Source organism: Pongo abelii, chromosome 1 (assembly GCF_028885655.2).
Source record: "Pongo abelii isolate AG06213 chromosome 1, NHGRI_mPonAbe1-v2.0_pri, whole genome shotgun sequence".
Classification (NCBI taxonomy): Eukaryota; Metazoa; Chordata; class Mammalia; order Primates; family Hominidae; genus Pongo; species Pongo abelii.
Window position 1 is genome coordinate 182,041,085 of NC_071985.2, and position 125,384 is coordinate 182,166,468.

At 41.0% G+C, this 125,384-nt stretch overlaps 3 protein-coding genes across 6 annotated transcripts; 1 reads left to right on the forward strand and 2 right to left on the reverse strand.

Annotated features, from left to right (window-relative positions):
* Window positions 1–16,729: 16,729 nt before the first annotated feature.
* Window positions 16,730–16,885, reverse strand: LOC112130614 (mitochondrial import receptor subunit TOM5 homolog). Its single transcript, XM_054554987.1, has one exon. It carries the CDS (start codon window positions 16,883–16,885, stop codon window positions 16,730–16,732), a length of 156 nt encoding a protein of 51 aa, XP_054410962.1.
* Window positions 16,886–51,266: 34,381 nt separating this feature from the next.
* Window positions 51,267–117,720, reverse strand: C1H1orf185 (chromosome 1 C1orf185 homolog). Of its 4 annotated transcripts, XM_002810836.3 has the most exons (7): window positions 117,689–117,720; window positions 107,357–107,462; window positions 101,182–101,317; window positions 73,510–73,546; window positions 71,371–71,799; window positions 53,520–53,617; window positions 51,267–51,690 (listed from the first exon to the last, which is right to left on the reverse strand). In XM_002810836.3, exons 1-5 carry the CDS (start codon window positions 117,702–117,704, stop codon window positions 71,495–71,497), a joined length of 600 nt encoding a protein of 199 aa, XP_002810882.2. In that variant the 5' UTR covers window positions 117,705–117,720; the 3' UTR covers window positions 51,267–51,690; window positions 53,520–53,617; window positions 71,371–71,494. The 4 variants fall into 4 exon arrangements, with proteins under 4 accessions (XP_002810882.2, XP_054410964.1, XP_054410965.1 ...); XM_054554989.1 differs by lacking the exons at window positions 51,267–51,690; window positions 53,520–53,617 and having other exon boundaries at window positions 71,417–71,799; window positions 117,556–117,696; XM_054554990.1 differs by lacking the exons at window positions 51,267–51,690; window positions 53,520–53,617; window positions 73,510–73,546 and having other exon boundaries at window positions 71,417–71,799.
* LOC129059237 (cofilin-1-like) lies at window positions 58,930–61,510 on the forward strand. The gene has a single exon (XM_054554988.1). It carries the CDS (start codon window positions 60,809–60,811, stop codon window positions 61,493–61,495), a length of 687 nt encoding a protein of 228 aa, XP_054410963.1. The 5' UTR covers window positions 58,930–60,808; the 3' UTR covers window positions 61,496–61,510.
* Window positions 117,721–125,384: the final 7,664 nt, after the last annotated feature.

Here is a 125,384-nt window from a genome sequence, read left to right on the forward strand (position 1 = left end):
CAGAAGATGGCATCGCAGATGGGCTTTCAAACAGAAGAAAAACAAAGGTTAATGTTTGGTACAATCTATAAACCAGTTTCCTTAGAGTCTGCAGGGCAGTTGGGTGAGTTGTCTGGATGTAAGACTTGAAGCATCTTCAGTTAAAGTGGAAGTAGATGCTGGCAATCTGACAGGTTTTTCTTGCCTGCAGTTTGTATGTCACAACATATGAGCTTCAGCCTGGAGGGCCTCGGGAAAAAGACGGTAGCAACTGTATTGCGTTCAAGTCAGAAAAGTGGAAGAAAAATTTGGAAACATTGTATAGGGACTTGTAGCCAGGAAAGAATTTATGATTTCATCCATATTGTAGGCAAATAACAAAAACTCACAAACAATGAACAGGGCTAGAATCAAATAGTGGGTGGACTATAGTCTTCTTCTAAAACATAATTTTTCTCTCTCTAGTTTCCCATTTTCAGCAAGGATAAATCATAGCAGGACCAATTAATTTGCAAAATAAGTTTTAGTCTTAATATACTTGGCCTGATTATTTGCATAAAGTGCAGCAAGAATAGTGATTGGCCATATAGGTTAGTTTAAATTGGCTTTGCTAGAACTTTTTTTTTTTTTTTTTTTTTTGAGACAGTCTTGCCTGTCACCAGGCTGGAGTGCAGTGGAACGATCTTGGCTCACTGCAGCCTCTGCCTACTGGGTTCAAGCGATTCTCCTGCCTCAGCCCCCCAAGTAGCTGGGATTACAGGCATGCACAACCACGCTCCTAAGTTTTGTATTTTTAGAGACAGGGTTTCACCATGTTGGCCAGACTGATTTCAAACTCCTGGACTCACCCACCCTGGCCTCCCAAAGTGCTGGGATTACAGGCGCTAGCCACTGTGCTTAGCCAGAAAGTGACATTCTTTTCTTGTTGCAAAAACAGAAAACTTGTAAAGGAGCTGCACAGACAAGGTACCATGTCAGTCTTTCCAGACGTTTTATTAGCTCTATAAAGTCAACTTCTATTCCTTTAAAATATTTTTAAAATTATTTAAAAAGTTATTTTTCTTTTCTTTTCTTTTCTTTCCTTTTCTTTTCTTTTTGAGATGGAGTCTTTCTCTGTCACCCAGGCTGGAGTGCAGTGGTGTGATTTCGGCTCGCTGCAGCCTCTACCTCTAGGGTTTAAGCGATTCTCCTGCCTCTGCCTCCGAGTAGCTGGGATTACAGGCGCCTGCTACCACACCTGGCTAATTTTTGTATTTTTAATAGAGAAAAGGTTTCACCATGTTGCCCATACTGGTCTTGCACTGCTGACCTCAAGTGATCTGCCTGCCTTGGCCTCCCAAAGTGCTGAGATTACAGGTGTGAGCCACTGTGCGCAGACTTATTTTTCTTTTTGAGACAGGGTCTCACTGTGTCACCCAGGCTGGAGTGCAGTAGCATGATCTTGGTTCACTGCAGCCTCAAACTCCCAGGCTCAAGCGATCCTCCCACCTCCGCCTCCTGAGTAGCTGGGACCACAGGCATGCACTACCCTGCTCAGCTATTTTTTACATTTTTTCGTAGAGATGAGATCTCACTTTGTTGCCCAGGCTGGTCTCAAACTCCTGGGCTCCAGTGATAATCCTGCTTGGCCTCCCAAAGTGCTGGGATTACAAGTATGAGCCACCATGCCCATCCTAAATTATTTTTTGAGTAGACATGGGGCTCGCTATGTTGCTAGGCTGGTCTTGAACTCCTGATCTCAAGTAATTGTCCTACCTCAGGCTCCCAAAGGGATTAAAGGCATGGGCCCATGCCTGGCCTTAACCTCTATTCCTTAAAGCAGCCTGGGCATATCTAAAAATATGATATTCCTGTCAAAGCCTTGGTAAATCCAGTGTCTCCAATTGTGTCCTATTCCAAAATAAAACAGATTCTATTGAGTTTATGCAAATAACTATATTGCAATAAATTACGAATAATCACAGCCGGGTGTGGTGGCTCACGCCTATTATCCCAGTACTTTGGGAGGCCGAGGCAGGCAGATCACCTGAGGTTAGGAGTTCGAGACCAGCCTGGCCAACATGGCAAAACCCCGTCTCTACTAAAAATACAAAAATTAGCCAGGTGTGCTGGCGCGTGCCTGTAATCCCAGCTACTCAGGAAGCTGAAGCAGAAGAATCACTTTGAACCCGGGAGGTGGAGGTTACAGTGAGCTGAGATTGTGCCACTGCACTCCAGCTTGGGCAACAGAGCAAGACTCTATCTCAAAAAAAAAAAAATGTGGCATATAACAATTTAACATAATAATCACAATTATTACTGATTTAAGACATACCAGAATTTTAGGAATCTTATGGAATTTTGGAACACATATTAATAACGTATTTATACAAATATAACCTGAAGAAAGTTTTTTTGTTTTGGGGGGGTTAGTGGTCTCACCCTCCCCGCTAGGCTGGAGTGCAATGGTCCGATCTCAGTTCACTGCAACCTCCGCCTCCCAGGTTCAAATGATTCTCCTGCCTCAGCCTCCCGAGTAGCTGGCATTACAGGTGTCTGCCACCATGCCCAGCTAATTTTTGTACTTTTTGCAGAGATGGGGTTTCACCACGTTGGCCAGGCTGGTCTCAAACTCCTGACCTCATGATCTGCCTGCCTCGGCCTCTCAAAGTGTTGGGATAACAGGCGTGAGCCATCACGCCCAGCCCTGTCTTTTTTTTTGTTTTTTTGTTTTTGAGATGTAATCTTGCTCTGTCACCCAGGCTGGAGTGCAATGGCATGATCTCGGCTCACTGCAATTTCTGCCTCCCTGCTTCAAGCAATTCTCCTGCCTCAGCCTCCCGAGTAGCTGGGATTACAGGCACCCACCATCATGCCCGGCTAATTTTTGTATTTTTAGTAGAGATGGGGTTTTACCATGTTGGCCAGGCTGGTCTCAAACTCCTGACCTCAGGTGATCCACCCACCTTGGCCTCCCAAAGTGCTAGAATAACAGGTGTGAGCCACCGTGCCCAGCCAACCTGAAGAAAGTTAAACACCATTTCATATTTGACAATGCTTCCTGTATGATTTTTATATACCAAATAAGCCTGATATGGACTTCCAGGGCCCTGATATCCCCCAAAATTAGGCTGAGGTCAAAAGTATGAATTTTGAAATTTTGATTTTAAAAAGTTTGTCAAATAGCAAAGGTTGAAGACATTTGTTCAAAATAAGATCACAAGTTACTGTAAAATAATGGTGATTCATTTAACCAAGGTGATAATTCAAAGTTTTTTTTTCTTTTTTTTTGAGACAGAGTCTCACTCTGTTGCCCAGGCTGGAGTGCAGTGGCACAATGTCGGCTTACTGCAACCTTTGCCTCCCGGGTTCAAGCGAGTCTCCCACCTCAGTCTCCTGAATAACTGGGATTACAGGTGTGCACCACCATGCCCGGCTAATATCTCTGTAGTTTTGTAGAGACAGGGTTTTGCCTTGTTGGCCAGGCTGGTCTCGAACTCCTGACCTCAGGTGATCTGCCGGCCTCGGCCTCCCAAAGTGCTGAGTCAAAGATTTTAAAAAGCGAAAATCTTTACTCTTGGCCATTAGAGGACACACATATCAAAATAATTGGAATACTTCAGTGTTTTCCTGGCCTTCACATTTGTGACACTGCACCATCTACAGTTGTTTGCATTATTTCCACCTCAAAGCCAGGACCCCAGCTGCATTTTAAGAACAGACACATCTCTGAGATTTTAAAATGTCCACGTGTGGCATTATGATATATATTGGTTTTTGTCCATGGTCCTGGCTCATAATTCCCATAGACCTTGTTATAGTCTTTTCTATAATATAATGTTGGGTGTTTCAGGAAACAGAATCTTTCTTTCTCCTGCCCTCCTTTCACCTGCCCCTAGACAGGACTCTAATATTCCCCTACCTTTCTCATTGTGGGTCTTAGGACCCTCATTTCAGAGAGGGTCATGTCCCATACTCTGGAGGAAGGAATACTGAACAGAGAGGCCAAGAAGAATCTGAACAGATAGGCCTTGCTGGGTTTAGAGCATATCCTTTTTGTCCAATCACATTTTGACATGCTTCAGTCATGGACAACCAATGAAGTCTCCATAAAAGGCCCAAAGGACAAGGTTTAGGGAGCTTCCAGAGAGCTGAACATGTGGAGGCTGACAGGAAGATGCAGAAGAATTTATCCATGTGCCAGGAGGGTGATCAACACCAACTCCATGGAGACAAAAGCTCCGGTGCTCAGGACCCTTCCAGACCTCACTCTGTGTACGTCTTCATCTGGCTGTTTATTTGTATCCTTTGAAATATCCTTCCTAATAAACCGGTAAATGTGTTTCCCTGAGTTCTGTGAACCACTCTAGCAAATTAATCAAACCCAAAGTGAGGGTTGTGGGAACCCCAACTTGAAGCTGGTCAGTCAGAAGTTTCAGAGATCTGGAGGTACAACTAGGGGGAAGGAGAGGACAGTTTTGTGGGACTGAGCCCTCAATCTGTGGGATCTGACACTGTATCTGGGTAGACAGTATCGCAGGATACCCAGCTGGCGTCTGCTGCTTGGTGTGTGGGGAAACCCCCCACACCTTTTTGGTCACAGAAATCTTCTATGCTGATAATTATTGTGGTGGTGTGAGAGCAGAGGAAAAACGTAGTTTGAGATCATTTTTCCTACATAGCACAGAAGGCCACGAAACTTGGCTCAACTCAAATAAAACTGAACAAAGGATGAGATAAATCCCACATAAATCCTGCCTTTTGGCCTTCACAAACTTGGCAAAGGAAACTTGCTGACCCCTCCAAGCCTTTTCACATCAAGTCCATTTGCCTAGGAAGCTCTCCCTAAGAGCTTAGAGAGCTAAGCTAAGCTTGTCCTCCTCTAAGATGTAGCTCAGATCCACCTATCCCAAGGTAAAGCCAGATAAGTCTTCCTTTCTGCTCCTATAGTGCCCTACATATTTCTCTATTACAGTGCTTGTCATCTGTTTAATAATTATTTGATTACTCACTCTCTCCCACCTGTACTGTGAATTATTTAAGGGTAAAGATTTACTTTTGCTCATTTAATTATCTCCCATGCTGGGCAAAACAACTAATAGATACATAAATGTTTGTTAAGTAATTTACAGTCAGTATGTAAACACATGGTAAAAATCTTCAGTTAAGCAAATTCAAATGAAAATGATATAACATTTAAAATTTATTTTTAAAGTTTAAAAGTTGCCGGATACAGTGGCTCATGCCTGTTATCCTAGCATTTTGGGAGGCCGAGGCGGGTGGATCACCAGAGGTCAGGAGTTCAAGACCAGCCTGGCTAATCTGGTGAAACCCCATCTCTACTAAAAATACAAAAATTAGCTGGGCATGGTGGTGGGCACCTGTAATCCCAGCTACTCGGGAGGCTGAGGCAGGAGAATTGCTTGAACCCGGGAGGCAGAGCTTGCAGTGAATGGAGATTGCACCACTGCCCTGCAGCCTTTGTGACAAAGTGAGACTCCGTCTCAAAAAAAGTAAAAAAAAGAATAAAGTTTAAAAATCAATCAAAGTAATATACTCACATTGTTTAAAAAGTCAGATAATACCATAAGGCTTATGATTAAAAAATGTGATTCCCTATCCTTGCTCATCTTTAACCTCAAACCCCCTCCCCAAACTTTTTTAGCCATTCTGGTGTTTACTTCCATTAAACAGACAATTTGCTTGTATACTTACTTTTTTTGACCTATCAATTTTAGACATTATCTTTTGAATTTCTGCTATGAAAGATGAGGATTTAGCCCTCTTTGATCATTCTAGATCTCTATTTTTCCCCTAATCTAGTTAAAATATATTTTTTCACTAAATCAAAATTTACTGAATTATTATGAATGTTGTTTACTGCTAAGCTAAATGATATACCATACTTACATTTCTTCGTATACATTTTTCTTGCTGGAGATATTAATTTTTTTTATTTGCTAAATTTTCTCTCTCTCGCTCTTTTTTTTTGACAGAGTCTCACTCTTGCCCAGGCTGGAATGCAGAGGCACAATCTCAGCCCACTGCCACCTCCACCTCCTGGGTTGAAGCAATTCTCCGGCATCAGCCTCCCAAGTAGCTGGGATTACAGGCGCACAGTACCATCCCTGACTAATTTTTGTCTTTTTAGTAGAAATGGGGTTTCACCACGTTAGCCAGGCTGGCCTCGAACTCCTGACCTCAGGCAATCCACTGTCTCCGACTCCCAAAGTGCTGGGATTACAGGTGTGAGCCACCATGCTCTGCCAATTTGCTCAATTCTCTATGTCACTATTTTCTACATGATTAAATATATCAGATAATTTCCTGAACATATAGCTCCGAAAGCCCTCTACTCTCCTAGTCCAATCTTGATGCATGCTGAACAGCTGTCATTCTAGGATTATCCTTTATCACCATCGTGAGGATTCTCTTTGACTCTGTTGTGTATTTCCTCTTTTTATATTTTTATTATTATTTTTTCTTTTTTCTAGTTTATATCTCCATGAAAAATATATTTCCTCTTTTAAGAATCTTAGATCTTTCTCTTTTTTGGGTTTACTCTCTGTTTTTCTTTTTCCTTTTTTTTTGAGACAGGGTCTCGCTCTGTTGCCCAGGTTGGAGTGCAGTGGTACAATCATAGCTCACTGACACCTTCAACTCTTGGACTGAAGGGATCCTCCTGCCTTAGCCTCCTGAATAACTGGAACTACTGGCACATGCCACCATAACCAGCTAATTTTTTTTTTTTTTGTAGAGGTGGGGTCTCCGTATGTTGCTCGGGCTGGTCTCGAACTCCTGGGTTTGAGTGATCCTCCCGCTTTGAATTCCCAAAGTGCCAGGATTACATGTGTGAGCCACTGGGCCTGGCCTGGGTTTACTCTCTCATTTTGGTGGCACACATCCTGTAGTAGCTTCCCAAAACAAAGTTACGCAAAGCAATTTTTTGGAGACTTTGCAAGTCTCAGTATGTCTTAATTTTCATTTCACACTCGATTGGTAGTTTTCCAGATATAGAATTCTAAGTTGAAGAAAAGTTTTACACAGGATGTTTAAGGCATTGCTACTTTATATTCCTAGTGTTTGTTGTTAAGACATTTAATATCATTCAAATTATCTCTCTATCCCTTGTATGATACTATTATTTTTCCCCTAGAGCTGGAGCATACTTTCTTTATCTCCTAGTGTTCTTTTTTCTTTCCTTTCCTTTTCTTTCTTTCTTTTTTTTTTTTTTGAGACAGGATCTTGCTCTGTTGCCCAGGCTGGAGTGCAGTGGTGCCATCTTAACTCACTACAACTTCCACCTCCCGGGTTCAAGCCATTCTCCTGCCTCAGCCTCCTGAATAGCTGGGATTGCAGGCTCCTGTCACCACACTGGGGTAATTTTTGTTATTTATTTATTTTTTTAGTAGAGATGGCGTTTCACTATGTTGGCCAGGCTGATCTTAAACTCCTGACCTCAAATGATCCTCCCACCTCGGCCTCTGAAAGGGCTGGGATTACAGGCATGAGCCACCATGCCCAGCCAGTTTCTGTCTTTTTAAATGGGGTCTTGCTATGTTGCTCAGCCTGGTCTCGAACTCCTGGCCTTGAGTGAGGCTCCTGCTTCAGCCTCCCAAAGTGCTGGGATTACAGTTGTGAGCCACCATGCCCAGCTGAGTTTATACCTTTAAACAATCATTTGTTCTCACTGGGGCCGGGTGTGGTGGCCTGTAATCCCAGGACCTTGGGAGGCTGAGGTAGGTGGATCACTTGAGGTCAGGAGTTTGAGACCAGCCTGCCAACATGGAAAAACCCTGTCTCTGCCAAAAAATACCAAAAAAAAAAAAAAAATTAGCCAGGCATGGTGGTGCATGCCTGTAGTCCCAGCTACTCAGGAGGCTAAGGTGGGAGAATCACTTGAACCCAGGAGATGGAGGTTGCAGTGAACTGAGATCATGCCACTGTACTCCAGTGTAGGCGACAGAGTGCGACCCTGTCTAAAAAAAACAAAAACAAAACAAAACAAAACCCAATCATTTGTTCTCCTTGTATTAATGTTTTGGGAGAGGAGAAGGGATAAGTATATGGTTACATGTGTTATGTTAGAACTAGCCCAATTGACCAGAAATTAAAACATTGAAATGATAACATCAATGGTGATAAGATTGTGGTGAAATCTTATGTGGGATATCTGTTGTGGGAACTCATATGTTGTTGATATCAGTCTAAAGTAGTATAATCCCTTTGCAATATGGAAATCTGTTGCTATGTTTTTTGTTCTTTTTTTTTGTGTGTGTGACAGAGTCTCGCTCTGTCACCCAGGGCTGGAGTGCAATGGTGTGATCTTGGCCCACTGCAACCTCTACCTCCTGAGTTCAAGCGGTTCTCCTGCCTCAGCCTCCCAAATAGCTGGGATTACAGGTGCCCGCCACCACACCCAGCTACTTTTTATATTTTTAATAGAGACGGGGTTTCACCATGTTGGCCAGGCTAGTCTCGAACTCCTGACCTCAGGTGATCCACCCGCCTCAGCCTCCCAAAGTGCTGGGATTACAGGCATGAGCCACTGTGCCCAGCCTATTGCTATGGTTTTAATATGTCTCCCCAAAAGCATGTTTTGGAAACTTAATCCCCAATGCAAGTGTTGGGAGGTGGTGTCTAATGGGAGGTATTTAGGTCATGAGGGCTCCAACCTCATGAGTGGATTAATGCCAGTTATAACAGGGTTTGAGGTTGCAAGTTTGCTCTCTTGCTCTCTCTCATCCTCTCTTGCCCTTCCATCTTCTGCCAAAAGATAATGCAACACAAAGGCCCTCTTCAGATGCTGAACCCTCGGTCTTGGACTTCCTAGCCTCCAGAATTATAAGAAATAAATCTTTGTACTTTATAAATTGCCTAGTCTCAAGTATTCTGCTGTAGCAGCACAAAATGAACTAAGACATCTGTATTAAGTCATAAAAATGCTGTGACTTTTATTTTATTATTATCATTATTATTTTTTGAGACAGAATTTTGCTCTTGTCACCCAAGCTGGAGTGCAATGGCACGATATCTGCTCACTGCAACCTTGGCCTCCCGGATTTAGGTGAGTCTCCTGCCTCAGCCTCTGGAGTATTGGGGATTACAGGTGCGCACCACCATGCCCAGATAAATTTTTTATATTTTTAGTAGAGACGGGGTTTCACGATGTCGCCCAGGCTGGTCTTGAACTCCTGACCTCAGGTTATCCACCTGTCTCAGCCTCCCAAAGTGCTGGGATTACAGGTGTGAGCCACTGCGCCCGGCCTCTATGAAATTATTATAAACAAACACGGTTGTTTGTATGTATGTATGTATTTATTTATGTGAAACTAGTCTCACCCTGTCACCCAGGCTGGAGTGCAATGGTGCGATCTCGGCTTACTGCAACCTCCACCTCCTGTGTTCAAATGATCCTCCTGCCTCAGCCTCCCGAGTAGCAGGGATTACAGGCGCCCACCACCACGCCCAGCTAATTTTTGTATTTCTAGTAGAGATGGGGTTTCACTGTGTTGGCCAGGCTGGTCTCGAACTCCTGACCTCGTGATCCACCTGCGTTGGCCTCCCAAAGTGCTGGGATTACAGGTGTGAGCAACTTTGCCCAGCTGGTTGTTTATCTTAATGAAAAATTAGAGGCACAAAAAAATTTTTTTCTTCAGACAGAGTCTCGCTCTGTTGCCCAGGCTGGAGTGCAGTGGCGCAATCTCGGCTCACTGCAAGCTCCGCCTCCTGGGTTCACACTATTCTCCTGCCTCAGCCTCCCGAGCAGCTGGGACTACAGGCGCCCGCCACCATGCCTGGCTAATTTTTTTGTATTTTTAGTAGAGACAGGGTTTCACCGTGTTAGCCAGGATGGTCTCGATCTCCTGACCTCATGATCCACCCACCTCGGCCTCGCAAAGTGCTGGGATTACAGGCGTGAGCCACCGTGCCCGGCCAAGAGGCACAAAAATTTACATCAACTCCAGAATGTTCAAATTGAGTAGATTCTAGCATATCCAGTTGATAATATTATATAGTAATTATTTTAAAATATGAGGCCAGGTACAGTGCCTCATGCCTGTAATCCTAGCACTTTGGGAGGCCAAGGCAGGAGGATGGCTTGAGCCCAGGAGTTCTAGACCAGCCAGGGCAACATAGTAAGACCTTATCTCTATAAAAAATATACAAAAAATATGAACTACATTTAAATCAAACATAACAATAAGTGCAATGAAAAGGGCACGAACATATGTTCCTGTGGATAAGCAATGTAAACTTTATATATCTATTAAGGGAACATGCAAAAATAAAGCCAGTTGTTTTAATAAGGTAGAATTAGGGAGGTTTTATTTTTCGTTGTTTCTTTTCTTTTTTTTTTTTTTAGAAACAGGGTCTTGCTCTGTCACCCAGGCTAGAATGCAGTGGTGCGATCATAGCTCACTGTAACTTCAAACTCCTAGGCTCAAGGGATTCTTTTGTCTCAACCTCCTGAGTAGCTGAGACTACAGGTGCGTGCCACCATGCCCAGCCAACTTTTTTATTTTTAGTAAAGACAGGGCCTCTCTATGTTATCCAGGCTGGGCTTGAACTCCTGTCCTCAAGCGATCATCCCATCCTAATCCCCACCTCCACTGTTTTTCTTTTTAAAAAAAAAATCCTTTTATGTTGTTATAGAAATGTTTCCATAATTAAAAGATTTTTAAAAAAACCCTCAAGCCCAAAGCTGACAAAAATCATAGTGATTATGCCTACCAGGCCCCTAAGATGAAGATGGACACTAAACCATTCAGTCAAACATCTGAAAGTTTCAGAACAGCCAGGTCTTTGATGTTGGGTAGACTAAACAACCAGATGTTTGACTGAAGTTTTCATTTTCATCTGAAAGGCTGACATCATGCAACTATAGCCTGAGTTCATAACTGATGTCAGTTACCATAAGGTTCAATGAATTGCTAACATGGCCCCAGGCAGCTCTCCTGGCCTTTCTCATTTGGTACTCAAAAATATCGTCTTTGACTTGCTCTTGGCTTTAGGTGTTACCATAACTCTTTCATTAGTCTTCATTATCTAAAGAGTAAAGGCTAAACTGCTTAACCCTTCATAATGTGGCTCCAACTGACTTCACCAGCCCCGTCTCTAATCATTTCCTTCCCTGACAAAGTCTATATTCTCCAGATGCTAGAGATACAGTCCCCGACCCTCAAAATACTCATAGTTTTATTGTTGTTGACTAGTGGATACCACTGTTGTCATTCATGTAGCTATTATGTGCTAGAATGCTAGGGCTTTGTATATACTATTGAGTTTAATCTTCACTGTAACCTCTTGTGGCATTATTATTTTCATTTTACCAATGAAGAAAGAGAGGCTCAGAGAAGTAAAATATCTTGCTCAAAGTCATATCCAGTAAGTAACAGAGCCAAGATTAAGCCTATTGGATTCCAAAGCCTGTGCTCTTAATTACAACACCACAGAGACATGTATACTAATACATTTACTAAGGTATTTGGGTGGCTACAGTGGACTTATGGAGAGAATGAGAACTATGAAATGACAGGAAACAGGTGGAAATAGGCAAAGGTTTAGTCCAAGAACCATTTATAGAGTGCTTGATATGTGCTGGGCCCTATGGCTAGTCCTAGGGACACAGAGAAGTCAAATATCATTTCTACCCTGAAGGAGAAACCAGACACCTAAAATTAGGTAGAAAGCATAGGTGTTCTAGAAGTGGAGCCAGCAGGAGTAATGGTGATATACATGTCCAGGGCATAGCTGGGATACATGGTCTCAGTCCAAAAGTATGGGAAAAGGGGAGAGATTCAGTGAGATCCCAGGTGTCAAGTGACTTAGAGAGAGTGGCCCAGGAAGATCTCTGTCTCTCCACAGAAATATTTGGGAGGTGAGGAAAGAGTAGAAATTGTTACCCCATGAGAATCAAGAAAGCACTGAAGGATAAAACAGGCACAACTCCTTAAAACAACAATAACAATTCATTTATTCTACTAGTTCCTATCCTGTGCCAGCTCTCAGGTGGGCACTAGGGATTCAGAGAAGAGTCAGACACAGTCCCTCCCTGTAGCGGTCATTGAGGCTGACGCATTCTTTCTATAAATACATATGGAAAACTACTATGTGTGAGGCATTGTTCTAGGCACTGTGGATACATCAGTGAACAGAACCAACATGCCTTCATGGAGCTTAGCTTCTGTTAGGAAGAAACAGGCAGATAACCCATATAGAAAGAACATATATATTATATTAGATGGTGAGAAGGGCCAGAAAAAAAAATAAAGCAAGAAAGGAGGATAGGAAGTATCAATGAGTTAGAGAAGTCCAGGAAGGCCCCTCTGAAAGTTTATATTTAAGCAAAGACCTTGTATTTTCACAGAGGAAAGCATTCCAGTTATAGGGAAGAACGAGTGCAAAGACCCTGTGGCTGGAGTATGCTTAGTGTAATTTGGAAACAGCAAGGAGGCTAGATTAACTGTGGCAGAGTAAATATTATAATAATTTTGAGGCCGGGCACGGTGGCTCACGCCTATAATCCCAGCACTTTGGGAGGCCTAGGTGGGTGGATCACTAGAGGTCAAGAGTTCTAGACTAGCCTGGCCAACATGGTGAAACCCCGTCCCTACTAAAAATACAAAAATTACCTGGGCGTGGTAGTTTGCACCTGTAATCCTAGCTACTTGGGAGGCTGAGGGAGGAGAATTGCCTGAGCCTGGGAGGCAGAGGTTGCAGTGAGCTGAGATCGCACCATTGCACTCCAGCCTGGGTGACACAGTGAGACTCCATCTCAAAAAAAAAAAAAAAATGGAATTTTGACTTTTCTTCTGAAAGAGATGGGTAGCCATTGGAAGGTTTTGAACCAAGAAGTCTTATAGTCTACTTTATGATATCACATTTTCATTGTGTTTTTTGTGTTGATAATAGACCGAAGGAGGAAAAAAGCAAGGAAGTAGGGACATCAGTTAGGAAGCTATTGCAATGGTTCAGAACAGAGATGATGGCGGCTGGGTTCAGGGTGGTATCAGTAAAGGTAGTAAGTGGTCTGATTACAGATACAAGCATACCTTGTTTTTTTTTTGTTTGTTTTTGTTTTTGTTTTTTTGAGATGGAGTCTCACTCTGTTGCCCAGGCCGCAGTGCAGTGGTGCGATCTAGGTGCATCCCAACCTCCACCTCCCCGGTTCAAGCAATTCTCCTGCCTCAACCTCCCAAGTAGCTGGGATGACAGGCGTGTACCACCATGCCTGGCTAATTTTTGTATTTTTAGTAGAGACGGGGTTTCACCATGTTGGCCAGGCTAGTCTTGAACTCCTGACCTCGTGATCCACCTGCCTTGGCCTCCCAAAGTGCTGAGATTACAGGCGTGAACCACCATGCCCGGCCGCATACCTTGTTTTTATTGTGCTTTGTAGATATTGTGTTTTTTTTTTTTTTCCCACAAATTGAAGGTTTGTGGTAACCCTTCATCCAGCAAGTCTATTGGTGCCATTTTTCCAGTAGCATGTGCTCACTTCATGTCTTTGTGTCACATTTTAGTAATTCTCACAATATTTAAAACTATGTCTTAGCTGGTTGTGGTGGCATGCACCTGTAGTTCCAGTTGCTCAGAAGCTGAAGCTGGAGGATTGCTTGAGTCCAGGAGTTTGAGGCTGCAGTAACACTATGATTATGCCACTGCACCCCTGCCTGGGTGACATAGCGAGACTCTGTCTCTAAAGAAAACCAAACATAGCTGAGTGCGGTGGCTCATGCCTATAGTCCCAGCACTTTGGTAGGCCAAGGTGGGCGGACTACCTGAGCTCAGGAGTTTGAAACCAGCCTGTGCAACATATTAAGACCTCCATATCAATTTATTAAAAAAAAGAAAAGAAAACCAAACATACAAAAAAACTAATACAACTTTGTCCTTATTATTATCTGTTATGGTGATCTGTGATCAGTGATCTTTGATGCTACTATTGAAATTGTTTTGGGAGTGCTACAAGCTGTGCCCATATAAAATGGTGGACATAATCAGTAAATGTTGTATGTGTTCTGACTGCTCCACCAACCAGCATTCCCCTGTGTCTCTCTCTCCTCAGGCCTACCTATTCCCTGAGACATGACAATATTGAAATTAGGCCAATTAATAACCCTACAATGGTGTCTAAGTGTTCAAGTGGAAAGAAGAGTCGCATATTTCTCACTTTGTTTTTATTACTTATTTTTAAATTTTTGATATTTATTTATTCATTTATTTATTTATTTTTGAGACAGAGTCTTGCTCTGTCACCCAGGCTGAAGTGCAATGGCATAATCTCGGCTCACTGCAACCTCCACCTCCTGGGTTCAAGCAATTCTCTTGCCTCAGCCTCCCAAGTAGCTGAGATTACAGGCACCTGCCATCGCACCCGGCTAGTTTTTTGTATCTTTAGTAGAGACGGGGTTTCACCATGTTGGCCGGGCTGGTCTCGGAACTCCTGATCTCGGGTGATCCACACGCCTCAGCCTCCCAAAGTGCTGGGATTACAGGCATGAGCCACTGCTCCTGGCCATATTTATTTATTTATTTATTTTGGAGATGAGGTCTCACTGTATTGCCCAGGCTGGTCTTGAACTCCTGAGCTCAACCGATCCTCCTGTTTTGGCCTCGCAAAGTGCTGGGACTACAAGCACGAGCCACTGTGCCCAGCCTATTTAATGTTTTGTAGAGATGGGGGGTCTTGCTATTTTGCCCCAGCTGATCTTGAACTTCTTGCCTCAAGTGATCCTCTTGCCTTGTCTCCCAAAGCACTGGGATTACAGGAGTGAGCCACTGTGCCTGGCCATTTCTCACTATAAATCGAAAGCTAGAAATTATTGTTTAGTGAGGAAGCCATGTCAAAAGCAGAGATAGGCTGAAAACTAGGCCTCTTGTGCTAGTTTGCAAAGTTGTGAATGCAAAGGAAAAGTTATTGAAGGAAATTAAAAGTGTTGGCCAGGTGCGCTGGCTCACGCCTGTAATCCCAGCACTGTGGGAGGCCGAGGCAGGCGGATCACCTGAGGTTAGGAGTTTGAGACCAGCCTGGCCAACATAGTGAAACCCCATCTCTACTAAAAATATAAAAAATTAGCTGGGTGTGGTGGTGGGTGCCCGTGATCCCAGCTACTAGGGAGGCTGAGGCAGGAGAATCGCTTGAACCTGGAGGCGGAGGTTGCAGTGAGCCGAGATCGTGACATTGCACTCCAGCCTAGGCAGCAAGAATGAAACTCCGTCTCAAAAAAAAAAAAAAAGATGTTGATGGGCGTGATGCACATGTGTAATCCCAGCTGCTTGGGAGACAGGCCAGAGGGTCGCTTGAGCCCAGGATTTTGAGACCAGCCTGGGCAACATTTATTGTTATTTATTTGAGACTGTCTCAAATAAATAAATAAATAAATAAATAAAATGCTACTCCAGTGAACATATGAATAATAAGAAAGCAAAACTGCCTTACTGCTGATATGGAGAAAGTAAGAGTGATCTGGATAGAAGATCAAACCAGCTACAATATGCCTTTAAACTGAAGCCTAATCCAGAGCAATTCTATGAAGGCTAAGGGAGATGAGGAAGCTTCAGGAGACAAGTTTTAAGCTAGAAGAGGTTGGTCCATGAGGTTTAAGAAAAGAAACCATATCCATGACATAAAAGTACAAGGTGAAGCAGCAAATGCTGATGTAGAAGCTGCAGCAAGTTATCCAGAAGATCTGGCTGAGATAGTTGATGAAGGTGAGTACACTAAACAACACATTTTCTTTTCTTTTCTTTTCTTTTCTTTTTTTTTTTTTTTGACATCATTGATCTGAAGGCAAAACAACAGATTTTCAGTATAGATGAAACAACCTTCCATTGGAAGAAGATGCCGTCTAGAACTTTTATAGCTACACAGAAGTCAATGCCTGGCTTCACAGCTTCAAGGGAGTGGCTGACTCTCTTGCTAGGTGCTAATGCAGCTGGTGACTTTAAGTTGAAGCCAGTTCCTCATCGATCTTTCTGAAAAATCCTAAGGTCTTTGAGAATTATGCTAACTCTACTCTGCTTATGCTCTAGAAATGAAACAACAAACTCTGGATGATAGCACACCTCTTTTTTACAGTATGGTTTTTTATATATATATATATATTTTTTTTTTTCTTTTTTCTTTTTTTTTTTTTGAGACGGAGCTTTGCTCTGTTGCCCAGGCTGGGGTACAGTGGTACGATCTCGGCTCCTGGGTTCAAGCAATTCTCCTGTCTCAGCCTCATGAGTAGCTGGGATTACAAGCGTGTGCCACCATGCCTGGCTAATTTTTGCATTTTTAGTAGAGATGAGGTTTCACCATGTTGGCCAGGCTGGTCTTGAACTCCTGATCTGAAGTGATCTCCCCGCCTTGGCCTCCCAAACTGCTGGGATTACAGGCGTGAGCCGCCATGCCTGGCCTGTATATATTTTTTGAGGCGGTCTTGCTCTGTGATTCAGGCTGGAGTGTAGTTGCACAATCACAGCCCACTGCAGCCTTGATCTCTTGGGCCAAGTGATCCTTCCACCTCAGTCTCCCGAGTAGCTGGAACCACAGGTATGTGCCACCACACCCAGCTAATTATTTTATTTTTTATACTTCCTAATAGTTTTATATTTTAGCTATGAAGGTCAGTTACCAGAGCCAAACTTGTTCTTAACAAGCAGAATTTTTATGTCCATTCAAAGGGTCTCTTACACCTTTCTGGGCCTTTTCACTTGCAGAGAGGAGTAGAAACTGTAGCCAGGTTCTTCATATTATGCATTCACACATGATGCCCAAACTTCATATGCTGTCCAATTTCTTTAAGATAAAAGGAGTGACTTGCAGTAGGGCCACGTAGCTGAGGAAGTTCCGTATGGAGGAGATCACATCTTTGCATGTCTTCTGTTTCATCTCCTCCAGGTCCAGCTTCGGTGTGAGGCCCTCAGTCCAGAACATCATGGCTCTGACTCACCAGCCTTCAGCTGCTGCACTCTGCTCTCCTCAGTGGCTGCCTTGCACCTGGAACTCAATTTTTTTTTTTTTTTTTGAGACGGAGTCTTGCTCTGTAACCCAGGCTGGAGTGCAATGGCGCAATCTCGGCTCACTGCAACTTCCACCTCCCAGGTTCAAGCGCTTCTCCTGCCTCAGCCTCCTGAGCTGGGATTACAGTTGTCCACCACCATGCCTGGCTAATTTTTGTATTTTTTTTTTTTTTTTTTTTTTTAGTAGAGACAGGGTTTCACCGTGTTGGCCAGACTGGTCTTGAACTCCTGACCTTAGGTGATCCGCCTCCCTTGGCCTCCCAAAGTGCTGGGATTACAGGCATGAGCCACCACACCCAGCCAATTTTTTAATTTTTTAAATTTTTTGTAGAGACAGGGTCTTGCTATGTTGCCCAGGCTGATCCTCAAACTCCTGGCCTCAAGAGATACTCCTGACTCTACCTCCTAAATGCTGGGATTAGAGGTGTGAGCTGTTGTTCCTGGCCCCTATTGAATTTTTTAGTCCACTGTTGAGACCTATTGATTAGAAAAAAAGTTGCTTTCAAAAGGTTATTGCTAAAAAAAAAAAAAAAAAAAAAAAGAAAGAAAAAAGATTACAAAGATTACTGCTCATACTCATTCACAATGCATTTAGTCACCCAAGAGCTCTAATGGAGATGTATAAGGAGATGAATGTTGTTTTCATGCCTGCTACTACAACATCCTTTCTGCAGCCCACAGATCGAGGAGTAATTTAAACCTGCAAGTCTTATTATTTAAAATTACATTTCATAAGGCTATAGCTGCCATAGATAGTGATTCTGCTGAAGGATTTGGGCAAAGTGTATTGAAAACCTTCTGGAAAGGATTCACCATTCTAGATGCCATTAAGAATATTTGTGGTTCATGGGAGGAAGCCAAAAACCAACATTTACAGGAGTTTGGAAGAAATTGACTCTATAACTCATGGATGACTTTCAGAGGGGTTCAAGACTTCACTAGAGGAAGTAACTGCAGATGTGATGGAAGTAGCAAGGGAACTAGAATTAGAAATGGAACCTGAAGATGTGACTGAATTGCTTCAATCTCATGATAAAACTTAAATGGATGCAGAGTTGCTTCTTATGGATGAGCAAATAAGTGATTTCTTCTTCTTTTCTTTTTTTTTTCTCTTTTTTTTTTGAGGTGGAGTCTCGCTCTGTCACCCAGGCTTGAGTGCAGTGATGTGATCTCTGCTCACTGCAACCTTAACCTCCCAAACTCAAGCGATTCTCCTGCCTCAGCCTCCCAAGTAGCTGGGATTACAGGTGTCCACCACCATGACTGGTTAATTTTTGTATTTTTAGTGGAGACAGGGTTTCACCATGCTGACCAGGCTGGTCTCAGATTCCTGACCTCAAGTGATCCTCCTGGCTTGACTCCCAAAGTGCTGGGATTACAAGTGTGAGCCACCATGCACAGCCTTTTTTTTTTTTTTTTTTTTTTAATAGAGACAGAGTCTTGCTGTGTTGCCCAGGCTGGCAATCATGGCTCACTGCAACCTTGACCTCCTAGGCTCAAGCCATCCTCCTGGTTCAACCTTCCAAGTAACTAGTACTACACATGTGCACCACCCTGCTCAGTTAATTAAAAAGAATTTTTGTGAGGAGATGGGGGTCTCACTATGTTGCCCAGGCTGGTTTAGAATGCCCAAGCTCAAGTGATTCTCTCACTCTGGCCAACCAAAGTTCTGGGATTACAGGTGTGTGCCATCGTGCCTAGCCAGAAAGTGGTTTCTTGAGATGGAATCTACTCCTGATGAAGATACTGTGAAATGTAGAATGCTAGAAATGACAACAAAGGATTTAGAATATGACATAAACTTAGTTGATAAAGCAGCAGCAGGGTTTGAGAGGACTGAGTCCAATTTTGGAAGATATTCTACTATGGGTAAAATGCTATCAAATAGTACTGCATACTACAGATAAATCTTTCATGAAAGGAAGTGTCAATTCATGTGGCAAATGCTACGTTGTCTTAGTTTAAGAAATGGTCACAGCTGGCATGGTGGCACACGCCTGTAATCCCAGCTACTTGGGAGGCTGAGGCAGGAGAATTGCTTGAACCCAGGAGGCAGAGGTTGCAGCGAGCCAAGATAGTACCACTGCACTCCAGCCTGGGTGACAGAGCGAGACTCTGTCACCAAAAAAAAAAAAAAAAAAAAAAAGCCTGGGCACAGTGGCTCACGCCTATAATCCTAGCATTTTGGGAGGCTGAGGCAGGTGGATTACTTGAGGTCAGGAGTTCAAGACCAGCCTGGCCAACATGTTGAAACCCCATCTCTACTAAAAATACAAAAATTAGCTGGGCATGGTGGGGCATGCCTGTAATCTCAGCTACTTGGGAAGCTGAGGCAGGAGAATCGCTTGAACCCAGGAGGTGGAGGTTGCAGTGAGACAAGATCGTGTCATTGCACTCCAGCCTGGGCAACAAGAGGGAGACTCGGTCTCAGAAAAAAAAAAAAAAAGAAAAGAAAAGAAATGGTCACAGCCACCCCACCCTTTAGCAAATACCACCCTGATCAGTCAGCAGCCATCAACATGGAGCCTCCACCAGCATAAAGATTATGACTTGCTGAAGGCTCAGATGATTGTTAGCATTTTTTTTTAGGAATAAAGTATTTTGGGGCCAGATGCAGTGGCTCACACCTGTAAGCACTTTGAGAGGCTGAGGTGGGCAGATCGCTTGAGCTCAGGAGTTTGAGACCAGCCTGGGCAACATGGCAAAACCCCATCTCAGGCTGCGAGCGGTGGCTCACGCCTGTAATCCCAGCACTTTGGGAGGCTGAGGCGGGCAGATCACTTGAGGTCAGGAATTTAAGACCAGCCTGGCCAACATGGCAAAACACTGTCTCTACTAAAAATGCAAACATTAGCCAGATGTGGTGGCACGTGCCTGTAATCCCAGCTACTCAGGAGGCTGAGGCAGGAGAATCACTTGAACCTAGGAGGTGGAGGTTGCAGTGAGCTGAGATCATGCTGCTGCACTTCAGCCTGGGCAACAGAGTGAGACTCTGTCTCAAAAAAAAAAAAGCTCTACAAAAAATACAAAAATTAGCCTGGTGTGGTGGTGCACACCTGTGATCCCAGCTACTTGGGAGGCTGAGTTGGGAGGATCACTTGAGTCCAGAAGGTGGAGGCTGCAGTGAGCCAAGATCACACCACTGCACTCCAGTCTGGGTGACAGAGCTAGACCCTGTCTCAACAACAACAACAACAACAACAACAACAACAACAAAAAGAAAGTATTTTAAAATTAAGATAAGTACATTTTTTTTCTTTTCTTTTTTTTTTCTTTTCGAGATGGAGTTTTGCTTTTGTTGCCCAGGCTGGAGTGCAGTGGCGTGATCTCAGCTCACTGTAACCACTGCCTCCCAGGTTCAAATGATTCCCCTGCCTCAGCCTCCCAAGTAGTGGGGATTACAGGCACCCGCCCCCGCACCTGGCTCATTTTTATATTTTTAGTATAGACGAGGTTTCACCATGTTGGCCAGGCTGGTCTCGAACTCCTGACCTCAAGTGATCCACCTGCCTCACCCTCCCAAAGTGCTGGGATTACAGGTGTGAGCCACTGTGCCTGGCCAATAAGTACATTTTTAAAGACAGAATGCTATTGTGCACTTAATAGACCATAGTATAAACATAAGTTTTCTATGTACTGGGAAACCAAAAAATTTGTGTGACTCACTTTATTGCTATATTCACTTTATTGTGATGGTCTGGAACTGAACCCACAATATCTTTGAGGTATGCCTCTGTACCATATTTTAAAGGTAGAGCTTAGTAAGATTTTGCTGACAGGTCAAATTCAGGTGTGAAAGAGTAAAGTCAAAGGTTATACCAAGGTTTAACCATAGGAAATGAAAGACTGGAATTGTTTACTCTGAAGAATGAGATTGAGGAAGAAGCAGGATTTAAGGGAAAGATCTGAAGCTCAGTTTGGACATGCTAAGCTTTATATGCATTTTAAATATTCAGGTGGAGCTGCTAAGTAGGCAGTTGGACACATGAGTTGTAGTTCAGGGGAGAGATCCAGGCTAGAGATAAAAATGTGGGATTTATCAGTACGTAGATGATATTTGAAGTCACAGGACTGAATGAGGCCACCCAGGGAGCAAGTACATACAAAAGAAAAGTGCAAGGAATGAGCTTCAGGAACTCCAACATTTAGAGGTCAGTATATGGGCAACCAGAAAAGGAGACTGAGGGGGAATTATTCAAATTAGATTAAGTGAAAAAAGCCAGGCACAGAAAGACAAATATTGCATGTTCTCACTCATATGTGAGAGCTGTAAAATGTTGATCTCACAGAGGTGGAAAGTGGAATGATAGTTACCAGAGGCTGGGTGGGGGTAGGAGGATGCAGAGAGATTCGTTAACGGGTACAAACATATGGTTAGATAGAAGGAATAAGTTCTAGAGTTTGCAGCACAGTAGGGTGAATATAGTTAACACCAATGTACTGTATATTTCCAAATAGCTAGAAGAGAAGATTTGAAATGTTCTTGACAAAAATAAATGATAAATATTTGAGGTGATGCATATCCTAAATACCCTGATTTGATCATTACACGTTGTATGCATGTATCAAAGTATGACATGTACCACACAAATACGTACAATTATCATGTATTAATAAAAAAGTAAAAAAAGTAATCAGCATGAACCTAAAAAAAAGAATAGAAAGAAAACAAGGAGAGGGTAGATTCCAGCAGTCAAATGAAGGAGACACTTCTAGGAAAAGGGAGTAATCAATTCAATCATGTGCTGCTGAGAATTGACCCTGCGACTTAACAACATGGAGGCTATTTGTGGTCTTGACAAAAGCAATTCCAATGGGATATTGGGTCACAGCCAGATTGGGAAAGTCTAAGTGAGACTTAGAGGAAAGGAAGTGGACACAGTGAGGTTAGATAAGACTTTTGAGGACTTTTCAGTAAAGGGGAGCAGGAAATAGGATTGAAATTGGAAGGGTATGTGGAGTCATGGGAGGGTGATTTTTAAAATGGGAGAAATAATAGCACTTGTGTGTGTGTGTTTGTGTGCTTATAGGAATGGCCTAGTACAGGGTTTCTCAATTTGGGACTGACATTTTAGGCAGAATAATTCTTTGTTACGAAGGGCCATCCTCTGCATTGTAAGATGTTTAGAAAGATTCTTAGCATTCTATCCACTAGAGGCCACTAGTGCGCCCTGCTCTGTCCTGGGTTGTGATAACAAGAGTCTCCAGACATTGCCAAATGTCTCTTGTGGAAGGGGGATGGCAAAATTATTCCCGATCTAGTAAAAATAAAATAAAATAAAATAAAAAATATTGGTGATGCAGAATATAGAATGGAAGAATTGCTGGTGGAAATTTCTTTGAGTTGATGGGAAGGGATGGAATCTACTGCATAATAAGAATAAGTCTGCTAGATCACAGACTGCATCCACATTAACAGAGAAAGCAGAGGTGTGAGCACTGATGTAGCTAGGAGTTAGATGGGGGTGGTGGGAACATATGGAAATTCCCCTCTAGTTGCCTTTGTTTTCTCAGTAAAATAAGCAAAGTAAGCAGCTGGAAAACAAGCACTGAAAAGAAGGTAAGTCACCATAGCATTTGCAGGAGAAAACAAAAAAATCAAAAGGAGGTATTGAAAGTTTTAGGAGACAGGAGATCTCATGGAGGGGATCTCAGAGAATGAAACATAAAATGGACTGGAGAAATACATTGTAATTGCTAAGCAGCTTTACTATTCAGCAGTAAAGACATTAAGCATAGAGTAAGACTAATTAACATTGATATGTATTTTTCTCCAGTCCTACTCCGGGTCTTGGTCCAGGTACTGAGTAAGCAGAGAGTTGGATACAAGCAGGACTGCAGATTTGCCAAGAGAGTACCATGAAGTGAAGAGAGCAAGGGAGTCCAGGGGATATGCAAGGGAGTGGTTATAATGATTGACCATGATATTTAAGCTGGATATAGAAGAACTTGTATAGGGGATGGAAGATTGTGAAAAGTAATGTGGTAAGATCATCAGTGGAATATAGGTCCCTGTGGGATCGAAAGGTTGTTGGAGTTAATATTAAATAAAGTGAGCTGGAAATATAGAAAGTCAGAGGGTGGGATCCTTGAAATTGAAATTATGGAGAGACACATTTATTGGTAGGGACAAGGTCTAGGATATGAACATGGTAGTCAGTTTCAGGGCAGGGTCACAAAAGCAGATACACAGAGACATAAGGTATCCAACTCTGGGGGCTGAGGAATTACAGCAAGACCTTACTGCAGTAACTAACATAAAAGGTCACCAACTTCCACTCTACCTTAGATGATCAGCCAAACTATTTATGGGAACATCATCCCCCTTGCTAGTGACTGATTTAGGGATGACCAAGTGGACAAGGGAAAGTGTTGTGGGGAGCTTCTGGAAAGTATTTCCTTATTCTACAGAAAGAGGAAGTTCCTCTTCTTCCTCTGGATTTTTTGATGCTTGAAACCTCTGTAGCCATCCTGTTACTAGCCTGAAGATGAAGCTAATGGTGAAAAAGGCAGATAAAGGGAAAATATGTGGGCTTTTTCTTTTCTTTTCTTTTTTGTTTTTTTGAGACCAGGTTGTCCAGGCCGGAGTGCTGTGGCTCCATCACAACTCACTGTAGCCTCAAACTCCCGGGCTCAAGCTATCCTTCTACCTCAGCCGCCTGAGTAGCTGGGACTAGAGGTGTGTGCCACCACATTCTGTTAATAATAATAATAAAAATATATAGAGACATGGTCTTGCTGTGTTGCCCAGGTTGGTGACCTCCTGGCCCCAAGTGATTCTTCTGCCTCGGCCTCCCAAAGTGCTGGGATTATAGGCATGAGCCACCATGCCTGGCAGACAGGGACAGTATTTCATCCTAAAGAAATTAGAGAGCCAAGGGAAGGGTTTTGGCAGGCTAAACAAACAAAAGGTTTATTTAGGTTTTGAGGATAAGCATTTTCAAAAGGGAAATTCTTTTTCTCTGCCTTTTCCTGTAAGTAAAATTCCTATTGATTTCAAAAATCTACTCATTCATTCAGTAACTATTTACTAAGCACTTACTATGTTCCAATGAAGGTTACAGGAGCTTAGGATACAGTGATGAACAAAACAAACATTCCTGACACCATGGATCTTTTGTCATGTTCAAGCCAGATAGTACCTTCTCCAAGATGTCTGCCTGAAGTCTCTCAATCATACTTGCTATTTCCTTCTGCTTTTATGGCACATTGTGCTATGTTAATGACATTTATCATAGTCTGCTTCAAGTTGGAGCCATGCTTCAGATGTTAAATATCTCCTGCACTACACCAGGGGGTTCTTGAGTTTAGTGTCTACGTTATTAAACTGTCTCCCAAGAACAGAATTGGTCTGGAGCAAGTAGCAGTGGATCTTGGTTGAATGAGCAAATTATTCTGTCTACAGCCTGAAGGGGTTAGTCCTGCATGGTGGAGCTTCTATTGAAGCCGCTGCCAGGCATTCATTTGGAGGAATTGGGAGCCAATCTGTCATGGGCTTAGGCGATCTGGGAGCTGTATAGAAATGACATTCCCAATGAGTGATTATTACTCATAAGTGATAACAAAGTTCATTTGTATGACTATGGGCATAATAGGAAATGAAGGTCTGGATAATTCTATTATGAAATTCAAACAGCTGTCCAGTTTAATGAATGTAAATTGTTCTTTGATGAAGACATGGAATGATGCCAATGAAAATGGTGACTGCAAGTATGAAAATTTTTCTTTGGTTTAAACTTCAAAGACCGAATAACTGGGTCTTATATTCATTTGAATACTTCACAAATTATTGAAATTTAGAGGCAAGATCTCTGATTTTCTTAAAAAAAGGATTATTGTAAAAACCTAAAGCAGTTGTTTCTGCTGGATGTCAAATGGTTGCTGTTTTGTTGCTACACAACCAACAGAGGGAGCCCTTGCCATAGAACCTAATAACTTCCTTACAGAGTTTGTACATTGGTAGAAAGCCAATGGAAGAACAGAGGAAATAAAAAGAATAGAGGAGTTAAGATGTTAAACAATTTGGTTTTAAACTGTATTGTGAATCTGGAATCTCTTTTATGAAACTGGGTTTGGAGGATTACAGATATTTCAAAAGAGTGTGTACGTGTATTGGATTTTTAAAAAGCTCTTTAAATACTGCCATAGTGATCATTTATCTTTAAAGTGCACAATTATATTACTTTTCTGCTTAAAACTCTCCAATGGTGCCTTCATCACTCATATGACAAATCCAACCTTATGGGGTTGTAAAGATTAAAGCAGATAATATATAGCATAGTGCCTGACGCATAAATTATCAGTAAATTCTTAGCTATTATTTTTTACTACTGTGTCTTTTATTGTACTGATCCTTCAGACTCGATGCTTTCCAAATGGCCCCATTCCTACTCTCGCTTTAATCTGCTTAACTCCCTTCTTGTCCTAGAGGTTTCAGGACCTCAGAAATCTTGCCTCACTTACCGTGCAGGAGCTCTTTTGGTACATATCATATTGTAATGATTTGCTCACATGTCTCTCTGACTTGAGAGCAGAAGTCATATCTCGTAAGTTATTCTGTCTCCAGGGCCTAGTAATAGAGCAACCAACTGTCCAGGTTTGCTTGGGATTATTCCGGTTTTGTTTTGTTTTGTTTTGTTTTTTTGAGATGGGGTCTTGCTATGTTGCCCAGGGATGGGCTCAAGCAGTCCTTCTGCCTCAGCCTCCTGAGTAGCTGGGATTATGGGCACATACCACCAGACCCCAGGCTATTTTTTGTTTTTTAGTTTTGTTTTTTGGAAAAAAGGCATACACATTTATTCTTTTTTTTTTTTTTTTTTGTAGAGAGGAGGTCTTGCTATGTTGCTCAGGCTTGTATCGAACTCAGCTCAAGTGATCCACCTGCCTTGACCTCCCAAAGTGCTGGGATTACAGGCATAAGCCACTGTGCCCAGCTCATACAAATTTATTAACATGTACACGGGGAGAACCATAGAGTGATTACCCTGACAGTTCCAGTTTTAGCACTGAAAATCTCATGCCCTTGGAACTCCTCAGTTCCAGGCAAACCAGGACAACTGGTCACCCTACCACAGATTCTGATACATAATAATAGTTCAATCAATAAATTTGTTTACCTAAGCAAATTATCTTTGATGAGTCAGTTTTGCTTCCTGGGCTTAAGTCTGTCCAACTATAACCAAAAATTTTAAACAAGATAATGTCTAAGGCCTATTTCAACTCTGATATTTTATTTTATTTATTAATTATTATTATTATTATTTCTTAGGGAGATATTCTCACTCTGTCACCCAGGCTGGAGTGCAGAGCTGTGATTACAGCTCACTGCAACTTCAGTCTTCTGGGCTCAAGTGATCCTCCCGCTTCAGCCTCCTGAGTAGCTAGGACTATAGGTGCAGTAACACCACGTTTGGCTAGTTTTTAAAAAAATTTATTTTTTATATTTTGAGACAAAGTCTTGCTCTGTCACCCAGGTTGGGGTGCAGTGGCATGATCTCGGCTCACTGCAACCCCTGCCTCCTGAGTTCAAGCGATTCTCCTGCCTCAGCCCCCTGAGTAGCTAGGATTACAGGCACCTACCACCACACTGCCTGGCTCATTTTTGTATTTTTGGTAGAGACGAGGTTTCACCATGTTGGCCAGGCTAGTCTCAAACTCCTGACTGCAAGCATGAGCCACTGCACCCGGTACCCTTTCTTTTTAAAGACAAGATCTCACTTTGTCACTCAGCTGGAGTTCAGTGGCAGGATCATAGCTCACTTCAGCCTTGAACTCCTGGCCTCAAGCGATCCTCCTGCCTTGGCCTCCCAAAGTGCTGGGATTACAGGCATGAACCACCGCACCTAGCCTTTTAATTATTTTTAGAGATGGGGTCTTGCTCCATTGCCTAGGCTGGTCTCGAACGCCTGGGCTCAAGCAATCTTCCTGCCCTGGCCTCCCAAAGTGCTAGGATTACAGGTATGAGCCACCACATCCAGCCCAACTCTGATGTTTTATAACTGGATGTCACATTTATTGCCTGCCTTCACTCATCATTTTACTTTATACTCAGGAAATCTTAAATAGTCACCATTCTAATTTTTTTAAAAAGCACTGCTGAAAATAGTCATGATACATAAGTAAGAAGTAAGATATAAATCTTATATATGGCATAATCCCAATTTTGTAAATATGTATATTTTTATGTTTAAGAGAAGAAAAGTGAATGCAACTGTGAACTTTTAAGTTATGGATAGTTTTTCCCACTTTTTGCATTTTCAAAACTCTCTACAATGATTGTATGATTTTATAGGCAGCCAGCAAAAGATACAAAACACTAATCTTTATGCTGATGTGGCAGTGGGTATACTTCATTTGTTTTTTATTTATTTATTTTTTGAGACAGAGTCTCACTTTGTCACCCAGGCTGGAGTACAGTGGTGGAATCTTGGCTCATTGCAACCTCTGCCTCCCAAATTCAGGTGATTCTCGTGCCTCAGCCTCCCAAGTAGCTGGGATTATAGGCATACACCACCATGCCTGGCTAATTTTTGTATTTGTATTTTAATTAATTAATTTATTTATTTATTTTGAGACAGAGTCTCACTCTGTTGCCTAGGCTGGAGGGCAGTAGCACGATCTTGGCTCACTGAAACCTCCACCTCCCAGGTTCAAGTGATTCTCCTGCCTCAGCCTCCCGAGTATCTGGGATTACAGGCACGCACCACCACACTCGGCTAATGTTTTTATATTTTTGGTACAGATGAGGTTTCACCATGTTGGCTAGGCTGGTCTCGAACTCCAGACCTGAAGTGATCCACCCACCTCTGCCTCCCAAAGTGCTGGGATTACAGGCATTAACCACCACACCTGGCCTTATTTTATCTTATTTTTTTTGAGATAAAGTCTTTTTGAGATAAAGACTTTTTGAGATAAAGTCTCTGTCACCCAGGCTGGAGTGCAGTGGTGCAATCTCAGCTCACTGCAACCTCCACCTCCTGGGTTCAAGAGATTCTCCTGCCTCAGCCTCTTGAGTAGACTCCAGGCATGCTCCACCATGCCCAGCTGATTTTTGTATTTTTAGTAGAGAGGGGTTTTTGCCATGTTGGCCAGGCTGGTCTTGAACTCCTTGAGGTCTTGACCTCAAGTAATCTGTCCGCCTCAGCCTCCCAAAGTGCTGGGATTACAGGTGTGAGCCACCATGCCCGGCTGGCAGTGGGTATATTTTAAATAATTATTTTTCTTTTTTTTTTTTTTTGAGACGCAGTCTTGCTCTGTCTCCCAGGCTGGAGTGCAGTGGCGTGATCTCGGCTCACTGCAAGCTCTGCCTCCCCGGTTCCTGCTATTCTCCTGCCTCAGCCTCCTGAGTAGCTGGAACTACAGGCGCCCTCCACCACGCCCGGCTAATTTTTTTGTATTTTTTAGTAGAGACGGGGTTTCACTGTGTTAGCCAGGATGGTCTCGATCTCCTGACCTCGTGATCCACCCACCTCGGCCTCCCAAAGTGCTGGGATTACAGGCGTGAGCCACCACGCCCGGCCAAATAATTATTTTTCAGAAAATTATTATCTTTGCATGAAGTTGTTAACAAAAGTTAAGTAACTTGGCTGGGTGCTGTGGCTCACGCCTGTAATCTCAATGCTTTGGGAGGCCGAAGCAGGAGGATTGCTTGAGCCCAGGAGTTTGAGACCAGCTTGGGCAAAATGGTGAGACCCTGTCTCAAAAAAAAGAAAGAAAGAAAGAAGAGAGAGAGAGAAAGAAAGAAAGAAAATGAAAAAATAAGTAACTGACTGTATGTTTCCTTCAGTACAATGCTATTCAAACTTTTTTTTTTTTTTTGAGATGGAGTCTCGCTCTGTTGCCCAGGCTGGAGTGCAATGGCACAATCTTGGCTCACTGCAAGCGCCGCCTCCCGGGTTCACGCCATTCCCCTGCCTCAGCCTCCCGAGCAGCTGCGACTACAGGTGCCCGCCACCATGCCTGGCTAATTTTTTGTGTTTTCAGTAGATACGGGGTTTCACCGTATTAGCCAGGATGGTCTCGATCTCCTAACCTCGTGATCCACCCGCCTCAGCCTCCCAAAGTGCCGGGGATTACAGGCGTGAGCCACTGCGCCCGGCCTCAAAGTTTAATATAGGTCTGGAGGGGCCTGAAATTCTGCATTTCCAACAAACTTCCAGATGATGTTGATGCTTCTGGTCTGAGGAAGACATTTTGAGTAGGAGGCTTTAGGGTATATGAATTCTAATCCACATTTGACTATTAATGGCAAAAATGTTTTAAACTGTACACTGTATACAGTGTTAATTACAAAAATTTTAACCATCTCCTTCCTTTGGCAGTGCTTCCCAAACTAACACCTAGGTAAATAAAGGCAGCTTCTCTTAACTTTCTGAGAGCTGGTGGAGGACGTATGGGAAACTTTGTAAAATCCTTGAGGCACAGTGGTTGGGAATTCCTGCCTTACAGTTAGGTAAATTATAGTTGTCTTTTGTAAACAGGATGTCAAATGCATCAAAACCTCTCAGACCAACCAAAATATCAGGATGCTAATGTAGCGTTGATAGATGCTACGTTACTCAAAATATTTATTTACAAAAATATTGCCCATGACCAACCACATTCATTTCACAACTGACTAACGGGTCATTGCCTTTAAAAACACGGTCTAGACAATGTTGCTCAAAGTCAAGTTATCATTAAAGTCAAGATATCGTTAATTCTAAGTCAAATCAAACAGACTTCTTTCTTTTTTTTTTTTTTGAGACTGAGTTTCTCTCTTGTTGCCTAGGCTGGAGTGCAATGGTGCCATCTTGGTTCACTGCAACCTCTGCCTCCTGGGTTCAAGTGATTCTCCTGCTCAGCCTCCCGAGTAGCTGGGGTCACAGGCATGTACCACCACACCTGGCTAATTTTTGGTATTTTTAGTAGAGACGAGGTTTCGCCATGTTGGCCAGGCTGGTATCAAACTCCTGAGCTCAGGTGATCTGCCCACCTTGGCTTCCCAAACTGCTGGGATTATAGACGTGGGCTGCTGTGCCTGGCCTCAAACAGATTTTTACACTTGCAGAATTTTTAAAGTGGAAACTTGTGGATAAATTTTCTAGCAATAAGGTATTGATTAAAATTTTTTTTGTATTTTTATTTAAAAAAATAGAGACAGGGTTTCACTATGTTGGCCAGGTTGGTCTTGAACTTCTGGCCTCAAGCAATCCTCCCACCTCAGCCTCCGGAAGTGCTAGGATTACAGGCATGAGCTGCCCATGCCTGGCCATGGTGTTGATATTTATTGAATATCTATTGTATTTCAGTAATTATGATAACTATCTTACATCATTTACCTTATTTAATACTCATACCGAAGCTGCAAGGCAAGCACTCTTAACTGCATTTTTCTTATTTGGAAATCTAACCTTGGGGAAGATTAAGTAATGTGCTCAATGTTACAGGTTGAGTAAGTGGCAGAGGTGGAATTCAAACTCCAAATGCCTGGCCTTAAATGGCGCTGACCCTTCCCTACCTTCACCATCATCACATAGACGTTCTGTAAAAGCTTAGCAACCCTCGTATTTGGAAGTCATTCAGACAACCTCTGGTTTTCCCAGTTAAATCCTATCATCTGTAAATATCAATTCCAATTTTTTTATTTTATTATTATTTTTTCTTCTTTTTTCTCAGCCTTAGAAGGAGAAGATTAAAATTCTAAATTTAGGCCAGGCACAGTGGCTTACACCTCTTATCCCAGCACGTTCGGAGGCCAAGGCAGGAGGACTGCTTGAGCCCACAAGTTTGAGACCAGCCTGGGCAATATGGCGAAACCTCATCTCTACAGAAAAAATAAAAAATAAAAAAATTAGCTGAGTGTGGTGACACACACCTGTAGTCCCAGCTTCTTGAGGCTGAGGCAGGAGGATCACTTGAGCCCAGGAGTCGGGCTGCAGTGAGCCAAGATTGAACCACTACACTCTAGCCTGGATGATAGACCAAGAAAAAAAAAATCCAAATTTGTAAGAGAAAAATAGTTTAACTCAACTTGGAGTAGGTGTAAACCCCCATCCAGTCTGCTATAGTCAAAACGATGTCATCTCCTAGTACAGTTATGGCCACCAAGCCCCTACTGTATGGGTTGTTGATGGGGGGTGATTTCAAAGAAGGAGGCTAGGACAGGGCAGTCACACAAACATATTTACTATACCCGTATTGCTCCTCAGTTGAGAAGGGGGATTTTCTGTCTCCCGCTCTAGAAAAGTCCTCACTGTAGCAACATACTAGGAGAAACTAGATGAGAGTAACCTGCTTTGTCTCCCAATCCCCTGACAAACTCCTCCCTTCCCCTTCCCCAAATACACAGAAGGGATAGTCCTGGAAGTTCTCACTGGAGGCAGTGGAGAGTGCCAAAATGAAAGGAGCATATGTTTTAGTTTTTGTGACTGAGGACAGTGACAGACTCTTTGGGTCAATAAAGATCTTAGAAGATCCAACAGTAGCCAATCCCTCTCTGTATTTGAGGAATACTGTTGCCCCTTCTTCCCTAGGTCCCAGCAGCTGGCTTTTGCTTCAGGCTCTGAAAACCTGGCATTGTTTATTACATAATTCAAACTTTCCATCCAAGTTGCTATTTTAAACCTTTGAAAAATAAAACAAAATGCAAAATTTCTTTCTAAAAGTTGTTGAATAAAGAAAAAAGCCTCATTCGCCTTCTTAAAAATTATTCAAAATAGAAAATTGGTGTGGTAGTTCTTTAACACATCTTCCTTTATCCTATTAATGTAGGCATATACCTCTGATCAGGAGCCACAATGAAAGTTTCAATTATGCCAAAAACTTAAAACTAAATGAATCAAAAGTCTGTAAAAGCATATGGAAATTAAAAATGCTTAAATCCTTTTCAGATAAATCAAAGAGTACTTTGATCTAATTCCTCTGTTTTTTTCCCACCCTTGAGGAAGATTGACCTGGTCTTTGATTAAAAGAACACTTTGATTGAAGTGCCTTTTTAAAGAATATTTTTAATATTTTGCTTTCTGTTATTTGCAATATTATTAAAAGTTTAAAAATACTGTTCCTCATTAACATGAAAAAAAAGATTGAATTTTTTAAAGAAGTAGAGACTGGGTCTTGCTATGTTGCCCAGGCTGGTCTCAAACTTCTGGGCTCAAGTGATCCTCCTACTTCAGCCTCCTGAGTACCTGGGACTACAGGTGTGAGCTACTGCGCCCGGCCATTTCATTTTTTTTTTTTTTTTTTTTGCAACAGAGTCTTGCTCTGTTGCCCAGGCTGAAGTGCAGTGGCACAATCCTGGCTTACTGCAGCCTCTGCCTCCTAAGTTCAAGCGATTCTCCCATCTCAGCCTCCTGAGTAGCTAGGACTACAGTTGTGTGCCATCACACCTGGCTAATTTTTGTATTTTTAGTAGAGATGAGGTTTTGCCATGTTGGCCAGGCTGGTCTTGAACTCCTGACCTCAGTTGATCCACTCACTTTGGCCTCCCAAAGTGCTGGGATTACAGGTGTGAGCCACCGTGCCTGGCCATATTTCATTATTTTGTATGAATGAATAGTATTCCATTATGTATATATACCACATTTTCTTTATCCATTTATTCATGACATTTTTTTTTTTTTGAGAGAGAGGGTCCTGCTCTGTCGCCCAGGCTGGAGTACTGTGGTGCGATCTCGGCTCACTGCAACCTCCACCTCCCAGATTCAAGCCATTCTCCTGCCTCAGCCTCCCCAGTAGCTGTGATTACAGGCGCCTGCCACCATGCCCAGCTAATTTTTTTTTTTAGCATTTTTAGTAGAGACACGGTTTTGCCACATTGGCCAGGCTGGTCTCAAACTCCTGACCTCAGGTGATCCACCCACCTCAGCCTCCCAAAGTGCTGGGGTTACAGGGGTACGCCACTGCACCCAGCCCATGATGGATATATTTAGATTTGACATTCCATATCTTAACTATTGTGAATAGTGCTGGAATAAACATATGGGTACAGGTATCTCTGTAACGTACTGATTTGCTTTCCTTTGGTTAAATACCCAGTAGTGGGATTGCGGGGTCATATGGTAGTTCTATTTCTGTTTTTCTGAGAAATCTCCATAATTTTTTTCCAAAATGGCTATACTAATTTACATTCCCACCAACAGTGTATACGAATTTTCATTTCTCAGTATCCTTACCAGCATCTGTTATTTTTTGTCTTTTTGATAATAGTCATTCTAACTAGGGTAAGATAATATCTCACTGTGATTTTGATTTGAGTTTCTCTGATGATCAGTGACGTTGAGCATTTTTTCATATACCTGTTTGCCATTTATATGTTCTCCTTTGAGAAATGTCTATTCAGATCTTTTGCCTACTTTTTAATGGAATTATTTATGGGGTGGGTTGGTTTGTTTGTTTTTTACTGTTGAGTTGTTTGGGTTCCTTGTGTATTCTGGATATGAATAGTTTTGAAAATGTTTTCCCCTATTCAACAGTTTATCTGTTCACTCCGTTGATTGTTTCCTTTGCTATACAGAACGTTTCTAGTTTAATGTTGTCCCATTTGTCTATTTTTGTTTTTGTTACTTGTGCTTTTGGGGTCTTAGCCATAAAATCTTTGCCTAGAACAATGTCCTGCAGTGGGAAGCAAACATCTAAGGGCATCAATAAACTGAAAGCTGGCTCTATGAAATAAGATAGTGAAATAAATCCTGGTAAGATCATTTTAGGGAAAAGAAGCAAAGGTACAAATAAATAAGAATTAAAAATGAGTAACAACTACCTGTATAGTAGAGATGAAAAATCCTTTATTTTTTTTGAGATGGAGTCTCACTTTTGTTGCCCAGGCTGCTGGAGTGCAGTGGTGTGATCTTGGTTCCCTGCAACCTCTGCCTGCCTCCCGGGTTCAAGCGATTCTCCTGCCTCAGCCTCCCAAGTAGCTGGGATTACAGGCACCCACAACCATGCCCTGCTAATTTTTGTATTTTTAGTAGAAACGGGGTTTCACCATGTTGGCCAGGCTGGTCTCGAACTCCTGACCTCAGGTGATCTGCCCACCTTTGCCTCCCAAAGAGCAGGGATTACAGGCTTGAGCCACTGTGCCCAGCTGAGATGAAAAATCATAAGTAACTATAACTTTATGCCAGTAAATTTGAAAGCTTACATGAAAATTGGTAATTACTTAGAAAAGTATAAGTCAACAGGATTAACTCAAGAAGAGATTGGAAACCTGGCTAATACCATAATGATAACAAATTGAATTGAGCTGAGTTCAGTGGCTGATGCCTATAATCCCAGCCCTTTGGGAGCCTGAGACCAGCTTGGTCAACATAGCAAGACCCCATCTTTATTTAAAAAAAAAAAATTAGGTGTGGTGGTGTGAACCTGTAGTCCCAGTACTCAGGAGGCTGAGGTGAGAGGATCACTTGAGTGCAGGAGGTCAAGGCTGCAGCGAGCCATGATCACATCACTGTGCTCCATCCTGGATGAAAGAGTGAGATCCTGTAGAAAAAAAAAAAAAAAAAAGAAGCTAGATGCTGTGGCTCACATCTATAATCCCAGCTACTTGGGAAACTGAGGTGAGAGGATTGCTTGAGCCCAGGTGTTTGAAACCAGCCTGAGCAACATAAGCAAGACCCCATCTCAAAAGAAAAAAAAGCATCAGTAATTTAAAAAGTCTACTCACAAAAATGTACCAAGTGAGTTTTAGCACATTTTCTAAGGTACAGATAACCTTGCTGTTCCTGAGATTAGAAATAGAGAGGACTCCTTAACTAATTTTATGAAACTAGTATATGCTGGTTATTTATTTCTCAGAACGTTAAAGTGGTTGAAAAATACTGAAAAGTAGGTGTTTCAAAACTCGCATTATTTCAGGTTTAAATATTTTGTACATACACAGACCACAATTTAGTATAACTTTATTTGTTCGGGTTTCTGTTTTGTTTTTTTGTTTGTTTGTTTTTGTTTTTTTGAGATGGAGTCTCACTCTATTGCCCAGGCCAGAGTGCAGTGGTGCGATCTCGGCTCACTGCAACCTCTGCCTCCTGCCTTCAAGCAATTCTCCTACCTCAGTCTCCTGAGTAACTGGGATTACTGGCGCCTGCCACCACGTCCGGCTAATTTTTGTATTTTCAGTAGAGACGGGGTTTTGCCACGTTAGCCAGGCTGGTCTTTTCCTGATCTCAGGTGATCCACCCACCTCGGTCTCCCAAAGTGCTGGGATTACAGGCGTGAGCCACTGCCCCTGGCCTGTGTTTTTGTTTTCTTGAGACACGGTCTTGCTCTCTGCCCAGACTGGAGTGCAGTGGCATGATCATGGCTCACTGCAGCCTCGACCTCCTGGGCTCAAGCTATCTCTCCACTTTGGCTTCCTGAGTAGCTGGGACTAAAGGTGTGTACCACCATGCCCAGCTAATTTTTTTCTATTTTTTTTGTAGAGACATGGTCTCACTATGCTGCCCAGGCTGATTTCAATCTCCTGGGCTCAAGTCATCCTCCTGCCTCAGCCTCCCAAAGTGCTGGGATTACAGGTGTGAGCTATCATGCCTGGCCTACTTTTCTGGTTTTAATAGAAACAAATTCATTAGTATTTTAAAAATATTTTAATATTTAAAAATACTCATTTACTTATGAAAAAATTAACCACTAAAAATACATGAAAACATGTATATTTTCCCCTTCATCTTAGATTTCAATATGGCTCATCATGGCATTGCTAATGCCTAACTCTACAGCTTAAATAACTGGGCTGTAGCTTTGGCTGAGATGAATACTTTTTACATATTCAGCCTATTTTCCACCTTTTATTGTCTGTGACTCTTTTCAGAGTCAGTAACATCTCAGGATATATTACACAAGTAACTTAGTTTGCTATCTTGTGTCAGTAAACAACTTAAATTAAAACTTAGTCTCAACCCTAATGTTCATCAGCTAATGAACGCATAAGCAGAATTTGGTATATTTGTACCATGGAATATTCATTCAGCAATAAAAAGAATGAAGTCCTGATACATGCTGTAACATGGATGAACCTTGAAAACAAGCTAAATGAAAAAAGCCAGCCCCAGAAGACCACATATTGTGTAATTGCATATATATGAGATATCCAGAATACGTAAATCTAGAGAGACAGAGTACATTAGTGGTTGTCTGGGCCTGATGGTTGCAGAGATTGGGGGAGAAATGGGAAGTGATTGCTAATGGATATGAGATTTCTTTTTGTGGTGATGAAAATGTTCTAAAATTGTTCATGGTGATGGTTGATATTGTGTCCAGAATTGGTGGGTTCTTGGTCTCGCTGACTTCAAGAATGAAGCCACAGACCCTGCGGTGAGTATTACAATTCTTAAAGATGGTGTGTCCAGAGTTTGTTCCTTCTGATGTTCAGACATGTGCAGAGTCTCTTCCTTCTGGTGGGTTTGTGGTCTCACTGACTTCACGAGTGGAGCTGCAGACCTTCGTGGTGAGTGTTACAGCTCTTAAAGGTGGCCTGGACCCAAAGAGTGAGCAGCAGCGAGATTTATTGAGCAAAAGAACAAATCTTTATAAGAGCAAAACAACAAATCTTCCAAAGCATAAAAAGGGTCCCGAAGGGTTGCCCTTGTTGGCGTCGGTGGCCTGCTTTTATTCCCTTATTTGGCCCCACCCACATCCTGCTGATTGGTCCACCTTACACAGAGCTGATTGGTCCATTTTACAGAGAGCTGATTGGTCCGTTTTACAGAGAGCTGATTGGTCTGTTTTGACAGAGTGCTGATTGGTGCATTTACAAACCTTCAGCTAGACACAGAGTGCTGACTGGTGCGTTTACAATCCTTTAGCTAGACACAAAAGTTCTCCAAGTCCCCACCTGATTAGCTAGACACAGAGCACTGATTGGCGTGTTTACAAACCTTTAGCTAGACACACAGTGCTGATTGGTGCGTTTACAAGCCTTTAGCTAGACAGAAAAGTTCTCCTAGTCCCCACATGACCCAGAAGCCCAGCCAGCTTCACCTCTCACTATCAGTGTGAACCCATGGATTTTTTTTTTTTTTGAGTCAGGGTCTCACTCTGTCACCCAGGCTGGAGCACAGTGGCTCACTCATAGCTCACTGCAGCTTCGAACTCCTAGGCTCAAGTGATCCTCCTGCCTCAGCCTCCCAAAGTGTTGGGATTACATGTGTGAGCCACCACACCTGGCTGGATTATTTTTTATTCAATATATTATAATCTGTTACATTACATATAACATATGTAGTCATCATTCATTTTAATTTCAAATATTCCCTAATTTGACCAGGGAAGCCCCTTCAAGCTGGCTTAGATGTCCTCTTGGCATGGTGTCATCAATTTATAAGCACTGCTTTACTTTAGGCCCAAGAAAATGTTCCAGAATCACTTCATATTTTCTTTGCCCTGGCCCTGAAATCAGCCATTTTTCCAAGGAGTGTTGTTCCTTTGAGTGGGAAATAGTTTTTAGACACCAAGATCTGGGCATTAACTGTGTTCATTGCCACTGGGATGAGTTGTCAATATGAATATATATAGTATGAATATATGATGTTAGAGGTATCAGTGTAAATCAACACACACTATGCATATACATACATACATAATTATACCTCTAATTCCGATTCTATACCACACCACAGGGTTCTTTTTCCCCTTCTGGGGTTCTACTCTACATGTAGGCCCGTTAAGACTCTTCTAAGGAAATGATATTAGAGATGAAATCTGAATAATATTTAAGAGTCAGCCATGCCCAAATTTGGAAATAGACCCTTACAGTCAGAAGGAAGAAATACAAAGACTTAAGGCAGAATTAAGTGTGGTATGTTTAAGAAACGTAACAGCCAGCTGGGTGCGGTGGCTCATGCCTGTAATCCCAGCACTTTGAGAGGCTGAGGTGGGAGGATCACCTGAGGTCAGGAGTTTGAGACCAACCTGACCAATATGGAGAAACCCCTGTCTCTACTAAAAATACAAAATTAGCCAGGAGTGGTGGCGCATGCCTGTAATCCCAGCTACTTGGGAGGCTGAGGCAGGAGAATCGCTTGAACACGGGAGGCAGAGGTTGTGGTGAGCTGAGATTGCGCCATTGCACTCCAGCCTGGGCAACAAGAGCGAAATTCCATCTCAAAAACAAACAAATAAACAAAAAACCGTAACGTGTGGCTGGAATGTATTGAGTTACTGGGGAGAAGGGTTTGAAATGAAATTAATGAGGCAGGAAAGACTTGCTGCATACAAAACTGTACAGGATATTATGAAGGATTTGAAATTCATTTACTTATTTTATTTTTACAGACAGGGTCTTGCTCTGTCTCCCAGGCTAAAGTGCAGTGGCGCAATCATAGCTTACTGCAGCCTTGATCCCTTAGGCTCAAGTGATCTCCTGCCTCAGCCTCCTGAGTAGCTGGGACTATAGGTGCAGGCAACCATACCCAACTAATTTTTTTATTTTTTGTATTGATGGGGTTTCACTATGTGGCTCAGGATGAGCTTGAACTCCTGGCCTCAAGCAATCCCCCCACCTCGGCCTCCCAGAGTTTTGGGGTTACAGGCATGAGCCATGGTTCCCAGACTGGAATTTTAGTACAATAGGGAGGCATTGGAAGGTTTTGAGAAGATTGTGGTAATCTGATTTATGTTTAAAAAGATTACTTTGGCCATTGCATAGAGAATGAATTGTTGAAGAAAAAGCAGGGAGATACTTATAAGACTTACAGTAATCTAGGCAAGATAAAATAATGACTTGAATTAGGGTAACAGAGATGAGATAGAAGAGAACAAATCTGGGATCTATTTTGGAGGTAGAGATGGTTGGAATAATTCTGAATTCTCAAATGAATTCTGAAAATCCAAATAAATTTTGAATTCATATATCTGCTATGTACTATGCATTGTGCTAAATCCTGGGGATAGAAACATTAAAAAGAGACAAGCCTTACTTTTAAGGAGCTCATAAAACAGTAGAGGGCATAGATATACAAATAATTATAATACTGTATGATGAACACAGAATTAAGCATGAGGTAAAACACAGGTCCAAAAGAGAAAGAAATTTACTGCCCGAATGCAGGGAGTAGTTACATAAATCTTCACAAAGGAACAGAGAGCTGTCTTTTACAGGATAAAAAGGTAGAGAGTAAAATAGGTGTAGGTGCATGAAACAGCTTGGTGAATTCCAAAAACCCTTTAGGATGAATGAAACCTAGAATTTAAGAATGAGTTTAGTCTCAGGTGGAAGCAATTGAGGAGGTTTAAGTGAGAAATGATAATATTAGATTTGCATTTATGAAATATCACTCTGACCTTATAAGGAAAATGATAGATTTGAGGAATGCAAAACCAGAGGTAGGAGGAACTTCCACTTCCAGTCATCATGTAATAACAGGGACTGTTGTACTTAATTAGAAACCCAGACAAAATTATGAAGCAATGTTTCTGGACATTGGGTAACAGGCATTGCAGGACTATCAACCCTAAGATACAGGAAATAGATGAACCCTTGAGTTCCCGACTTACTGCCTGGAGGAAGTTTCCACACTGCAGATAAGGAAAGAGGAATTTAAAGAGTCTGGTGGTCTTGTTGAGTTGAGGAGACAATCACTGGAGTTTGGGGAGGCTAAGACAGCTAATACTGGTGAGGCAGACTGTCAAAGAGGAGGGAACTGCAAAAAGAAAGAGCTTTGGAGAACTGCAGAGGATTCTCCCTGAATCTTTGGCTGAGGACTGATCTGTGCACATGTATGAGGAAATTATCTGAAGCTAAATATTGGAAAGCAGCAGGCCAAACAATTCCCATAGCTTATCCAGGGCTGGGAATATTTTGTGTGCAAAGCCGGAGTGGGAAGACAAAATAATATATAGGGGATCAGATAGAGTCCTCAGAAGGGGAACACCTTAGTAGTGGAGCTAAATTTTGCTTAGATTAAAGGCTGATCTGGACGCAAACTAACAATTTTTTTTTTTCTCTGTTGCCCAGGCTGGAGTGCAGTGGCACTGTCTTGGCTCACTGCAACCTCCGCCTCTGGGGTTCAAGCAATTCTCCTGCCTCAGCCTCCTGAGTAGCTGGGATTACAGGTGTGCGCTACCACACCTGGCTAATTTTTGCATATTTAGTAGAGACGGCGTTTTACCATGTTGGTCAGGCTGGTCTCGAACTCCTGACCTCAAGTGATACTTCTACCTTGGCCTCCCAAAGTGCTGGGATTACATGCATGAGCTACCGCAGCCAGCCCCAGTTTAACAAATTTAAAAGCAAGACTCAAAAGGATCACACTGATTCTATGTCCTTTAAGTGTTGACAAAGTCCAACATTATTTAAATAATTTTTAAAAATCCACCAATGATGGATTTTTGTTGTTGTTGTAAGCAAATACACTCAACAATGTAAAAACCACATTGTCAGCCAGGCGCAGTGGCTCATGCCTGTAATCCAGCACTTTGGGAGGCTGAGGCAGGTGGACCGCTTGAGGCCAGGAGTTCAAGACCAGCCTGGCCAACATGGCAAAACCCCATCTCTACTAAAAATACAAACATTAGCTGGGGGTGGTGGCCCACACCTGTAATCCCAGCTACTTGGGTGGCTGAGGCACAAGAATCACTTCAACCTGGGAGGCAGAGGTTGTAGTGAACCAAGATGGCACCACTGTACTCCAGCCTGGGTGATAGAGTGAGACCCTGTCTCAAGAAAACAAAAAACCAAAATATCCCACAATGTCTAGTATCAGATGAGAAATTACCAGGCAAATGGAGAAGCAGAAAAATATGACCTTTAACCAGGAAAAAATCAATCAAAAGAAACACAGAAATGACAGAGATGATGGTATTAGCAGACACAGATTTTAGAACAGCTACTGCGAATACACTTCATAAGTCTGAGTAAGGTTGCTCTAAAAAAAAAGTATATTTATATAATAGTATATCTATCTGTCTATCTATCTTAAAATGTAGGGCACAGGAACTGGCATTTTACTTGGTATAGGAATTTAATGAGAACCAAATAACAAAAATATCAGATCTCCTTTTGAGGCTGTGGATAATCAGGCTGTTCAGACAATCACCAATTCCAGTGCCTGTTATGTGTTAAATTTAGAAAACTACCATTTAGATGCTAAAGCAAAAAGAGGAGATTCAAGTTTCTTAATGATGCTGTTGGTCTTTTTCTTATATTATTGTTTTGGTTTTGTGATTTTGGTGAATAATTTAAGTTCAAAGTCACCTGTGGCTTCTAAGGAGAAAAATAACATCCTGAAAGGCAGAAATTATTTGAAACATATTCTCACATGCCCCCTTTAGTTTTGTTTCTAGCAACATGTCTGTAGACCTAAGCTAACCTGACATTGCAATAATCCATTAGGCTTTAAGGATTTTTAGTGAGTTTTTTATATTTAAGTCTTTTTATAGAATTATTTATAAAACTTTACCTAATTCTTGTTTTTGCTTCCTCAGAAACTCAGTTTTTATTACACCTGCCATCCTTTACTGGATTTTTCTTTTGTTGTTGACATTCTAGCAATGAGCATCATACTTCTATCTCCACCTTAAGAGATCAATGCAGAACGTAAAGCAGAAGCAGTGAACATGGAAGTGGCCGTGGGATTCAGAGATGACATTCACGTGTCTTTTTCTCTATAGAATTGAAGGATTGACATTTCTCAGTAACTACCTGGCAAAATACGTGTTTTCATAATGTTGAATTTGCCTCTTAGGGAAAAATGTTTCATAAAACACTTGAAAGATACTTATTTTGAAATTAATTATAAAACATTCATGTTTTTATCTTAGGACTGAATTCAAAGGGAAATGCTTCTTTGCCTTTTAAAAAATTGTTTGACTTTCAGCTTTCTGTAGTTACGATTAAAGCAGAAGTGATGGGTGCTCTTTCCTGGTTCTGCAATGCTTTACTTTGCCTACTAAGTGATTTACTTTCAAACCTCATAATCTTACTAAAAGAGATAATCTTACTAAACAGATAATCTTACTAAACAGATATCTTACAACAGATAATCTTACTAAAAGAGTTAACACGCATTCTGCTAAAAGGTGTTTTACTGTTTTCCATGAACAGCATTGTATGAACAATGTTTTATGAAATGCTGTCTTTTTGTCCTGTAGATTGCCATATCTGTTATGTAGTTATCATATTGTCAAGTCTTTTGTTTTTTTTCCTCTAAAAAATCCTCAGACTGGCCAGGTGCGATGGCTTACGCCTGTAATCCCAGCACTTTGGGAGCCCGAGGCAGGCAGATCACAAGGTCAGGAGACGGAGACCATCCTGGCTAACATGGTGAAACCCCGTCTCTACTAAAAATACAAAAAATTAGCTGGGCATGGTGGCACACACCTGTAGTTCCAGCTACTTGGGAGGCTGAGGCAGGAGAATCGCTTGAACCTGGGAGGTGGAGGTTGCAGTGAGCCAAGGTTGTGCCACTGCACTCCAGCCTGGGCAACAGAGCAAGACTCCATCTCAAAAAAAGAAAAAATCCTCAGACTCTGTGTCAATCTTCCATATTCTGAATATTATAATACTTTGGCTGTTTCTGTAGAAAGAGTACTTGCAAGTGTGTGTCTTGAAATACCCTCTTGTGTTTGTGTGATGTTAGGTTGTTAACTTGAGATCTTTCTAGCTTTCTGATGTGGCCATTTAGAGCTATAAATTTTCCTCGTAACATTGCTTTAGCTACATCCCAGAGGCTCTGGTACATTGTATCTTTGTTCTCATTAGTTTCAAAGAACTTTTTGATTTCTGCCTTAATTTCATTATTTACCCCAAAAGTCATTCAGGATTCTTTTTTTTTTTAGAGACAGAGCTTCACTGTTATCACTCAGGTGTGATCTTGGCTCACTGCACCTCCGCTTCCCATATTCAAGTGATTCTCCTGCCTCAGGCTTCCGAGTAGCTGAGATTACAGGTGTGTGGCACCATGCCCCACTAATTTTTGTATTATTAGTAGAGACGGGGTTTCACCACGTTGGCCAGGCTGGTCTTGAACTCCTGACCTCAGGTGATCCACCTGCCTCTGCCTCCCAAAGTGTTGGGATTACAGGCGTGAGCCACCGTACCCAGCCAATTGAGTGAATTTCTTAATCTTAAGTTCTAATTTGATTGCACTGTGGTCCAAGAGACTGTTTGTTATGATTTCAGTTTGTGTTTGTGTGCTTATGTGAGTTGTGTCTAAGAAGTCAGATAAGCTCTGGAAGCTTCGTTGTATGTATCTGCATATGACTGTGTATCTGGGTTATACTGGCAGGCAAAATTCTGCTCTTAGATGGGGTGGCTGAAAGATAAAGTTTCCTGAACTCTACTTGCTGTGTATGTACCCCCTTTGTACTTCAGCGAGGTGGTATCATCTACAACACTGCATTTCTTGTAATTGTGCTGTTGTTGGTATAAAGTCAAGTGCCTTCAATGCTTAAGGCTCAGACATTTTCCTTAAACTGATTTCAGGTCCTGTGAAAGTGTTTTCTACAACCTGTGTAACCAGTACTTTGTAAAACTTGTTTATACTTCAATAGTACCTGTGATTAAAAAAATTTTTTTCTTATTTTTGTTATTGCCTTTTCCCACATGTTCTAATACATAGTGATTTTTAAAGAAATATATACTATTTTGGCCAGGCGCAGTGGCTCACGCCTGTAATCCCAGCATTTTGGGAGGCCGAGGTGGGCAGATCATGAGGTCAGGAGATTGAGACCATCCTGGCTAACATGGTGAAACTCCGTCTCTACTAAAAATACAAAAAATAAGCCGGGCGTGGTGGCGAGTGCCTGTAGTCCCAGCTGCTCGGGAGGCTGAGGCAGGAGAATGGCGTGAACCCAGGAGGCAGAGCTTGCAGTGAGTGGAGATCGCGCCACTGCACTCCAGCCTGGGTGACAGAGCCAGACACCATCTCAAAAAAAAAAAAAAAAAAAAATATATATATATATATATATATATATATATATATGCTATTTTAATTTAGGTATCTTCAAACTTGAATTTGTCTGTGTGAAGCATTATAAAATGATACATTTCTCTCTCTCTCTCTCTTTTTTTTTTTTTTTTACAGGTGTGCACTACCACAGCCAGCTATTTATTTTTTGATTTTTTTTTATTTTTAGTAGATACAGGATTTCACTATGTTGGCCAGGCTGGTCTTGAGCTCCTGGCCTCAAGTGATCTGCCTGCCTTGGCCTCCTGGAGTGCTGGGATTACTGGCATGAGCCACTGCGCCTGGCCCTCGCTTTTATTCCTTTAAAAAATAATTTACTATTTCAAGTGAAAATAATAATGATGTAGTGTGGTGTTTTAAACAAAAGTAACAGTAAAATATATGACAACAGAGCACAAAGAATGGTGGGGGGAAATGACATATACTCTTGTAAGATACTTACACAATATACTATATGCACTAGATACAGCCATGCATTGCTTAACAACAGGAATATGGTTTGAGAAATGTGTCATTAGGCGATTTCATCATTGTCCAAACACCATGGAGTGTACTTACACAAACCTAGATGGTATAATCTACTACATACCTAGGCTATACAGCATATAGCCTACAGCTTCTAAGCTACAAAACTGTATAGCATGTTAATGTACTGCATACTGTACAAAATTATAACACAGTGGTAAATATTGGTGTATCTAAATGTATCTAAACATAGAAAAGGTAATATGTTGTGCTATTATGTTATAATGGGTACAACATCACTAGGCAACAGGAATTTTTCAGCTCCACTGTAATCTTATGGGACCATGGTCATATATGTGGTCCATTGTTGACTGAAAAATTATATGGTGCATTACTGTATACAAAATGTATACAAATATACTATAACAGCATTTTAAGGTAAACTACTATAACTCAAAGACATATCATACAATTATGGTGATAGGTCATTCTTTTCAATTCTCTTTCTTAGTTTCCACATCTGCTGGGAGGCCAATCAATATTGAAATAAGAACAGGGCATCATAGATTTTCTTTTGCCTGAAATCCAGCCATTAGATAAATTTACCACCCCTTCTTGCTTGCTAGGACCTAGAAGGGTAAAATTTTTAGATATTGGTTTGATCAATGGTTGGAGGCCTTTAGAGACTATAAAACTGGAACACTGCTTTCAAGATAGTAGGCTGATCAGGCGTGGTGGCGCATGCCTGTAATCCCAGCTACTCGGGTGGCTGAGGCAGGAGAATCATTTGAACCCAGGAGGAGAAGGTTGTGGTGAGCTGAGATCATGCCACTGCACTCCAGCCTGGGCAACAAGAGCAAAACTCCGTCTCAAAAAAAAAAAAGATAGTAGACTACGTATAAGAGTTGCCCTCAGTCATATGCTTGAGAAATAATTGAAAAACCACTGAAAAAAAGTAGAAAGTTCTGGTAATGACATAATTGCTTATACTGAATAAATTCTCCTGCAGATAACAATTATAAACTGAAGGGCCACTAAAACAGAGCAGAAGCTGGAGATTTGGCATTTGAAAGAAGGAAACAATAATACATTAGTTAAGATATATGTTTAATAGGCTTTCCCACTTAGGATATTCCTGACTTTCTGTAATACCTGGAGGCTAGATCTGAAAGCAGAAAGCTAGAGTGTTATTGACCTGAGGAGTTAGAAAAGGAATTTCAAACTGCGAGAGTGCCTGGAAATTAAGGAAGGGAGAAAATCCTAGAAAGGAGGGAGATGTGGATGTCAGAGCCCCAAATTTGTATATAAATGCCCCTCAAATCCTTGGCTCACTTTTGAACTGTACATGCATGGGTGAAAATCCAAGGGATCTGGAGAAAACAACAGCTGGGGACTGATAGAGCCAAGCAGACGCTTCAGCTGTTGTCAACCACAGTGGAGACAGACTTTAATCTTTAAAGACTTACTTGACTTGAATAAGAGGAAAAGCTCTAGCTCTGATAAATATGTCTGACTTGAGCTACCACAATATAGAATTGTGGCTCCTCAACCACTTCGCAGATTTGAGCCAGTTCACAGACCCAGATTCCTTTGGATAAAGAATGGGTTTTGAAGAAAGACCCTGTCTCTCTGTTTAAAATTTACACTGTAAATCTTTCTCCCAGGCTCTCCACAAAAGCTTTGCAGCCATTTACGAGTGACAGTATATTAGGCTAAGGGAAATAAAAACTAGATTTTTCTTATGGATTACTAGATAATGGCTGTGAACTGACATAATTCATGGAGACCTAAAATGTCACAGTGGTCTTCTAGTCAAAATAGAGGCTTATGGAGGTCAGGTTATTAATGGAGTTTTGGTTTGGGTTCATCTCTGTGGGCCCATGGTTATTACTCCAGTTCCAGAATGTGTATTTGAAATAAACATACTTAGCAAATGGCAAAATCTCCACACAGGTTCCCTGACCCGTGGAATGAGGGTTATTGTGGTAGCAAATGCCAAATGGAAGTCACTAGAATGGTTTTCCCTTTCACAATAGTAAACCAAGAGCAATATCACATAGATTGTAGTGATTAGTGTTGCTTAAGGGATGCAGAGGCAGTGATTTCTGCCACATCTTCTTTCAACTTGCCTATTTGGTCTGTGGAGAAAATAGATCTTACAAAATGAAAGTAGATTGTTGCAAATGTAATCATGTGGTTCTTCCAACTACAGCCACTGTTTCAGGCATTGATTCATTGCTGGAGCAAAGAAACACATTGTTTTGAATCTGTTATCCAGCTACTCCACTGGCAAATGCTTTTCTCTCTCTTCCTGTTATTATAGACTACAAGTAGTAGTTTTATTTCACCTTGAAGGATCAGCACTGCACCTTCACTGTTCTACCTCTCTAACCCTCCGTTATGTTATAATCTGGTCCAAATGGGCCTTGATCCTCTCTACTGCACAGGACACCATAGGATATTTTTGAGATCATCCTGACTGGAACTGGTGAGCAAGAATTACTAGCTTCTCTAAACAAGTCAATGATATAATGTGTGCCAAAGGGTGGAAATAAATACCAAAAAATTCAAGGGACTGTTGCCTCAGTAAAATCACTAGGCATCCCGTGGTCTGGAGCATGTTCAGATATCCCTTCCAAGGTGAAAGACTAATTGCTGCATCTGACTCCACCAACCACCAAGTGGCACAATGTTCAGTGTGGGCTGCTTTGGATATTAGAGGCAACATATACTTAGGCACCAAGAGGCGCAAGGTCTAGTGGGCTTCTTTGGATATGGGAGGTAACATATACTTCTTTTTTTTTGTTTGTTTGTTTGTTTGTTTATTTATTTATTTATTTATTTTTAATTTATGAAGTATTTATTGATTATTCTTGGGTGTTTCTCGGAGAGGGGGATATGGGAGGGTCATAGGATAATAGTGGAGAGAAGGTCAGGAGATAAACACATGAACAAAGGTCTCTGGTTTTCCCAGGCAGAGGACCCCGTGGCCTTCTGCAGTGTTTCTGCCCCTGGGTACTTGAGATTAGGGAGTGGTGATGACTCTCAAAGAGCATGCTGCCTTCAAGCATCTGTTCAACAAAGCACATCTTGCACCGCCCTTAATCCATTTAACCCTGAGTTGACACAGCATATGTTTCAGAGAGCATGGGGCTGGGGGAAAGGCCATAGATCAACAGCATCCCAAGGCAGAAGAATTTCTCCTAGTCAGAACAAAATGGAGTCTCCTATGCCCACCTCTTTCTACACAGACACAGCAACAATCTGATCTCTCCTTCCTTTCCCCACACTTCCCCCCCTTCTCTTCAACAAAACCGCCATCGTCCTCATGGCCCGCTCCCGATGGTCGCTGTCTCTTCGGAGCTGTTGGGTACACCTCCCAGACAGGGCAGCCGGGCAGAGGCGCTCCTCACCTCCCAGACAGGGCGGCCGGGCAGAGGCGCTCCTCGCTTCCCAGACGGGGCCGCCCGGGCAGAGGCGCTCCTCACTTCCCAGACGGGGCCGCCCAGGCAGAGGCACTCCTCACTTCCTCCCATACCGGGTGGCAGCCGGGCAGAGGCGCTCCTCACCTCCTAGACGGGGCGGCCGGGCAGAGGCGCCCCTCACTTCCCAGAGGGGGCGGCCGGGCAGAGGCGCTCCTCACTTCCCAGACCGGGCGGCCGGGCAGAGGCGCTCCTCACTTCCCAGACGGGGTGGCCGGGCAGAGACGCTCCTCACTTCCTCCCAGACGGGGTGGCGGCCAGGCAGAGGCGCTCCTCACTTCCCAGACTGGGCGGCCGGGCAGAGGCGCTCCTCACTTCCCAGACGGGGTGGCCGGGCAGAGACGCTCCTCACTTCCTCCCAGACGGGGTGGCGGCCAGGCAGAGGCGCTCCTCACTTCCCAGACTGGGCGGCCGGGCAGAGGCGCTCCTCACTTCCCAGACGGGGTGGCCGGGCAGAGGCGCTCCTCACCTCCTAGACGGGGTGGCCAGGCAGAGGCGCTCCTCACTTCCCAGACGGTGTGGCGGCTGGGCAGAGGCGCTCCTCCCTTCCCAGATGGGGCAGCCAGGCAGAGGTGCTCCTCACTTCCTCCCAGACGGGGTGGCGGCCAGGCAGAGGCGCTCCTCACTTCCCAGAGGGGGCGGTCGGGCAGAGGTGCTCCTCACTTCCTCCCAGATGGGGTGGCGGCCGGGCAGAGGCACTCCTCACCTCCCAGACGGGGCGGCAGGGCAGAGGTGCTCCTCATCTCCCAGACGGGGCAGCCGGGCAGAGGTGCTCCTCACTTCCTCTCAGACGGGGTGACGGCCGGGCAGAGGCACTCCTCACCTCCCAGACGGGGCGGCCGGGCAGAGGCGCTCCTCACCTCCCAGACGGAGTGGCCAGGCAGAGGCGCTCCTCACTTCCCATATGGGGTGGCGGCCGGGCAGAGGCGCTCCTCACTTCCCAGATGGGGCAGCCGGGCAGAGGCGCTCCTCACTTCCTCCCAGACGGGGTGGCGGCCAGGCAGAGGTGCTCCTCATCTCCCAGACGGGGCGGCCGGGCAGAGGTGCTCCTCATCTCCCAGACGAGGCAGCCGGGCAGAGGTGCTCCTCACTTCCTCCCAGACGGGGTGACAGCCGGGCAGAGGCGCTCCTCACCTCCCAGACGGAGTGGTCAGGCAGAGGCGCTCCTCACTTCCCATATGGGGTGGCGGCCGGGCAGAGGCGCTCCTCACTTCCCAGATGGGGCAGCCGGGCAGAGGCGCTCCTCACTTCCTCCCAGACGGGGTGGCGGCCAGGCAGAGGCACTCCTCACCTCCCAGACGGGGCGGCCGGGCAGAGGTGCTCCTCATCTCCCAGATGGGGCAGCCGGGCATAGGTGCTCCTCACTTCCTCCCAGACGGGGTGGCAGCCGGGCAGAGGCGCTCCTCACTTCCCATACGGGGTGGCGGCCGGGCAGAGGCGCTCCTCACTTCCTCCCAGACGGGGTGGTGGCCAGGCAGAGGTGCTCCTCACTTCCCAGATGGGGTGGCCGGGCAGAGGCGCTCCTCACTTCCCAGACGGGGTGGCCAGGCAGAGGCACTCCTCACCTCCCAGACGGGGCGGCCGGGCAGAGGCGCTCCTCACTTCCCATACGGGGTGGCAGCCGGGCAGAGGCGCTCCTCACTTCCCAGATGGGGCAGCCGGGCAGAGGCGCTCCTCACTTCCTCCCAGACGGGGTGGCGGCCGGGCAGAGGCGCTCCTCACCTCCCAGACGGGGCAGCCGGGCAGAGGTGCTCCTCACTTCCTCCCAGACAGGGTGGCGGCCGGGCAGAGGCGCTCCTCACCTCCCAGACGGGGTGGCCGGGCAGAGGCGCTCCTCCCTTCCCAGCCGGAGTGGCCAGGCAGAGGCGCTCCTCACCTCCCAGAGTGGGCAGCCAGGCAGAGGCGCTCCTCACTTCCCAGAGTGGGCGGCCTGGCAGAGGCGCTCCTCACTTCCCATACGGGGTGGCAGCCGGGTAGAGGCGCTCCTCACTTCCCAGATGGGGCAGCTGGGCAGAGGTGCTCCTCACTTCCTCCCAGACGGGATGGCGGCCAGGCAGAGGCGCTCCTCACCTCCCAGACGGGGCGGCCGGGCAGAGGCACTCCTCACCTCCCAGACGGGGTGGCTGGGCAGAGGCGCTCCTCACCTCCCAGAAGGGGCGGCTGGGCAGAGGCGCTCCTCACTTCCCATATGGGGTGGCAGCCGGGCAGAGGCGCTCCTCACTTCCCAGACGGGGTGGCGGCCAGGCAGAGGCGCTCCTCACTTCCCAGATGGGGCAACCGGGCAGAGGCGCTCCTCACTTCCTCCCAGACGGGGTGGCGGCCAGGCAGAGGCGCTCCTCACCTCCCAGACGGGGCGGCCGGGCAGAGGTGCTCCTCATCTCCCAGACGGGGCAGCCGGGCAGAGGCGCTCCTCACTTCCTCCCAGACGGGGTGGCAGCCGGGCAGAGGCGCTCCTCACATCCCAGACGATGGGCGGCCGGGCAGAGGCGCTCCTCACTTCCCAGATAGGGCGGCCGGGCAGAGGGGCTCCTCACATCCCAGACGATGGGCGGCCAGGCAGAGACGCTCCTCACTTCCTAGACGGGGTGGCGGCGGGGCAGAGGCTGTAATCTTAGCACTTTAAGAGGCCAAGGCAGGAGGCTGGTAGGTGGAGGTTGCAGCGAGCCGAGATCACACCACTGCACTCCAGCCTGAGCACCATTGAGCATTGAGTTAGCGAGACTCCGTCTGCAATCCCAGCACCTCGGGAGGCCGAGGCAGGCAGATCACTCGAGGCCAGGAGCCGGAGACCAGCCCGGTCAACATGGTGAAACCCCGTCTCCACCAAAAATACAAAAACCATTCAGGCGTGGCGGCGCGCGCCTGCAATCCCAGGCACTCGGCAGGCCGAGGCAGGAGAGTCACAGGAGCCCGAGGCAGGGAGGCTGCAGCGAGCCGAGATCATGGCAGTACAGTCCAGCTTCGATAACAGCGGGAGACCGAAAAAAGAAGGAGAGGGAGACCGAAGGAGGGGGAGGGAGAGGGAGAGGGAGAGGGAGAGGGAGAGGGAGAGGGAGAGGGAGAGGGAGAGGGAGAGGGAGAGGGAGAGGGAGAGGGAGAGGGAGAGGGAGAGGGAGAGCACATATACTTCTTTAACTGTGCTACTCTGACTCATTTACGGAGTAACCTGAAAGAGTTCTTCTAGTTGTGAGTGGGGCCCAGAAGAATAGAACACTCTGCAACAGGTCCAGGCTGCCATGTCAGTAGTTCTGCCACATGGGCCATATGACCCAGCATATCCATGCTTCTTGAAATGTCTATAGCAGATAGGGATGCTATAATGGAGACTTTTGCAGTCCACTATTGGTAAATCAGAGCCTATAGAATTTGAAGCAAAGCTATGTTCTCTTCTGCCAATAATTGTTATCCTTATGGCTTGCTATTAAACTACTAGAAACTTAACATATGACCATGGTCACCAAGTTACTACATGAGTTGAGCTGTTTACCATGAAGTGAATGTTGTCTGATCCATCAAGACATAAAGTTAGGCGTGTAGATATGCACTCAGTCAGTAAGTGGAATTGGGACATAATTGGCTTTGAGCATATTCTGAAGGCATAAACAAATTGCACAAGGAAATGGTTAAGAGATCCATGGCTCTTGGTCCTATTACATGACCTTCTCTTTCTCAACACATATCAATGTCATCAAGTAGAGTTTCTTGTCACCAGTTGACTGAAGAAGAATATACTTGAGCTTGGTTTACAGATAGTTCTGTATGATATGCCAGCATCTTCTGAAAGTTCACAGCTGGAACACCGCAGTCCTGCTAAGGTATGGCCCTGATAGGCATTGGTGAAAGAAAATCTTCTAAGTAGGTATAACTTTGAGCAGTGCACTTGATGTAGCCTGAAAGGATAAATATTCAGAGATACAGATCTCTACTGATTCATCGGCATTAGCTATTGGTTTGGCTGGAGGGTTGGAAACTTGTAAAAAGTACAATTAGAAAACCAGTGACAGCCGGGTGCAGTGGCTCACGCCTATAATCTCAGCACTTTGGGAGGCCAAGGCAGGCAGATCACCTGAGGTCAGGAGTTCGAGACCAGCCTGGCCAATGTGGCAAAACCCTGTCTCTACTAAAATACAAGAAATTAGTGGGGTGTGGTGGCGGGCGCGTGTAATCCCAGCTACTTGGGAGGCTGAGGCAGGAGAATTGCTTGAACCTGGGAGGCGGAGGTTGCAGTGAGCTGAGATTGTGCCATTGCACTCCAGCCTGGGCGACGGAGTGAGACTCTGTCTCAAAAAAATAAAATAAAATAAAATAAATAAAATAAAATAAAATAAAAATAAATAAAAAAGTAAATAAATAAAATAAAATAAGAAAAGAAAATCAGTAACAAGGAATCTGAGGAAGCTGTATGTAGATAAATTTCTGAGTGGGTACAGAGTGTGAAGATAAATTTGAGCCCCATTTAGAAGCTCCTCAATGAGGAACATCAGAAGATGTTAATAGTCAGGTAGATAAGATGATCCAGTCCATGAAGTCAGTTACCTTCTTTCAACAGTCACCCTTGTCCTTGCTCAGTAGACTCCTGAACAATGTGGCCATAGTGGAAGGGATGGCGATTACTCATGGGTTAGCAATATGAACCTCCACTCTCTAAAGCTGATATGACTATAGCAACTTCTGAGTGCCCAACCTGCCAACAGCGGATACCAACACTAGTTCTCCATTTCCTGAGGGTGTGGAGGGGGTGGGGGAGTTGAGTCAGCCACCTGCAGCCAGGTTGATTATACTGGACTGCTTCCACCATGCAAAGGCATCTTTATTCTTACTGGAATATACCCTGACTTTGGAAATGGATTTGCCTTCCAAGACCACATTCCATGGACTTCAGAGCACTTCATTTACCATCATGGTATTTTGAAAGGATTGCTTCTGACCAGAAAATAATTTTACTTTACATCAAATGAGGTGTGTCAGTGGGTTAATGCTCACAGAATTCACTTGTCTTACCATGTTTCCCATTACCCTGAAGCAATAGCCTAATACAATAGTAAAAGGAGTTTTGAAGACTCATTTATAGTGCTGGCCGGCTGGCAATACTTTGCAGGGCCCAGGAAATGTCCTCCAGGATGTGGTACATGCTCAGCTACCAAGATATGGTGCTGCCTGTCTCATGGCCAGGATTCTCAGGCCCAAGACACAAGGGTGACTCCTCTCACTATTACTCCTAATAATCCAGTAGTGAATATTTTGCTTTCTGTCTCAGCTATGTGACCAGTTACAGAAATAACGATGGTAGCAATTATAGCTATTTCAGTCTTACTTTGAAGTGTGTTTGTATATATTTTAACCAATTCTTTTTCTTTTCTTCTCCTATGTCATTTCCTTACTATCTAACATCTGTTAATAGTGGTTAACCAAGCATCTCATTACTTAGGTTAACAGAATGTAAATAGACATCTGTGACTCACTAGATGAGAAACAAACGTCACCCAAAGACAGATAAGGGGATTTTGTATCCTCTTTTAGCAAGAGAGTTGATACTTTTTTGTTGTTATAAAAGAGGTTCTGAGGCCAGGCATGGTGGCTCACACTTGTAATTCCAGTACTTTGGGAGGCCAAGGCGGGCAGATGGCCTGAGGTCAGGAGTTTGAGACCAGTCTGGCCAACATGGTGAAACCTCATCCTACTAAAAATACAAAAATTAGCCAGGCATAGTGGTGCATACCTGTAATCCCAGCTACTCAGGAGGCTGAGGCAGGAGAATTGCTTGAACCTGGGAGGAAGAGGTTGCAGTGAGCTGAGATCACGCCACTGTACTCCAGCCTGGGCGACAGAGTGAGACCCTCTCTCAGAAAAAAGAAAGGTACTGTATCATGTCTGATGAATGCATGATTTTGCTATTTTTATTGTATATATTTAGAGTGTATAACATGATGTTTTGCTGTACTTATCTTGATCTACATATACACAGTGAAGGGATTACCACAGTCAAGCAAATTAATATACCCATTATCTCATACATTTACCTTTTCTCCTTTTTTTTCTGGTTATGGTAAGAGTACTTAAAACCTACTCTTTTGGCAAATTATCAGTATAAAATATTATTAACTATAGTCCTCATGTTGTACATTAGATCTGAGACTTATTCATCACACATAACTGCAACTTTGTATCCTTTGATATACATCTTCCCATGACTCACCCCTGCCACTGGTAACCACCATTCTACTCTTTGTATGTATTGTTTGTTTAATATTCCATATATAAGTGAGATCATGTAGTATTTTTCTTTCTGTAACTGCCTTGTTTCACTTGGCATAATGTCCTCCAAATCCATCCATGTTGTGGTAAATGACAGGATCTCCTTCTTTTTTAAAGCTGAATAATATTCCTGTATATAATATACATAATAATCCTATATAATATACATATTATATACTTATGTATTCAGTTTCATTCTTCTACCTGTGGCTTGCCAGTATTCCCAGCACCATTTATTGAATAGGGTGTCCTTTCCCCACTTTATGTTTTTGTATGCTTTGTCAAAGATAAGTTGGCTGTACATATTTGGCTTTATTTCTGGGTTCTCAATTCTGTTCCCTCGTCTACATGCCTATTTTTATACCAGTACCATGATGTTTTGATAACTATAGCCTTGTAGTATAATTTGAAGCTGGGTAACGTAATGAATGCTTCCAGATTTGTTCTATTTGCTTAGTTTTGCTTTGGCTATGTGGGCTTTTTTTTGTTTCCATGTGAATTTTTTTCTTTCTTTTTTTTTTTTTTGAGACAGAGTCCTGCTCTGTCACCCGGGGTGGAATCTTGTGTCTCAACCTTGGCTCACTGCAACCTCTGCCTCCCGGATTCAAGCGACTCTCTCACCTGAGCCTCCCAAGTAGTTGGGACTACAGGCTCACACCACCACACCTGGCTAATTTTTGTATTTTTAGTAGAGACAGGATTTCACCATGTTGGACAGGCTGGTCTCAAACTCCTGACCTCAAGTGATCCGCCCACCTTAGCTTCACAAAGTGCTAGGATTACAGGCGTGAGCCACTGTATCCAGCCTGGTTCCATATGAATTTTCGGGTTGTTTTTTCTAGTTCTGTGAAGAATGATGATGGTATTCTGATGGAAATTGCATTGAATCTGTAGACTCCTTTGGGCCGTATGGTCATTTTCATGATATTGATTCTATCTATCCATGAGCATGGGATGTGTTTCCATTTGTTTGTGTCATCTGTGATTTCTTTCAGCAGTGTTTTGTAGTTTTCTTTGTAGAGATCTTTCACCTCCTTGGTTAAGTATATTCCTAAGTATTTTAATTTTTTTTGCAGCTGTTTTAAAAGGGATTGAGTTCTTGATTTGATTCTCAGCTTGGTTGCTGTTTGTGTATAGCAGTGTTACTGATTTGTGTACATTGATTTTTTTTTTTTTTTTGAGACAGCGTCTCACCCTGTTGCTCACTGCAACCTCTGCCTCCTGGGTTCAAGCAATTCTCTTGCTTCAGTCTCCCAAGTAGCTGGGATTACAAGTGTCTGCCACCACATCTGGCTACTTTTGTTGTATTTTTAGTAGAGATGGGGTTTTACCACGTTGGCCCACTGGTCTCGAACTTCTGACTGCAAGTGACCTGCCTGCCTCGGCCTCCCAAAGTGCTGGGATTACAGGCATGAGCCACTGCACCTGGCTTGTATGTTGATTTTGTATACTGAGACTTTACTGACTTCATTTCTTGGGTCTAGGAGCTTTTTGGATGAGTCTTCAGGGTTGTTTTTTTTTTTTGTCTGTTTTGTTTTGTTTTTGTTTTTTTTTTTGGAGATGGAGTCTTACTCTGTTGCCCAGGCTGGAATGATCTTGGCTCACTGCAACCTCTGCCTCCCAGGTTCAAGCTATCCCCCTGCCTCAGTCTCCAAAGTAGCTGGGACTACAGGTACATGCCACAACGCCTGGCTAATTTTTTGTATTTTTAGTAGAGATGGGGTTTCACCACGTAGGCCAGGCTGGTCTCAACCTCCTGACCTCAGGTGATCCACCTGCTTCAGCCTCCTAAAGTGCTGGGATTACAGGCATGAGCCACTGTGCCCGGCCTGGGTTATCTAGGTATACAATCATATCATTGGCAGATAGCGACAGTTTGACTTCCTCTTTTCCAATTTGGATGCCCTTTATTTCTTTCTGTTGTCTGATTGCTCTGGCTAGGACTTCCAGTACTATGCTGAATAGAAGTGGTGAAAGTGGGCATCCTTGTTGTGTTCCAGTTCTCAGGGGAATGCTTTTAACTTTTCCCCATTCAGTATGATGTTGACTGTGGGTTTGTCATAGATGGCTTTTATTACTTTGAGGTATGTCCCTTCTATGCCAATTTTTTTTTTTTTTTTGACAGAGTCTCGCTCTGTCACCAAGCTGGAGTGCAGTGGCATGATCTCGGCTCACTGCAGCCTCTGCCTCCCGGGTTCAAATGATCCTCCTGCCACAGCCTCCCGAGTGGCTGGGACTACAGGCACGCACCACCACGCCCAGCTAATTTTTTGTATTTTTAGTAGAGATGGAGGTTTCACCATGTTGGCCAGGATGGTCTCGATCTCTTGACCTCATGATCTGCCTGCCTCAGCCTCCCAAAGTGCTGGGATTACAGGCGTGAGGCACTGTGTCCGGCCCTATGCCAATTTTTTGAGGGTTTTTAATCATAAAAGGATGCTGGATTTTATCAGATGTTTTTTCTGCATCGATTGAGATGATCATATGATTTTTGTTTTTAATTATGTTTATGTGATATATCACATTTATTGATTTGCATATAGTGAACCATCCCTGCATCACTGGTGTAAACCCCACTTGATCATGAAGTATTATCTTTTTCATATGCTGTTGGATTCTGTTAGCTAGTATTGATGATTTTCTGCATCTATGTTCATCAGTGATATTGGTCTGCAGTTTTCTTATTTTGTTATGTCCTTTCCTGGTTTTGGTATTAGGGTGATACTGGCTTCATAGGATGATTTAGGGAGGATTTCCTTTTTATCTTTTGGAATAGTTTCTGTAGGACTGGTATCAATTCTTCTTTGAACGTCTGATAGAATTCAGCTGTGAATCCATTTGGTCCTGATCATTTTTTGTTGTTGTTGGCAATTTTTTTTTTTTTTTGAGACAGAGTCTCACACTGTCACCTGGGCTGGAGTGCGGCTGCGTGATCTCAGCTCACTGCAACCTCTGCCTCCTGAGTTCGAGCGATTCTCCTGCCTCAGCCTCCCAAGTAGCTGGGATTACAGGCATCCGCCACTATGCCTGGCTTATTTTTTTGTATTTTTGGTAGAGACAGGGTTTCACTATGTTGGCTGGGCTGATTTCGAACTCCTGACCTTGTGATCTGCCTGCCTCGGTCTCCCAAAGTGCTGGGATTACAGGAGTGAGGCACCGTGGCTGGCCAGCAATATTTTTTAAAAACTACTGATTCAATCTTGCTGCTTGTTGTTGGTCTGTTCAGGGTTTCTATTTCTTCCTCATTTAATCTGGGAAGGTTGTATATTTCAAGGAATGCATTCATCTTCTCTAGATTTTCTAGTTTGTGTACATAAAGGTGTTCATAGTAGCCTTTGAATGATCTTTTGCATTTCTGTGGTAGCAGTTGTAATATGTCCAGTTTCATTTTTTTACTCTTTCATTTGTCAATGGGCACTTTGGTTATTTCCATATGTTGGTTATTATAAATAATGTTTGTAATGAACATGGGGGTGTAGATATCTTTACTAGGGGTTATTTCATTTCCTTTGGGTATATACCCAGAAGAGGCATTGCTGGATCATATAATAGTTCTATTTTCAGTTTTTAAAGGAATCTCCATACTGTTTTTCACACTGGCTGCACCAATCTGCACTCCCACTAACAGCATACAAGGGTTCCCTTTTCTCTGTACCTCAGCAGACACTTACTTTTTCTTTTTTTGATAAAAGTCTTCCTAACAAGCATCGGATGATATTTCATTTCATTGTTATTTTAATTTGCATTTCCTTGATGATTAGTGACGTTGAGCACCTTTTCTTATACCTGTTGGCCATTTTATGTCTCCTTTGAAGAAAGTCTATTCAGGTCCTTTACCCATTTTTAAATTAGATCATTCTTTTTTTATTTTTAGCTATTGAGCTGTTTAAGTTACTTATATATTTTGGGTATTCTCCCCTTATCTGATATATGGTTTGCAAATATTTTCTGCCAATCCATAGGCTGCCTTTTAATTTGGTTGATTATTTCCTTTGCTGTGTAAAAGCTTTTAAGTTTGATGTAGTCCCACTTGTTTACTTTTGCTTTTGCTGCTTGTGCCTATGGTGATCTATCCACAAAATCATTGCTGAGAACAATGTCAAGGAGCCTTCCCTCTATGTTTTCTTCTAGGAGTTTTACAATTTTAGGTCTAATGTTTACATCTTTAATACATTTTAAGTTTATTTTTGTATACGATGTAAGATAAAGATTCAGTTTTATTCTTTTGCATGTGGATATCTTGTTTTCCCAACATAATTTATTAAAGAAACTATCCATTCCCCCGTGGTATCTTCTTGGTGCCCTTGTTGAAAACTAGTTGACCATATACGCCTGGGTTTATTTATTAGCTCTCTATTCTGTTCCATTTGTTTATGTGTCTGTTTTTATGCCAGTACCATATTTTTTTGATTACTATAGTTTTATGGTAGATTTTGAAGTAAGGCAAGGTAATGCATCCATCTTTGTGCATTTTGCTAAAGATTGCCTTGACTGGCCAGGCGCAGTGGTACACACCTGTAATCCCAGCACTTTGGGAGGCCAAGGTGGGTGGATCACTTGGGTTCAGGAGTTTGAGACCAGCCTGGGCAACATGGAGAAACCCCATCTCTACTAAAATACAAAAATTAGCCAGTCTTCTGGCACATGCCTATGGTCCCAGCTTCTCTGTAAATTGGAGGCAGGAGGATCATTTGAGCCAGGGAGGTGAAGGTTGCAGTGTGCCGGGATTGTGCCACTGCACTCCAGCCTGGGTGACAGAGCGAGACTCTCTTTCAAAAAGAAAAAAAAAGAAAAGAAAAAAGATTGACTTGGTTATTAGGGGGCTTTTGTGATTTCATATTAATTTTACGATTTTTTTTTCTATTTTTGTGAAAAGTGATATTGAGATTTTGATAGAGATTGCATTGACCAGTACTGGTCCATGGCCTGGGGGTTGGGGACTCTTGGATTAAAGGCTTAAATGTAAGACCTAAAACTATGAAACTAATAGACAAAAACATTGGAGAAACACTCTAGGACACTGGTCTAAGCAAAGATTTTTTTGGGTAAGACCTCAAAAGCACAGGCAACAAAAGCACAAATAGGCAAATGGGATTGCATCAAGCCAAAAAGCTTCTGTTGCAGTAAATGAAACAATCAATAAAGTGAAGAGACAACCTACAAAACGGGAAAAAAAATTGTAAGCTATCAATACAACAAGGGATTAATAACCAGAATATGTAAGAAACTCAAACAGCTCAACAGTAAAAGAAAAAAATGATTAAAAAATGAGCTAAAGACCTGAATAGACATTTCTCAAAACATACAAATGGCCAACAGGTATATTTAAAAATACTCAGTATTACTCATCATCAGGAAAATGCTAATCATAACCACAATGAGATATTATCTCACCATAGTTAGAATGGCTATTATAAAAAGGACAAAAAAAAACACATGCTGTTGAAAATGCAGAGAAAGGAGAACTATTGTAGACTGTAGTAGGAATGTAAAGTAGTACAAGCACTGTGAAAAACAGCATGGTGTTTCCTCCAAAACTTAAAGACAGAACTGCCATATGATCCAGCAATTCCACTGCTAGGGATATATCCAAAAGATGGGAAATCTGTATACTGAAGCCTACCTGCACTCCTGTGTTTATTGCAGCACTAGCACTATTCACAATAGCCAAGAGATGGAATCAACCTAGATGTCCATTGAAGGATGAATAAATAAGAAAATGTGGTATATATACACAATGGAATATTATTCAGCCATAAAAAAACAAAATCCTGTCATCACAGCAACATGGATGGAACTAGAAATCATTATGTTAAGTGAAATAAGCCAGGCACAGAGAGACATTTCATGTTCTCACTCATTTGTGAGAGCTTAAAAAGTGGATCTAACGGAGGTAGAGAGTGGAATGGTGGTTACCAGAGGCTGGGAAAGGAATGGTTGAGAGGGGGGTGAAGAGAAGTTGGTTAATAGCTACTAACATACAGTTAGATAGAAGCCATAAGTTAAAATGTTTGCTAGTAGAGTAGGGTGACTATAGTTAACAACAATGTATTACGTATTTCAAAATAGCTAAGAAGTATAATGTTCCCAGCACAAAGAAAAGATAAATGTTTGAGGTGAGGGATGTCTCAATAACGTTAATTTGATCCTTACACATTGTATATGTGTATCAAAATACTAAAATACCCCAAATGTGTATAATAATTGTGTATTAATAAATATACAAAAATTCTAAGTTTTAGTTTGGTTCATCTTTTCTATTGTTTTTCTAGTATCGATTTATTTCTTCTCTGATCTTTATTTCATTTCTTCTACTAACTTTGGGCTTAGCTTGTTCTTCTTTTTCTAGTTCCTTGAGGTATAACATTAGCTTATTTATTTGAGATCTTTCTTCCATTTTAATGTAGGTGTTTATTGCTATAATCTTCCCTCTTATAACTGCTTTTGTTGAATCCCATAACTTTGGGGATATTTTGTTTCTATTTAGCTCATCTCAAGATATGTTTGTATTTCCATTTTGATTTCTTCTTCGACGCATTGGTTGTTCAGGAGCACATTGTTTAATTTACACATAGTTGTGAATTTTCCAAATTTACTCCTGTTTGTTGATTTCTAGTTTCATGCCATTTTGTCCACAAAATATACTTGATTTGATTCAAATCTTCTTAAAGATGTTAAGACTTGGTTCAGGTGGGTCCTAGCAGTGGTGTCTTCTGAGGCTCTCTGTGCCCTCTTCTTTTCACTTCCGGAAACATGGCTTCATGGGTGGCCGTCTCTGATGGCGTCATCAAGGTGTTCAAGGACATGAAGATGCGTAAGTCTTCAACACCAGAGGAGGCGAAGAAGCGCAAGAAGGTGGTGTTCTTCTGCCTGAGTGAGGACAAGAAGAACATTATCCTGGAGGAGGGCAAGGAGATCCTGGTAGGCGATGTGGGCCAGACTGTCGACAACCTCTACGCCACCTTTGTCAAGATGCTGCCATATAAGGACTACCGCTACGCCCTCTATGACACAACCTACGAGACCAAGGAGAGCAAGGAGGAGGACCTGGTGTTTATCTTCTGGGCCCCTGAGTCTGCGCCCCTTAAGAGCAAAATAATCTATGCCAGCTCCAAGGACGCCATCAAGAAGAAGCTGACAGGGATCAAGCATGCATTACAAGCAAACTGCTACGAGGAGGTCAAGGACCACTGCACCCTGGCAGAGATGCTGGGGGGCAGTGCCATCATCTCCCTGGAGGGCAAGCCTTTGTTAGCCCCTTCTGGCCCACTGCCTGGAGCATCTGGCAGCCCCACACCTGCCCTCGGGGGTTGCAGGCTGCCCCCTTCCTGCCAGACCAGAGGGGCTGGGGGGATCCCAGCAGAGGGAGGGCAATCCCTTCCCCCCAGTTGCCAAACAGAACCCGCACCCCCTGGATTTTCCTCCTCCCTCCATCCCTGACGGTTCTGGCCTTCCCAAACTGCTTTTGATCTTCTGATTCCTCTTTGGTTGAAGCAGACCAAATTCCCCCCAGGAACTCCAGTTGTGGAGTGGCCTGTATTTTTTTTTAACAACACCCCTACTCCCCACCTGTTCCTCCCCCTTCCCATGCTGCCAACTTCTAACCGCAATAGTGACTCTGTGATTGTCTGTTTAGTTCTATGCATAAATGGAATGTTGTGGAGATGACCCCTCCCTGTGCCGGCTGGTTCCTCTCCCTTTTCCCCTGATCATTGCTACTCATGGAAGCAGGGCCAGCAAGGGATCTTCGATTTAAAAAAAAAAAAATACAATAATAAAAAGGCTAAAAAAAAAAAAAAGATGTTAAGACTTGTTTTGTGGCCAAATGTGATCTTTCTGGAAAATGTTCCATGTGCTGAGGAAAAAAATGTGTATTTTGCAGCAGTTGGGTGAAATGGTCTGTAACTGTCAGTTAGGTCTATTTGGTCTAGTGTATAGTTTAACTTTGTTCATTTTCTGTCTGGATGGTCTGTTCACTACTGAGAGTGGGGTACTAAAGTCACCTACTATTACTGTACTGAAGTCTATGTCTTCCTTTAATTCTATTAATGTTTGCTTTATATACTTGGGTGCTCCACTATTGGGTGCATAGATATTTATAATTGTTATATTCTCTCACTGAATTGACCTCTTTTAATCATTATATATTTCTTTGTCTCTTTTTACAGTTTTTTGACTTAAAGTCTATTTTGTCAGATTTTAATATAGCTACCCGTTCTCTTTAGTTTCCATTTTCATAGAAAAATTTTTTCCATCTCTTCACTTTCACTTTCCATCTTTTCACTTTCACTGTGTCCTTAAAGCCAAAGTGATTCTCTTGTATGTAGCATATAGCTGAATCTTGTGTTTCTTTTAAATTCATTCAGCCACTCCATAGAATTTAATCCATTTACATTCAAGGTAATTATTCATAGATAAGGGCCTGCTACTGCTATGTTATTCGTTGTTTTCTGGTTACTTTGGTTTTCTTTTTTGAGACAGGGTCTTGCTCTGTTGCCCAGGCTGGAGAAGGGTGGCATGACCTTGGCTCACTGAAGCCTTGACCTCCTGGGCTCAAGTGATCCTCCTGCCTCAGCCCCCGAGTATCTGGGACTACAGGTGTGTGCCACCATGCCTGGCTAATTTTTAAATATTTTGTAGAGATAAGGTTTGCCATCTTGCCCACGCTGGTCTCAAACTCCTGAGCTCAAGCAATCCACCCACCTTTACCTCCCAAAGTGCTGGGATTACAGTTGTGAGCCACCGTGCCTGGTGTTTATGATTACTTCATTGATCTTTTGCTCTCTTCTTTCTGTTTTGCTGTTTTCCTTTGTCACTTGATGATTTTCAATAATCGTATGCTTTGATTCCTTTCTCTTCATCTTTTGTGTATTTGTATAGGTGTTTTCTTTGTGGGTACTGTGAGGCTTACATACATCTTATAGTTAAAACAAGTTATTTTGAGCAAAAAACAACTTAACTTTGATCACATCTTAAAAACTGTACACTTTTACTCCTTCCCCTCAAACTTTGCTTCTGATATCTGTGGAGCAACTCCATCTTGGATACTAATCTGCCATGCTGACTTCTGATTAACCTTTGTTAATCAGAGAAAGCCTCTAAGACCTCTACCTTAACTACTGTCAATCCTGGCCTTAAGTAAAAACAACCGTGATCATAAATTTTGCCCTTATACAGCTTCACATAACATTTTTGCCTTTCCCTGAGGGGTTGACTTCAATTGTCCTACACATTCCTCCCTGTGGTATATAAGCCTTGGGTCTGGAGAGTAATGGTGTGGAGATCCACCATCTCATCTTGTGGCTGCTGGGACATGGCTTCTGCTTGTAAGACTCTATTAAATGTTTCTTTCTGAGAAACTGGATATGCCAGTCTCTTTGTTCAGCCTTTCAGCTTCTTTGGAATTTGGGGGTAGGTTTGCATATGCCTGCCCACTGCAGAACAATGTCACAATTTACATCTTGTTTTGTTGTTTCAAAAAAATTTTTTGTAGAGATAGGGTCTCATTATGTTGCCCAGGCTAGTCTCAAATCCTGGCCTCAAGTGATCCTCCTACCTTGGCCTCCAAAACTGCTAGGATTACAGATGTGAGCCACCATATCCAGACTACATCTTTTAAAATTGTGTTTTTGGTAACAAATTATTTTAGCTATAGTTATTTTAATGCTTTTTTCTTTTAACTTTTATAGTATAGATAAAAATGATTTACATACCACCGTTATAGTATTAGAGTATTCTGAACATGACTATATATTTACTATTGAGTTTTTTTCTTTCATATGTTTTCTTTTCTTTTTTTTTTCTTTTTAGATGGAATTTCACTCTGTCACTCACCCAGGCTGGAATGCAGTGGTGTGATCTTGGCTCACTGCAACCTCTGCCTCCCAGGTTCAAACGATTTTCCTGCCCCAGACTCCCAAGTAGCTGGGATTACAGGCATGCACCACCATACCCAGCTAATTTTTGTATTTTTAGTAGAGGTGGGATTTCACCGTGTTGGCCAGACTGGTCTCAAACTCCTGACCTCAGGTGATCCACCCACCTCGGCCTCCCAAAGTGCTGGGATTACAGGCATGAGTGCCCGGCCCATATGTTTTCATTTTGTTAATGAGCATCCTTTGTTTTAACCCAAAGAACTCCGTTTAGCAATTCTTCAAAGGCTGGTCTAGTGGTGATAAATTCCCTCAGCTTTTGTTTGTCTAGGAAAGTTTTATCTTTCCTTTATTTCTGAAGGATAGCTTTGCTGGTTATAGTATTCATGGCTGAAAGTTGTTTCTTTCAACATCTTGAATGTATCAATCCACTCCCTCCTGGCTTGCAAGTCTATGTTGAGAAGTCTGTTAGCCTTATGGAGTTTCCTTTGTATAAGTTTATTTTCTTTCTCTAGTTTCAAAATTCTCTGTAATTTTTGACAATTTGATTGTACTATTCCTCAGCATATTCTTCTTTGGGTTTATCTTTCTTGGGATTCTTTGAGCTTCATGAATCTACATGTTCATCTTCTTCCCAAGACTTGGGGAGTTTCAGACAGGGCTCTTTCTCCTTGGATTCTCACAATCTGTGCATTCATACACTTGAGGGCATCCCCTAGGTTCCCCATGCTTTCTTCATTCCTTTTGTTGTTGTTGTTCCTCTAATTGGTTAATATTGAATGACCTGTCTTTGAGTTTTCTAATTGTTTATTCTGCGTGATTGAGTCTGCTGTTGAAGCTCTCTATTACACTTTTCTTGACTGTATCCTTCAGCTCCTGGATTTCTGTTAGGTTCCTTTTTCGTGGTTACTATTTCTTTATTAAAGTCTCATTTTGTTCATGCAGTGTTTTCCTAATTTTATTTAGTTGTATATCTGTATTTTCTTGCATCTCATTATGCTTACTTAAGATAATTATTTTGAATTCTCTTTCAGGCAATTTGTAGATCTTCATTTATTTAGATTCAGTTGCTGGAGCTTTATTAGTTTCCTTTGGTGGTATGATGTGTGCCTGATTCTTCATTATCCATGTAGATTGGCTTTGGTGTCTGCATTTGAAGGCACAAGCACCACTTCTAGTCTTTATAGATTGGTATCAGTAGGTTAACAACTTCTATTAGGCTCTCAAGTTAATAAGATTGCCTCTGGGACCATGGTCGGAGCTGGGTCACTTGGTTGCTTCTGTGTCTGCAGTGGGGTCTGCAGATGGCAGGCCTGTTACCAGGAGCTCTAGTGGGTATGGATCCTTTCTGGTCCCTAAGGAGATTAGAATGTTTCTAGGACCTTGTTCCAGGGCTGGTGCTTGGATGAAGATCCACTTCAAGGTCTGCAGATAGTAGGCCTGATACTAGGTATGCAGCCATGTATGGCTTCCTCTGTGTCCCTGGGAAGCTTCCTACTGGGTCAGTTACTGGGTCTCTCGGCAGGCAGTACTATCCTGGTCCATGGCTGAGAGAGAACAGAATGAAGTCACAGGGTTATTTCAGTGTCCACAGCCAGACAGAGGTCAGCAAGCCTTTTCCACGGACTCAGACAGGCACATCTCTCTCTGGGTGCCTGTGTTATAAGCAGTACTAATCTCTGACCATTATTGGGAGGCACTGGAGCCAAGTGTCACAACTATTTCAGAGTCTGCTGTGGAACTAAGGTTGGCAAAATGGCCCTGGGGACTCAGGTGGGTATGTCTCCTTCTGGGACCCTATGCCACCAGCAGGACTTCTGATTTCTGACCACTGCTGAGAGGGGCTACAGTCAAGTTTCAGAGCCATTTCTGAGTACACTGTGGAGACTGAGGTCAGCAGGTCTGTCACCTTGAAGCATAAATGGGTGTGACTCCTCACAGGTCCCTGGGCTAATGGTTCTAGTAGCAGGACTAGGGCCAAACAGGACTCAGAGCTGAGTCAATAGGGAAAATGGGTCATTTGCAGATGGGCCAGCAAGGGCAGTTCTGCCCTCTCAAAAGGCCCTCTTTAGGCCAGGTGCAGTGTTTCATACCTGTAATCTCAGCACTTTGGGAGGCTTGTTTGAGCCCAGGAATTCAAGACCAGCCTGGAAACATAGGGAGACCCTGTCTCTAGAAAAAAATTAAAAAATTAGCTGGGCATGGTGGAACACACCTGTAAGGCCTAGCTACTTAAGAGGCTGAGATGGGAGGATTGCTTGAACCCAGGAGTTTAAGGCTACAGTGAGCTGTGATCATGCCACTGCACTCCAGCCTGGGTGGCAGGGTGAGACTCTGTCTCAAAGGAAAAAAAGAAAAGGCCCTCTTTGGTCTTGGGCTGCACCAGGGTTTCACAAACTCCTACCTGGATCCCAAAGCTTAACAAAGGCACTTTTGTCTGTGGATGTCTGTTAAATTACTATTGCTGTAGAAGGATGTCTTGTCAACATCACTCTGCTATTGTTTTTATTTGGAGGTTTCAAGTATGGTTAAAGTGTAAATAAGGCTGGGTACAATAGCTCACATTTGTAATCCCAGCACTTTGGGAGGCCAAGGCCAGTGGATCACCTGAGGTCAAGAGTTCAAGACCAGGCCTGGCCAACATAGTGAAATCCTATCTCTACTAAAACTATACAAATTAGCCGGGCATGGTGGCCTGTGCTTGTAACCCCAGTTATTTGGGAGTCTAAGGCAGGAGACACACTTGAACCTGGGAGGTGGAGGTTGCAGTGAGCTGAGATCGTGCCACTGCACTCTAGCCTGGGGAAGAGAGTAAGACTCTGTTTCGAAAAAAAAAAAAGTGTAAATGAATGCTAAATTGATAATGGGTAGACTGTGGTTTGTACTGTATTAACTTAGTTAAGCTGGAATTATGTTTCTCAGAATCTTTTTCTATGTATAGTTCTTGGCTAAAGTTGGCCTAAAGAGGCATTTGTGCAATATTTGGAAAGCAGAATCTAAGCAGAGGCCATTATTCTGTGAAGGCTGCGTACATGTGGAAACAGACTATAGAGAGGCCAGTGGATTCTGGTTTGTCCTTTCTCCTCCGCCCTATGTCCACTTCTTTTCAGTGTCCAGTTCTTCCTCCCAACTGCTGATCCTGTTGGGAAACAATGGCCCTGGGTCTGCCACAAGATGCTTGGCAGCACAGTGTCAAAGCCAGTTGCGAGCTGGGTGCAGTGACGTGCTCCTGTAGTCCCAGCTACTTGGGAGGCTGAGGCAGGTTGCTTGACCCAGGAGTTCAACTGTAACCTGAGCAGAATAGTGAGACTGTCTCAATAAAATAAAATAAAAATAAAATAGGCTGAGCGTGATGGCTCACACCTGTAATCCCAGCACTTTGGGAGGCTGAGGTGTTTGGATCATGAGGTCAGGAGTTTGAAACCAGCCTGGCCAAGATGGTGAAACCCCGTCTCTACTAAAAATACAAAAAAATTATCCGGGCGTGGTGGCGGGCGCCTGTAATCCCAGCTATGTGGAAGGCTGAGGCAGAGAATTGCTTGAACCCAGGTGGCGGAGGTTGCAGTGAGCCAAGACCATTGCCACTGCACTCCAGCCTGGGTGACAGAGCGAGACTCCGTCTCAAAAAATAAAAATAAAAATAAAATAAATAAATAAAAATAAAATAAATTTTTAAATGTTATCCCATATTTCCAGGCTAGGAATCACGGAACCAGGTTGTACACCCAAAGGCAGTTGCTGCTGAGGCACAGCTTCCTGTAAACATTCCCACAAGCCTTTCTTCTACAGTCTTACTGTGGCAGTTGGACAGTGGTTTCTCTAGTCATTCACTTTAAAAAAAGTTTTACTTTTTATTTTTATTTGTTTTTTTTTTCAAAAGATCTCTTGGTCAGAGTTTCAGATTATCTTGCTGGTGACTCCTCTGATTCTCCAATTTCTCTCCTTAAATTTCACTTCCTTGATTCCTCTTACAATTGTGTAAGATATAATAATTCCAATAATAAATCTCTTACCCCAATCCTAAAAGTAGTTCTTCCCTCACTGAACCTTGACTGGTAGAAATAGGGAAAGTCCTGATGGAATTTGAACCTGTTACACCTGTTCCTGAGACCAAGTTACAACCTTGTACTTCCTACATTTAGTTGTTCAAACATTATTTGGATTCTGTTTACGAAACAAGATTTTTCTCCTCAAGCTAATTTGAGTTGCTTTTCAGGTATATGTAATCAAAAGATCTGTAATTAATACCCTATGTCAATGTCAATTGTGGGTCTCTTACATTTCTGCATGTCTGTGAGCAGAAACAGATTGCCTATGTTCCAAACTATCTTTTCAAGGATGTTCATATAGTGAACAACCCTGGAAGACAGAGACAGTGGCTCCCTCTGGTACAAAGGGCAGGTATGCATTACCGTCCATTTGAAAATATTTGGTTCCCTAAACTCCTTCCTGTAATGCAACCCACTGTTGGTGCAGGCATTATCTTGACTCTCTTTCACACCAGCCTGCAGGAACAGCAGGCCCAGGAAATAATGCAAAAGGATGTCGAAAATGATGATACTCTTGACTACTGTTATTGCTGTGAACAATAAACTGCCCCTTGTTTCTAACCCCAAAGACACAAAACTGTTGCAGGATACCTTGTCAGCTTGCATAAAGAGTGAAATCTCAGATCCTTTATAATTCTTGAAAATGAGATTACTCTAGACTGGCATAATTTCGTAAGTATTGTTCACAGGACTTTTCAAATAGAACAGTGTATATACCTATGATATGGAGTAAGATTTTAATAAACAAGTAAATGTGTTAAGTTTTTAAGAAATACATTCCACTTATGGCCAGGCGCAGTGGCTCACGCCTGTAATCCCAGCACTTTGGGAAGCCTAGGTGGGTGGATCACCTGAGGTCAGGAGTTCAAGACCAGCTTGGCCAACACGGTGAAACCCTGTCTCTACTAAAAATACAAAAATTAGCTGGACATGTTGGCACATGTCTGTAGTCCCGCTACTCAGGAGGCGGAGGCAGGAGATATCGCTTGAACCTGGGAAGCGGAGGTTGCAATGAGCCGAGATCACACCATTGCACTCCAGCCTGGGTGACAGAGTGAGACTCTGTCTCAAAAAAAAAAAAAGAAAGACATTCAATTTATTATATTATTATGGGATAACAATTACTTTATATGCATAAATCTATTTATAATTTGTAATATAAACAAGAATTTGGTCAGGCAGGATGCTTTGATTGTAGGACTAGAAACAAAGGTCTTTCTAGTTTATACCAAAAGGGTGATTTCTTACAAAATTACAAGCCAAGAACAGCAGTTGAAGCTAGGCCTTAGGGACTGTGGCCAGTAATACAAGTCAAATCTTGCTAGTTTAAGCAAAAAGGGGATTTTATAATTAGGATACAAGAATACCTTACCAAGCCAAGAGTAGGCTTTATAGCCATACTTCATGAAGGCTGGGACAAGGGAAGAGAGCATTGTTAGAAAGCCAGAAATCACACTCTTCTAATCTCTCATCTCCAGTTTTCACTTTGCAAATGTTTCATTGCTCCCTCGCTGCAGATTTGGTGTTTTTTTTTCCTTCCCAAGCCACATGGTAGGAATGGCAACACATAGTTCCCCAGTTTGTATTTCCTCTATTCCAGAGAAGAGTCAGATGAAAGCCAGAATCTCTTATCTCCAACCCCAAATTCCTAGGGAAGTTTTAGGACATCACCAAAATTAGAAATAATTTCCTTCTCTGGGATCAGGAGTAAAACAGGTTTCAGGGCACCAAGAGACAGAGGTCAATTAAAATTTTTGTTTTTACTGCTCCTTACAGAGCTTGAGCTTACTTAGATTTAGGTGAGGATAGCAATAGATGTGCTAGAACCCATAGCACACTGTGTGAAAGTGACCAGGTGCTTCAAAAGAGAGAGTGGTTCTAACTCCTTTTACATTTGCCCTTGAGATAGGAATGATAGGCCTGGGTAATGCTATTATCTTATTTGAGGGAAAGTTCATTGCATTTATTGTAGGAGGTATGATTTATCTCTCAGGAAGGTATGAATAGGTCTTAGTATGGGTAATTTAAGCACAAAAGCTAATATACTTGTTAATGAGTCATTTTTTCCCAAGGGGATTAATTTCATGGAGAATGTTTAGGAAAAAAAAGAAAAAAGAAAAGATTACATAGCAAGTGTCAGACATCCCTCAGAACTATAAATAGAAATTTGACCAAGGGTCTCATAGACTGGAGAGAAACTCTAAATCATCCAGCATGAGTCAGGTGCCTGCAAGCATTTTTATCACAGTAGGGTGAGGGTGAGGAACATTCTGAGAAATAGAGCTAGGAAAGGAAAAAGAAAATTATTTTCTAAATTCTTTTTTTTTTGAGACAGGGTCTCACTTTGTTGCCCAGGCTGCTTGAGTGCAGTGGCATATTCTCAACTCATTGCAGCCTCAACCTTCAGGGCTCAAATGATCCTCCCACCTCAGCCTCCCAAGTAGCTGGGACTACAGGTGTGTGCCACCACACCAGGCTAATTTTTGCAGTTTCTGTGGTGACAGGGTCTCATTATGTTGTCCAGGCTGGTCTCAAACTCCTGGGCTCAAGCAATCTGCCCACCTCAGCCTCCTAAACTGCTGGGACTGCAGGCATGAGCCACTGTGCCTGGTCTCTTTTTTGGATTCAGCATTTCAAGCTATCTTGCAGGAGCAAAATTATACTGCTTACTAAAAGCATAACATGGTAATGTTTGAATTATAAGTAATTTATGTGTTTTAAATTCAGAAAAACTAATAGATATTCCACCCAGCCCTACCCACATTGAAATAAAATTGAAAACATCAAAAGTATAAGGAAATGTTGTGGATATTTTATTCAAAAACACCTATTTTTTTCTGGCCAGGCGCAGTGGCTCATGCCTGTAATCCCAGCACTTTGGGAGGCCAAGGTGGGTGAATCACTTGAGGTCAGGAGTTCGAGACTAGCCTGGCCAACATGGTGAAACCTCATCTCTACTAAAAATACAAAAATTAGCCGGCGTGGTGGTAGGCGCCTGTAATCCCAGCTACTCAGGAGGCTGAAGCAGGAGAATCGCTTGAACCCTGGAGGCGAATGTTGCAGTGAAGTGAGATCACGCCACTGCACTCTAGCCTGGGCAATAGAGTGAGACTCAGTCTCAAATAAAATATATATATTATTTTTGTGCTGAAGATTTTTAAATGTTTTTCTCCTATTTGTTGACATACACCCATTTTACTTAATATGTCTTTGGATGAGATACGATAAGTTAAGCTTAATGTTCATGACATCACTCTAGTTCTTCCTAATTTTGTTTCTAGAAATAAGAACCAGCAAGGGAAGTAGAGCCGCTCTATGGTAAAGAACAAAAAAAGTAATATTATCATGGACATGTTAAGAGACTCAGAAGCTGATAATTCAGTTTCAACTTTACCTGATTTCAGTGTATACAAGGTTTCAAAAGAAAAAATCATTCAGTATTATGTTGAAGGTTTTGTATTTCAACCTCTGTGTTTCTTCATGAACATTTTCCCTTAATGTGGTCATCTTTTTGATGATCATAAAGTGTCATTCAGTACACTTTCAGTACCCTCTTCTAATGAAATGGTTGACAGGTATGAAAATACTTTTTCCATTAGAGGTTCCCCGACAGAAGGCATTGGAGAGTTCCTTTTCACTAGAGAATCATCAGAAAACCAGTCATCAGCTGCTTCTATACTTCGGCTGTAATAAGAATCAGATGGCAACGTTGATAAGCTTAATGTAACACTGCTGCAATTTGTTGGGGAGCTGGTCTCTGAGGGATCACAAATGACATTTTTTGTTGCAAGTCGGGATTCATCTTTAGAATGATCTTTAATTGCTGTAAAAACAGATTTACTATGAATATTATATATTCACAAGCCAACTCTTAATTATAAGGACAATGTCAGAATGGGCAGGATAATGCTATAAAGAAATTCTGAGTTGCTATCATCCACATAGTGTTATATGTAATTAGGAATTAGCAATATTTTCATGATAATCAAGAATAGAAAAGACTATTCTAAATGAAATCAACCTGCTTAAACAGAAAAAGACTAATTAGGCTAGATATGTTTCAAAATGTTCCTTAAAATCAGAAAAGACTGATTGCTTTGTTTTAAAAACAAATTTTAACAACACTGGTATAATTAATAAACTATCATTTTTCACTTATTCAATTTGTGTAAATATTGCATTACAAATTCAACCTTCTGAGAAAGAATTATTTCTGATATTAGAAATAACTACTACAGTAATCTTTAATACTCAAAACCAAGCAAAAAACATTTGTAATATACATAGTTTCTACTTGGAGCAAAGGACTTTATAACTAATTTGTTTCATTTTAAAATAAGGACAACTAAACATCAAAAAAGAAAAGTACATGCCTCCTTAAGCATGTATTAGAAAATACTTGGTCTGCATTGGGAAGGGTGTATGAATTGGCTTTATACCAATAACAGTAACAAATCTTCCTGCAGAGACTTTCAATTTACAAAGCATTTTGATATACTTCTATATCTTATTTATACTCTTAATAATTCTTCAAGGTAGTTACTATTAGCACCACTTCACAAAAATAATAAACAGACTTAGATAAATGACCCATTACAGATCAGATACAAAATAGATTTTAGCCGCCTAGATTTTCATTACTTTGTCTCATGCTTTTCCCATTATAGTATTTAGGCTTCACATTTGCCATTAAAATATGCTGTTTTAGAAAATATAATATCTATACAATATTCTATAATACCTTTTATAACATTTTGCATATTAACTTTTCTTTTAAAAAAATTTATGTATAAGGCCATTCTTGCAAACATACTAACTTTTTTTTTTTTTTTGAGACAGAGTCTTGCTCTGTCACCCAGGCTGCAGTGTATTGGCGCAGTCTCGACTCACTGCAACCTCCGCCTCCTGGGTTCAAGAGATTCTCTTGCCCCAGCCTCCCAAGTAGCTGGGATTACAGGCCTGCGCCACCACATCCAGCTAATTTTTATATTTGTAGTAGAGACAGGGTTTCACCATATTGGCCAGGCTGGTCTTGAACTCCTGGCCTCAAGTGATCTGCCCACCTCGGCCTCCCAAAGTGCTGGGATTTTATAGGCATGAGCCACCACGCCTGGTCTAAACATATTAACTTTTGTATTTTCTATATTTTTAAAGCTCTGCAAAATATCTTGTTATATTTTATATTCAGCATCTCTAAAATTATGTAAGAGGTAATGTTTTGAGGTACTAAGATGTAATATGCAATACCTTTTTATCTTCAAGTATTACTATATGACATTGACTACGATACCTTTGAGTACAAATAAGAGATAAAAATTAAAACTTCACATTTTAGTTTAAGATACGATATTGCAAGTTTTGTTTTTTCTAAAAATTTTATGCCCTTTTACATACTAATAAATTAATGTTTCCCTTACATTTTCATACCATTAAGATGCTTAGATGACATTGAGGACAGCCTCTTGATTCCTCAAGATGTGAATTGCTAAAGTTCATTAAGATTTCTTCTAATAAATTATTGATAAAAAAATACCTTTTATATGTGCTGCTTCCTTTTTTCTTTGCTCCTCCTACATTAAAAAAAAGTTATTTGTATTTTAAAATCAGAATAATTTTTTATATAACTTTTTTCATATATTTTATATGAGAGTAATACATTTTAACATTATAATTTTTTAATGGAAAATGTTTCTTTCCACAGTATGAATTTCTTTCACCAAAATATATTGACAGAAAATAAAAAGTTGAAGTATCATCTGAAATGCATTTGGATTGGTCCAAAAAGGCAGTCTCCAGAATAAGGAATAACAGTTCAAATAGGATTCATTCTCTCCATCCTCAGCAACTTGGTCAGAACTAGAGAATGCTAAAAAATAATTAGAATTCCTAGACTTGTTTAATGAACTAACAGCAATAATAACAAAAAAGTGAATTCCGGTTGAAGGTCCTTATAAAAATGGGAATATTATTTTTATTTTATTTTTTTAGAGACAGGGTCTTGCTCTGTCACCCAGTCTGGAGTGCAGTGGCATGATCATAGCTCACTGTAGCCCCGAACTCCTGGGCTCAAGCGATCTTCCTGTCTCGGCCTCCTGAGTAGCTGGACTACAGGTGTACGCCACCATACCTGGCTTGGGAATATTTTTTTATAGCAAATAAAACATTGCTTAAACAATACATTCCAGATATGTTCTGGGAAGTGTAGTGTTGTAGTAGTTCTCAAACTTTAGGGCATTAGAATTACCTGATGTGCATGTTAAAATTCTGATTCTTGATTATAATATCAGACCCTACTGAAACAGATTCTCTAGAAGTGGGCTTGGGAGTATACATTGTAACACATTCTGCAAGTGATTCTAATTCAGGTTTTTCTTAGATCACTAGATAAACAGTAGGTGAAAGCATAGAGCCTTTGGGATGGAGTGAGTGAAGATGAAGCTGGAGAGATAGTAGTATCATGTCTTACGTCCTGGGAGAAAATGTGTCAGTGCTCTGTGCTCATCTGCATTTGCCTGTCTCCCAAAAAGGCTTATTTAGGATACTTTTATTCATTTTGTTAGAATAACTCCCTTTTTTTTTTTTTGAGACAGGGTCTCATTCTGTCACCCAGGATGGGGTGCAGTGGCATGATCACAGCTCACTGCAGCCTCAACTTCCAGGGCCCAAGTGATCCTCCTGCCTCAGCCTCCTGAGTAGCTGGAACAACAGGTGCATGCCACCATGCCTGGTTAATTTTTAAAATGTTTTGTACAGATGGGGTCTCACTTTGTTCCCCAGGCTGGTCTCAAACTCCTGGGCTCAAGTGATCCTCCCACCATAGCCTCCCAAAGTGCTGGGATTACAGGCACCCAACCAGCACTTTTTACAAAGCCAACTTTAATTCTTTGTCACTTTCACCTTTTATTAACAAATGCCAGTATGGGCTTCCTGGCCTTACCTTGGCTAGATTTAAGACCAATTCATTCTGTGACTCCTGTATAAATTACTTTAGAATATTGCTTCTCAGACTTTGATGTGCTGATAGATTACCCTGGGAGCTTGTTAAAATGCAGATTCTGACTCGGTAGGTCTGGGATGAGGTACAAGAGTCTGCATTTCTAATAGGCTCACCTAGGTAATGTTGATATTGCTGGTCTGGGAACCAAAGATTAAGGCCCTAGACTGATTAAAATTCTACCCAAAATAAGGGAATGCCAAATGGGCATTCTTATATACTGCTACATGTACACAGGTAGAATTTTTTCTAGTGAAACTTAATAAACCCACTTCTAGAAATTTATTATGCCAAGTAAATAATTTCGGTTTTGTATAAACATTCAGCTACCAGAATATTCACCCAACATTGTTTTTTAAAACCCGCAATTTGAAATCCCAAGCTTATGGCTGGGTGCAGTGGCTCACACCTGTAATCCTAGCACTTTGGGAGGCCAAGATGGGTGGATCCCTTGAGCTCAGGAGTTAGAGACCAGCCTGGGCAACATAATAAAACCCCATCTCTACAAAAAATACAAAAATTAGCTGGGCGTGATGGCGCATGCCTGTAGAGCCAGCTACTCTGGGGGTTGAGGCACAAGGATCTCCTGAGCCCAGAAAGTCATGCCTGCAGTGAGCCGTGATCACGCCACTGCATTCCAGACTGGGTGACAAAGCAAGACCTTGACTCAAAATAATTAATTAATCAATTAATTTTTATAAAATCCCAACAGTAAGGAAATAGTTAAATGCATTATGATACATAGATGTTAATACAATGCATATTCTTTCAACTGTTAAAAATGATGCTATATATCAGCAATTATGGAATAATTCAAAAAATGATGGGAACATATCAAAAAGACAGAATCTTGAAGCAGTACCTACTAACTAAATTTGGGAAAATTTGGGCATCTAAATAATGGTAGTAATGGATTATAATCTGCTGAATGAAACAGAAATCCACGAATCCATAGTGGTAATAAAATAACAGAGAAGGGACAGCTGCTTCCTTACATTCATAGAAAGCTAAATGACATTGTGGATGGGAACGGCAGAGATGGAAAATCACCATTTTGCTACAGTTTAGTTAAGATTTACTCAGGCACAAGTAATTTGTATAGCTAGAGAGTAAAGTTTGATAAAGAGAAGGATATTTGTATGGTTTCAAAGTGTCTTCACACAGGTCGTTTATTAATCGCAAGGGTAAAAAATAGAAATAATACAGTGTGGCAAAAACAAAAAACAAGCACTTGATTGTGTGATCAATCTAAAATCTCTAATTAATAATACTCAGGAGTGAGGCTGGGCACGGTGGCTCACATCTGTAATCCTAGTACTTTGGGAGGCCGAGGGAGGTGGGTCCTCTGAGGCCTGGAGTTTGAGAACAGCCTGGCTAACATGGTGAAGCCCCATCTCTACTAAAAATACAAAAATTAGCCAGGCATGATGGTGCATGCCTGTAATCCCAGCGACTTGGGAGGCTGAGGCACGAGAATCTGGGAGGTGGAGGTTGCAGTGAGCCAAGATTGCACCATGCCACTCTAGCCTGGGCCACAGAGTGACTCGCCTAAAAACAAAAACAAAAAATAATAGCAAGAGTGAGCAAGAGAATATCACTATAGATACCAGGTACATTAAATAAATAATAAGGGAATATTATGAACAACTTTATACCAATAAATTAGACAACTTAGATGATGTGGAAAATCCCTTGAAAGGCACAAATTACCAAAACTCATTCAAGGAGAGACAGTAACACGAATAGCCCTATGTCTACCAAAGAAATTGAATTCACAGCTAAAAACTTCTCCATGTTGGAAACTCTAGATGACTTCACTAGTGAATTATACCAACCATTTGGTGAATAATTTACACCAATTCTATATACAATTGAAAAAGGCAAAAATCCACAGATAAACACTGTATGCCTTCAGATGTGATAAACTAAATGTGATCATGAGGAAAAGCCAGATTGAGGAGCCACCTATTATGTATGAAATAACTGTCGTGGATTGTTCAAAAATGCCAATGTCATGAAAGGCAAAGAAAGGCTGAGGAATTGTCCCTAAATAAGGAAGACTGAAGAGACATGACAACTAAATGCAAATGTGATTCTGGGCTGGATTCTGTACTAAAGGGAAACAATTCTGTAAAGGACATGATTGGGATAATAGACAAAAGTGGAATATGGATTTTAGATTATATGAAAACATTGAATCAATATTAAATTTCCCCAATTTGAAAACTAAGCTCTAAAAAAAGGCGAGTATTTGGTCTGGGTGCTGTGGCTCACACCTGTAATCCCAGCACTTGCACTTCGGGAGGCTGAGGCAGGCAGATCACTTGAGGTCTGGAGTTCGACACCAGACTGGCCAACATGGTGAAACCCTGTCTCTACTAAAAATACAAAAATTAGCTGGGCGTGGTGGCGCATGCCTGTAATCCCAGCTACTTGAGAGGCGGAGGCAGGAGAATCGGTTGAACCTGGGAGGCGGAGGTTGCAGTGAACCAAGATGGTGCCACTGTACTCCAGCCTGGGCAACAGAGCTATATTCCATCTCAAAAGAAAAAAAAATTATCTATATATGAGAGTATTTGAATCGATATTAAATTTCCCTAATTTGAAAACTAAGCTATAATAATATGAGAGAGTATCTTCATTCTTAGTATGTACACTGAAGTATTAAGGAGTGAAGGAAAAGAATATGCATTCTACTTTCAAGTAGTTCAGAAAAAATAAAAATACACACACATACACACATTTGACACAGTTCATAATTCCCACCTCTTAAACACCTTCTTCACTAGGCTTTTGGGACACCTCTTGGTTCTCTTTCTACCACACTGACCAGTGCTAAACCTCTAAAGTTTGGAGTACCTCAGGGCTAATTATAAGTACTTGATTTTTTTTTTTAAGATGGGGTTTCACTCTCTCATCCAGGCTGGAATGCAGTGGTGCAATCATGGGCTCATGGCAGCCTCAACCTCCTGGGCTTAAGCTGATCCTCCCACCTCAGCCTCCCAAGTGGCTGGAACCACAGGCATGTGCCTCCACACTCAGCTAATTTTTTTTGGAGGTGTAGAGACAGGGTCCCTCTGTGTTGCCAAGGCTAGTCTTTAACTCTTGGGCTCAAGTGATCCTGCTGTCTCGGCCTCCCAAAGTGCGAGGGTTATAGACATGAGCCACCATCCCTGGCCTTATCTCTTCTTAATATCACTGTACACACTTGTTGAACATAGCAAAACTTCAGTATAGTTCTTCTCATTTCTCTAGTTTCCTAGAGGAAAGTTTATTTTCTTGAAATATTTTTGTTCTCTTCTCCACTTTTCCTTACTGAGATACAATAATTTACTTTGGGTGAGTCTGATCACTGATTCCTTTGAATTGGGTGGAGCTAACCTATCAAAAGCCTGAGCTCAGAAATAATGCAACTAGTGCAGAAATCAATAAAATATAAAACAACAAAGAAAATCAATAAAACAAGTATACAGTTCTTTGAAAATATTAATAAAATGGATAAAACTCTAGCCAGAACAATTAGGGGGAAAAAGGGAGAAAACACAAATAAATATCAGAAGTGAGCAAGAGAATATCACTATAGATACCAGATACATTAAATAAGTAATAAGAGAATATCATGAACAACCTTATGCCAATAAATTAGACGACTTAGATGAAGTGGAAAATCCCTTGAAAGGCACAAATAACTGAAACTCATTCTAGGAGAAATAGGTAACATGAATAGCCCTATGTCTACCAAAGAATTTGCATTCATAGCTAAAAACTTTTCCATAAAGGACTCTCTAGATGACTAGTGAATTATACCAACCATGTGGGGAATAAATGATACCAATTCTACACAAATGAAAAAGGCAAAAATCCACAGATTCATAGAGCAAAACAAATCACAATCAACATTAAACATAAAGCAATCTAAACCTAAGATACACATTAGAAAAACTGAACAAAGATGAACTATGATTAGACTGCTAGTATTATTTCAGTGGCAACTATGAAAGCCAGAAGGCATATTTTCCCCCTACTAAAAGAAAAGAAGTGTCAACCTAGAATCCATTGAAAGAAAGAGAATAAAAAAGATCATTTTCAGATGACCAAAAACTAAGTGAGTTTGGAACCAAAAGATACCCACTAAAATAAATTCTGAAGGATGTAATTTGCACAAAAAGAAAAGTCATCCCAGAATAACAGTTTGATGTTCAAGGCATGAAAGACAATGAAAGTGATCAATTTGTTGGTAAATCTAAGTAAACACTGACTGTATGGTACTTGTATGTAGTAGAGCGCATTACTGTTCCTGATTATTTGCCATTCTCAATGAGCTATTTATACTTTTTTTGAATCACTGACATCAAGCTTGACTAGGAAATTTGCTTTGGCCAATAAAATATGAGCAGAAGTGACCACTTCTAGATAGAAGCTTTAAGGGCCAACACTGTGGTTCCACATCTCTCTTCTGTCACAAGGAAAGGATGTTCTAGGATAGAGACTTTCCCTTCAGCTTGGATACCAGAATGAAAACAACATGCCAAGCAGAGCCAGTGCTGACCCCCAGATGATATGTAATGTGAGAAATAAACCTTGGTTGTTATAAGGCACTAAGATTTTGGGTTTATGTGTTACTGAAGTGTTACTGAGAAAAATACAAAAGCGATGATAATGGTTCGTACAAGTTTTAAAAAATGAAAAAATGAAAATCTAAGACAACAATAGCAACTCGAGGGGGCACCATTTATATTGTATTTCATATAAATAATTATCCTTGTCACACAACACTGTGAAGTAATAGATTTAATAGTTAAATATTTTCCTACAAGTGCAGTTTAAATCCAAGACTATTTGAGCCTAACAGACATTCAAAAAGCAAATAGTTTTACTCTTTTACGAACTATTCAGAGTACAGAAAAAGGAGAAACCTTCCCCAGTCATTTTATGAACCTAGCATAACCTTGATACAAAGGTCTGACAGCACAGTATAGGAAAGAAGATTTGGCCAGGTGCAGTAACTCATGTCTATAATTCCAGTGCTTTGGGGAGGCCAAGGTGGGAGGGTCATTTGAGGCCAGGAGCTTGAGACCAGCTTGGCTAACATGGTGAAAGCCCGTCTCTACTAAAAATACAAAAATTAGCCGGGTGTGGTGGCGAGCACCTGTAATCCCAGCTATTTGGGAGGCTGAGGTGAGAGTATCGCTTGAGCCCAGGAGTTTGAGGTTATAGTAAGTTATAATCACACCATTCCACTGTAACCTGGTTGGCAAGAGTGAGACTCTGCCTCTGGGAAAAAAGAAAAAGAAAAAAAAAAAAAGGAAATTTGAGGCTGATTTCATTCATTTACAGACATGTAAAAAATGTAAGTAAAATATTAGCAAATCAAATCATCCATATGTAAAAGAAAAGACATCATGGCCTGGGCGCAGTGGATCATGCCTGTAATCCCAGCATTTTGGGAGGTCGAGACAGGCGGACCACTTGAGGTCAGGAGTTCAAGATCAGCCTGGCCAACATGGTAAAACCCTACCTCTGCTAAAAATACAAAAATTAGCTGGGCATAGGGGTGCACACCTGTAATCCCAGCTGGTTGGGAGGCTGGGGCAGGAGACTTGTTTGAACTCGGGAGGCGGAGGTTGCAGTGAGCTGAGATTGCACCACTGCACTGCAGCCTGGGCGATAGAGCAAGACTCTGTCTTAAAAAAAAAAAATTCTGAGCCGGCATGGTGGCTCACGCCTGTAATCCCAGCACTTTGGGAAGTGAAGGCAGGCAGATCACGAAGTCAGGAGATTGAGACCATCCTAACTAACAAGGTGAAAGCCCGTCTCTACTAACAATACAAAAAATTAGCCAGATTGTGGTGACGGGCGCCTGTAGTCCCAGCTACTTGTGAGGCTGAGGCAGGAGAATGGCATGAACCCGGGAGACAGAGCTTGCAGTGAGCCAAGATCGCACCACTGCACTCCAGCCTGGGTAAGAGAGACTCCGTCTCAAAACAAACAAACAAACAAATTCTGAAGATGAATAGTGGTGATGATTGCACAATGTGAATGCACTTAATGCCACTGAATTGTACACTTCAAAGTGGTTTAGATAGTAAATTTTGTTATGTGTATTTTATCACAATTTTAAAAATAAAAATAAGTGATGTACAAACATAAATAAGATTTCTTTTTAATTTAAATGTATACATATATTTAACTTTTAGGTTCAGGAGTACATGTGCAGGTTTGTTACACAGGTAAACCTGTGTCATGGGGGTTTGTTGTACAGATTATTTCATCACCCGGGTATTAAGCCTAGTACCCACTAGTTATTTTGTCCCGATTCTCTCCCTTCTCCCACCCTCCACCTTCTTATAGGCCCCAGTGTGTGTTGTTCCCCTCTATGTGTCCATGTGTTTTCAACATTTGGCTCTCACATATAAATGAGAACATGCAGTATTTGGTTTTCTGTTCCTGTGTTAGTTTGTTAAAGATAATGGCCTCCAGTTCCATCCATGTTCCTGCAATGGGTATGATCTCATTCGTTTTTATGGCTGCATAGTATTCCATAAGGTATATGTACCATATCTTCTTTATCCAGTCTACCACTGATGGGCAATGATTCCGTGTCTTTGCATTGTGAATAATGCTGCAGTGAACATACACATGCATGTGTCTTTATAATCAAACAATTTATATTCCTTTGGGTAATATCCAGTAATGGGATTGTGGGGTCAAACGGTATTTCTGTTTTTAAGCCTTTGAGGAATTGCCACACTGTCTTCCACAATGATTGAACTAATTTACACTCCCATAACAGTGTGTAAGAATTCCTTTTTCTCTGCAGCCTCACCAGCATGTTATTTTTTATTTTTTATTTTTTATTTTTTTTTTTGAGACAGAGTCTCTGTCACCCAGGCTGGAGTGCAGTGGCATGATCTCAGCTCACTGCAACCACTGCCTCTTGGGTTCAAGTGATTCTCCTGACTAAGCCTCCCAAGTAGCTGGAATTACAGGTGTGCACCACCACACCCAGCTAATTTTTGTATTTTTTAGTAGAGATGGGGTTTTGTCATGTTGGCCAGACTGGTCTCTAACTCCTGACCTCAAGTGATCCACCTGCCTCAGCCTCCCAAAGTGCTGGAATTACAGGCATAAGCCAACATGTCTAGCTTTGACTTTTTAGTAATAGCCATTCTGACTGGTGAGATGGTATCTCACTGTGGTTTTGATTTGCATTTCTCTAATGATCAGTGATATTGAACTTTTTTTCATATGATTCTTGGCCACATGCATGTCTTCTTTTGAAAAGTGTCTGTTCATGTCCTTTCCTCATTTTTTAATGGGGTTGTTTTTTTCTCGTAAATTTGTTTAAGTTCCTGATAGATGCTGGATATTAGACCTTTGTCAGATGCATAGTTTGCAAAAATTTTCTCCCATTTCTAGGTTGTTTGTTCACTCTGTTGATAATTTCTTTTGCTGTGCAGAAGCTCTTTAGTTAAATTAGATCCCATTTGTCAATTTTTGCTTTTGTTGCAAATGTTATTGGTGTCTTCATCATGAAATCTTTGCCCATTTCTATGTCCAGAATGGTATTGCCTAGGTGGTCTTCCAGGGTTTTTATATATTTGGGTTTTATTTACATTTAAGTCTTTAATCCGTCTTGCATTAATTTTTGTATATGGTATGAGGAAGGGGTCCAATTTCAGTCTTCTGCATATGGCTAGCCAGTTATCCCAACACCATTTATTGAATAGGGAATTCTTCCCCCATTACTTGTTTTTGTCAGGTTTGTCAAAGATCAGATCATTGTAGATGTGTGGCCTTATTTCTGGGTTCTGTATTCTGTTCCATTGGTCTATGTGTCTGTTTTTGTACCAGTACCATGCTATTTTGGTTACTGTAACTCTATAGTATAGTTTGAAGTGCAGTAGTGTGATGCCTCCAGCTTTGTTCTTTTTGCTTAGGATTTCCTTGGCTACTCAGCCTCTTTTTTGTTCCAGTGAGCTGAGATCACACCACTGCACTCCAGCCTGGGTGACAGAGCAAGACTCTATCTAAAAAAAAAATCAAAATCAAAATAGAAATAATAAAATAAAATGATTTTTTCTAGTTCTATGAAGAATGTCAATCATAGTTTAATAGGAATAGCATTGAATCTATAAATTGTTTTGGCAGTGTGGCCATTTAAACAATACTGATTCTTCCTATCCATGAGCATGGAAGGTTTTTCCATTTGCTTGTGTCATCTCTGATTTCTTTGAGCATTGTTTTGTAGTTCTTCTTACAGAATTATTTCACCTCCCTGATTAGCTGTATTCCTAGGTATTTTCTATTTTTTGTGGCAATTGTGAATGGGATTGCATTCATGATTTGGTTCTCAACTTGACTGTTGTTGGTGTATAGGAATGTTAGTAATTTTTGCACATTGATTTTGTATCCTGAGACTTTGCCAAAGTTGTTTATTAGCTTAAGGAACTTTTGGGCTGAGACAATAGGGTTTTCTAGATAGTGGAGCACGTTATCTGCAAACAGGGATAGTTTGACTTCCTCTCTTCCTATTTGAATGCTCTTTATTTCTTTTTCTTGCCTGATTGCCCTAGCCAGGACTTCCTGTACTATGTTGAGTAGGAGTGGTGAGAGAGGGCATTTTTGTCTTGTGCCTGTTTTCAAGGGGAATCCTTCCAGCTTCTGCCCATTCAGTACGATGTTGGGTATGGGTTTGTCATAGATGGCTCTTATTATTTTGAAGTATGTTCCTTCAATACCTAGTTAATTAAGAATTTTTAACATGAAGCTGTGTTAAATTTTATTGAAAGGCTTTTCTGCATCTATTGAGATGATCATGTTTTGTTTTGTTTTTGACAGAGTTTCACTCTTCTTGCCCAGGCTGGAGTGCAATGGTGTGATCTCAGCTCACCACAACTTCCACCTCCTGGGTTCAAGTGATTCTCCTGCCTCAGTCTCCCAAGTAGCTGGGACTACAGGCATGTGCCACCATGCCGGGCCAATTTTGTATTTTTAGTAGAGATGGGGTTTCTCCATGTTGGTCAGGCTGGTCTTGAACTCCCAAGACCAAGAGGTCGGGTGATCTGCCCTCCTTGGCCTCCCAAAGTGTTGAGATTGCAGGCATGAGCCACTGTGCCTGGTCCAATCATGTGGTTTTTGTCTTTAGTCCTGTTTATATGATGAATCACATTTATTGATTTGTGTATGTTGAACCAACCTTGCATCCCAGGAATAAAGCCTACTTGATCATGGTGAATAAGCTTTCTCATGTGCTGCTGGATTTGGTTTGCCAGTATTTTGTTGAGGATTTTTGCATCAGTGTTCTTCAAAATACAGGCCTGAAGTTTTCTTTTTGTTTTGTGTCTCTGCCAGGTTTTGGTATCAGGATGATGCTGGCCTCATAGAATGAGTTAGGGAGGAGTCCCTCCTCCTTAACTTTTTGGAATAGTTTCAGCAGGAATGGTACTAGCTCTTCTTTGCACATCTGGTAGAATTCAGCTGTGAATCCATCTGGTCCTGGGCTTTTTCTGGTTGGTAGGCTATTTATCACCGACTGAATTTCACAACTTATTATTGGTCTGTTCAGTGATTAAATTTCTTCCTGGTTCAGTGTTAGGAAGGTGTATGTGTCCAGGAATTTATCCATTTCTTTTAGATTTTCTAGTTTATGTGCACAGGGGTGTCCATAATATTCTCTGATGGTTATTTGTATTTCTATGGGTCACTGGTAATATCCCCCTCATTTCTGATTGTGTTTATTTGAACAGTCTTTTTTCTTCTATGTTAGTCTAGCTAGTGGTCTATTTTATTTTATTTTATTTTTTCAGAAAACCAGCTCCTGGATTCATTGATCTTTTGAATGTTTTTTTGTGTGTGTCTCATTCTCCTTCAGTTCAGCTCTGATTTTGGTTCTTTCTTGTCTTCTGCTAGCTTTGGGATTTGTTTGCTCTTGGTTCTCTAGTTCTTTTAGTTTGATGTTAGGTTGTTAACTTGAGATCTTTCTAACTTGTTGATGTGGGCAGTTAGTGCTATATGTTTCCCTTTTAATACTGCCTTAGCTATGTCCCAGAGATTCTGGTATGTTGCACCTTTGTTCTCATTAGTTTCAAATAACTTCTTGATTTCTGCCTTAATTTCATTGTTTACCCAAGAGACATTCAGGAGCAGTTTATTTAATTTCTGTGTAATTATATGGTTTTGAGTGAATTTCTTAGTCTTCGTTTCTAATTTGATTGTGTTTTGGTCTGAGAGATAGTTTGTTATGATTTGTGTTCTTTTGCATTTGCTGAGGAGTGTTCTACTTTTTTTTTTTTTTTTTGACAGAATCTTGCTCTGTCATCCAGAGTTGAGTGCAGTGGTGCCATCTCAGCTCACTGCAACCTCTGCCTCCTAGGTTCAAGTGATTCTCCTGCCTCAGCCTCCTGAGTAGCTGGGATTATAGGCACATGCCACCATGCCTGGCTAATTTTTGTATTTTTAGTAGAGACAGGGTTTCACCATGTTGGCCAGGCTGGTCTCAAACTGTCTGCTTTGGCCTCCCAAAGTGCTAGGATTACAGGCATGAGCGACTGTGCCCAGCCAGAGTGTTTTACTTCTGATTATGTAATTGATTTTAGAGTATGTGCCATGTGGCGATGAGAAGAATGTATATTCTGTTCTTTTTGGGTGAAGAGCTCTGCAGATGTCTATCAGGCCCATTTGATTCAGTGCTGAGTTCAGGTCCTGAATATCTTTGTTAATTTTCTGTCCCATTGATCTGTCTAATATTGTTGGTGGGGTGTAAAACTCTCCCACTTCTATTGTGTGGGAGTCTAAGTCTCTTTGAAGGTCTCTAAGAACTTGTTTTATGAATATGGATGCTCCTGTGTTGGGTGCATAGATATTTAGAATAGTTAGATCTTCTTGTTAAATTGAACTCTTTACTACTATGTAATGCCTTTCTTTGTCTTTTTAAAATCTTTGCTGGTTTGAAGTCTGTTTTGTCTGAAACTAGGATTGCAGCCCCTGCTTTTTCTGTTTTCCATTTGCTTGGTAGATTTTTCATCATTCCTTTATTTTGAGCGAGTGTATTGTTGCATGTGAGATGGGTCTCTTGAAGACAGCATATCAATGGGTCTTGCTTCTTTTTCCAGCTTGCTACCTTGTCCTCTAATTAAGGCATTTAGCCCAGTTGCATTCAAGGTTAATATTGATATGTGTGGATTTGATCCTGTCATCATTATGTTAGCTGGTTATTTTGCAGACTTGCTTACGTGGTTGCTTTATAGTGTTGCTGGTCTGTATACTTCAGTGTTTTTATAGTGGCTGGTAAGGGTCTTTCCTTTCCATATTTAGTGCTTCCTCCAGGAGCTCTTGTAAGGCAGATCTGGTGGTAACGAATTCTCTCAGAATTTGCTTGTCTGAAAAGGATCTTATTTCTCCCTTGCTTATGAAGGTTAATTTGGCCAGATAAGAAATTCTGGGTTGGAATTTCTTATCTTTAAGAACATTGAATATTGGCTCCCAATCTCTTCTGGCTTGTAGGGTTTCTTTTGAGAGGTCTGCAGTTAGTCTGATGGGCTTCCCTTTGTAGGTGACCTGACTTTTCTCTCTCGCTGCCTTTAACATTTTTTCTTTCTTCAAGATGACCTTGGAGAATCCAATGATTATGTGTGTCTCGGGGATAATATTCTTGTGAAGTATCATACTGGAGTTCTCTGTATTCCCCTGAAAGAGATGGATGATATCCTGAAATATGTTTTCCACATTGGTTCCATTCTCCCCATCTCTTTCAGGGATACCAATGAGTCGTAAATTAGGTCTCTTTACATTATCCCATATTTCTCAGAAGTTTTATTCATTCTTTTTTCTCTATTCTCTATTCTTGTTTGACTATCTAATTTCAGAAAGCCCATCTTCAAGCTCTGAGATTCTTTCCTCTGCTTAGTCTATTCTGCTATTAATACTTGTGATTGCATTATGAAATTCATGTAGTATGTTTTTCAGCTCTATCAGGTTTGTGAGGTTCTTTTCTATACTGGTTATTTTGTCTGTCAGCTCCCGCATTGTTTTATCATGATTTTTAGCTTCCTTGCACTGGGTTTCAATGCACTTCTGTAGCTCAATAATCTTCACTACCATTCATATTCTGAATTCTATTTCTGTCATTTCAGCCATCTCAGCCTGGTTCAGAACATTTGCTGGAGAGCTGATGTGGTCATTTGGACGAAAGAAGGCTCTCTGGCTTTTTGAATTGTCAGAGTTTTTGCACCGTGGGTTTATCTACCATCAATCTCTGAGGTTGCTGACGTTTGGATGTTTTCTTTTTCCTTTTCACCTATTTGGTGATCTTGAGGGTTTTATTGTGGTATAAGGTGGATTCAGCCAACTGGCTTCATTTCTAGAATATTTTAGGGGGCCAATCCTCAGCTCCCAATTCCTAGATTGTGTGATCTAACTCTAAGGGACTTGCACTGGGCCCTGACTTTGTTCTCTGGCTCAAGGTTGGGAATTCACTTTGCTGGGGGCGCTGAGGTGCTCTTGGACCATTGGCACTACACTCCAATGGGTGGTGTCAGCCAAAGCATTTAGTAGTGTGGCAGCAGTGGGATCATTTCTATATACTAGCCAGAAAATGACTATTTCTACTGGCCAGCAATCCGTGGCCAATCATTGTTTATTTTAGGTTTAAATGTAGAAAGTTGTAAAAGACCATTGCTCTTACTCTAATGACACAAGCAATATGGATAAGCTTAACTATCTTTTAAAATTTTTTTTTCTTCCTTTCTCTCTCTCTCTCTCTCTTTCTTTTTGCTAGAGATGATGTCTTGCTTTGTTGCCCGGGCTGGTCTCAAACTCCTGAGCTCAAATGATCTTCCCACCTCAGCTTCTCACACTGCTAGGATTACAGGTGTGAACCACCAAGCCCAGCCAATAATCATCTTTTAAAAATAAAACAAAAAACTAAACTCCAGAAAGTGACAAACCCTTAATAAGAGAGAAGACATATACAGTAGCTCTTACCACTGACTAAAATGGAGAAAGGAGGAGGAGGAGGAACTGCCATAGATGGGAGAAGAATTGCAAAAGCAATTCACAGATGCAAAGCAAAGCAATTCAGTGTGTTTACTTGTTCAACAAATAATACTGGAACAACTAGACATGCATACTGCCACAAATGAACCTTGACCTAAACCTCACACCTTATACAAAACAATTAATGGCTGGGCACAGTGGCTCACACCTGTAATCCCAGCACTTTGGGAGGCCAAGATGGACAGATCACCTGAGGTCAGGAGTTTCAGACCAGCCTGACCAACATGGAGAAACCTCCATCTCTACTAAAAATACAAAATTGGCCAGGCGTGGTGGTGCATGCCTGTAATCCCAGCTACTTAGGAGGCTGAGGCAGGAGAATCACTTGAACCTGGGAGGTGGAGGTTGCTGTGAGCCAAGATAGCACCATTGCACTCCAGCCTGGGTGACAAGAGTGAAACTCCGTCTCAAAAAAGAAAAAGAAAAATTAACTAAAAATGGACCAAACATAGAAATGTAAGATGTAAAACTATGATAGTCAAAATAATCTTGAAAAAGAACAAAACAGGAAGGCTCATACTTCCTGATATTAAAATTTACTACAGAGCTACAATAATCAAGATAGCATGGTATTGATATGAGACATATACATCAATGAAATAGAATTCAGAGTCCAGAAATAAATGCTCACACTTACAGTCAACTGATTTTTGATAAGTGTGCTGAGACAATGGAATGGGAAAAAAAGACTTTTCTACAAATGATGTTGGGACAATGAGATATCCATTGCAAGTGAATGAAGTTGGACACATATATAATACATGAAAACACATATTTTTAAATGGCTAAAATAAACAATATAGATAGTATCAAATGCTGGCAAGGATGCTTAGAAACTGCATTTCTTGGAGTATAGTGGCACGTCTGTAGTCTTAGCTACTCAGGGGACTGAGGTGGGAGGATCACTTGAGCCCAGGAGTTAAGAGTCCAGCCTGGGCAACATAGCAAGGCCCTTGTCTCTTTAAAAAAAAAAAAAAGAAAGAAACTGGATCTCTCATACATTACTGTTGGAAATTTAAAATGGTACAGTTACTCTGGAAAGAAGTCTGACAGTTTCTTAAAAATTAAATATACTCTCACCATACGACCCAGAAACTGCATTCCTGGGCATTTATTCTAGAGAAATGAAAACTTATCTCTACAGAAAAACCTATACATGAATGTTTGTGGCCCTTTATTTGCAAGCTGCAAACTGGAAACATCTCAAATATCCCTCAATGCATAAATGATTAAATTCTGTGGTTTAATCATTAGTATAACACATAATGTTATACTACTCAGCCATGAAAAAGAACAAACTATTGATGCAGCAACTTGGAGGGATCGTATGGATATTATTACTGACTGAATGTATGTGTCAGCTCAAAATTCATACACTGAAATCTTAACCCCCAATGTGATGATATTAGGAGGTGGAGCCTTTGGGAAGTAATTAAGACATGAGGACTTGGACTCTCATGAATGGAATTAGTGCCTTTATAAGAAGAGATGTGAAAGTGTGCTCTTGCTCTCTCTGCTCCCTGCCATATGAAAACACAGCAAGAAAAAGGCCATCTCCAAACCAGAAAGAGGGCCTTCCCCAGAACCGGATCTTTCAGCATCTTGATCTTGGACTTCTCAGCCTCCAAAACTGTGAGAATTAAATGTTGTTTAAGCCACCCAATCTAAGTTATTTTTGTTATAGCAGCCTGAAATGAATAAGACAGGTATTAAACTGGGTCTCCTGGGGTGTGGTGGCACATGTCTGTAGTCCTAGTTACTCAGGAGGCTGAGGTGGGAGGATCCCTTGAGTCCATGAGTTCAAGGTTACAGTGACCTATGATTGTGCCACTGCACAATCTCAAAAGAAAAGCCAATGTCAAAAGACCACATGCTACATGACTCCATTTATATAACATTCTGGAAATGATAAAATTTCAGAGATGGGCAACAGATCGCTGGTTGCCAGGAGCTAGGGAAAGGGAGGGAGGGAGTGATTATAAAGGGTAGCATGGGCTGGGTGCAGTGGCTCACACTCATAATCCCAGTGCTCTGGGAGGCCGAGGAGGGAGGATCACTTGAGGCCAGGAGTTTGAGACCCCATCTCTACAAAAAATTTAAAAAATTAGCTGCATGGCCGGGCACGGTGGCTCACGCCTGTAATCCCAGCACTTTGGGAGGCCGAGGCAGGCAGATCGCCTGAGGTCAGGAGTTTGAGACCAGCCTGGCCAACATGGTGAAACCCCGTCTCTACTAAAAATACAAAAATTAGCCAGGCGTGGTGGTACATGCCTGTAATCCCAGCTACTCAGGAGGCTGAGGCAGGAGAATCACTTGAACCAGGAAGGCAGATGTTGCAGTGAGCCAAGATCGTGCCACTGCACTCAAGCCTGGGTGACCTCGCCAGGCTCTATCTCAAAAAAAAAAAAAGCAAACAAAGCCAAACCAACATTCCAGTTTAAAAAGTGGGTAAAAGACTGAAACAAGCAGGTCACACACACAAATATATATAGCTAGCCAACAAGCTCACCGTCTTTAGTCATCAGGGAAATATAAATTAAAAGCTATTTTATTTTATTTTATTTTTTATTTTAATTTAATTTTTGGAGACAAAGTCTTGCTCTGTCACCCAGGCTGGAGTGCAGTGGCACAATCTCTGCTCACTGCAACCTTTGCCTCCCAAATTCAAGCGATTCTCCTGCCTCAGCCTCCCAAGTAGCTGGGATTACAGGCAAGCACCACCACACCTGGCTATTTTTTTTTATTTTCAGTAGAGATGGGATTTCGCCATACTGGCCAGGCTGGTCTTGAATTCCTGATCTCAGGTGATCTGCCCACCTCGGCCTCCCAAAGTGCAGGGATTACAGGAGTGAGCCACTGTGCCTGGCCTAAAAGCACATTTAAATGCCATTTTACACCCATTAAAATAGCCAAAATTAAAAATACTAACAACACCACCATATGTTGGCAAGTCCATGGAAAATTGAAACTCTCACTTATTGCTGGTGGGAGTGAAATAAGTTACAATCACTTTGGAAATCTGCTCAGCAGTTTCTTATAAAGTTACATATATGTCTCCCCAAGCCTTGATAATTCCAGGTTCAAGTACTTTCCCATGAAAAATGAAAATATAGGCTGGGCGCGGTGGCTCACGCCTGTAATCCCAGCGCTTCGGGAGGCCAAGGTAGGCGGATCACTGGATGTCAAAAGTTCTAGTCCAGCCGGCCAACATGGTGAAACCTGATCTCTACTAAAAATACAAAAAGTTAGCTGGGCGTGGTGGCACATGCCTATAGTCCCAACTACTCGGGAGGCTGAGGCAGAAGAATCGCTTGAACCTGGGAGGCGGAGGTTGCAGTGAGCTGAAATCACGCAATTGCATTCCAGCCTGGGTGACAGAGCGAGACTCTATCTCAAAAAAACAAAACAAAAAAAAACAAAGAAAGAAAGAAAGAAAAATGAAAATATATGTTCACTAAAAGTATGTGGTTGTTTAGAGTAGCCTTATTCATAGTAGTCAAAAACTGAAAACAACCCAATATCCATCAACAAGAGAATGCATAAATAAAATGTTCCTATAATGGACTACCACTTATCAATAGAAAGAACAAAGTTCTAACACACACAATAACATGGGTGAGCCCCAAAACTTTTATTAAGTGAGAGTAGTCAGACATAAAAGATATAATTTAATGTATATGTAATTTAGGAACAGATAAAAACTAAACCTTTTCAGAAATCAGAAAGCTGCTGGGTGCAGTGGCTCACACCTGTAACCCCAGCACTTTGGAAGGCCGAGGCAGGTGGATCACCTGAGGTCAGGAGCTCGAGACCAGCCTGGCCAACATGGTGAAACCCTGTCCTACTAAAAATACAAAATTAGCTGGGCTTGGTGGCATGCGTCTGTAGTCCCAGCTACTCCAGATGGTGAGGCAGGAGAATCGCTGGAACCCAGGAGGCAGAGGTTGCAGTGAGCTGAGATCGCGCCATTGCACTACAGCTTGGGTGACAAGAGAGAAACTCCATCCCCCCCCCCAAAAAAAACAAAAAAACAGACAAAAAATCAGAAAGCTGATACCTGGGATAGGTAGAGGAATTGACTGGAAAGGAGACATGAGAAATTTTCTTAGGTGATAAAAGTGTTCTGTAGTTTGTTTTAGGTGTTGGTTGAATGTATATACAGTTGTCAATGTTCATTAAGTGGAATATCTAAATTCTTTGCATTCCATTGTAGGTAATTAATCTCAAAATATTTTAAAAATTGTATCAATAAAATATTTTTAAAATCACAGTAAATTTCACTTCAGCGGTATTCTTCCCCAAAATACATAACCCAAGTTATAAATAATAAAAAAAAATTAAACAAACCCCAACTGAGGGACATTTTACAAACACGACCAGCACTCCCCAAAACTGTAAAGGTTAGGTTAAACAAGAAAGATGGAGATACAGTCACAGAGCAGAGGAAATTAAAGAAACAAATGCAATGTAGGATCCTGGATTAGGTCCTGAAATAGCAAAAGTACATTCACATAAAAACTGGTGAAATCTAAATAACATCTGGAGTTTAGTTAATAATAATGTACCAGTGTTGGTTTCTTAGTTTTGACAAATGTACCATGGTAACTTAAGATTTTAGCACTGGAGGAAAACTGGGTGAAGGGTATAGGAAAATTTTATATTATCTTTATGACTTTTATATCAATCATAGATTATTCTAAAATTAAAAGGTTACTTAAAATCATTTCACAAAAGCACAAACATATACATTTTTCAGTAATAGGAGTTGGGTGCAGTGGCTCATACCTGTAATCAGCACATTGAGAGGCTGAGGCAGGAGGCTCACTTGAGCCCAAGAGTTCGAGATTAGCCCCGGCAACACAGCAAGACTCTATCTCTACAATTTTTTTTTTAAGTGGACATGGTGGTGTGTACCTGTAGTTCCAGCTACTCAGGAGGCTGAGGTAGGAGGATCCTTTGAGTCCAGGAGTTCAAGATTACAGTGACCTATGATTGTGCCACTGCACTCCAGCCTGGGCAACAGTGCAAGACCCTGTCTCAAAAAAATTCCAGTAATAAAAACTAACAATGTAATTATAGAACCAGTTCACTCTGGTTAAACTTTGTCAGTAGCAATTGTAACAAAATACTGAGTTTCTCAGTTGCAGTGGGCCCCCAGGTTGCAAGTCACACTTGAGCATGTCCAGATGAACCAATCATGCCTGATATGTGACCCAGAGCTGACCAGAATGGAAAAGTTAACCATGTGCAGAACCTAAGTAACTTGAGTTGAGGAACAGGGACCTATTTAAGAAGTGAGGGGGTGCCCTGTTTTTGTTTTTAGAGCTGGGGTCTTGCTATGCTGCCCAGGCTGATCTTGAACTCCTGAGCTCAAGCAATCCACCCACCTCAGCAACCCAAAGTGCTGGGATTACAAGTATGAGCCACCGCACCTAGCTCCTGTTTTGCTGAAGCACAAATTTAAAACCCAAGGACCTGGCACCTCCTCTTTGGGACCCAATCAGATCATGCCTAGTTACATTTTTCTATCTCCTTCATAGTTACTCTCTGCCTTTCAAATCTGCTCGCAGACCCCAGCGCTCAGGGTGACATATTTGAGCATTGTCTTCTAACTCCTTGCCCAGTTGACCTTGCAATGAAGCTTTTTCTTTTCTCAAAAGCTGGTGCCATAGTATTGGCTTCTATGCATGTCAGACAGAATGCCCATTGCTTGGTAACAAAATAAGATGTGCAAGGCTTCTATAAAGTTAATTATAGCTGGGCATGGTGACTCATTCCTACAATCCAGCACTATACCCCCTTTATAATTTAGGATAGGTTTACAAGGCCCTTCAAGAATATAGAGATAAAGTATTGCCTCCTCCTGGAAGACTCAGTGTTACTAAAAACTTAAAACTAAAAACCCTACTGCTATTAAATTTCAAGGGAATCACTAGCTGGATATATGTCCAGGATTAAGCTTGTTTCTTATAAGTCCTCACAAGCCTAAGAGGAGGATACCAGACTTACATTTATAACCCCCTAAAAGACTGAAAGCTATTATTTCACAAATGCATAAATAGATAATGTGATGCTGTGGGTGGGCATAGAAGCATTAATTTTTCTCTTCCTTCTAATTCCTTTTCTTGTTTAACCTCCTAGTAAAGTTTATACTTTCTAGATTACACATAAAGATGATGCTGGCACAAGGCTTCCAACTGCATCCCATCTTTTGACCCGGAAAAAAAAAAAAACACCTTCCCATTGGGCCCCTTGGGTAAGGTATCCAGAGATTTTTACTCCTCCAATGCTAGGCAGGGCCTATACCCATAAAATGAGCAAGAAGCAGTTACAGAAGATGGGCCTCTGCCCTTCCACAGGCCCTGTAAGATTAAGGAAGAGTAATCTCTGAAGTAGGGAATGAGGTTAAGAAACCAGCAGGACTTGTTTTCTGGTCACAACACTGCTGACCAAAACAGGATCTTGTCCAGACAGAATAAAGTGAAGAAGCCCATAGGAACCAGCAGATGGTGACAAAAGTGATCCCTAGCTGCCTTCATTGCTCATTAACATAAGACACTATCACCAGTCTCACGGCAGTGACCCAGAAGTTATGACCACTTTTCGTGGCAATGACTCAGATATTACTGCCCCTTTCCTAGAAAGTTCTAAGTAATCCATTCCTCCATTTGCATTGATCCACCCCTTAATTTGCATGTAATTGAATGTGGGTTTACTGAGTATAATCACAGTTGATAAGAGCCCGTGGGTTGCTGTCTCTGGATGTGCTGCCTATGAATTAGCCCTGCTCTGCAAAGAGCAGTAATGTTCAACAAAAGATTGCTGTCCAACACCACCAGCTTGCTCTTGAATTCTTTCCTGGCTTTCTCCTAGGCTAAACCCCAGTTTTGAGGTGGCTGCCCTGCAACAAAAACACACCTTAAAAATAGTGCAAAGAGGCCAGGTACAGTGGCTCACGCCTATAATCCCAGCACTTTGGAAGGCCAAGGTGGGCGGATCACTTGAGGCCAGGAGTTCAAGACCAGGCTGGCCAACATGGCAAAACCCCGTCTCCACTAAAAATACAAAAATTAGCTGGGCTTGGTGGTGGGCCCCTGTAATCCCAGATACTCGGGAGGCTGAGGCAGAAGAATTGCATGAACCTGGGAGGCGGAGGTTGCAGTGAGCCGAGATCACACCACTGCACTCCAGCCTGGGAGAAAAGAGTGAAGCTCTGTCTCAGAAAAAAAAAAAAAAAAGTGCAAAGAACAGTCAAAAAATGGATGAAAACATTCAAATTTACATACGTGAAAGAGGATTAGATATCCCAAATAAATAACTCTTTCAAAGTTTTATAATAAACAAGCAAATAATCTAATAACAAAAGAGGTAAAAGATAACAGGCAATTTACATAAGAGGAAACCAAAATGGCCAATAAATTTTTTTTTTTTTTTTTGAGACAGGCTCTCGCTATGTTGCCCAGGCTAGTCTCGAACTGAGCTCAAGGCATCTGCCTGCCTCTGCCTCCCAAAGTGCTAGGATTATAGACGTGAACTACTGGCGCCCAGCCCCAATGTACTTTTGAACTTTTGAAAAGACAATCATCTCATTCGTTAGCAGAAAAATACAAATCAAAACTACAGCGAGAATCACGAGGTCAGGAGATCGAGACCATCCTGGCTAACTTGGTGAAACTCCGCCTCTACTAAAAAAAATACAAAAAATTAGCCCGGCATGGTGGCGGGCGCCTGTAGTCCCAGCAACTTGGGAGGCTGAGGCAGGAGAATGGCGTGAACCCAGGAGGCGAAGCTTGCAGTAAGCCGAGATCGCGTCACTGCACTCCAGCCTGCGCAAAAGTGCGAGACTCTCTCTCAAAAAAAAAAAAAAAAAAACTACAGTGAAATACCAAGAGATACAAGCCATGGGCTGGGAAAAAATATTTGCAAAGGACATATCTGATAAAGGATTATTGCTCTCTCTCTCTCTCTCTCTCTCTATATATATATATATATATAAAATGTGTGTGTATATATATACGTGTGTGTATATAAAATATATATTTTAAACTTGTTATATATAAGTTCTTTAAAACTTACATTCTTTAAAACTCAGCAATAAGAAAATCAATAACCCAATTAAAAATGAATGAAAGATCAAACAGACATCTCATCGAAGAAGATAGATAGCAAATAAGCACATGAAAAGGTGTTCAACATCACATGTTACTAGGGAATTGCAAATTAAAATGAGATACCACTACACATCTGTTAGAATGGTGAAACTCCAAAACACTGACAACAACAAATGCTGGTGAGAATGGGGAGCAACAGGAACTCTCATGCATTGTGGGTGAAAATGCAGACTGATATACTTTGGAAGAAAAATTGGCATTTTCTTATTAAACTACACACACTCATACCATAAGATCCCATAATTGTCTTTCCTGGTATTTATGCAAATAAGTTGAAAATTTATGTTTATACAAAAACCTCCACACATATGTTTATAGCAACTTTATTCATAATTGCCAAAACTTGGAAAAAACCAAAATGTCCTTCCATAGGTGAATGGATAAATAAACTATGGTATACAATGGAACATTATTCAGTGCTAAAAAGAAATAGGCCAGGCTATAGTTTCAATGTTTGTCCCTCCAAAACTCATGTTGAAACTTAATCCACACTTAATCCACGATGTGGCATTATTCAGGTGGGGCCTTTAAGAAATGATTGGGTCATAAATAGATTAATCCATTAATGGCTTAATGGATTAATAGCTTAATGGGTTATCACAGGAGTGGGACTAGTGGCTTTCTAAGAAGACAAGAGACTTGAACTAGCACACTCAGCCCCTTCACCATGTGATGCCCTATGCCACCTCAGGACTTTGCAGAAATCCTACCAGCAAGAAAGCTCTCACCAGATGTGCCCCTCCTTGATCTTAGACTTCCAAACTCCAGACTGTAAGAAATACATTTCGTTTTTTATAAATTACCCAGTTTCAGGTATTCTGGTATAAGCAACAGAAAACAGACTAAGACAGGCCATCGAGCCATGAAAATACATGGAGAAAGCTTAAATGCACATTACTAAGTGAAAGAAGCCAATCTGAAAAGACTACATATTGTGTGATTCCAACTATATGACAAATGTGCCTATTCTGGAAAAGGCAAAAACTATGGAAACAGTAAAAGGATCAGGGGTTGCCAGGGGTTAGAGCAGAGGGAGGGATAAATCAGAGAAGCACAGAGGACTTTTAGGATAATGAAACTATTCTGTATGATACTGTAACGACATGATTGTACATTTGTCAAAACCCATAGACTACATAATACCAAAAGTGAACATTATTGTAAACTATGAATTTTGGATTATTATGTGTCAGTGTGGGTTCATCAATGGTAGCATATGCACCTCTCTGGTGTAGGATGTGGATAGTTGGGGAGGCTGTGTCTGTGTAGGGGGAAAGAATACAGTGAGACTCTGTATTTTCTGCTCAGTTTTGCTATGAATCTACAATGGCTTGAAAAAAATTAGGTATGAAGACTATAGATACTATTACACATCCATTATATTGTCAAAAGTTTAGAAGCCTGAAATTGCCAAGATTGTTGAAGATATGAAGTAACTGTGCACTTATATATGTGTTGGGGGAACGTATATTGACACAGCTACTTTGGAATACAATTTGGAATTATCTAATAAGGTTGAACATGCACTTACCCCATAATGCAGCAATTCTACTCTTAGGTATAGCCCCTATAAAGATTTCATAGAGAAACAACTGAAAACAACCCCAAACTTAATGTAAACCACAGAAAATTTGATATTTTCACAGAATGGAATACCAAATAACAGTAAAAGCAAGGAACTATGGCTACATATATCAAATGGAGGAATTTCAGAAATGCAATACTGCACAAAAAAGGAAAGATTAGATATGGAGTTCAAAACACATGAAATTTAATAATATATTATTCTATAACATTTATGGCAAAACTGTAAGGAAAAGTAAGGAAATGATTAGCTGTAATTACAGGATAGTGGTTCCTTTAGTGGAGGGTGGGAGTTGGAGGTGTGACAGATATATAAGACTCAGAATATCTCAAAGGTACCGGTAACATCCTATTTTTTATTCTGGGTAGTGAGTATAAAAAATCCATTTATTATTTAAATTTCATGTGCATGTGTATATGTATTCTTCTGTATGTATGTCATATTTCACAATAAAAGTTTTTGTTAGAAATCAATCTCTAGTTTTTTATTATATTAAACCTATTTTTGTTATCATTTTATCCTCCTGCCCCATAGAAGTCTGCCTGTAGTAGAAGAGGAAGAAGCCAATACAGAGGCAGAAATTGGGATAAGAAAAACAGGGACAATACAAAAGAGTTCTTTTGTACTGAAATTGACTGGCTGAGGTTAGCACTACTTTAAACTTTTTATACTATATTTTTTTTATTCTAGTTTGAATGAGGTTCCTGTCACTGAATATCAAGGATCCTGAATAACAGCCTTAAAAAAGAAGGAAACTTTGTCATTTGCGACAACCAGGGTGAATCTGGAGGACATTATATTAAGTGAAAGAAACCAGACACAGAAAGACAAATACCCATGACTTCACTCAAATGTGGAATCTAAAAAAGTTGAACTTGTAGAAGCAGACAGTAGAATGGTGGGCTGGGATGGCAGGATACCAGGGGCTGGGGGTGGCAGGGTGACAGAGGAGATGTTGGTCAAAGGATACAAAACTTCAGTTAGATAAGAGGAATAGATTCAAGGAATCTATTGTGCAACACGGTGATTATAGTTAATAACAATGTATCGTATTGTTGAAAATCACTAAGAGAGTAGATTTTAAGCCTTCTCACCACAAAAAATGACAAGTATGTGAGGTAACACACGTGTTAACTAACATTATTTAGCCATTCCACAAAGTACACATATTTCAAAACATCATGTTGTACATGATAAATATATACAATTTTTGTCAATTAAAAAACAAAAGAATCCCGAATTATCTTTTGTGTTTACTTGTGCATTATTTCTCTCTCCCACTACACTAAAAATTTCATAAAAGCAGAGGCTATTATCTCCCTTGTTCATCTCCAAATTCCCAGTGGCCTAACACAATGCCCGGCATATAAGCACTTCTTACATATTTGTTGAATGAATAATAAACAACCTAATTAAAATTGCACTCATGACACTTTTGTAATTGTTTATTAGTGTCTATACATCGTTCAGTATGGTGGTATTATTATATCATTAGTACCTAGCAAAATGCCTAGTACGTGATGGGTACTGAATAAATTAATATTAAATGCATACACAGGAACAATTTTTCTCTGCAATGCAATCTCTATTTCAAACTGTCCTTCATTCGAAAGTCAGAGGAAATAACCTTTAGAATTAATTTGATGTTTACATCCACCTGCTTAAAATCTTCCAGTAAAAATAATAGTAATTGTACGGTGCTCACTACAGGATCAGGCACTATTCTGAGTGCTTTTTCACATAATAATTCCTTTAATCCCACAACAACTCTATGGAGGTGAAATTATCCTTATTTTGCAGATGAGGAAACTGAGACACAGAGAAGTTAAGTAACTTGCCTAACATTATACAGCTATTGGTGGTACAGTCAGAATTGAAATCTGTAATCTGGTTCTACAGACAATGCTCTTGACCATATTACTATAATCCTTCAGTGGTTCTGTGCAGCCTAAGGGGTAAAATTCAAAATCCTTAGGGTGCAAATGAGGCTCATCACAATCTCATCCCCAGTGTCTTTTTCCACCACTCTGTTCCGAATCCTAGGCTCCAAACATTATAACATTTTTACTGAATATATTGCTTCCTTTCATAGCCACAAGCCTTTGAACATGAGATGTCCTTTGTTCTCTTTCTTCCCGACAAACTTCTCTTCATTTCTTAAAACCCAGTTCAAAATGCCTTCTCTGTGAAGCCCTCCTCAATTCAGCCTTTTTTGTCTGCACGTCTTCAACTTTGTGAGCTCTTATCATATGATGTTGTACTTATTTAGTTTATGTATTTTTCTTCTCTACTGATTTTGAGCTCATCTAGGGCTGGGCTCATATCTTAGTTGTTTATATAGCCTCAGTGGCAAAACTAGTGCTGATGTATATAAAGTACTCAACAAATGTGTTTGTTTTTGAGACAGGGTCGTCTCGCTGTCACCTAGGCTGGAGTGCAGTAGCGCAGTCATAGCTCACTGCAACTTCAAACTCCTGTACTTAAAGGATCCTCCTGCCTCAGCCTCCTGAACAACTAGGACTACAGGCATGAGCCACTACATCCAACTACTTTTTTATTTTTAAAATTTTTATAGAGATGGGGTCTCGCTATGTTGCCTGGGCTGGTTTCCAGTTCCTGGGCTCAAGCAATCCTCCCGCCCTTGGATTCCCAAAGTTCTGGGATTGCAGGCGTAAGCTGCCATGGCCAGCCAGCAAATGTTTGTTAAATCAATGAACACCGAGTACAACTTGAGTTGAATACTCAAGATATATAGTGAAACTTTGACAACCTATCAGTTTGTCACTATTTATCTATCTACAAAACAAACACTGTTTTGCTTAGCTATTGCAGTTTTAGTGTCTGCCTTTTTTTCCTTTGTTCATTTAGCATTGTGTTGACACTTACCATATCACACAAAGTTAATTAGGTGTCTGCCTTTCTCACTTGTACTACACATATACCTTGAAGGTAGGTGCCATATCTTACTATCTTCAATAAAGGGGCCCAGAGGAACTTGGAATATAGTAAAGGCTTAGTACATCATTGTCAAAGTGAATTTAATTTCAGTTGGTATGGTTAGGCTATCTGGAGTATCTCTTATCTCCAGATCTTTTTCCTTTGACAAGCCTGGTAATTTTGCTTTCAGTTTTTCTTATGCCATTTATCTTTATCCCTATAGCAATCCCAATATGTGGAATGTAGGTTGTTGGGCTAGAGATATGAAGAAACAACTGTAGAAGGTGATATATTTTCACTTAGCTTTTCAGTTTTCCTATAGTATAAACTCTAACTAGTTTGTCCCTCAAATTAAAAAATAACAGTGGATTCTCTGTCCTTCAGATTTTAAGACAGCAATGCTAATAACATGGTATCAAAAGAAATTATTTGAAAAGATTACTATAAAATATTACACCCTACCTGTAATTGGAATCTCCCAGTATGAAAATTTCGAGAAATAAAAACACACTGAGAATGAGATTTAATCTTCCCCGTTGATGGTCTTTGTCTGCATCTCTCATCAATTGCTTTAAATTTGGAATTTTGAAATATTTCTCTGAAAAATATTTTATAAACAGTATTATTAAACCTGAATTAGATTATAAAACAATTAAAATCATTATTTCCAATATTTATACATAAAGCTTTAAAATCAGAATAAGTACATTATAGCATATTTATTTTTAAAAGCACAAGTCAATTTACATACTCCCTACTCATATGTTATATTTCATTACATCTATTTTATTCATAGAATATAAATTAAGCCACTTATTTTATTCATGAAATGTAAATTAAGCTATGTATGCAGGGCTATATTTTCAGTTTGAATATTAGCCAGGAGTCTTTGATATATTTCTTTCTGGTTGTGAGAAAATTAGTTGACTTTAATGTCAATTAGCCTTTTCATAAAATTATCCTTAATGGCGAAGGAAATTGAAATGCAACTCATTGGTCAATTTTGGTATTTAATCATATTTCTGGCAAAAAGTAAGAGGGGCTGGTGCGGTGGCTTACGCCTGTAATCCTAGCACTTTGAGAGGTCAAGGCGGGCAGATCACTTGAGGTCAGGAGTTCAAGACCAGCTTGGCCAACATGGTGAAACCCTGTCTCTACTAAAAACACACACAAAAAAATTAGCTGGGCATGGTAGCACATGCCTGTAATCCCAGCTACTAGGGTGGCTGAGGCAGGAAAGTTGCTTGAACTCAGGAGGTAGAGGTTGCAGTGAGCCTAGATTGCACCACTGCACTCCAGCCTGGGTGACAGAGTGAGACCCTGTCTCAAAAATAAATAAGAGGAAGAAAACTGAATTGACTCACAATGGAAGAGTACCGTAATCTTTTCTTATCCATGCAACCACAAGTAAGTGAGAGAGATTTAAAGAAAAGAAAGCAGCAAGTAAAATCTCAGATGATCAAAGACAGTTAAGTATAAGGGAATGTAGTTTCAAACAGTCATTCTCAACTTAAGGATTTAAAGAACAATGGAATATTTTTCAGTATTGAAAAGAAAGAAATGAGCTATTAAGGCATGAAAAGACATGGAGGAAACTTAAATGTGTATTACTAAAGCAAAAGAGGTCAATCTTAAAAGCTACATACTATATGATTCCAACTATATGACATTCTGGAAAAGGCAAAACTATGGAGACAGTAAAAGGATCACTGGTTGCTAGGAGTTGGGGGAGGGAGGGATGAATAGATGGACCATAAAGGATTTTTAGGGCAGTGAAAATACTCTGTGTGATACTATAATGGTGGATTTTACACATTCATCGAAACCCACAGAATATACAACACCAAGAGTGAACCCTAATGTAAGCTACAAAATATGGGTGATAGTGATGTGTTAATGTAGATTCATCAATTGTAAACTCCTCCCAAATAATAATAATAATGCTCATTGCCATTTCTTCTTTCAGAGGTACTGGAATATTTCCAAATTAATTCAAGAGATCATATTATGTTAATGAGGCATTAACAATTAGGATTCATTTATTCATTGCATTCAATTCTCAACAAATATTTATTGAGTATTTACTATGTGCCAGGCTTTATGCTGGGTGTTGTATATATAGTGGTAGGAGGAAAAAGAACAGCCCCTTGCCCTCATGGAATGCTCATTGCTTCCATTGAGCTTAAATACTAGAAAAGAAGACAGACATTAATAACGTAATCACAAGAAAATGAAAAATTACAAGAGTGGAAATTGCTGTCAAGGAAAGCTACCTGGTATTGTGGATGTAACTAAGGGAATTAACGTGGTTAGGTCAGGGAAGCCTTTATTATTAAGGAAGGGATGATTTAACTGGGCATCTGAAGAAACAGCAGTAGTTATTAGGTAGAATGTGGAAGAGGGGACATTTGAAAGTAAGTATATTCTAGACAGAGAGAATATCATATACAAAGACCTACTGGCCAGATTAGGACAATGTAACAGAAACACAGAAAGCAAGAGGGAAAGCGGGAGATGAGATTGGGGAATATGAGTGGGGGTAGACCATGTAAGCCCTTAAAAGTTTTATCTTTAATCCAAAGGCAATGAAAAGTCCTTTAAAATACAGTGAGTGTGGGGTAGAAGGGTAGTTCGGGCTGGGTGCAGTGGTTCACACTTGTAATCCCAGCACTTTGGGAGGCTGAGGAGAGCGGATCACCTAAGGTCAGGAGTTCGAGATCAACCTGGCCAACATAGCAAAACCCTGTCTCTACTAAAAATACAAAAATTAGCTGGATGCGGTGGCATGCATCTGTAGTCCCAGCTACTCAGGAGGCTGTGGTAGGAGAATTGCTTGAACCTGGGAGGCGGAGGTTGCAGCGAGCCAAGATCATACCACTGCACTCCAGCCTGGTGACAGACCAAGACTCTGTTTCAAAAAAAAGGGTAGGGTGACTTGATCAGATTTGCCCTTGGAGAATATCTGGTAGAAGCGTGGAGAAAAGATTAAATGAGTACGATACTGAAGGTGGAGTCAATTTTAACTTCTTTTGCAGTAGTCTCTGTGGGGGATAATGAGAACTTGGATAGGATGGTGGCAGTGGTAAAGGAGATAATTGAGTAGATATGAGCAATATACGAAGTAAAGTAAATAGAATTTAGTGATAGTTCAAGTTTAGTGGGAGTGGGGAGATTCAGGGATGTCTTTCATTTTTATCACCAGCCCCCTAAATTGCTCCTCCCTTTCATCATCTCCTTGTCTCAGTAAATGACTGAGCTTAACTGAGCTGAGTAAAGTATAAACTACGTATCTGCTTACGGTAAAAAAGTTATGTGTCAGCATTAACTCTGCCATTTTCATCCAATCTGTCAACAAGATCTGCTGACTCTACTGCAAAACCTATCCCAGATCCAACTCCATCTTTTCATCTCCTCTACTTCCATGTTAGTGCAAGACACCGTAAACTCTCACCCTGACTCTGCAGTAGTCTCCTGACTTGTCTCTCTGCTTTCACTCTTGCTCCATTAAAATTCAGGCTTCATAAAGACATAAAGATATTTAAAAAATATCTTTAAAAGTGTAAATCAGAACTCTCATACATTGCTGGTGAGAGTGTATATACACTTCTGAAAAGTGTTTGGCCATTTCTAATAAAGCTAATCATATGATCCAACAATTCTAGTTTTAGGTATTTACCTAAGAAAAGTGAAAGTACGTGTACTTTATACGTACAAGATTTATACAAGAATGTTTATGGCACCCATTTTCCTAAGAGCTAAAAACAAAATGACCCCAATGTCCATTAACAAAAGAATAGATAAACCAAGGTATATTCATAAAATGGAATATTACTCAATAAAACAATGAACTATGGATGCATAAATGCAATAAAATGAATCTAAAAATATTATTATTATTTTGAGACAGAGTCTTGCTCTGTTGCCCAGGCTCAAGTGCAGTGGCACAATCTCGGCTCACTGCAACCTCTGCCATCTGGGTTCAAGTGATTCTCCTGCCTCAGCCTCCCGAGTAGCTGGGATTACAGGCATGAATGACCATGCCCGATTAATTTTTGTACTTTTAGTAGAGACCGGGTTTCACCGTTCACTGGTCTCCAACTCCTGACCTCAAGAGATCTGCCCGCCTCGGCCTCCCAAAGTGTTGGGATTACAGACGTCAGCCACTGTGCACGGCCTCAAAAATATTATGTTGAGTGAAAAAAACAGACATAAAAAGTCCATACGATCCAAGAACAGGCAAAATTAATCTGTGGTGATAGAAACCTTAATAATTCTTGCCTCTGAGGTAGGAGGTCAGGAGTGATGCCTGGAAAGGAGCATGGGGAACTTTCTAGGGCAGTGAAAAGCTCTATATCTTGATAGAGTGGTGGTTACATAGGTGTATATTTGTTGAAACTGATAGCTGTACATTTCAAATCTATGCAGTTTCTTGTATGTAAACTATACCTCAATTTTAAACAGTTATTAAAATGTAAATCAGCTATAGGATAGTCTTTATTTACTTATTTATTTTTGAGACAGAGTCTCGCTGTGTCACCTAGGCTGGAGTGCAGTGGTGGGATCTTGGCTCACTGCAATCTCTGCCTTCAGGGTTCAAGCAATTCTCGTGTCTCAGCCTCCCAGGTAGCTGGGGTTACAGGCGTGCGCCACCATTCCTGGCTAATTTTTGTGTTTTTAGTAGAGACAAAGTTTTGCCATGATGGCCAGGCTGGTCTCAAACTCTTAGCCTCAAGTGATTCACCTGCCTCGGCCTCCCAAAGTGCTGGGATTACAGACGTGAGTCACCGCCCCTCCTAGGATAGTCTTTAAAATGGAGATAATATTACTTTTACCTTATGGGGCTAAGTCTGAATGAGATAACATATGAAGCATTTATAACAGTGCCTATGTAGAAAGCAGTCAGTGTTAGCTATTATGATGACGGTGCTATTCCCCTTGTTTAGAAACTGCCAATGGCACAAATAAAATCCAACTCCATGTTCTAGCCTACAAATTCTTAAGTGATCTGGCTCTTACATGTCTCTTCAATTTCATGATTGTTTCCCTTTCTCACTGCAGATTATTCACATTGGCCTTCTTTCTGTTTGTTAAACATGTCAAGACCATTCCTTAGGGTCTTTCTATTTGCTCTGCTTTCAGTTTAGACAGCTCTTGCACAAAGTCTTCATATGTCTGGTTCCTTCTAACTCAGATCTTAGATTAAATACAACCTACCTTAGTACACACATATCCTGACTACTTTATTTGTTCATTATCTGTCCCCTGCTAGTGGCATTGCAAATCTATGAAACAGAAACTTTTTAAACTTGTTCACAGTTGTAACCTCAATACCTAGAACAATGGCAAGCACCTAATAAATATTTGTTGGAAGAATGAGTAAGTGAATAATTTCTAGGTTTCTGACTTCTGAATGTAGATGGGTAGTGTGTATTCATTTGCAACAAAGAACACTGAAAGACTGTGTGGGAAGATTATGTTACAATTTATATATTTTAAACATTAGACAATGCAAACACTGAATTTATGCATGTATGTATGTATTTTTGAGATGGAGTTTCACTCTTTTCATCCAGGCTGTAGTGCAATGGCACAATCTCGGCTCACTGCAACCTCCGCCTCCTGGGTTCAAGTGATTCTCCTGTCTTAGCCTCCCGAGCAGCTGGGACTACAGGTATGTGCCACTACATCTGGCTAACTTTGTTTATCGTTAATAGAGAGAGGGTTTCACCATTTTGGCCAGGCTAGTCTCAAACTCCTGACCCCAGGTGATCCGCCCGCCTTGGACTCCCAAAGTGCTGGAATTACAGGTGTGAGCCAAGGCACCCGGCCTGAAATGATTTAATAATTAGAAACAGCAAATTTTACAGTTGAAAGGAATTAAGGTGTCAAATGATCTTTTTTCTGTTTCTGGCAAAAGACTACTTTCAGACCATACCAGGGCATTCTGTCAGCTTTTTTCTTAAATATCTCCTAAAGAAAAAGTTTCTTTCCTTTTCTGTAATGTTTTCAATCTCTAAAATTGGGAGTCAATTTTTAAAAACGTTTTCACCTTCCATTACAATCAAACCTATGTCTTCTAGAAAATAAAGGCCGGGTGTGGTGGCTCATGCCTGTAATCCCAGCACTTTGGGAGGCTGAGGCGGGCGGATCATCTGAGGTCAGGAGTTCGAGACCAGCCCGGCCAACATGGTGAAACCCCGTCTCTACTAAAAATACAAAAAGAGGCGGGCATCGTGGTGCGAACCTGTAATCCCAGCTACCCAGGAGGCTGAGGCAGGAGAATCGCTTGAACCCAGGAGGTGGAGTCTGCAGTGAGCCAAGATCGCACCACTGCACTCCAGCCTGGGCGACAGAGCAAGACTCTGTCTCAAAAAAAGAAAAAAAAGAAAAGAAAAGAAAGTAGGTCTTGTTATCCTTCAAAATTTTAATGCATGAACATTCCTATCACCAGTACTTCTTTTTTCAGGCTTCTTAAAAAATGTAAAGCCTTCCGTCCCCAACCAAAGGGTCTATAACCAAATCCCAAACTACACAATCAATACTATCATAGTTATTTAAGCTTACTTCCATTTGAAAAAGTCCTTTATTGAATTTTTAAAAGAAAAAAGGGTTAAAGAAATATTCAAATAATCCTTACCTTCGTTTGCAAATCAGGAACCACAAAGCTGATGCCAAAGCAAAGAAACCAATTCCCAAAGTGACAGCACCAGCAGCCAGAAAATAGGTCAAGTAATTAAAAAAACCTATACAAACAAATTACAAAAGATTATTTCATGCATGTATTTTTATTCTCTAGGTAAAACTGAATGATAAACTTCAAATGATATAGCACGTTGTAGTGTTAAGACATTAACCAGGAGATTGGGAGATGGGAATTCTAGTCCCATGCAATTCTAATAAACTCCAAGACCATGGATTAGAGAATTACACAGGGCCTCCTGATGATTATGGCCCAGGGCACGTTTCTTTGACGATGCCAATATTTGAAACCTAGGTTTCGTTTGTGTTTGTACAGCTGCCACCACCTTGTTATCTGTTCATTCTTCCTTCTCAGTCTAGCTTTTTTTTTTTTTTTTCTCCAGTATCATTCCTGGCAGGCCTCCAACATAAGACTTTTTAAGATTTTCATTTTAAGATTTGTGTTATCAATCTCTATAAGGAGGCAGATAAGGGTAATAAAGTAACAAATATGAGGAATTTTTAAGATCTTAGAAATCTTTACAAGTTTTATCTAAAAGGTAAAATGAGGATGGGCGTGGCGGCTCATGCCTGTAATCCCAACACTTTGGGAGACTGAGGCGGAAGGATCTTGAAGCCAGGAGTTGGATACCAGCCCGGCCTTAGAGTGAAATACCATCTCTACAAAAAGTTAAAAAACAATTAACCAGGGGCGGGGCGCCGTGGCTCACGCCTGTAATCCCAGCACTTTGGGAGGCTGAGACGGGCAGAGCGCCTGAGGTCAGGAGTTCAAGACCAGCCTGGCCAACATGGTGAAACCTTGTCTCCACTAAAAATACAGAAATTAGCCAGGCATGGTGGTACATGCCTGTAGTCCCAGCTACTCGGGAGGCTGAGGCAGGAGAATCACTGGAACCTGGGAGGTGGAAGTTGTAGTAAACTGAGATAGCACCACTGCACTCAAGCCTGAGACTCCGTCTCAAAAAAAAATTAACCAGGTGTGATGGCATTTGCCTGTTAGTCCCAGCTACTTGGGAGGCTGAGGCGGGAGGATTGCTTGAGCCCAGGAGTTTGAGGTTACAGTGAACTAAAATTGCTCCACTGCACTGTAGCCTGGGCAACAAAGCAAAACCTGTCTCTCAAAAGAAATAAAAATAAAAATAAAAAGAAAGAAAGAAAGTTAAATGAAAGCAATATAAAGTAAAAGTATATCACCAATTTTATAATTGGAAAAGCCTATAGGAATTATATGGTATTACCCTTTATTTTACAGATGGTAAAATTGAGGTCCAAGAAAGCAAAGTAATAAACTAAGGTTATGCAGCAAATTAAAGCCAGACCTCTGGGGTTTTTTTTTCCTATTATCTTATCTCTGCTACAAATTATCATAATTCTGGTAGGTATTAAAAATAATTAGGAATGAAGAAGGCATGGGGTAATTATAGGTTGGTCAAGTCTTCCTTAAGATTCTGAAAGCTGCATAAAGTAAACTGTAGAAAGCTTTCAAAAAACAAAAGAAGGAAAGAAAGCTTTCTGTTTTTTTCTTTCTTTTTTTTTTTTTTTGTTTTGAGCGAGATGCTCTGTCACCCAGGCTGGAGTACAGTGGTGAGATCTTGGCTCACTGCAACCTCCGACTCCCGGGTTCAAGTGATTCTCCTGCCTCACCCTCCCAAGTAGCTGGGACTACAGGCGCACACCACCATGCCTGGCTAATTTTTGTATTTTTCGTAGACACGGGGTTTTACCATGTTGGCCAGGCTGGTCTCTAACTCCTGACCTCAAGTGATTCACCCACCTCAGCCTCCCACAGTGCTGGGATTACAGGCATAAGCCATCACGCCCAGCCGAGAAAGAAAGCTTTCATAGGAGGCTTTATAGAACTTGAACCTTAAGACAATTGAGGAAAATATTATTTTGGGAAAAGATTGAGTATAAAACTAATTGAAGATCTTTGTGTGAATATATTATCAAGTTCCACTAAGAATATAACATGATAAAGATTTTTGTCGTTTCCATATTTTTATTGTTTCCTAAGTAATTTCCAGCTTCAAGATAGTGCCTGCAAATCTTAGTTTTCTTTGAGATCAGAAATGTCTACATTCACGAATTAATTAGTGGTACAAAAAGGTTATATAAGATTATTTCTCAAAGTGAGACTTTTAATATAAAAACTCCAAAAGCCCCAAATTAGGAAATCAATTAAATAAGTTATAATGATGCTATATATGAAAAATATATCTAACATTTATACTGCAAATACTATATGCCAGGCACTATTCAAGTGCTTTATAAACATTAACTTATTTACTTCTCCAAATTCTATAAGTCAAATACTATGATTTCTGCACTTTACATATGAGAAAACAAATGAGGCAAATTGAGGCTAAATAGCTTTCTCAAAAGAATAGAACTGGTAAGTAGGGGAATAGCAGTAATTTAAATGTTGCTAAGGGACTTTATCATCTAGATTGGGTAAGGAATAGAGGCAGTGAATATCTTTAGATTTTTATTTTTAGAAAAACAGTTAAGTATAGATGTTAAAAATTTAAGGGTAACCAAAGCAATCTACAGATTCAATACAATCCCTATCAAAATAACAATGAAATTGTTCACAGAAATAGGAAAAAATTCTAAAATGTGTATGAAACCACAAAACACCCTGAATAGCTAAAGCAATCATGAGTGGAAAAAAAAAGTTGGAGGTATCACACTATCTGACTTCAAAATATACTACAATGCTATAATAACCAAAACAGCATAGCATTGGCATAAAAAACAGAAACATAGGCTAATGGAACAGGACAGAGAACCCAGAAATAAATCTACATGTCTACAGCCAACTGATTTTTGCCAAAGTGCCAAGAACACTCACCGGAGAAAGAACAACCTCTTGTGGGGAAAACTGGCTATCCATCTGCAGAAGACCCTTATCTCTCACCATATACAAAAATCAACTCAAAATGGATTAACGACTTAAATGTAAGAGCCCAAACTATAAAACAACTAGAAAAAAAAATAGGGGAAATGCTTCAGGACATTGGTTTGAGAAAAGATTTTATGAATAAGACCTCAAAAGCACAAGTAACAAAAGCAAAAATAGATAAATGAGATTATATCAAACTAAAAACCTTCTGCACAGCAAAGGAAGCAATCAACAAAGCAAAGAGACAACTTGTAGAATGGCAGGAAATATTTGCAAACTATTCGTCTGACAAGGGATTAATATTTAAAATATACAAGGAACTCAACTCAGCATCAAAGAAACATAATCTGATTAAAAATGGGAAGATGATCTGAACAGACATTTCTCAAAGGACGTACAAATGACCAACAGGTATATGAAAAGATGTTCAGCATCACTATCATCAGGGAAATGCAAATCAAAACCACAATGAGATATTATCTTACCCTAGTTAGAATGGCTATTATCAAAAAGACAAAAAATAACAAATGCTGGCAAGGATGCAGAGAAAGGGGAACCCTTATAGACTGTTGGTGAGAATGCAAAATAGTACAGCCATTATGAAAAACAATATGGAGTTTTCTCAAAAACCTAAAAATAAAACTACCACGCGATTCAGCAATTCCACTTCTGCGTATATATTCAAAGGAAAGGAAAGGAAATCAGTATACCAAAGTGACATCTGTACCCCTGTATTTGTTGCAGCATTATTCACTATAGCCAAGATATGGAATCAATCTAGGTGTCCATCAATGAATGAATAAAAAAAATGTGGTATATATACACAATGGAGTATTATTCAGTCCTAAAAACAACTGAAACATTTGCAGCAACATGGATGGGACTGGAAGTCATAAGTGAAATAAGCCAGGAACAGAAAGACAAAAATTGTATGTTCTCATTCATATGTGGGAGCTTAAAAAGGGGATCTCAAGAAGAAGAGAGTAAAATGGTGGTTACCAGAGACTGGGAAGGGAGTGGGGGAAGGGAGGATGATGAGAAGTTGGTTAATGGGTACAAACATACAGTTAGAAGGAATATGTTCTCTAATGTTTGATGGCAGAGCAGGGTGACAACAGTTAACAATAATGTATTATATATTTCAAAATAGCTAGAAGATAAGAATTGTAATGTTCTAAATACAAAGATAAATGTGTGAGGCGAGGGATAGCCCAATAACCTGGTTTGAGTATTACACATTGTACACATGTATCAAAATATCACACTGTACCCCATAAATGTGCACAATTACATCAATTAAAAAAAAAACCAAAATTTTAAGAGTATCATAAAAGAGAATCTAAATGGCCAATAAACATGTAAAAATGTTATTAATCATTAAGGAAGTAAAAATTAAACCATAATGAGATACTATGACCACTATATACAGTGCCTAAAATGAAAAAGAAAATATGAAGTACTGGCAAGGAGGCAGAGTAGCCTGAACTCTCATTCACTGGTGGTGAGAATGTAATTTGGTAAAATACTTTAAAATACTGTTTAGCATTATTATGAAAGCTGAACACATGCATACTTATGATCCAGCAATTCAACTCTTAGACAAATACCCAACTGAGGAGCATACGTGTGTTCACAAAAACATGTACTAAAATATTTATAGGAGCACTACTCGACATAGCCCACAAATTGGAAACTGTCCAAATGCCAATCAATAGTTGAATGGATAAATTTAAAAGTTGAATTAATTAAAGAAAACAAAATATTTACAGCAATGAGAAAGAATAAACTACAACTATGCACAACATAATGGATAAATTTTATAAACGTAATGCTGAGCAAAAGAAGGCAGACATAAAGTTCAAACACCGACATCAGGGGGAGTTCTGGGATGTTGGTAATGTTCTGTTTCTTGATCTGGGTGTTGCTTCTATACATCTGTTGACTGAAACTTCATCAAACTTACCACTTATGACTTATCAATAAACTAGATCTATATGTGTCAGTATGAATAAAACTGAAAAAATAATATAAAAAAGCAAGTTCTATAAATGTATATTCGATGATTCCAATTATGTACTGATTTCATTTATGCACATTTAAAGAAAACATAAAATAATACTATTTTTAACAATTAAATATTTAAAAAGTATTAAAGTACACCAAATTTTAGTATTAGTTGTCTTTTGGTGGGGAAAGCGGTGGATGGCACTGTGGATAGAACACAAACTTAGACTTTATCTATAATATTTCATTGGTTTTTCTTTTCTTAAACACTTTTTTAGACTAGCCAAGTGCAGTAATGATGAGAGAAGAAAGAACTGAACAAGGAGTTCGATCTGCAACTGACTGTGCACAATCAATTAAGACTCACTGCCTTCAGAGCAGCCTTTTATGGAGTGGCGGGTAAGTGGAGGGTCTCTCTATATCGCCCAGCCTGGTCTTGAACTCCTGGCCTCAAGTGATCCTTCTATCTCAGTTTCCTGAGTAGCTGAGATTACAGGCATGAGCCACCATGCCCAATATTTCATTTCTTTAAAAAAATTACAGATCTGGGCCAGGCGCGGTGGCTCACACCTGTAATCCCAGCATTTTGGGAGGCTGAGGTGGGCGGATCACGAGGTCAGGAGATCGAAACCATCCTGGCCAACACGGTGAAACCCTGTCTCTACTAAAAATACAAAAAACTAGCTGAGCATGGTGGTGTGTGCCTGTAATCCCAGCTACTCGGGAGGCTGAGGCAGGGGAATCGCTTGAACCAGGGAGTTGGAGGTTGCAGTGAGCTGAGATTGCACCACTGCACTCCAGCCTGGCGACAGAGCAAGACTTTGTCTCAAAAAAAAAAAAAAAAAAAAAAAAAAATTACAGATCTGTAGCTTAGATGAACAAAAAAATGTTCATTTATGAGGAGATTACATGGGTGTTTACTATTCTTTTTCCTTTCCCTTTTTCTGCTTTTCTCCAGTATGTATTGGAGACAAGGCCTGACTCTGTTGCCCAGGCTGGAATGCAGTGGCACAATCATAGCTCACTATAGCCTTGAGCTCCTGGGGCTCAAGCAATCCTCTGATCTTCCCGCCTTGGCCTCCCAAGTAACTAGGACTACAGGCACATGCCACCATTCCTGGCTAACCTTTTTAATTTTTTTAGAGACAGAGTCTCACTTTTTTGCCAAGGCTGATTTCCTTTTCTCAAATATTTAAATATTTAATATTTAATATAATATGAGACATAATATAATCTCAATTTTGTTAAAAAAGAAAAAGAGAGAGAGGGAGAGAGATAGCAAAAACTATTTGTATAAAGAAAATAATCAACATTGGTTATTCCTAGGGTAAGGGCTTATAGGTACAATTTTCACTCTAGATCTTTCTATATATCAAATTTTCTACCATGAATATCTTAGAAAAATCAGAAAAAAAATTTTTTAATTTTCATATATAATTCCTGACTCATCTATATTACAAGTCTCCTTGTAGCACCTTCTATATTTTTATCACTGTGTTTATAGCCCACTTAGCTTTCACCTCTGAGAATCTCTGCCCTCCTACTTTCCTCTCCTTAAAAATTCTCTATTAGGACAGATGATAGGTGTGATTAGTACACCATTCCAGTCCCTGGTTTAAATGAATCATTTACCTCTCAGGGGAATTTCAATGAGATATAAAGAACATGAAAATTTCCAAAACATTTTACCACAGGAAGGAAAAATTACGTATTTGCTAATACCTTCAACAAGTGTCGCTTTCTGTCTAAATCAATTTGTAAAATGAGAAGGCTTGACTGTGTGATCACTAAGTTCTGCTCCTACTCTAAAGGTTTAGTCTATATATCATAAAGTCATATTATATACAAAGATAGTATTTTTACTTTTTTGACTCCACTTTTAAGTATCCTACCTAAAGTAACTCCCCACTTTCAATAGTCACTCTTTGTAATCACTCTATTTCTTTGTCTTTAATAATAATCATTAATAATATTCTTTATTTATTGGTTTATTGTCTGTTGTCTGCCTTCTTAGAACCACTATGGTATTCTCAGAGTTTAGAATAATGACTGGTTACTCAATAAATTATTAAATATTCAATGGATAATGATAGATGCTAGTATTAAAACATGGGTAATATAAGGTTCTTTCCCTCAAGAAGTACGCTGCTTACTAGGAAGGACATACATATTTTTTAAGTTCAATTTAAAAGTATTATGGGTGTTATAATGGAAGAATAATACAAAATAAAGACATAGGAAGATCTATAGAAAGATAGGAGAAAGTTTTTTTTTTTAAGGCTGCATAGCTAAACATTGCCTGATAATTTTCTATTGCCAATTACTAGTCAAGAATTGGTGATTCAAAGATAAGTAACAGGTGGGGCGCGTTGGCTCACACCAATAATCCCAGCACTTTGGGAGGCCGAGGCAGGCGGATCATCTGAGGTGAGGAGTTCGAGACCAGCCTGGCCAACATGGTGAAACTCCATCTCTACTAAAAACAAAACAAAACAAAAACTAGCCAAACGTCATGGCGCACATCTGTAATCCCAGCTACTTGGGAGGCTGAGACAGGAGAAGAGCTTGAACCCAAGAGGCGGAGGTTGCAGTGAGCCGAGATTGCACCTCCAGCCTGGGTGAGAGAGCAAGACTCCATCTCAAAAAAAAAAAAAAAAAAAAAGGAGAAGAAAAAGAAAAGTAACACATGATTATGGAGCATACAATCTAGAAGGGGGCAAGTCATTCAAACATCTGTGTTCCTTAAAATGTCCTGAGTGCTATGAGAATAACCTGTTTACAGTGGTATAACAACAGAGGCAGTTTGGCCCAATGCAAAAACAGTTTTCTAGAAATGACACTTAAGCCGAATCTTAAGATTTAGACGGTAAGAAATAGTGTAGTCAAAGGGATTAAGTCTTAAACCTGATTATGACTTTTCCATATGAGAATAAATAAAACTCTCTGTCTCACTACAGCACCCTCCAGCTTACAATTGGCCCTTTTCTTACCATTTATAGCCAAACTTCTTAAAATAAAAATTTCTACTTCCATACAACTTCTATTTCCACGGTGATTAATAACTTCATTAACACAAAATCCAAAGGTCACTACTGATTTTTCTCCCTCTCTTGCCTTAATGTCTGTAACTTAAATTCACTTGGTTTTCCTCCCAACTCTATGTCTATAATTGCATTTGTAGGTCCTTCTTCCTCAGCCTGTCTATATTCACATATTTATATATTTATGTGTCACATATTTATATGTTATAGACCTATATATTAAATCAGAAGTACTAAGTATTTGTACCAGGAGTATTTTCAGATTATTTTTTGCAATGTTTCCAGAACTATAAGTCCTGCTTTTATTTTTGGGTATTCACAAACTACCTGTTTATTCTGCTCTTCTTGAGTTTTGCCAGATTTCATTCTTAGGTTTATGCTGTATATAAGTGGTTTAGTCCAATCAACAAATATCTGTTGAACAGCAAATATGTGTGAAACATTGCATGGGGGACTTAAGGGGGATAAAAAACTGTTTAAAATAAGAATAATCCTTACTCTGAGGTTTAAAAATCTATAATGAAATATATGCAGGGCTGATATGTAGCCAGTATGTAAAGTGAACCATATTGATTGTTTATAGTTGGTGTCTGCTTTGATCTGATATAAGCCTAACTGGATCTGTGAACTTTGAAAAGCTACTTATTATATTGGGTGGATCTTAATGTTCTTACTTGAAAAATGAGAATCATACTATCTCACAGAATTACAGCAAGGAATAAATAAGATAATATTATAAGAAATTAATAACATAATGGCTGGGTGCAGTGACTCATGTCTGTAATCCCAGCAGTTTGGGAGGCCAAGGCAGGCAGATCACCTGAGGTCAGGAATTCAAGACCAGCATGGCCAACATGGTGAAACCCTGTCTCTACTAAAAATACACAAGATTAACCAAGCGTGATGGTGCACACCTGTGGTCCCAGTTAGCCGGGCAGCTGAGGCAGGAGAATTGCTTGAACCCAGGAGGCAGAGGTTGCAGTGAGCCGAGATTGTGCCACTGCACCCCAGCCTGGGTGACCGAGTGAAACTCAGTCTCAAAAAAAAAAAAAAAAAAAAAAAAGGAAAGACATCTGAAACTTAACATGCATATAATAATATCAGGCCATAAAGCAAGACTCAACAAGTTTTTGTTTGTTTCGTGGTTTTCGTGTTTTTTTTTTCGAGACAAGATCTCACTCTGTTGCCCAGGCTGGAGTGCAGTGGCATGATCATAGCTCATTGTACTCTCAAAGTCCTGGGCCCAACTGATCCTCCCACCTCAGCCTCCTAAGTATCTAGGACTACACATGTGTGCCACCATCCCTGTCTAATTTTTAAATTTTTTGTAGAGATGGAATCTCTCTATGTTGCCCAGGTTCGTCTTGAGCTCCTGGCCTCAAGGGATCCTCCCACCTCGGCCTCTCAAAGTGCTGGGATTTCAAGTGTGAGCCATTGTACCTGGCCAAGACTCAACAAGTTTTATAAAATCATTATTATATATACCATGTTCTCTGACAATAATGCAATTAATCTCTACATTAATAACCTAAAATATACCTAAGAAAAGCTCCTGTGCTTGGGGAAATTTAAAATCACATAGTAAATAACTCATTAATCAAAGAAGAAATCAGTGGAACCTAGAAAATACACAGGACTAGATAATAATGAAAATACTACGCATAAATACTCATAGGAACACAGCTGGAGCCAAATTTAAGGAAAATATATGGCCCTAAATGCATATATTAGAAAAGAAGTTTGAAAACTAATGAGCTTAGCATACAAATTACAAGTTGAAAAAGACCAGCAAAATAAACCCAAAGAAAGTTGAGGAAGAAAATAATAAAGAACAGAAATTAATGAAATAAAATTTATGATTCTTGGTAAAGACTAATAAAATGGACAAATCTCTAGTAAGATTAACCAAATAAAAAAAATAGAAGGCATAAATAAATAATATTAAAAATGAAGAAAGAACATAATCACAGATAGAGCAGAGGTTAAAATAAATACTTTCAATGAATTTATGCTAATATATTTTAAAACTTATACAAAATAATATATACCTAAAAAGTAACTTACAAAAAGTGACTCAAGAAGTAATAGAAAACATATATGAACAGTATCCATTAAATTGAATCAGTAGTTACAAAATTTCCCCCAAAGAAAATAGAAAGCCCCAATAACTTTACAATTTCTACTGTATACCCATGATTCAAGTATTTCTTATCTTATACAAGCTCTTCAAGAGAGTAGAAATAGATTTCTGGCTGTTCGTCTAAATATATTTTCCTCTTCTTCCCAGGCAAAAAGCTAGACTACATGACCCAGCTTCTCATACCTTTAGGTGAAGCCATATGACTGAGTTCTAACCAATAGAATTTGAGAGGAAGTGAGGTCATAAAAACATTCCAGGCAATTTTCTTCAGGATCTTTCTCCCTTTGGGCTGACGGGGGTGGAGACGATCCCCAGGGAAACCTTGGAAGCCATGTATTGATGTTACTACCATCAATCAATTGGATCTAATTGACATTTATAGAACATTCAACCCAACGAGAGCAAAATGCATATCCTTTCCAAGTACACATGATACATTATCTAATACAGAGAAATCATTGAAAACTACCATAACTTCTAAATAACACATTTCTAAATAATCATTACTCTAAAGAGGAAGTTTCAAAGGAAAATAAAAAGATATTTTCAACAAATAAAATGAAAACACAGTATATCAGGATTTACAGCATGCCACTAAAGCAGTACTTATGGTGTATAATCTACCATTTTTTTTAAAAAAGGGCAACCTTTTAGCTTTCTGAAATTATAGATCCATTACTATACTATATATTTCATCACAAATTTATTTGACTTTTTATTCTCGATGAACTATAAATGTACATTCCGTAATCTAATCACTTACGTGAGTAGTCAGGTAGGCTATGGAACATTTTTTTGTTAATTCTGCTTTGCTTTTTTTTTTTTTTTTTGAGATGAAGTCTTGCTCTTGTCTCCCAGGCTGGAGTGCAGTGGCACGATCTTGACTCACTGCAACCTCCACCTCCCGGGTTCCACTGATTCTCCTGCCTCAGCCTCCCAAGTAGCTGGGATTACAGGCACCCACCACCATACCCAGCTAATTTTTGTATTTTTAGTAGAGAGGGGATTTCACCATGTTGGCCAGGCTGGTCTCAAACTCCTTACCTTGGGTGATCTGCCCACCTTGGCCTCCCAAACTGCTGAGATTACAGACGTGAACCACCATGCCCAGCTTGCTTATTTTTAAAGTAAATTAAATCCAATGAATCATATATATCTTTGTTATCAAGCAAAAGAGACTCACTGCCCAATGTGATTGCAGCAAATACTATGACATTGGGTTTTTGAGAAAAGAAAAAAGAAACACTTTTTTTTTTTTTTTTCTAGATAAGGTCTTGCTCTGTTGCCCAGCCTGGAGTGCAGCAGCTTGACCATGGATCACTTCTACCTCGATCTCCCAGGCTCAAATTATCCTCCCGCCTCACTCTTCCAAGTAGCTGGGACTTCAGGCATGTGTCATCATACCTAGCTAATTTAAATTAAATTTTTTTTCGTAGAGATGGGATTTCACTACATTGTCCAGCTTGGTCTCAAACTCCTGATCACAAGTGATCCTCCCACCTCAGACTCCAAAACTGCTAGGATTAGAAGCATGAGCCACCACACCCAGCCAAGAAGCTTTTTATTGCAAGTCAACCAACAAAGAGACAGGAGTCCAACTCAAATCTGTCATCCCATGCTGGCTTCAGGGCAGTATTTTTATTAGAAAAGTTCAGGGGGTGCATTCTGAAATTAGTAGGTGATTGGTGGAAGGAAAGGGAAGTCTGGAAAGTCCTCAGGCATGTGTACTTATCTCTTCATGCTTTCTCATGGGTCCCATGTGCAAATTCAGGGGGAGTTAATAAAAAACATATGGCGGAAATTCAGGCTGTAATGTCAGCAAATTCATTCTGCACAAACTCTAATTGGCCATATTGGTTTCAACTGATTTTAGTCAGTTTTGTTTTCTTACTATTAATAGCAAAGGAAGTTTCAGCTTTTCAGCAAGTTGTTTCTTATGTGTCATCCTGCAAACTCAAGAATATCTGTTGTTAGTTTTTTTAACTCTTTGGAGTAGGGTTTCATCTTCAGTCAGCTTATTTGACATTTTATTCTCGATGATCTATAAATGTACTGCGGTTATTCTAAACCTCTGCTTTTTGCTCAAGCTTTCAATTCCATCTACCACTATCCTTAATTTCAGATGACCTCTCACACCTTATGCTATCAAAGCGTTTCTTCCCACATTTAAAAGTGCTATAAACCTTATAGTTACAGTGATTGCAGAAAATTTCAACGTTATATAAAGCAAGGTGATATTTCAACCTTCCTTCTTAAATTTCTTCTTAAATTAGTTGGATCAGCTTTTGCATAAACTGACTAGAAACATTACTATATATATTTGCTATAAGATTTTTATTGAGGATGGCTTTTGCCACATCCCTAATAATGTTCGTTATTCCCAAATTGTCCCTAAATAAGATGCTATGAGAAATTATTTTTTTTCTTTCTATCAAGGATAACAATGTAGCTGATCGATGTCCTTTCATATTTACTTTATATTTTTACTGATTCACAATAGATGTGTATTTACAGGGTACATGTGATAATTTGATATAATGGAATCAAATCAGGGTAATTGGGATATCGATCACCTTAAATATATATCTTATTTTTTATTTTATTTTATTTTTTTTTGAGGCAGAGTCCTGCTCTGTCACCCAGGCTGGAGTGCAGTGGTGCGATCATAGCTCACTGCAGCCTTGACCTCCTAGGCTCACATGATCCTCCCACCTCAGCCTCCTGAGTAGCTGGGACTGCAGGTGTGCACCACCACACTCAGCTAATTAAAAAAAAAATTTTTTTTTTTTTTTTTGTAGAGACAGGGTTTCACTATGTTGCCCAAGCTGGTCTCGACCGCTTGGGTTTAAGTGATCCTCCTGCCTCTGCTTCCCAAAATGTTGGGATTACAGATGTGAGCCACTGCACCTGGCTATATCTTTTTTTTTTTTTGAGACGGAGTCTCGCTCTGTCGCCTAGGCTGGAATGCAGTGGTGCAATCTCGGCTCACTGCAAGCTCCGCCTCCCACGTTCACGCCATTCTCCTGCCTCAGCCTCCCAAGTAGCTGGGACTACAGGTGCCCACCACCTCGCCTGGCTAATTTTTTGTATATTTAGTAGAGACAGGGTTTCGCCGTATTAGCCAGGATGGTCTCGAACTCCTGACCTCGTGATCCGCCCGCCTCGGCCTCCCAAAGTGCTGGGATTACAGGCTTGAGCCACCACGCCCGGCCAGCTATATGTTTTCTATACGCTAGTAACATTCAAATTGTTCTCTTCTAGTTATTTTGAAATGCATAATAGATTAATATTAACTACAGTCACCCTGCTGATCTATCAAATACCAGCTTTTATTTTTCCTATCTAACTGTATGTTTGTATCCATTAATCAACTCCCTCCCCACATTCTTTCTGGCCTTTGGTAACCACCAATCTACTATCTTCATGAGATCCCCGTTTTTATTTATAATTTTATGGATACATAATTGTTGTACATATTTATGGAGTACATGTGATATTTTGGTACAAGCACACAATGTATAATGATAAAACCAGGATAATTGGAATAAACATCCCCTCAAACATTTATTATTTCTCTGTATTAGGAGAGATCCATTTTTTAGGCTCCCACATATAAGCGAGAACATGAGGTATTTGTATTTTTGTGTTGGGCTTATTTTATGTAACAATGACCCCCAGTTTCATCATGTTCCTGCAAATGACAGAATTTCATTCTTTTCTATGACTTAATAATATTCCTTTGTGTATACATATCACATTTTTTTCTTTCTGTCTCTCTCTCTCTTTTTTTTTTTTTTTTTGAGATGGAATCTTGCTCTGTCACCCAGACTGTAGTGTGGTGGTACGATCTTGGCTCACTGCAACCTCCGCCTTCCAGGTTCAAGCGATTCTCCTGCCTCAGCCTCTGGAGTAGCTGAGACTACAGGCACGTCCCATCACACCTGGCTAATTTTTTGTATTTTTAGTAGAGATGGGGTTTCACCATGTTGGCCAGGCTGGTCTCACACTCATGACCTCAGGTGATCTGCCCACCTTGGCCTCCCAAAGTGCCGGTATTACAGATGGGAGCCACCGCACCTGGCCACCACATTTTTCTTTTAAATTGACAAATAATTGTACATATTCACAGCACACATAGTGATATTTCATACATATATAGTGACCAGATCAGAGTAGTTAGCATACATATATAGTGACCAGATCAGGGTAATTACCATCATCTCACAAATTTATCATTTATTTGTGTTGTGAACATTCAGTATCCACCTTCTAGCTATTTCAAACTATAATTCTCCTACAGTGGTATAGAACACTAGAATTTATTCCTCCTATCTAGCTGTTATTTTGTATCCTTTAACAAATCTGTCCTTATCCTCCTTTCCTCTTAAACTTCCCAGTCTCTAGTATCCTTGATTCTACGTTTTACTTCTATGAGGTCAACTTTACTTTAACTTCTGTATACGAGTGAGAACATACAATTTTTGTCTTTCTGTGCCTGGCTTATTTCACTTAACATAGTGTCCTCCAGTTCCGTCCATGTTGTTGTGAATGATATAATTTCATTCTTTTTGTGGCTGAATAGTGTTCCATTCTGTATCTATGCCAAATTTCCTTTTTTTTTTTTTTTTTCTTGAATCAGAGTCTCTGTCTCCCAGGCTGGAGTACAATGGCACAATCTCAGCTCACTGCAACCTCCACCTCCTGGGTTTAAGCAATTCTCCTGCCTCAGCCTCCCGAGTAGCTGGGATTACAAGTGCCCGCCACCACACCTGGCTAATTTTTGTATTTTTAGCAGAGACAGGGTTTCACCATTTTGGCCAGGCTGGTCTCGTTCTCCTGACCTCAAGTGATCCTCCCACCTTGGCCTCCCAAAGTTCTGGAATTATAGGCATGAGCCACCATGCCTGGCCACCACATTTTCTTTATCCATTTATCTATTGTTGGACACCTTGGTTGATTCCATATCTTGGCTATTGTGAATAGTGCTACAATAAACATAGGGGTGCAGATGTCACTCTGATATACTGATTCCTTTTCTTTTGGATAAATGCCCAGTAGTGGGATTGCTGGATCATGTGGTAGTTCTACTTGCAGTTTTTTGAGGAACCTCCATTCTGTTCTCCACAGTGGTTGTACTAGTTTATATTCTAATGAACAGTATATAAGGGTTCCCTTTTCTCTGCATCCTCACCAGCCTTTGCTATTTTTGTCTTTTTTATAATAACTATCTTAACTGGGATGAAATGATAGTTCATTGGGATTTTTCCTTGCAGATAGCTGGTGATAAGTAATGTTGAGCATTTGAAAATATATTTATTGACTATTTGGATGTCTTCTTTTGAGAAATATCTGTTCAGATCATTTGCCCTTTTTTAATTAATTTTTTTTCTCATTTTACTGTCTATGTCTCGAAAAGTTGATGTAGTTACTATTTTTGATCAGTTCATGTTTCAGTCTTTCTACTCAAGATATTATTAACAGTTTACACACCACAATCACAGCATGATAATAGGCTGTGTTTTTCTGTGTACTTACTATTACCAGTGAGTTTTGTACCTTCAGATGATTTCTTATTGCTCATCAACGTTCTTTTCTTTCAGATTGAAGAACTCCTTTTAGCATTTCTTATATTACAGGTCTGGTGTTGATGAAATCCCTCAACTTTTGTCTATCTAGGAAAGTCTTTCTATCGTTCATGTCTGAAGGATATTTTTGCTGGATATACTACTATAGAATAAACTTTTTTTCCCTTCACCTCTTTAAATATGTCATGCATTCTCTCCCACCCTGTAAGGTTTCCACTGAAAAGTCTCCTGCCAGACCTATCGGAACTCCATTGCATGTTATTTCTTTCTTTTCCATTGCTGCTTTTAGGATCCTTTCTTTATCCTTGACATTTGGGAGTTTGATGATTAAATGTCTTGGGGCAGTCTTCTTTGGGTTAAATCTGCTTGGCGTTCTATAACCTTCTTGTATTTGAATATTGATAGCTTTCTCTAGATTTGGGAAGTTCTCTGTTATTATCTGTTTCAATAAACTTTCTACCCCTATCTATCTCCTCTTTAAGACTAAAAACTCTAAGATTTGCCCTTTGGAGGATATTTTCTAGAACTGTGGGTGTGCTTCTTTCTTTTTTATTCTTTTTTCTTTTGTCTCCTCTGTCTGTTTTCAAATAGCCTATCTTCAAGCTCACTAATTATTTCCTCTGCTTGATCAATTCTGCTGGTAAAAGACTCTGATGCATTCTTCAGTATGTCAATTGCATTTTCAACTCCAGAATTTCTTCTTGATTCCTTTTTATTCTTTCAGTCTCTTTGTTAAATTTATCTGATAGGATTCTGAATTCCTTCTCTGTATTATCTTGAATTTCATTGAGTTTCCTCAAACAGCTATTTTGAATTCTCTGTCTAAAAGGTCACATCTCTCTCTCTCTCCAGGAATGGTCTCTGGTGCCTTAGTTTGTTTGGTGAGGTCACATTTTCCTGGATGGTCTTGATGCCTGTGGATGTTTGTTGGTGTCTGAGCATTGAAGAGTTAAGTATTTTTTGTAGTCTCTGCAGTCTGGGCTTATTTGTACCTGTTCTTTTTAGTAAGGCTTCTCAAATATTTGAAGGGACTTGGGTGTTGTGATCTAAGTTTTTGGTCGTGGGAGCCATATTTGTATTAGCGGGCACCCCAAGCTGAGTAACGCTATGGCTCTTACAGACTCCTAGAGGTACTGCCTTGGTGGTCTTGGATAAGACCAGGAAGAACTCTTTGGATTACAAGGCAGAGACTCTTGTTCCCTTCCTTTACTTTCTATCAAACAAATGGAATATTGCTCTGTGTGCTGAGATGCCTACAGCTGGGAGAGCCACTGGGAGTGTACTAGTTCAAACCTGAAGTTAGCATGGTACTGGGTCTCACCCAAAGCCTGTGGTAATCACTACCTGGCTACCACCTATGTTCACTCAAGGCCTTAGGGCTCTATAATCAGCAGGTGGCAAAGCCAGCCAGGCTTGCAACCTTCCCTTCAGGGCAGCCAGTTCCCCCTGACCCCAGGTGGGCCCAGAGATGTCATCTGAGAGCCTGAAGTCAGAAACCTCAGGAAGCTACCTGGTGCTCTATTTTACTGCAGTTGAGCTGGCACCCTGGCCACAAGACAAAGTCTTCTCAACTCTTCCCTCCCTTTTCCACAAGCAGAGAAGTCTCTCCCCATGACCATCACTACCCTAGACCCATGGTAAGTACTGCCTGGCTACCTCTGATATTCACTCAAGACCCAAGGGCTCTCCAGTCAACTTGTGGTGAATGTTGCCAGGCCTGAGACTCTCCCTTCAGGGCAATGGGCTCCCCTGTGGTGCAGGGCAGGTCCAGAAATGCTGTCCAAGAGCCAAGGCCTGAAATCAGGGACCCCAAGAGCCTGCTTGGTGCTCTACCCCACTGTGGCCAAGCTGGTACCTAAGCTGCAAGACCAAGTCCCCTTTTCTCTCCTTTTCTCCTTCCCTCTCCTTTTCTCAAGCAGAAGAAGGCTCTCCCCATAGCCACCACAGGTGGGAATGTGCTGGGTTACACCCAAAGCCAGCATGTCTCTGAGTCTCACCCAAGGCCCATGGCAAGTACTGCCTGGGTATTGGGGCTGGTTATTCAGGGTCCAAGCACTCTTGGGTCAGCAGGTGATGAATCCTGCCAGGACTGGGTGCTTCCCTTCCAGGAAGTGGGTTCCCTTCTAGCTCAGGGTGTGTCTAGAAATGTCATCCAGGAGCTAGGGCCTGGAATGGGAGCCTCAAGACTCTGCCTGGTGCAATATCCTACGTGGCTGATCTGGTATCCAAGTTGCAAGACAAACTCTATTTTACTTTTCCCTCTCCTCTCCTCAAGCAGAGGGAAGGAGTCTTTT

Excerpts from the sequence above, each read along its gene's own strand:
- LOC112130614 (XM_054554987.1), bottom strand. The coding sequence starts at position 16,885 with ATGTTCTGGACTGAGGGCCTCACACCGAAGCTGGACCTGGAGGAGATG.
- LOC129059237 (XM_054554988.1), top strand. The coding sequence starts at position 60,809 with ATGGCTTCATGGGTGGCCGTCTCTGATGGCGTCATCAAGGTGTTCAAG.
- C1H1orf185 (XM_002810836.3), bottom strand. Across the intron at positions 101,318-107,356 it reads TTCCTGATTTGCAAACGAAG|AGAAATATTTCAAAATTCCA; the intron begins GTAAGGATTATT and ends AATATTTTTCAG. Across the intron at positions 73,547-101,181 it reads CTGGGAGATTCCAATTACAG|GAGGAGCAAAGAAAAAAGGA; the intron begins GTAGGGTGTAAT and ends TTTTTAATGTAG.